The following is a 103,715-nucleotide window of genomic DNA, read 5'->3' as shown; positions in this document are numbered from 1 at the left end:
CTGGTGGTGATGATCCATCATTCATGGCAACAATGTATTATAAAACAAAACTTCCTGTAATCTTCAACGCCAGACAACAAACCAAAATGCTTATGCAAGCATGCTGATAAGCCCACAGTAGCCAGGTTTCCATCCAAATGTAGAAGACGTTGAACTGAGTGTGGGTGTGGGGTTGCACCAACTACCATTATGCAAATGTCAGGAGATGGTTTGTCAAGATAAACAGGAAAATTATCCAGTCGGCTGGCATTAAACTATTGCAGAAGAGGGCACAACAAGTAGAAAACATGATGGAAATATGGCATTTATGTTTGTTTTGTGTATTTATTTTTAAGGAAGATTATATTCTCTTTATCGCTCCACAGAGATCTAATGTTTTGTTTAAGTCTGTTTTTTTGCATTTCCACTGTTTTCTGTACAATGCACAAATTGAAAATGTAAATAAAGAGAGGTGGATGGAAACGCACCTAATGACAATGCTAACGTGCATATTTTTAGCAGATATATTTTTCACCATGTTCACTGCCTTTGTTTAGCTTGATAGCATGCTAACATTTGCTAATTAGCACTAAATGCCAAGTACAGCTGAGGGTAATGTCAATGTCACTTGTTTTGTAGGTATTTGGACAAAAAAAGGTTCTTTATTTTCCTGATTATTTCCCAGGAAGTTTCCTTGAAAGAACTGTATAATTAGTAGTTGGTGATTATTAAAGGTCTGATCCACATAACCCAAGCAAATGTTCATTCATTATTCTTTTTTTTTTTGGAAACTTTATTTTCTACCTTTGTTTAATTGTGTGCTTCTCTGTAGACAAATTTCTCTTTTTTGTATAATCAGTTTGGCTAGTGTGTAAAAATTGAACATGGCTTTTTGTTTGGTTTGTGCACCTGTGTTAACACAATCTGTTACCGTGGCAGCAGGTTTTCCCCCGGTATCCCTGATCTATGACCTATGCCTGCATCCCCCGCCAGAAATTTAAACAGGACTCTCTGTTTTGCCACCTCTACCAAACAAACCTAAAAGCCCATTTATGTTCTTTTATTTTCTTCCTTTTTTTGTCAAAAATGAAAGAAGAATTAATCATTTCCAGAAGGAAACACACAGCTGCCGTTATAGGTGCCAGACAACAGCAAAAGAGAGCGTGGGTGCCGTAGCAGAGAGGTCTTTTGTGTGACTTTAATATTGTGGCATTATCACTGTGGTCAAAAGAATGTGTGCAGAGGCAAACTAAAGGCAGCGTGGCGGCTTTTGATGTCAGGTTCTGTTGTGTGCAAGCCTCATGGCTTTTAATGAGGCAACCTGCCTCATTATCGGAGCTCTCCAAGGGCCTGACAGCCACATGGTGGGACTGCCTCTACTCACTGTTCTGAACCACAAATTACAGCAGCTTAGCCCCTCACTGGGACTAGAGGCCAACATGGTCGGCCTTTCTAATGGCACCCGAGGGACACAGAGTTGTACATACGTTCGGCCAAAACTAGCTTCATAGGCGATTCCTTTGTCAGTGCCATTAGAGTGAAAGCTTAAGATGTGAGGTGTAAAGTTGGGATGCTATCTCTATCGATTTAGTGGAGATTTTCAGTAAGTTGTAACACAAAAGGCAGCAGTCAACTCTACTTTCAGCACTGCCTCTGTTGTGACTTTTCTCTCATTTTGTTTGGCAGTAACTTGCGGGTTAGTCTGTGGCCGAACTTTAATTTCATCTGGGGACAGTTTAACAGCAGCACAGCCCAGCAGGGATGGAAATATCATCTGCAGAATCAAATGAATACACTTCACAGTCTGTTAAAGTCCTATTAACAGTAATCCATAACCTGTTCTGCAGCTCTCCGTCAGTTGCTTTAATCGACCATTTTAAATGTGGATATGTAAATATCAATTGGTTCTTTAAACCAGATCATTTCCCCCAAGCTCTTTACACTGACACCTTAATGAACCCCGCCATTATTGCTTTAATCAAGAATGAATTTAGTTGGAATTAATTTTATTTAGAAAAAGCTTGTTATGAAGTTTTCTTTTTCGAAATCCAGTGCGTCTCTCTCATTAATTTTCTCTCTCCCTATTTCTTATGAAGTCAGACCTTTACTATAATAGAATGTGAAAGATTAATTTAATGAGGCAAAAAACTGATGAAATTAATTGGTTGGGGACGTCAAGTCATGGAAAAGGTAGAGGATAATTGATAATACTAGAAACAGGGCTGTGCTGTTTGTGTTAGAGCATTATGGAGATGCTACTGATACCTATTCCTACTTTCTCCGGCCACACAGTAGCTTCCAGTAACCTTGGATTCTGTCCCTCAGGTTATACCAGTGGGCTTGGATGTTTTATCCATCTATCAACAAATTTCACATTGCTGAACAAATTAAGATTCGAAACATTCAGCAGTCAACTGCAGAGCAGCATAAGTTAAATGTAAGAAATCACCTTTTTTTTATTATTAAGTTAGTCTTTTGTCAGTGGGTTAATCAGAGCGGTTTTGTTAAAAAAACAATAATGAGAACAGGGACAGTGAACCAAAAAAGTATGCACAACAGGCAAAAACAAAAACAGCAGAAGCCATAATGATCCACGCCAGGCCAGAAAAAACAGCTAAATAAACCCATAATGATCTCTGTCTAAATGTCTTCTAACCATTTCACTTTGTGTGTGTGCATAGATATTACCAAAAAACAGCTTTAGTTTTGCATGGGCACCACCACAAGACATGTTTCGTGACTCAGACGCCTCAATGCAGGAGTTAATCCAGGCGACGTCCTGTGATTGGTAGAAGCTTTTCACAGCCTTCAGAAGATGGAAAGCTGCAAGGAGGTGGACTGATGCCGGGCACACCTGACAGGAAATGTCCTTCACACCGTGGCGTTAAGCCTCTTCAAAGCTTTTTGACCCTCAAGCTGACTCTGACACTTACTCTCCTGAATGTCTGATTTAATCCATCCTGAATCGTGTCATTGTTATTCTAATAAATTGCACCACAGAAAACATCTGCGTGTGGTCTTGTGCATATTCAAACTCCCACTGTTGATGAGGGTCAACCAAGGTATCTCCAAACTGAGTGTGTATTTGTGTGTGTGAGGCTGGACGAAATTTAGCACACACAATAGTCACCTTGTTTGTTCACATTTTAAATAGTCTGTTGCCCAAAGCTGGAGGCAAAGGTGCTGAATGCTAATTGGGCGAGATGTCTGTCAGGAGTCCTCAGCGGGCTGATGCCTGCCGGCCGTTTACCCGGCAACACCTCAACTCCAAGGTGTTTATTTTGGGCGTATAGCCAGTGCCCATCATGTGGTCCCTCATCCTACACACACATACAATTTAGCATCCAACCATCCACCTGCAAATTACTTGCTCTCAGTGTGCAACCTACTCCAGGAATTTGGCATTTACTCACACAAGCCCCGCTGAAGTCCCCATTTGGGTAAGCCATGCTGTGTTTTGCCTGAAGCCTCTTTCCATATAGTTTCCACGATATTAGTTTATGTAGATGTGTATTATAACAGATTGATACATTGTGTGTATGACATGCTAGCAAATATAAATCAGTAAGTACAGTATACGAGGCTCCTTGTTGTTCATCCATGAGATCAGCCCTTTTCAATATCCTTAAATAATTAATTCATACATATAACGTAAAGTGTATCCTTGATGAGGAGGGAGATGAGAGGGGGGAGATGAGAGAGACACTCTTAATGGAAAATAAACACAGATGGCCTCCCCTGACTGCTGAGAACTCCTGATGCCGAGGCCGTCAGAAGTGTGGCCTCATACAGCCGGGCCATCGAGTAAATATTAAAAGTGACATCTCTTCAAAAGTTTGAGGACGAACCCAGGCTAATTCATAAAGTGCTCTTTGATGGTTTGAAGGGCCATACTTGTCTTTTTTAAGGAGTCTCTCTCTCAAGCATGAATCTTTCATTTCCATCTTAAATAATGTGCCATGGTTTATTAATGAGATTCACTTTCCTGTGGTGGTGTGGTGCTAATTGGTCGAAGTTGAACTAAGCTCCCGGGTTTTAGCGATGATAGAATAAAGCTAAGGTAGCTACTTTGGATAACTTACGCTGGTCTTGCTTCTGAAGGTCTTGCATGGTGTAGAAAGCTTTGTCAGACCTCTTTAGAAGTAGTTCAAAGCAAACTGCCGCTAACACATTGTGCATAAATCAATGGCATTGGCACATGCCACATGTCAGTGACCTATAGTGTGGTGCAGCATACTTTAAATAATAAAGCTTGAGCTCTTATTTGGAAGGTGGGATCCTGGTAAAATCATACATACTGGGTAGAATGTGTTAAATAAAATGGTTTTCCAAATATGTTTGTTTAGCACCTGGCTTATAAAGGCACAATGATAATTTTTTTTAATAGATATATTTTCATAGTTTTGCCAAGTTGCCAGGTCATTTTGGCAACTGTAATTGTATCTTTATAGTGAGTGATTGCAGCTGTATTAGCACATGAACATGCTAATGTATAACCCCTCTATTTCAATCAGGCTCCCTCAAGTCTAGTAGTCATTTAATTTAGTTAAGTTATTGTTTCTATTCTCCTGTGGTTATTTTGTATTAAGTTCAATTGACTTGTAAAAGTAAAAAGTCTATGATTCCTCATTTTAAACATTTTTAACGGACTCTTGCTTCTTGCTCACATCCCTGTCTCTATTCCTGCCTGTGCTGATGGGAACCCTCGTGCTTTGAGGCCGAGAAATTGAGTCTGAACTCCGTGCACAGGATACTCCTTATCACAAGCTAACCATAGTTAGACTATATGAATCACACACACACCAGCGCTGATCTCAGTCGATGAAGTTTATATTTTACATATGGGACATGCAGCAGCTACAGCTGGGCTTGTAAGAAGAAAATGGATTACTTAGGTGAGTAATGAAGGCCAGGAGGGGCCTGCTGTTTGTTTTCAGCCATTGTTGATGGAAGGACACTCATGGCAGCCCTTGTCTTCCTGTTTGTACAGGTCGTGCAGGGGAGTGGTCACAATCAAAAGCAGCAGCAGCAGACCCAGAATAGCTGGTTATTACAAACTAAATAACAGCTGGTCATTTATCATCTGCAGAGATGTAGTGGTTGCCAATCACAAGTCCCATTTCTAACATGATTGCAGATTCATGGTTGCTGTTGTATTACAATTACAATGTTTTATCTGCAGTCAGAAACAACAGACTTAAAAGACATTGTGGATAATGCAGTTGTGGCTGAACCCTTTAATCAATAACTTATTGTTCCATTTATCTCGGCGCAAGATAACTGTGGCAACATAAAACCCATTTCAGATAACGACAAACTTTAATACTAGCTTTGGACTCTGGTGACAACTGCCGACTGTGTTTTTATGTGCACAATAACCTAAAGCTGTCTAAGCTAACAGCCAGGTCCTGGGGCACAAAATGTAATAAAGCTGGGTGAAAAACAACAGTAAATTGCCTTTTATAAGCTGGTGTCATGTGGAAATTACCCGTGGAACGCACTTGAGGCTTCCACACAGGATCAAATCACAATACTGTATCTGTTTTCCCTTTTCAGCGCTGTCTAGAGCAAAATTATATAATCGCACGCCACTTTATTAACCTCAGGGCAGCCGAGAGATATAGAGGTACAACAGCCCGTCTTCAGACATCACTCAACGGTTGGGCCTCGGGTGGTAAAGCGAACGCAAGTCCTTTCCAACAAAAAAAAAAAAGGTTAAAGAGTTGACACTAAAGGTGCTTCATCGGTATTTTGTGTTTTGAAACGTGGCAACAGGGCGCAATTCAGCGACCTCAGCTGAAGACGTTCATGGCACGCTGAAGATGAATTGGTGATCCACTGACTTTTCACCTAGCACCTTCACCAGATTAATTCATCAGTACTTTGGCTTTGACCTGCACGATTAAACTAATGACATTCCCATCATCCTCACATACTTGGCCTATGTAAACATGCTAACACGCTAAACTAAGAAGAACAAGGTAAACGTTATACCTGCTAAACATCAGCATGACAAGCATTGACGTTTGCATTTAGCTCAAGCAAAGCCTCACACAACCTCTAGCATGACTCTTTTTATTCTGTGTGTGGGTTACTCATATGCTTAGTCTGCAACTTCCAAACTTCTGCTCTCTCCATGACCCGCACCACCATTATAAGAACAAGCAGCCAAAGGGCAGATACTGTTTTTTTTCACTGCTGTGAACAGGCCTTACAGCTAATGACAGACGGTCCCCTAGGAATCCAGCTTCCCCAACTCAACACACCCAGCGCTCTGACGCTCCAAAAGACACGGGCTGACTCTGGCCGACATCCAAGGAAGAGTAAATGGACCATGAAGTGGAAATCCAAAGCTGCTCAGAAGAATGGAGCTTTTGAGAGACTTACCTCTGTGTCCTTCCTTGACTCGCATTAGTCAGCTTCAGTGTCAGCCCCATTCATGCTCTGCCTTGATAATAACATGTATTATTCATAGATAGGAGGAGCGAGTAAGATTAAATTATACAATCACTGTCTTCATTGTCATCACCAATCATCTGTTTCTGCTCACGCAAACGCTAAGGCAAATCATCTTCCAAGTTCTTTATTGCTAGACATTAAGTATGAATCACACAATGTGATTGAAGCCTAATTATCTTCATCTGTATGAAGAAGTTGCATCCTGCTTTAAAAACTTTATTCAGGAAGCTCGCGGCACTTTGAATGACAACCTGGTGATTGAAAGCAAAAGCATAATTACCGTACACGTTCATACTCATCGACTTTACAATCTCAAGCACGATTACCTTGATTAGAGTCACCTATTTGTCTCTCTACCAGGCGTTTCTTTCAGATTTGTGTACAATTTGGTTAAAAAACTTTTTGCATTGTTAATCAGAGAATGGTCTTTGCAGCATCAGATGGCATGAAGTGAGATTAAAGGTAAAATAGTGATATCCTTGACGTGTGGCGCTATCTCTTTCCTTGCCTCACACACTCGTTCTTTCTTTCTCATATTCTGTCTGATCCCCTCTGTGATGCTCTCATCCTCTCTGAGCTCGTCTGCAGGATTAAGCCCACGTATCTTTCGATCATATTGAAGTGTTTGTTGCCTGCAGAAAAGTTGAGCATGATAAGGATCAGGGACCTGGAGTCTATCTTTTTCATATAAGATATATAAAGAAATTTCTGGACATTTTGGGAAATATGCTCATTCAATTTTTGTTGAGAGAAATATTTGGCCCGCTTTGTGCAGTCTGTGTTTATTTGCCCCCTGTAGCTACTGATGTTAGCTGTAAAATAGCTAGCAACGGACGCATGGACCGGGTTCCGCTTGTCTCATACGTTTAGGTAGCAGTTGCATGAAGACCCGGGATATGCACAAATCTCCATGCTGGCCCACTGATTCACACTGCATACTGTCTAAGGCAGATTTTGCAGTAGCCGGCTGCTATCTATAATTTAATAATAAAAGTTAATTGACAGACATAAAATATGTTTTTTCTCATCTTACTTTCAACAGAAAGCATAGACAAATATTACCCCAAATTATGACATGTGCAATACAGATCTTCAAGTTTATGAACAAATTCTATGTCAAAAGTTTATCCCTAATCATAATATACAAGCTTGGAAATTTCCATTTGCACACTGCTCTTATTTTTCATTCGTCCTCTCCGGTTTGGACTCCCGGTGTCAGAGCTGGATCTGCACTTGACTTGTCCCTTGCCGTATCAGCGCAATAGAACACCCGGGGAGTACGAAGTCGCCTCTTCAGCTCACTTCAACCCCTCGCTCAGCACCGTTCACCTCACATCACCGTGCGTCTGCACTGCGGCCACTACAGCATTCAGTTACTCAGCAGCCACGGGCCAAAGTGCCTCCGTCTGACCTTGGACATGTAACGGATCCCCTGGACGAGAACCTTAGACCTGGTTCTCTGCTGGAATTCAAGGACAAGGCCATTAAACCAGAGATGATGCTCAGGTATTTGTTTGATGATGGAAAATATAAATGAGATGTTAAATCTATCAGGATTTCAGTAGAACAAGGTTTGTGGTTTCATTTTTCGTGTAGTTTGCTTTGTCAGTAGCCACCTTGAACGTGTATGTGCACTCGGATAATGTTAGATATTGTGTCATTCTGTCTGAGGAAGATGAAGTAAACAGGAGCTGAGAGATGAAGCACTTTTATCTCGGAGACAACAGCAAGTGAAGGGTTTCCCATTCATGCTTTCCAAACCAAAACACCCTGAAAATTGCCTCAGTGCAGCATGCATGTCCCAGAAAAACAACAGAAGAAGTAGTCAAGTTAAACAACCCAGATCTATCAATCCCAATCGCTCCACAGCTAGAGGAAAACCTCAGATGATGAAGATAGTGAACTTTGTGGTTGATGTGTCATTCAAACGGGCTATGAAGAAACTGTGGTCCTCGCATAACATAACCACATCAGCCCTGGCCTCAAGCCTCCCAATAAGGATCAGTGACACCAATAGATGTCACCTTTAAGCCACTGAGCCACAGCCAAACCAATTGAATCGAGATCAATTATGTGTTACAAGCTGTCACTGACAGATGTCAGGATTCACGTTTTAAGATAAAACAAGAGGTAATAAAATACAAACTTTTACATTTAGCCTCTCTTGCTTTAAATCTCTCTGTCTATCTCAAACACACACACACACACACACACACACACACACACACACACACACACACACACACACACACACTTAAAGTCTCACATAAACTCTACTGATGTAAAGGGTGCTTCAGGGAAGAACCCATCTGTGAAAGAGGTGGATGCCAGTACTGCAGTGTGTGAACTGAGGACAGAGATTTTTATGTTAGCATTGAAGGTGCTAACAGCATTTGCTCACACACACACACACACACACACACACACACACATATACCCACATTAGCCCCAGGTGTAGACTGTAGGTACACTCACTAAACACTAGTTCATTAGTGTTTGAAGGTAGTTGTACCTTCCAGATACAAGGATTCTTTAAAAGAAATGTCTTGAATTGGCAACATTTAGTGTTTAAACTGAGTAAAAAATAGGCCTTCAGAGTTGATTAAGCTTGTTTAATGAAGGAGAAGGAGAAATACCCAAATTGCCTCTCTTCCTCTTCATATTGGGTTTAGCTGTTAAGGTGTTGTTTGTTGTGTGATGTTGATTGAAAGGCTCAACAGTGACTGGATACATCAGCAGGATGATATGCAGTGACTTGACACCAGTTGGAAGTTTCTCTGCAGGTTGCCGGCGGAAGGTGACAGCGAGGATTGTGACTCAAGCTGCTCTCATTCTTTCTCCCGACCTGTCACTCCATCGCGCCGCACACAAGGAACTGACAGACCGGATACGGCTTTCAGGTGTTATATCTTACAGCAAGATTACACAAACAAATAGGAAATATTAGCCCCACAGATTAGGGGCTAATATTTCCTCATGGCACTTAAAGTTCAATGTCATTTTAAACCACTGATGTCAACCAAAACAAATATTTTATACAAGTTTTAGAGTCATCTAAATTACAGACAGCTGTCTCGACTTCTACCTGAAGAGGACAGTGTTGGAATGACGTTTAAACTGTCCCCTGGGTTGTGTCATTCTCTGGCCATGTGTCCTGTTTAATCACAGCTCTGTGTTGGAGGCCGAGCCCCTGGTGTATGTGTGTGAGGAGCTGTTGGCAACAAGCTGCTGTCTGAATGACCCTCTCTCCGAACCGTGTCCCAGGTAACATAATGGAGGAACTGTGTAAGGCACTTTGATGTGTCAGTTCTTCTCAGGGGAGTTTGACAGCGACACTGGTGTTGTTTTCACCTTGTGAGTGTGTGTGTGTGTCGTCATGGTTCCTGGTGGTCCTGTAGAAGGAACTACCAGAGAGACGGTTTCGAGTTCTATGCCAAGTTTTTATATTTCTGTGGACAGATTTTGTCATGGGTTGTGCAAGACGCAGTCACTAGACCTTAAAGGTTTGTAGTTGAGATTAAAATGAAGGCCAAGCTCGAAGATAGGTGTGGTCCGAGCAAGGGAGCTGGAAGTAGGGGTCAGGAAGCGGGGACTTCAGGACCCTGGCCCATTTTGGCATCGCACTTGGTGTGATCTCATTGCAAGATGGTCTCTAGGGTAAATTTTCTTGTATTTTGATAGAGCAGAATAAATGTATAGCTTGAGTTTGAATATAGCAATGAGTGAGCACTAGACAAAACATCCTCAGAATCGTCTCTCTATTGAGCCTGCACAGGGTATATTACACACAATCAGATTGTATGTTAGCTAATTGTATATTACATTAACATATTTCAGGCTTGTTTGGTTTGCTGGAAACCGAATTGGATGTTGACAATTCATGAAAAAGTCCAATATATCTAATATTTGTTGAAACATGACTAATGTGGAATAAATTCCCTCATCAAGCCATTTGAGCGCACAAATTACAGGCCTAACCTCATTTAGCTGCCACCAGAGATAACAAACTAGAATGTAATAGGCATTATATGTCTCCAGTTATTTGATGGCTTAATTGTTTAACCATTTCATGTTGAGAAAGAGTTCCCAAAGCTTTCATTATGTCAAATTATTAGGAATGATTACATCCTTGACTTCACACATTGTTGTTTTTCTCCCGTTCCCATATCGGACATATAATATGCAAAATAATGCAGCGGCTTGTTAGAGCATAGAATATAATAACTGAAACTTTGAATTGAGTTTCCTCTGATATCTATTTTTTTACACAGTGCACCTAAAACCACATTAACTAAATATTTACTATGACAGTTATAGCTTTTTTCTAAGAAATATCTATTAATGTGTCTTTTCAATCTTGCAGTAACTTAATTTTTTGAGGAATGATGCCAATAAATGACTTTTTTTAATCTTCTAAATACAATTTCCTCAGCAGTGTGCTGGAACCAGAAGAGCCAGTCAACATGCTGGAGCTGTTACAGGCGTAAGTAGAGGCAGAGCTGCTCTCAGCAGCAGGCTGCAGCCCTGTGTGGTGCCTGAGGTGTGGTGACATGATGCGGGCTGACAGGTGGCACCATGGGTAATAGGGCTAAAACTTCCATCATGCGGCCCACTGGGGCCTCGTCCTACCTCTCTGACCAAACCAGAAGAGCACATCTACTTACCACACTGTAATTAAAAGCTGCAGGATGGTCACGGCTATGATATAGCTTTGAGGGTTTGGGTTGATTCAAATTAACTAAGAACTGAAGCCAAGGGCTGTTTGCACACAGTAGGTATCTTATTTTGAAAAGATTTGGATTAGCCGCAGAGGCAGCTGTTGCATCTTGCTGATTTTTGAGGCCGATTTGACTCACTGTCTCAGAGCTTTAGGACTTGAAATAACTTGTCCTGTTATGATGCTCATGTGAACAGCTAGGTTAACAGTTCAAAAAGTTGAAATGTACTTTTTGTGGGTGTATTTAAAATACCAAATCCTAATGAATGGCACAAACACAAATACTTCTTGCATTGATTTCTTTATTTTTTTCCATCAAAAGAAATGCACAGATCCGCAAAGCTACTACATACAAATGGCCATACAATAGCAATTACATTTTTGTTCTGTTTGAAATCAGTAAATTCTGATGAGTCATTTTTACACTTTGTACCTTAAACATTTGCAGTTATGCTGCATTCAGCAAATAAAAATCTGTCAAATCAATCAAATGCTGTTGAAAAACGAGAAAGTTCAGCCACAAACTACGTATCTGGACAGCTACTTGTTGCTGCTCCAGGAGAATTACTGTACTTACATACAATAAAGAAGAAACAAGGGTTTTGCATAGCTTCATTGTAATGTAGATACAGTACTTTAAGGCACTTCATGAAAAAATTAGGCATTTTTTTATCCTACATAATAAACCTTTTTGCCACTTCATTCTAAAACTGTATCTCAATATGCAAGTTTACAACATCTGAAAAAGAACAACTTCTCACGTCACATTTTTTGCACACAATGTAAATCTACTGAACTCCTCCACTTTTCTTTTGGCATTAAGTCTCAAGTTCAACATTATGAAAATATTGAAGTTGGGTTCTTGTGCATAATATGACTGACACATTGTCCCGTAACCCCACACAACCCAGTGTTTCTCAAAAAGACCCAAAAAAATTTGTGCAATGACTTGGAGTTATGTGGAGTAAAAGGCAACACGCTGTCAAAGACGAGTCCCAAAACCTAAAAAAACGAAATGTCTGGGCAAGTTACGTATCGGATCCTCAAAGACTGGCACTGACACGGGGTTGGAGACGTTTCTCTTTTTTTAGATTAAAAAAGTAGTTTGGTCTCTCCTCCAGCCAGCCTGAAGCATTGGAGGGAAGACTGTGTGGTGTTGTAGTCCAGCAGCTGTATGTAGGACTACATGTTCCAGCAGCCCACTTGATAAGGATAGAGGTAAAGAGGATGCATCGGCTCTATCCAAGCTGGTCTTCGTACTGTTTGCGGAAACAATCTCCTGCTGGGAAGAAATCCCAGCAGCGCTCCTGGTACATCTTCCACACATATGACTCCTGGAGGCAGACACACACAAACATGGAAAGTAAAGAGATCCTCAAAATGACTACCTAAGTAATAAACCATTTGGACATAAACCAATACGCATGTGCATTCAAAATTATGCTGAGACAAAAAAAATAAATGGGGGTAAATGTTTAAGTTGCAACTGCAATTGTAGTTGTCATTATGGCATCAATAATGTCAGCAGTTGTTAGAGCCAAATTTATGTCACAAATGTACTCAACTGTAGTCAAATAAAGTTAATTGTGTGAGCTTATAGAACAACAGAAAACTAATGTGTCTGTTGTCTGGTTATTATGCTCACTCTTTCAATGCTTGTGTTTGTACATTTTGGTAAAATAAATGGTTTCTGTATCATTTAAATTTTTTCTATTGTTTATAAAATGTGTGTCTTGTTGAATATCAATTTCAGACAGGCAGCAAGCAGGTAGCTACGTAGTTGTTTAGTGTAAATGACAGAAGTGGTGAACACAATTATTCGAAATCTTACAGTTCAACTTTTAGGATTATCATGTTATTGTTTTACTTTCAGGATTCAGGGCTTTGAAACATTTAAACTAGACTTGTCATTTTTACCATAAAGGAAAATATGCAGTTGCAAATATGACAAAAACATGCAGTTGGCACTTTTGCATTTCATAAATGTATTTGAATATCATCGATATATGACACGTTTTAAAGCAAATGAAATATCCTAATAAAGGTGAGCTAAATTGGTCAATGATTCTATGGGACACTGGACAAACAATGAATTACTGCTTTATTTATCTGAATAATTGAACGTAAAAAGAGATATGTTTGTGATAATGCTTATATATCTTATTCAATACTGAGTAAACACAAAATAATGGCGTGCAGTTAATTAAAAGAAAATAAATCACAACTCAAATCAACAATATGAAATAGAAAAATTGCAATAAGGAATTTCCCTTAAATCACAGTAAACCACATTATCTCTGACAGCGACAGGATAATCATTTTTTATAATTCCATGATTTTCGGTTGTCTACAGACTGCTCAGAGAAAGGTCATTAGTGTAGAGTCATACTGTACCTGGCCCGTGTGCTCTGTCTCGTCCTTGTTGATAAGGTACATCAGGAAGAACCTTTAGAGAAAGCCAGGACAATGAGACAAAACACAAAATGTCACACCAAAAAATTTACGACAAGCTCTCACATTCTCCTACCTAAATAAATGAGAGTAGAAAGAAGCCTTTGCTGAGGCACATCTGATTTCCCCAACACCTCATTACAGGAAATGTCACATTCTGTGTTACTAGAGACGATTTGTGTGAAACAGAGAAACATCACAGAATCACCTGTTGTTTTACCAAATTGTAAAGTGTAAAGTGTAAATGGCACCTGGACCCTGTATCTCTGCTGGCATCGCAGACTGCCAAATCATGATGAATACTGTATGAGAGCACGCTATCACAAACCTATTTTCCAATAAAGGCATTAAATAGTAATGAAGCAACATAATGAGGTCGCTCTGATATCCTCCGGGCGGCTTGACAGTGAGAGCAAATGGACTGAGACTTTCTATTGTCACGGGCATTACACTGAAACACTGGATAAGCAGGGAGTGCGGGGGAAACACAGAGACAGATGGAACGAATACCTGAAGGGATCTAGTGTTCTGGATCACTGCGGCTATTAGGGACTTTGGCCCTGATGCTGTGGTTACGTGCTAAAGCCATCAATCCCGTGGTTAAATTACAGAAAAGACGCAACACATGTTGGTGGCAGACCACTATCATCATCACATTTGCATTAGAAAAGGTTTTACAAAACACTTGAAAGCGGAATACTTACAGGTAGTTTGCCAAGTTGTGCTCTTGTAAGGTGTGAGTCTCAAAGCCGTGAGGCGTTGTGTCAAAGTAGTCATTACCGATCCCACAGATGAAACATTTAGTCTGAGGACAGAAAATGAGAAAATAATAAGAGCACCTGCTCTCATTTTGCTGGATTGTTAAAGGGGTACTCCTCTGTTTTTACACAGGAAGGTTTACTTTTCAGTTTACTTGTATAACAGTGGTATAAGTCTTATATATAAATATGAGCCTTTCTCCTTTGTTAATATCAAATAGATTAAGTACTTAAATTACCAGCATGGTAAACAAACCGTAAGCAAATAAATGTAACAACTATCAGCATGTAAATAGGCTACTGCACAAGAGCGGCCAGTGTTTCAAGCATTTTTTGGGCTACTTTTAAAGTAGGCCTATGGCTTACAATTAATTACAACAGAGATGCTCATTAAAATAGCATTCATAATTACACCATGTCTGGATCCAGGCTCAATTATATTATACTCTCAATTTCACTGTCCATTCTATGATCATTATCACTAATATGATTAAGTATTAATATGTTTGCCTTTACAGTTAATGTTCCAAAAAATGTATTAATACAATATGTCAAACAATTATCAAATACATTTTTGTAAATTTCCCAATCACACAGTAAACACTGCCCCCCCCCCCCTCAGTACTTAGGTTGGCAAATACGGGTGAGAATCAGATCTACTCTCACCTCCATGTCCTCTTTGACTTGTTCCTGCTGGTCTCTCAGCTCTCCAAAGGCATCAATGATCAAACCTGCAACCACAAAGGATTTGCTGTGAGCACATCATCTATACTGTAACTGTGAAACCACAGCTTACACCCCCTCACTTCCTAACGAAACAGTACAGAGTGTCATGTGGATCTACTACTGTGATGAGGAGTATTGCAGTAAAGTCTGTGAGGAATACCAGTGTCTTTGCATTTCTGGCTACAAAAGGAGTTTACCCTGGATGATGGCCAGGAGGATGACGATGACAAAGAAGAAGAAGGTGATGTCAAATAGGATGCGGTAGAGCTCGTAGGGGTCTCCAGCTGGGTCCTCGATCTCGTCCCCGATGCCCCCTCCTGCTCTCACCCCAACGTACATGTGGAACAGGTAACACTGTGAAAACACAGAGGGAGGGTGAGTACGCACCTCTTAGAGTCAGAGTGTCGGTATCTCTGCGTGTCTTTTATTAAAATACATGTGATTGATACTCACAGTCATCATGTCGTCACACTTCATGTCTGGTTCGTCCTCATCCCCGCTCTTGTTGTAGAACTTCCTGAAGAAGTTGAAGGCCACCACAGTGTAGAGATAGACCACCACTGCCAGCAGGCCCACTGTCAACACCAGCTTTAGTGAAGACGGAGATGGCAGTCAGTGAAATGTCACTTCCAGCTTCCTGTCTAACTTTGGTGAAGAAACGCACTAAACAAAGCTGCCAGCTTTCTATGTGGAACGCAGTGGGATTGATGGCGGCGACCGAAGAGCAGGTGGTGAGATGGGAAGAGTTCTAATGAGTGGAAGGGATGAGAGAGTTTGGCGTAGTAACCAATCACACACGCATCGGTTTTATATTTATATAAATAAATGTTTATGTCCGACGTAGAACTACACACAGCTCACACACTGATGACAACAGTGAACTGCATTTGGATCGTTAGTGCGATTGATCTGCACACAGATTCCTCGCGGCCTCGTCATTTAGGAGCATTTCCACCCTTTGAGATTGAGGTGACATTAAATTTTGATTGGTGCCTCTGGGCAGTTGACATGAGAACCCCCCTGCAAAAACAGCATTGGGAGTGAGCCATTTGAACTCAAATGTCAAAGCATATTGGGAGAATCTAAATTCACATTTACAGTACCCATCCTCCCTTCCTCCACTTGTATCTCTCCCTTTTGCCTTATTTCTCTCAATTCTCTCATGAAGGAGAGATGCAATTATTGGATGTAAAGATACACAAATTCACACAATGAAATATTTACTAAATGAAACATTTTCTGCTCAAGCCAGCAGCATTTAAACATTGATAATCCATTACAAAATGTTAAACAGAAGGTGAAACAAGTATGACACCTGCCATTACCAACCATGTACAGAAAGTGCAGCGAAACATATAGGTATATCTCCCAGGAGTTGGTAGACCAAATCAGAGTTAAAAGGTGAGTTGGATTACTCAGGTGACGAGATACAAAATCAAATTGGACGGCCATGTTGTTAATATTTTAGAATATAAAAGGTCTAGTACTCTGGTGGTCAAAAAGCAAAGAAGCTTTAAGTTTGTGGAAAAAAATACACAAAAAAGTGAGACAGATATATGGGTCTACACTATTTGACAGAGCCAACGACAGGCTTGCCAATAATATTACTCAAAATGCCATCAGTGGGGCAGGAACATGGAAACTGTGATAAAAGTGGCTTGTGGTTGCACATCAGGGAATGAACAGGAGATGGTTACAACCCAACAGAAAAACTAACTCTGCAGTGACCCCTGCTGCTTTAAGGAAGACCTGCATCCTCCTCATCCTTACCTGTTTGCCGTTATGTGTGACGGAGGAGAGGATGGTGCGAAGGGTCTTGAACCCCATGGCGATGTCCAGCAGATGAGCAGCGAAGAAGAAGTTGTTGTAATGGCCGAGGATGGACATGGTGGTGTACCATACTAGATACAGGAATGACTGGCAGAGAAACAAAATGAGAGGATGATCAGAATTCATCTGTTTGTTCATTATATTAATCAACTTATTTGAGGCACCCATCCATCGAATAATTCACTCTGCCATCCATAAAACCTCAAAACAGAAAAATGACTCATGTATTCAAACTTACATTGTCTGTGAACACCACCCCCAATTTCCACACATGGTACTTTGTGTCGATTGAGCTCAACCTGGCCAAAAATAAAAACGTTGATATGAGGGGCTAACATTTTATATTTATAACATTTTACTCTTTTCAAGCATCTGTAAGAGCCTGACTGCTCTTTATCTGTCTCATCTCTCACCATGACACCAGTGAAGCTTCCTTGGCGACAGTTTCCTCTGTAGGGTTGAAATCCAGAGCACTCTTATCCATCCCCAGCAGCTCTGCTATCCTCTCAGCTCCATACAGGTCTCCATACTTTTTGATTACCTACAAAAAGCAGCAATAATTCACAATCAAGTCTCACCAAATGGGTTTGTTGTGTGTTGTTTTTGAAACAGATGACACAAAAGAAATAAGCTTACTTTGCGTTTGACAAATTTATCCCAGTAGTTGTTGGGGAAGGAACTGGTAAAAAGAGCAAAAAAACAAACAAATCAGCATTGATCCTTTGTTTATAAAGATAATGACTCCGTAGAATAGCTGTACTGCAGTTCACTCACGGAGTATTGATGACCAGTCTGTCCCACTGTCCTTTAATGTCATCATCTGATGGCTGCTCGGTGATGTAAAGGCCGGCAAACTCTAACTTCCTTGCTATCTCCTTCTCACGTTTGAACACTACCAGGGGCACCTTGGACACAAAAGGAATTTGGCTGCGTCATTAGTGCAATAAAGGAAATAATATACAGTTACATACATTGTAGTGTTTAATATCAACGTGCTGCATATACAGTCTGTCTAAAAGCAACAGAAATTACATGACTGTGCTCATACTCTAAGTTCTTATACTGAAAAATAAAACTGAAAAGAGCAATGTTGAGATATTTTACAAAAGTTGTTTAAAAATCTATTATTGTTTATTGTTCCTATTTTAACTCAAGTGCAGAAATGATGAATTAATATAGGAAAAATAATATAATTTCTGGCTATTGGTATTATACCTTCAATAAGAAACAAAAATACTAAATCTGTGGTGAAAACAAAACATAAGTGTATTTTTTTGTCAGCTGATGTTAATGTACCTTCAGGTAGTAGTATCCCACTACACACAGGAATGATATGATAGTGTGAAGTATAGCCAGACAGCGAAGCGTTGGTGCCATGTAACCTGTGCTCTCCTGCAGGACAAAATACTCTAGTGCACCCTCATCCTCCTCCTCCTCCCCAGCTCTGCCTCGACCATTCCAGGGGTCTTCATCTTCCGAGTAATCACCGGTCACCTGAAAGACAATGAAACTTTTAAAAGATGTTTACCAAAGCATATTCAACCCTGATGCTGGATACAATGCTGTAGACATAATAATGACTTCATTTGAAACTTACTTTGTAGAAGAGCAGAATGAAGTTGATAGCAAAGGCGACAAAAAGCGCCAAGAAGCGGAGGTTGTAGAAGTTTCTGGCCAGGTAATTCTGTGAAAACAATGATTTCTGAATAAATTCTATATATGCAACACGCTGTTTTGCATTCTCTTAACATACTTTAGCTCATAGTTATGGTCTTATTTTTTAAGACAGCTGTGAGGGAAATATCTGACCAGCATTTTGGTTTGGTAGATCTCCAAGCCAGCGAAGAAGCCGGCCATGAAGACCTCCGGCAGTTCTTTCTTCTGGCCGACCCTCTTCTTCGGGGCTTTTTTTCCCACCGGAGGCTCTGGAGGGGGTTCGTCTTTAGACTTGTCATGGTCCTTCTTCTCACCATCTTCTGAACTGCAACAGAGATTTTTCAATTAAAGGCAGCCACATACAACCCACATCAAATCCCATCAGGACTAAAATATCTGACATGTTTTTTTAGGGGAACTTTAAAATGTATAAGTGTAAAAAATAAACTGGCGAAACAGCAATACATTACTATCTAACGTCATTAGAAAATGTTTAAAGATCCTATAATCACACAAAAGATGTATCGTTGATCCACTCAGGAAGAACAATGAGCAAATTAAGAACACTCACTCTCCTTTCTCTGAATCCGATTTGTGGTCTCCATTTACATCCCTCTTCTTTGCAGCCAACTATAACAAATACATAGTTTTGAACATCAATAACTTAAACAATGTGTTCCAATATCAAAAAATTGTCTGTCAAGTAAAATGTCATTCATAATGTTGCAACGTCTCAAGTTTCTATCAGTTAGGCAATGATTAGGAATAGAAGTACCCTTATTCAACTTGGTTTAACATAAGTACTGACCTGCAACTTCTTCTGCTTGACAGCGCTAGCGATGGATGGAGCGTCCCCCACCACCACCTCAGACACGTCCCCCAAACCGGGCTCTGCCCCGTGCTTTCCCTCCTTCTTGGGCTGTATGTTCAGCAACTCGGCCATCAGGTCCGCCTCTCCCGCATCTCCCTGTGACATCTGACCCATCTCTGCCAACGCCGACGCTTCACTCGCCTCCATCTTTTCCATCTCCAACACGTCTCCGTGGATCCCAAACTGGGTGGGGTCTGGCATGTTTCCCAAAATGTCCGTGACCTTCATGTTCTTGGCCCCTTCCACCAGGCCACCCCCAAACATAGTGGTCCACAAGATGTGGAAGAAACCCCAAACCAGGCTGTAGACAAAGTGGAAGAGGCCTGTGATGATCATCCAGAAGAAAGAGAAGAAGCCTCGCACCATCTCCTTGATGCTCATCTTCCTGAATTTTCTGTACTGCCGCCTCATGCTCTTGAGAGTGAGCAGCTGGCGGAAGTGGCCGAGGCTTTTTTTCAGGGAGATGCAGGCAACTGTAAAAGCAGAAGAAGACTCAAACATCACCATCTCCTCCTCTTCCTCTTCCTGGTTTTCCACCACGCTCTGGTTGTCTTCCTCATCTTCCTCTGGGCGCTCCACCGGGTCGGGCTCTGAAATTTGAGAAGCCAACTGCATCTCAAAGATCGTGTCCTCGCAGAAGTTGACAAACAGTTCCATCTTCTCACTCTCACCACCTTCGTTGACGACATCGAAGATAAACTGCCGCTTTGACTCCTTCACCTGAGGCTTTTCCCACTGGGTGCGACTCGACTCACTGATCTCGAAGTAGACTCTCTCGATGCGCTTGGCTCCGCCCATGATCTCAATGCGACCCAAGTAAGGCTCGAAGTAGCTGAGGACGCTCTCAGCCAGGTCGAGGAACGTTGAGAGGCGAGCGTCATGAGGCATATGCTCAGAGAGATTAGTCAGCAGCACAGCTACATTAAAGCCAATGTCCTTGGCGGGCTCATGAAATCTCTCCACAAACTGCTCGTAGTTGAACATGTCGTTCTCATCAGCCTCAGCACAGGAGAGAAGAAACTCAATCTCAGACTGTGAATACTGTTTCTGGTTCTCCATGGACTTTTGGAAATCTTTCTTGGAGATGACCCCTTTGCTCTCGGGGTCGTACTCCTTGAAGCTGTCCGAGGTGGTCAAGTCCTTCAGCTTGAGGAACATGTCGAAAAACTTAAGGATCATCTCCACGTTGCTGGAAGATTCCACCAAGGTGTCCACCATTTGTTTGCCAATTGTACCATTGACAACATTACCTGTGAAGTAATGGAGAAAGAGACCAAAGCAAAATTGGTCAGAACACACAATAAAAGTAATAAGCCTTAACAATCAGTGCAGACTAAGCTAAGCTGCTTGGGTAAATATTTCATTACAGTCCACGCATACAAAGCTGTTTGATGAAAGTCATAAAAGAGAGTCATCAAAAGGTAAACCTTCGAGAAGGGAGAGCATCATGACGATCATGTCCTTCTGAAGGTCAAGCAGCTCCTTCAATAATTCAATCTGGCTGGAGTCCTGTGAGGAGAAGAAAAAAAAAAAGGAGACCTTGTTACACACTATAGTATATCACACAGGCTACTGATGGCCTCCCTGTAAGAGTACGGCCATCCTGTCTAATATCCCTGAGAGATCAAGGCTGCCTCAGATTGTGGGGACCCACAATGGCCCTCCCCAGAAGGGCCTTCTAGGCAACAACCATCCATCAGCCCCAGGGTTAATGTTATTTAACTGTCGAAGAGCAGATGGCTAGGTCGGTCTGACTCATTTAGGGTCTCAATGGAGTCTGTATTCAGCATGCCATAAATCTCAGACGTACTTTGATGCGCTAAATTCAAACTCCTCCACCTGGGCTCCCCCTCATACCGGCTACTACTGTCTTTTCTGATGACCATGAGATAGGCTTAGGGGACTGAATTTCATCCCCTTTCTGGCTTATTGGGCATAGAGGACATATAGATGATGGGAGTCATACATCATATAGCTGAGTGGAATGACATATGTAATTGTACTGCAGTAACCGGAGGTTATCCATGAGTCTGGAGAGACCTCTAGTGGCTGAAGATATTGTAACAAAGCCTCTGGCTGACAAAGACACACACCATTGGTGGATGAAATATTCAGATTTTAACTTTAGTAGAAATACTGCCATTCAATTTATTTTTTTAATTAAACTTTTTTCACATGTATTAAAATGGTAAACAATAATCATGCAGAGTGGCCTTTTTATTAATGGTTTTATTTTATTGGATTATGATCCCTTATGTATTAATGTATAAGCAGCAATTTAATCTTGGAAACATCTGGGAGCCAAATGATTAATACACACATCATACAGTTAGAGCTCTTGAATGGCATATGGCTTAAACACCAAAGGTTACATTTCTTCTCATACATTAATGCAAACCCTGATTCAATTCTAGCAGGATTCCTCCGTTGTATGTCACACCTCCCTCTCTCCCCCTGTAATTGTTCTCATATCTTTACAATAAAACTGTCCAATAAAGAGGTTTTTTTTTAATTTTTTCATAAATTCAATCTAGCAGTTGACGTAGTGGAGCTATTATCACCACTTTATAAACTCATGGGTACTTTCATCTATAAAACTGCATCATATGTTTTGTATGTAAAATCTTACTCTGCAGCTATACTAGTAGCGGACAAATACATGGAGGGGATAAAAAAAAATACTAAAGTAAAAATACTCTAAAACTGTACTTCAGTACAAAACATATCAGCATCAACACTTTATTGCAGATATTAAACACAAACCTGTGATAACTTCATCTGCATGTTGGCAAAAACATGCAAGAAGCCCACCACTGCATCCCACAGCCGGCTGTGAGCCAGACTCTGCTGGTTCCCAATACATGGACCCTGGAGCACACGGCATACAGCACAGTAGGTACAGAGAGAGGAGAGATTATCACAGAGCGTCAAAGTCAGACTTTTAAGCTCTAGGTTTCAATAAGTGCTTGTTTGTGGTGCAGTGTGTTGTGATATGGTACCTGTATATACTCAGTTAAAGAGTTGAAGACCTGCTTGGCCACTGCCAGTGCTTTGGAGAAGTTCCTCTGACCTGCCTCATCTATAATATCCTTACCAGAGTAGTACCAGTAGAAGTCACTGATGGATTCCTAAAAGAAGGAAGAATACAATGATTTAGGACATTAAAGAACATGAATTAATATATGATTTTTTTTTAATAGATCCGTAATAAAATACCTGGAGTCTAAGTAGGTAGTCTACAGTACTAATGATGATGTTAACTGTAGTTGTGTTTCCTGTCTGAGTCCTCAGGAAGTTCTGAAAATCTAAACAAAATTGAGAAAATAAGATGAAACAATTGTAGTCGAGTACATTCACACCACCCAGCTTCTAAAACTGTGTTGACATGCACCTCTTCTAAGTGTCGACCTACCATTGTTGTGGCCCTCACAGAGAAGTTGCAGAAACCTAAATAGGTCCTTTGTGAACTCGTCATTCTGCAGTACCTTGGAACCTGAGGACAGGAAACAAGATTAACTGCCTCTTTCAGAGATTACAAGGTCAGAGACCCATCATTTTAATGTCAGTACAGGCATAAGGGCTTGCATAGGTTTTATTTTCTTAGAAATCTAACAGCATCAAATTATGTGCACTATATTTGAGGTTCAGACGACGTATAGTGCATCATTTGACAAATAAAAACAAGGTTTATAATAGGAATAAAACTGGGCTTTGTTGTTAAACACCAGCAAAGTTTTGTTGTTTCTTACAAACAAAGCTTTGGGAGATTTATTTATTATTACACGCTGGTTAGTATCATTAAAATAAATGTAAAAAACGAAAAGGTCCCACACAGATGACAAGCACTGACTTCTTACAAAAGAAGAAGTGGAGAGATTTGAATCAGTTTTGGACGCCTGACCATTGACTGAACAATCTATCCCAATGTCATAGAAGCATGCATGCGTTCCTTCAGTCCAAGCTACTAAGAAAGTGGCTTTATTGCATTCAGGAGAAGGGAGAAGGAGGAATGGAGGAAGAGAAGTGTTGGAGGGGAATGAGGAAAGGGAGTTGAACGGAGAGCAATCAAGATGTCAGCATTGCATAGAATGAGTAGAATCTAAACCATGTATTTACCCCGCTCACTCACGTTGACTGCGACCGATGAGATTAAAAAATGATCAGAAGAAAACAAACAAACAAAACAAAAGCAGACATAAGCAAAGGAGAAGACATTGATATTCAATCAGAAGAAGTAGGAACAGGAGAGAGTGATAGCGCTATAGATATATCTTAACATACTCACATTGATTGGAGACATTGACATGCGGTTACAATTAAACAAAGTCTTAAAGTACAGGTTGCCGCTAGGCAGGAGTTTGGACTACAGGTTAGACAGACTTAACAGTTACCATCACTTATGCCTGAGCTCATGAGGTGATATGAGATGTAATATGCATGAGAAAAACATATTTTTATACTGTATGCAACCCATCAGATCAAATAGACCTCTGATTAAATGTGGATTTTTATGTGGATGTACTTTGTGACTGAGTGATTTTGAGGGCCCAGACAGGACTAAGACATACAGTAGCACAGGTTTACCTGCATGATGATGACATACAACATGACACACGAGTGACACACGTGACATGGAGATGGGCTCGCACCAAACGGCAAACTAAGGAGCAGCTGTTTCGCCAAGCTAACGCTCCGTCATTCGTCTTGCAGCTGATAACACGCCTGACTAAAAGGACATTAACGGCATGAGCCAGAATGAGACACATCATGCCACAATACGATTTCCACGTGTGTCCTCAGTGACATCTCTTTAGCCTGCGCTGTGGTCTCGGCCACCTCTGTTACAGCGAGTGGCAGTTTACAAAGATCTCGGTCTCAGAGATGTCTACCACGTTTAGCATCCTCACTTACTTGATCCTTCTTCAGTTACCATCCCCAGACCTTCAGCTTTATTTTGCCTTTCAAATGCATTTAAGTCCAGGACACTATAAGAGATGAAATACAAAACCTCACCTATGACACATTTTATTTCTAAATTATGTATTTCTGCAGTGTGCATTTTAAAGGAATACTCCACGAAGTTATTGAATTCATAATAGAAAGTTCAAAATACAATTGTTTAAAAAAATGGTTGATATTATCTTGACTTTTAATGCCTAATAAAGGTCGAAACACTGGATCCTACACTTCCCATGATTCAACCAATAGAATATTCTCATTAGAGCCTTCCTGATTGGTAAACACTTTATTTAACAGCCCCATTCTGTAATTGAGGCCTTCTGTTATACAATATTGGTATCCAAGCTCAAGCTCAGAAAGTAACCCCGATGACATCATCAGGGTTACTTTCTCAGACTTGACAAAGCTCCAACGGAGCCACAGAAGACATTACACAACTCTTTTCACGGGTAAACTGAGCCTTTGTGTATAATTGATGGAGTTTTCCTTTTAATTGCAGCTGAGAAACACAACAAAAAGTAAATCAGGTGTTTAGTGTGTGATAATTGGTCGTGGCTTTATTACCTGCAAGACATCATCAGTCCAGACAAACTTTTGAAAAAACCAACATCTCTTTTTTCCTTCAGGTAGTCCAGCATTTTCTGCATCAAAATAAAAGCACAATAAATAGTTGGCTGATGCTAAAGATGCTACTACCATTCTGTTGCTAAGGCAACATCTTTGGTCCAAGTTTACTTCCTGTCAGCTATAGCATTAACAAACATTACAAAAAGAAATACAAAAGGAATCATTTAGAATATTAATGTTGTGCATGCTGATAGGCGTGTACCTGCTGCACCAGTATGTTTCCACCATTGAGGACAGAGATGCCTAATTTGAGAGTGAAAGTCACCATAGCACCAAGTCGACCTGATGACCACAAATCATATATCATTCAGTGGAGATACAAAAGGTGGAAGTTATAAGAAGACAGACAGGTAAATGTGTCTCATCCCACCTTTGCTGGCACTGATCATCTGAAGCACCATCTCTGCAGCTCCTCGATCATGCAGTCTAGCTTGCTGGTACAGCATCTTCTGCTTCTCCATTTCCTTTTCCTGTAGGAAGTAATACAGTAAGCACCACTTCTGAATACGATTCAAAAACAAAATTAAATACAGAACAGTGTTCCTGAGAAATAAATAGCACCTCAAATGTTTTGTCTTTTTCTTCTTCTTCTTCTTCTTCACCTTCATCGCAACTCTGAAAGAGAAAGCAGAATGTCAAACCTGCGGAATTTTGCTGAACGGCATGCATTTCAGTAAAAGTAATTTAGAGAATGAAGTACCTTTGCCATCATATCTGCATATGCAATATACAAGGGATCCTCTTCCAAAGAACTATCAAAAAAAGGAAGACAAATATCTGGTGGTTAAAGCTTGTGTAGCACACAATCAAATCTTGTCTAACTATAAAGCAAGGAATCTCTTTGTGTTGATATGTTCTTCTGAAATCTTGAGAACTGCTCAATTGGACACAAGACACATTCAATATTAATAAACTATGGGACAAGCAAACAGCGCTCTGTGTAGTAGAGGGGCGGGGCCTCCAGGGCTCTGCAGGGCTCTGCAGACTGAGAATGTGGTCCGCAGTGGGCAGGCCGCGGCTTAATGACTACAGTTCTCTTTACCATCAAACTTTTCTTCTTTCCTTCACCAACACGAATTGATAGCCAACTGCAAGCAGAATCAAACCAGGTATTTTACCGGTGTGACTGTGAATAAGCTGTGACTTGGTTGTGTTTCTCCCTTGTGAGTAAAGCTACAGTTCATCAATGTATCACTTGATTCTCACTTAATATCGTTACCGCAGCAGAATGCTTCTGCTTATTAAGTCCATGCTCTAGTTTATGACTGTGGTGGTTTTGTTAAAACAAGTGACTAGTACACCTATTTGGAAATAACCTCAGTTAAATTTATTTTACCGATGTTTCTGATCGATGACCTGGTCATTTTTCAGGGACAGATTGATTGGATTGTGGGTGCCAGGCAAACACTAACTTGCTTTTCTACCTTACTATAAATTGGGAGATGGGATGGGCAGAGGTATGAGCAGTAAGACGTTTTCTGGAGTTAAACTATTAAGTATTAATAAGAAAACTATTCATACCGCACAGTTAAAGTCCTACATTCAAATGTTTGTTTCAAGTGAAGAATGAAAGAGGCATTATCAGCACAATGAACTTAAATTTACTTAACATCTGTTCAAGGTGGAACGGATGTTGGCTAGCTTAATGAATAAAAATGCATTATTATTTAATTGTTTTATCTTGTTAATCAAATCTCAATTTGCATCGTAACCAGTGACCAGGCGCCAACCTCCGGATTTGAAGAGGAAGGCCGATGCGTAGGTGCCTTAACCTTGCAATCTTTCAAATGACCAGCAGGAGGCGACTCCTCTTCCCACTTGATTTTTTTTACCTTTGTAGAGGTTGTAAACATGAGTCTGCCTTGTTGTGACCGACAGGTCCTTACCCTGGCGTTGTTCAATCAGGGAGTGTACATGTTTTTTCATCTTAGAACTTTAACCCTCACACAGTGTTTTGAGTTCATAGAAATTTGAGGCGTTATTCTTGGTTCTGCTGTACCAAGCTCACCCTTCTCGTGTAACTTGCAAAAAGCAAAGATGGTGATGCCCGAACTGTCGAACTCGAGGCTCCAAAAGGGCATTAACAGACTAATGGTTAACTGCAATGTATGTACAGTAAGCTGCAAGACAACAAAGAAATACTAAAAACTGCTTGTGTTTCTTCCCAGTAAAAAATAAACAGCGCTGATTATACTTGATGCAGCTCTTTATTAGCTAAGAGGCAGGCCAAAACTATTATGCAGCACAGATGGAGCAAAGCGTGTGGGTGCCAGGTGTGCAACAGTGAGTGTGTATTCACCTGCACTCAGTGAGAGCGTTGTGGCTGAAATGCAGAATGAGCTGGTGAAGAGGGTCTGGCTGCTTTCTGACCTCCTCCTCCTCCTCTTCCTCTACTTTGGGCTGCGTTTTCTGGAAAAACCCATGCAAGTTAATACTGGAGCACAGGCATATAGTCTCAATATCAACTGTGAGAGCTCTAAATGCTTTGTATGAACAGTAGTTACAGTAACATGTAACTGCTACTTAACCATACACCACTTACCTTTAGAGAATCAGGTGATAAAAACAATGATAGACTGATAGCATGCAGACAATAAACCACAAGCATGCACACGATGGCAGATGCACAAACACAGCGGATGATGTTCAGCAGTGTTAAAAGGAAAAATGGAGTTAAGCATGACTCTCCATGAGTCCAGTTTGCACTTTCAGCAACTTTTACCATTTTACATCAAAGCAGAGACTGATCATGATAGAAGACACATTGGAACTTTTTTCTAAAAATGTGTGTGCTTGGCTGGCTGGATCATAAAGCTTTCATCTGTCACACCCCTAACTTCTTATATCGTGCCCTATGGCTTTCATTTCAAATAATTTGAAAAAATATTGGGGTTTTTTCTTTTCAATAATGAAATGATGATTAAAATTTGAATTATGAGCAGATATCTAGACAGCCATAGGCACAGCAGGGTGTGACGAGTTCCAGCATGCCTACAACATTGATTTTTATTAATCTCTTTCATAAACCCTTTATGTGTTTTTTAATCAATCTCTGCATATCACACTATAGGTTATCATGGGCCAAAAAGTCTAGAAACATTTGAGGCACTTTTGTGACGTAAAGAAAGCAGCTACCTGCTGTTTTTCTTCTGCTTTCTCTACAAACTCAATGCATGACTGCAATGTTTTATGGCTGTTCAAATTTAAGAAAGAATCCACAACTTTCAGAAATTGAATTGGTAAGTCAAAGCATCTAGACAGGATGCCCTATTACAGATGTTGGGTGGGACAAGGTGGTCAGAAATACATCAGCTGGCTCTGACATCAGCAGTGATGTCATGCTTATTGATGACTGAGTGCAACACAGTGGTTTGTGGTGGATTTGGAGCACTTTTAATGATGTCACAAGTAAAGGAAAGCATAGAGTCAACGCTCAGCTTTCCAGCAGAACATGAGCACCAACAAGATGGCACTGGGGGATGATACAAGTACTTACAGCAAGATCCTGCACTAGCTTCTCCTCAAAAGAGTACTCCTCTGTTTCTATCCATATTCTCTGATAAGCCAGGAGGAAGAGGTTAATAGAGCGATGCCTGAGGAAGGGTGAGAGGAGATTAGCCTGAGTTATATAGGAGCAGAGCAGAGGAGAGGAGGAGAGGAGAGGAGAAGACCCTTCAGGAGACGTTAATACTGGTTAGTTCAGGGTACTGGCACATCCAACTGGTCACTTCGGAGGAAACGGTCATGTTGCTTAGAAATACAGAAATGTGACGTACATGCTCTCTTCCAGACTGTTGATCTAGTCCCAATGCTTTTCTTTTTTTTCATCAGCAGGCAGAAATGCAATTCTAGCCTAGATTAATTAATTGATATGAATTTTAATTATATTAAGCACCCATGTACCTGCACATCAGCAACAGATAGGAATATTTTGACATTTAAGGGTTGGCTCTAAGTTCATATTTAGCATACAGACATGGGAGTGGTATTAATCTTCTCCTCTTACTCAAAGCAATTAAAAAAAGCAATTACAAATATCTCCCAAAATGTCAAACTAGTCCTTGCACTGCTGTACAGATATTGACCAGTGGAAAAACCAGCAGGATAATTTAGAGGGAGTTACATTTGAAGCATAGACCGTGCCTGGAGAAAAGCGAGGGACAGTTAAAGGTATGCAGGGTCGTACAGTAGCAACATTGGAACAGTGCTATATTACCGTCAGCATGGAGAGAAGACTGTCATAGCCTGTGTTCTCATGCATTATCTCCAGCCAAATATGTCGGTAAGCTTTCAGGAAGTAATTATTATTTTTGTGCCTGAGGGGATGAGGTACAATAGAGTGTGACATTGAGGACAAAACAAAGGCTGAATAGAGAGACAAAAGAGAAAAGATGACATCTGAGTGCGTGAAACTCCGGCAGAGTAGACATTATCCAGAAGCTTCACATCCAGCCTTCAAACTCACAAGTCTATTACCCCAAACATAAACAGTCAATTGTGCTTGCATTGTAAATACTGTCTAATAATTATGAGCTATGCCGTGTCATATTTCACTGTCAACAACTCTGAATAAATGAGTCATGCTGTCAGGCAGGCGGGCGGCATCGTCTCAGCACATATTGAAGATGGCCACCCCCAGGTTGGGCCTCATAATTGTTTTCCTCCATACTGTAGCTCTCTGTCTGACTTCCTGTGATTGAGTTACAGAGCAGCAGGGCATGAAATTGCTAGTGTCCCTTTTTTTCTACTCCTTGATAACAGCTGCGGGCTAGACATTTGTCCTACAAACGGAGGGAGGGAGGTTGTGCATTAATGCAGGGTCAGAACCCAAGACTTGAAAAAAAATGAGAGACGTGAGTCAGACCAAATAAGAACAAAGTGTGGTGGTATTTGGCCAGAAAAGGTAGAGGTGATGTTACAACACTTGCTACAAAATTTCCAATCTAGTAGTATCAGAAGGAGCTCTCTCCAACTTTTTAATGTGGAGTGTGATGTTGGACTTTTTTAAGGCTGTATAATATCCAGTAAAGTTGTAGAGGCTGTAGGTGTGATGGATGCTGTCATACCTAGGCAGGTTATAAAGTGGAGCCATGCGGAAGCAGGCGACGACCGCTCTCTTCCTCTGCTTGGACAGCAACTTCTGCCATACACATTTCTTGGATCTCAATGGCTGCTCCACCTATGAGGAATAGAAGAAGTTAGTGTAAGGACTACATGATAAATAAAAACTGGAATGGCATTCTCTACCACAACTGGCATTTTCATCAGGTTTTCCTCAACGCCAGTTTTTCTTTGGTAATTCATTGTGAAGCTGACTGTGCCTGAGTGAAAGATTAAGTGCAGCAGAGTGGTAGTCAGAAGCGGTCAAGCGACCCAGAGTACTTTTCTTTGAAGTATTACTGTAATTTTGTGTTCTGTTGTCACCAAATCAAACCAAGTTTAAAAGCCCTGGGAGCAACACGGAGTCGATTCTGTTCTTTGTTGTTGTGATTTTACAATCTACTGTACACACAAGGCTGTAAATGAAGTGCCATAAGCTGTACGATTGTTGACCCTGCATCTTCACAATAGTTTAATGAAACAAGCATTTGCAGCTCATAATATATTTGTATATAATGCACAACTGTTTAAGCCCGACCTGCTCCAGGTTGAAGACAGCAGCAGAGATCCTCTGGATACGGTCCACCACCCTCTCGGGGTCTGGAGGCCCGTCGGTTATCATCGCTATGTCCTTGTACAGGTTCAGCTGCCACCTCACTGCAGGGTCCTCTGACTGAGAGCGCGATATGAAGAAAGATATGAAAAACAATATATACAGCCTTTGGAAGCTAATAACCACTTACAGTCTTGATATTGAGACTTCATGCTCACCTTTTCTCGAAGGTGCAGATTCTGGCGAATATGATCTTTGACCTCTTCGTCTGTGTCTCTCTATCAAACAATAGCAGGAACAGGAATATAAAGCTTGATTATTGTAAAATGTAGCAGTTTCAAAGAAGTGTTCTTGCTTGAATGAAGGATGGATCTTCACTTGAGGCTGTGATCTCATAAGACCCTTGTCAAATGCAGTCACATGAGAGTTGTCTCACCAGGAGGTAGCGAGTCTTGGCTAGAGAGATGAGCTCTTGGTCTCCTGGGGTACACATGTTGAGGCCGATCGGCAGCATCTTCTTCAGAGCGGCCACAATGAGCGATGTCTGGATAGAGTAGAACTCACCACGCCTTTTCTTGTGTTTCCTCTCCTGGTCTTGTCCCCCAGACTGAAAACAATCATATTAACCTTAGACAACACAAAGTGATGGAAGTTTTGCCGGCTTAATGAGCTGGTCTTTTTAGGTAATAAATACCATTGTCCCATTTTTGCTGGGTTGCACTGAAGCACTTTCTCTCAAAAATGTAACCGATAGATTTACACTATTATTGGAGCTTATTTCACAGCTTATTTGAGCAAAAGGCAATTGAGGCATTTCTTTTTCAGGCCTCGCAAAATCGGTGACCGGACTGAATCTGTTCCACTGAAGCATTAAGAAGTTTCACACCTCAGCTGAAAAGCAGAACTAGCAGACTGATGCTGTTGGGACAGCAAGATGTTACCAGTGAGGGAAAATTGCACATTTGAGCCAAATTGAAGCAGCTGGCTCTGTGAAAACACTCATTTCCATATTAATATATACATATACACACTGACATACACACACACAAAACCTGATCACACATCGACTACAACATCATATAAATAGCATGAGGTAACTATTGGCCAAACACACAAGAGTACCACAATCCATCAACTACAAACACACCGGTGGCATGTGATCACATGATTTGCTACAGAAGGGCTGGGCTTCATCACTCCTGATGAGATGTGTTCCGCCCATAAAGCAATGAGGAATGAGCAAAGTTACCATGTAACACATGGTGATGAATGGTGGTCACAAATAATCAGGTGACAGACTATGTAACTACTCTATAGACTATATAGCACAGCGGCACAAGCTATTGGCTTTTCTGCTTAGCGACGGGAGCAAATAAGCCAATGAGCTGGCGGGTAAACGGCACATGCACTGCATCACTCTACCTTCTCCTTAAAGGACTGTTTGAGATAGAGGGAGAGACAGAAAAAGAAAGGCAGATGAGAGGGCAATTAATGGAGGCACACAGTCCTCACATGGACGTGCACTGCAATGAGAACCATTTGTTTGCCTTTAGACAGCTAAACCAGGCAGACAAAAATGAAATGTTCCAACCTCTGTAACGCTGACAAGGGCTGAAAGCATGAATGTTAGTTTCTGTCATCTGCTTTAACAAGCATGCATGCAGAAGTTCATACACACACACACAGTTGTAAGTCAAGGTCCATTTCATTATTGTCATGTTATTAGCAAAAAGGTTATCTACTCCTCTCATTCACAAGTAGGACGCAGATAAGAGTCTTGATTGTAACATGTGTGTGTGTGTTCACTTTTAGTTCCTCAAAAATTGTTTGGGACTTTTACTAGTTAATGTCAACACAACAGTGGTAACGTTAACATGGCTGAGAAAATGTTAACATGCATCTTGCTCATTCTATTAACCCTGTTTTTTAAGCTTTCTCACACATCCTCAATGGGTCATAGTGCCATTACACACAACTAAAAGGGTTTAAATATGCTGCCATAAAGGGAAGTGTTGACAGTGTTTAGAGGCACATTAAACCTACCTTAGACATCTTGGTTTTATTGTCGCCGGTCAAAAAGGAAAGGTTGTTAATTTCGTTTTGGACCACAAAGTTCTGCTCTTCTCTTTTGAAATTCTGGGGAAAGACAAACATAAAAAAAGATCAGTCTTCCTACCCAAAAAGGATGCCTGTTGCAGTAAAACATATATAAAGATGAGAATCTTACATGTGACTTGCACCAGAGGATAAATATCTCAGCAACCATTCTGAAGAGCTCATTGGAGTCAGTGTCTGGTTCTTTTAGCCACCTTGACCTGCAGTAAATAGGCCGGATTAATACATTCTCTGTGTTTCTTCTGCAAACAATAACATCTTAAGCAACTCCATCTTTCACTGCTAAGAGAGCCAACCTGTTGTTGTCCACATAGCGGATAAGCATGGGGTAGAAGGCGTACAAGTCCCTGCAGAGTACGGCAAACTCGTCCAGGATGAGCAGTTCTGCCTCCTGGGTGTCTCCCTTACTGTCTGCCTTCAACAGCTCCTCCTCAGACACCACCTTCACTGTCTTCTTCTTCAGCTTCTCAAGTGTAGGAAGGAAGTGGCTCTTCAGCAGGTCTGCACGGGCCTTGCTGATGATGGGTTGCACATAAACTAAACAATGCAAGAGAGAGAAAGTTTGGTTTCATTTCCTGTTCTAAACTCAGTGTTGTAGTCATTTGCTGTTCTTTCTAAAATAAACTCTATTTTTTGTAATAAATAAAACAGGGTAGTTAGCATGAGCTAACTAAGAGATTGATGCAACTACAACACTGTTGTTTGAAAAAATGACAAGCAAACCATGCCCACCTGCAATCCTCTTCATCCAGGAGGCCTCATCGATGCCCAAGTTGTTGTTGAGGATCTTGAGAATGTTGCCAAGAATGAGGCTGAGGTTTTCTGAAGTGACGGTGGAGCAGCAGACACTGCCCCCGCTGACTGGCTGGTTTTCAGGCCCCCTCTCCCACCAGTAGGACAGATAGTTACACAGCATGGGCAGCACCACCTCGATAACGTGAGGCATCTCTGTGTAACGAGCTCCAGACTCGGCCATGTCATTGATGTCCTTCATCAGACCGTCCAGCCGCGGCATCCCAGGACACATCTCCTCTACTGAGTCTGGTATGCCTAGGACTAAAAACAATTACATCAATGTTTACATTCTATAGGTTAAGAAGGGAAGGGATACTTACAAATGGACTATTATTTAAGCACAGTAAGAGTGCCCGACACACAGCACAGACAAACACAAAATGTACAAAATGTACAAAATGTACGATGACATTTAGGACAAAATATACATAAAAAAACAGACAACATCTAAAAATGACGAGATGGTTGTAAGAGACAGACATGTTAATTATCCATAATAATAACGGTTTAATTGCCACCATGGTCCACCGCGAGTAAAAGCCTTTCATTTTAGAAATATTACATATGACTCACTGGCTCGTTCTCTGGTACTCTTGGTATTAAAGACGGAGCAGGGGTTGTAAGTGTTGAGCAGCGGCTCCAGGAAGGCCACCGGTATGGCTCCAGCCAGGGTGGCCAGACACTGACCGAGAGCTGGTAGCTGCCTGAGGGACACGGAGAGAATGAGGGTCGGTTGAAAGCTTTACTGAATATCAGTTTCCTCACTCAGGTTTCAATTATTTTACACAATGTTGAAGAGGAGATACCTTTCTACATAGATGTTTTTCCCAGTACCCAGTGCATAGAGACTGGTCAGGATTCGATAGCAAGACACTTGGACATCATCCACTGGAACAAAGCAAATTTAAAAGTCCCTTGTTATTATGATAATTAATATTTATATTGGTAACTTTACTGTACATTTGTGTGAGTAAGCGACAGATATGTTCCATGGTGTCAGAATGTAAGCAGCATGTAATCACTGTATAACATTAAACCTAACATTGACACTTGAATCAAATTCTTCAGCAGCATCTTGCAAAATGTGTTTGATCACGTCTCTGCTGTCGGGACTCACAGAGCAGGTCGACTCCAAAGTGGTGTTGAGTGATGTGTTCAAACAGAGCAGTTAAAATGGGGAGCAGAGCTACGGTGGTGTAGTTGATATTCTGCGACACTCCTTTCATCTGGGAGCGGGAGTGAGTGAACTTCCCCAACTTCAGGTTCTCGAACGTCTTCTCAAGGTCCTCTGCCGCGTTTTCAAAGAACGTCCTCAGCCCCACCCTCACCAGCTCTGAGCCCGACTTCATCACCGTCCTGATGGAGTGAAAGGGAGCGTGATAAACGACTGAGACCAAATTAGTAGATATGCAAGGGCAGGGCTATAATAAACCACTGGATACCCCTTAATATGCAAAGGACAACGCTGTTTACCCACTGTCGGACACGGCCACATATGCAATTTCTTCACTCTTGAATACTGTTAAGGTTTTAGTCGTGAAATATGAGACGTGAGTAACAACCTGACCGCCCTCACACTGAAACATCAATGATTTAATAAATTAGGTGAATATTTAAATCCAAGGTGAGTTTGCCAATCTTGTAGGCATACTGCATGACACTCTGAGAAAGCACAATGCATACATATGATTAGTCCGTTTTCAGCATTTCACAGTTCATAATATTGCCAAATGAATTACCCGTTGTTAAGCCTTCATGTGTCTCACTAGGAAGGGGAAATAAAAGACAGTCTGTGGGCATCAGCTGTAGCTCTTCAGCACAAACAAGACATAATACATTACCCATTTAGCCTTGTTATGTGTGAGCTGCATTAACAAACAGTACATTGTCTCTAAAGAACAGTATAAGCCTTGGGCAACATGTGCTGTATGAAATTTGTATTGCTTATTTAAATGCCAGCGAACGTTCTTTGTTAATGCCAGCGCCTCCCACAAGACACCACAGTAATAACTGTTATAGAAGAAAATGTTCTTTGTGTAATGCTCCTGACGGGGGTCCTACAGGGGTTAGAATATACGTCATTGCATTACATTGGAGAAATGTGATTTGTTTCTCAAACAAATATTGTCCTAACACAGCCACATTTGAGATTTGTAATAAAAAAAAAAATTAAGTTTTCATGTCAAGGAGAAAACTCAAATCTGCCAGGTTCCCTGTGAGTCTTGAGAGCTCACCTGGTGTCCAGGGTGTGTGCCAGAATATGCAGACAGCTGACGATGGTAGTGGAGTCGCTCCCTACAAGACAACGCAAAACATTTCAATATGATGTGAACACACACACATGCACACTGTCGTCCATGTTTAAGGGACTTTCTTGACCCGAGCCTTTCATTTCAGCAATGAGTTAATGTCTGTGTATGTAGCACACATCAACAACCTCCAATCATATGGTGGTATAGGGGTCAGTTAGATTATAGATGCAAGATTATTCGATCAATATCTATATCTATCAACACCTCTGGTTAAGGGCAAGATGGGTTAAAGTATTTAATTCAGTTTTTTGTCATTTTAGTTGCCGTTACTTAAAGGAATAGTTTAACATTTTTGAAAATATGGACATTTGCTTTTTTGTCAGGAGTTAGAGGAGAAGACTGATGCCACTCTTGTGTTTCTGTACGATAAACATGCAGCTACAGCCACCAGCCGGTTAGCTTAGCATTGCATAAAAACTGAATAACATGGGGCACCAGCTAGCCTGGCTCTGCCTAAAGGTAAGAAACTCAGCCTACCAGCACCTTCAAAGATCATTGAACATGCCTTGTTTGTTTACAATAGTTTATAAAAGGGCATTTTACAGATTAATGCTCCAGTATTTGGTAGCTTATATGTTGACCACAGTGCAGTAAAACCAACCAAAAACAAGTTTACCAAACCAACTTAAGACATGATAAAACATAATTATGCCCAACTTAAGAGTCAATAAAACGACAAGCACTCACTTTTTAAGAACACACACACACACACACACACACACACACACACACACACACACACACACACACACACACACACACACACACACACACACACACACACACACACACACACACACACAGACACACACACACACACACTGCTGTCAGTGGTGTATCAGCTTACCAAAGAGAGAAATCCTATGTCTGACAAGAGCTGCCAGTTTACAAAACAGGCTGGAGGTGTGATGGATAGAAAAGGAAGGAAATCAGAGAGTTACAATGAGTAGATTCTTAGAGAGAAGATAAGTAAATAAGATTTCAAGAGTTTAGAATTTTGAGTAAGGACAACGAGTTATTGTCATTCTATATTGCTGTAAGTGAATGAAAGTAGGCGTTTTAATTTTGTACCTGGTGACCATCTCCTTCTCCTTGTTGGAGGCGTAACCGCTGCTGCTCAGGTTCTTACTGGGGGAGGAGAGGAAGTATAGAGAGTGGTTCTTGAAGTACTGGTCGATGAGAGGAAGGAGAACCTGAAGGAGGACATCAATAATGACAAGATCAGGTTAATGAAAATATCATTTCAAAAAGGGTTATCTAAATATGTACAGCAGCTGTATTTATATCACATCCTTACTTTGGCAAAAAACTTGATTTCTTGTTCATGAGGGGACCTGTCTGTTTTGCCACTGGCAGCCATGGCCTCTGGATTGAGAGCATAAATACATATTTTAATAGTAAGTAACAAGACTACATTAAGTCTCTTGAAGTCAGGTGGTATGTAATATTACCATACTTACCCAAGTGAGCGATGAACTCTTGAGCCGAGTCGACATACTTGAGCAGCTTTTTGAGGAACTTGTAAGCGAACCTCTTCTCCATGGAAGAGGAATCCTGCTCCAAATCCTTCAAACCTCTGCAACACATATAGGATATTAGCTAGAAACCAACACTTATTATTAAGGTTATGAAGCAGTGTAACCCTACATCAACATGATAATATATGACCGACATCCTGAAATTGCTGACCTTGTGATGCTATAGCCATTGATCTGCAGAAAGCGGAAAAGGTCCTGAGCTTTCTCTCGGTCACGGGCCTTCTCTTTGGCTGTCAGCGTGTCAAAGGGCGCCAACAGAGGGTGTGTTCCCCCTCCTGAAACCACGGACAACTCAGTGTTATGTAAGACTTGATTAGCCACAGCTCTCCACTGTGCATTTGCGTGAAGGCAGATGATGTAGACAGATCACTTAGCTGAACCTATTTAGTCGAGACCGGCGAGGTATACATATGCCCACAGGCACATTTTAAAACAACAACAATAAGCGAGTGGCAGCTTACATCCACCCACACAGGCATATGGTCTCTTTCTAGCTGTTTTGCAGGCATCACTGTGTCTAGTCTATGATTGAATTCATAAGCAAAATCACCTCTGCTTCCAAGGTCACTCTTTTTCTTCTTGGCCCAGATGTTATGATAATTTTCAGCCACCACTTCCACCATCCCCTTGGACCAAAGACGAAAGATACAATCAGTAGATCTCACAGAGGAGCATGTCCCGCCCATGTAACACATTCACGTTCAAGAATTATTCATTTTCATCTCGTATTCAGACTGAGAGTTTGTTTGATGAAAAAAATAGGAAAAAAAGCATGACAAAACAAATGAGAGGTCACTCACCTGCAGTTCTCTGGATAGGACCACGTTGCTTGTGTCTATGGGGCTGGGATTGAAGCCATTTGCCTAGAAATGTTCAAAGATATTAAGATTTACAATGAGACACTGTGTTCTTTGTCATAAATCAACAAGTTGAAAACACAAGATTTTGCATTTGTGAAAAGGACTATTCTGCTTTCAGTCTATTATGCAAGGACAGTAGCAACAAAATCTGCTTTTTGCCTGCAGTAAATAATCTGATCTGAATTTTAATAATTGCGTACATGCTGACAAGTGGTACTGTTTTAAAAGTAAGAAAATATGTACTGAAAGCAGCTGTAAGGCTAGACCAGGGACCGGCAGCACATGTTACAATTGAGTGTGTGAAAACGTGTAAGCAAGCAGAGAAGTTGGAAAAGTTTGCTAAAAGAAGCAAAAAAGGGACAAAACTGTTGAAATAGGTAGCTAAAAGTATTCGATAAACAGTTGAAGAAAAGTAAGACAAAAGTAATGTTCAAAAAACTTGAAATACTAAGCTAAAGTAAAGCTTAAACAGTAGAAAGAATTAGCTAAAAGTAACAAATATACAGTTGAAATAGTTAGCTAAAAGTAAGGAACAAAACTGTTAAAATAGTAAGCTAAAATTAACAAATAAACAGTTGAAATATTTAGCTGAAAGTAACAAATAAACTGTTAAAACAGTTAAAGGAAACGAATACACAGCAATGGATTAATAGTTCATTAAGCTAAAAGTAATGGATAAATAATTGAACTAGTAAATGTTAGCTGAAAATACAAGATATAATCGATTATGAAGATAATCGTTGAAATAGTAGCAATGAGCAAGGGAAAACTGCTGGCTAGAAATAATGATTAAAAAAAAACCTCAAATCGTTACCGATTACGTTACTGTTGAAAGAGTTAGCCAATGGCTATGGATAAAAGTTTGAAAATAATAAAAGGTTTATTTTCAAACGTTTTTGGAGGACAAACACATTTGATGTTACCGTTTGTCTCATCATTCTTTGCACTGTACCTGTGAAACCTGAGAGATCTTTCGCATTTTCTCACTATCCCTCTGTAGAGACATGCTTTCTCCATCCTTGGTCCTGTCGATGCTCCAGCCCATTGCCAGCATGCTCTTCAGGGACTCTCTAATTGGCCATCTGTAAATCTCTTTCTCCTGAAGCACAAAGGTAGAAATGGGTAACAAGCACTATCCCCAGAAGCCTTTAAGTTCTCTCTTTAATGTTACTATTCTTCACAAGTCTCACATTCTTCATACCTTCTCTGTCAGGGCTTTGTAGATTCTGAGCTGAGGATGGATCTTGGCCTTCTCATCCACACAGTCTCCATATTTCCATCCCAGCAGGACCTGAGGCACAAGCACAGAGGGATGTATATTTGAGGGGGAGCAATCTTCAATGCCCTCACAGTCCTTTCAAGGACATGATTTATTATTTGAAAGACGGGGTAAGAGATTAAATATGCGCAACACATTAAGGAGTGATGGTACGTTCAGTCCTTGCTGTCCTCAGTTTCATTACCAAAGGAAACAATGTCGTATATTGGAAAAGAAAAAAACAATCAAGATATTGAGCTGAAGTATTTCACATGGATAAGGCTGCTTTTCTGCTGATTTTGCATGCAGTATTTCCTAAAGGAGAGACATTTTAAGTGCCAACTGCTTTTCTTAGAAACACTCAAGACTTGTTCCTAGTTGAAATACTGTGCAATTTAAAACCCATTTTCCCAGATGACAGTTCTTATCTTTGGCCTTACCTTCTCTGCAGACCATTTCTCATGGGAGTGCTCTCCATATTTGTTGGCAAAGTGCTCAAGCTTCTCTGGAAGAGCAATGCTGTGAAAAAAATGTTTGTGGCAATATGTCAGCTTGTGTATGCAAATGCATATACAGGTATCTACTGTGCATGTCATCACAGGTATGATATACTATATTTCTTATAGACATCTGGCTCCAACGCGACTTACTTAGCAGTACTGATGGGTTTGGGGTCAAAGTTGCCCTGAGCATCTACAGAAACAGGCTTCTCCACAGTGGTACTAATGGAGGCGTCCACGTAGTCCGGTGGCAAAGCTCCAGCTATGGCACTGAGGCAAGGCATGGCCATCTTGAAAAGCTCTGCATCATATTTCTACATGGTGAGAGAAAGAAAGCTTCAGAGTAAATGCAAAACATGACTCTTAAGATTTTAGTACAGTTATGAAAATTGTATTATTATTTCACAAATACAGGTAATGTGTTTAATTGTTCATTTAAGGTGGGACTTAAATAAAGCCTCTTCAGTGAAAGTGTTACAGTGCAGTGGGACCAGGAGAAGAGATGTTAATGAAGAATTATTTTAAAAGCTGAAGAACCAGCGTGCTAGAGGCTTTGGATCAATGATCACAGTCCAGATATTGATGTTTTCAGGCCGGCCCTTTGCACAGCCTCCTATCTTGAGTGGGCATTTAGAAGGAAGTGCTGAGCCCAGCCATCTGCATCGTGAACAGACCTCAAGATATTTGTGCCAATGAGTCCCTCGCATAGATGCATGTTTATTGAGACTGGGATGAATTAAGTGACTTTTATTTAACCGTTTATCACTTTTGTAGAGCTTTTTTTTTGGTATTACAATATCTTACAAAATGTTTAACAAGAAGTAGATGTAAGCCTTTTGCCAAACAGACGTTAATGTAGCATAATTAAGTCACAATGAAATTGCAAAGGACCCTGACACGAGAAAATAGTGACTTTAGTGACGTCTCACCCTCTGGGACAGAGAATCAAATACTCCCCAGAAGATTTTCTTGGTGAGCAGTAGTTCATCCTCAGATGCTGTGCCATAGCTGCCCCAGCCCGATGGGAGGCAGTAGAACTTCCAGTTCTGCTCATAGTGGTTGGTTAGCAGCTGGAGGACATACAGAGCACAGGGGTAAAACAGAGGCACTTAACTGTTTTATCAATGACATGAGACAAGTAAGCAGCCTGAACATAAGCTCACAACACACTGGCACTGGGTCATGCATGTATAACATGTAGCACCTCAAAGGAAATCAGTTCTCCCACAAATCAGCAGCAATGGAATCCAAATGTGTACATGAAGGTATAGAAAAACCCTTTCAGAGGCTAGTCACAACCTCAATCACATCTTCAGTATTTCTCTGGTGTGCTACAGACTGATGGAGTGGAGAAGTGGAGTCAACAAGCCTGTAATCACACAGTCCAATACTTCAGCCCCTTGTTTTCCCTCCTGCAGCCACCCACTTGTTCCAGAACAGATGATTAATACCGTGGGTGTGTTAGAAATGTTCACCTTTGAGTGTGCGTGTGTGTGTCTGAGAGACAGAGGTGTACACCAGTGATATTACATTAAAAGGTACACCTGCAATTGAGTTGGTGGAAATTGGCTGCTGGTACTTCACCACCCAAGCTGACAATCTAATAAACTGATGTAGTAGAGCACGACCAAGCAGCGACCGCAGACAGAACACAGGTTGGATTATAAAGAAAAGTAAAGAAAAGACAGAAAAAGGGATGATGAGGCAAACAGTAAACACTGCTAAAACTGAAGCATGCAAGCACACCAACAAGCAAAAAGAAATAGCGCAAAATAAAGGATGGCAAAGGGATTTAAAAGGGTGAAAAAGGTGAAGAAATCATTGCCCACTCTGAGAGGCATCTTGCAGTAATCGGTCAGCAAGGGCACATCAAAGACGAGGCGGCGGAGGAGCTGCTGCAACATGGAGGGACGAAGGTGCCTGCAGGAAAAGGTGAGAGATAAGAGCGTGCTGCCCTGGGCTGCCTTTAACCTGAGTCACATCTTCAGACTCGAACCACTTTTATCACACAGATTTAGAGGGATATTAGGGAAACAAGGCCCCTAGCTATAAAGGAGTTTAACTAGAAAGCAGTTTGCTGTTGATCTTTGATATTCTGGCCGGCTGAGTGTTTGGTGTATCACTAGTCCAAAAATAAAATGCTCATGGCTCCTTACTTGCAGACAGCCAGCAGGCACTCCTCTATGGCGTCTCTCTGGGCCTTGGTGAGTGAACGGCCCTTGGAAAGGCGGTAGATGGTGTGCAGAGTGGAGTCGACGAGGGTGGCGTAGTGCTCGGTGCCGGCGAAGAGAGGGGCGCAGCGGGTGAGGAGGGGGAGCATGGCTGAGCCGATGAAGCGGTTCATGGCCAGGGCCGTCTCCGTGGTACATAAACCCTCCTGTGGAAAGAACGGGTCACAGTTCATACAACAGTGAGCAGATTACATAATTACAGTAATAAATAACACATTCTCCCCCTGAGAAAAGAAAGGTTTTATGTTGCCAGAGGTTTCACTGCTGTAGCCTTGCTTGGTCTGGTATGACTGCTGGCTCATGTTAGCAAACTTTACATAGATATTGTTGTTTAACTGCCATTACAGAGTCAGGCACCTAACATAATAACTATTCTCTATTTAAACAATTTTTTTGCATCCTGTAATTGTTACTTTGGGCCACAGTGGCCACTGTTATGGAGAAGTAATAGAGTCTTGCTTAAAAATGAGAGTGTGTATTTGATGACCAAAGAGTACAATTTAAGTGAGCAATTAACTTTCAAAACATATTTGAAAGCATGCTGTGCTGAAAATAAATAATAATATTTATTTAAAATGTGACATCTAAAAGTCTGCACACTATGGATTTGAGAGTTTAGAGAAACACTCCATAAACTTATTCTTGATAAATAAGAGTAAAAAAAACAATTACATTAATCAACCAAAGAGAAACTTGAGCCAAGACTTAATGAGGAGCTCCTCATTAGTATGAAAGGTTGCCCAATATTGTTGATCTCAGCACTCCTTGATGAAGTTCATGTTACATTCATTACTTCTGTCCAGCGTGGTCGTCAGCTTTACCCACCGTGTCAAGAGAGGTAGCAGCCCTCAGGTCAGGAAGGAAGCCTACTTCGAGGAGGTGAAGAAGAAAGCTCTGGTCCTCGATACCATACACCCTGTCCAAAAACAGCACCATGGGGGCCTTGTGATCGGGACAGAAGCAGGCCGACATGTCCGGCTCCGTCACCGACCCATCTGAGAGAGATTGAGACGGGGAAAGGGAGGCACAACATATAGAGTAAACCACCCAGGTGTGAAGCAGTGAAATACTCAGGGAAAAGCCAACAGTGCATAATGGGAAGTCTTTTTTGATTAGGAAAGCCATGTGTATTCATTAGGGAGCATGTAGCGGCATGCCGATCAGAGTTTTCCGTAGCTGAGCAACTGCTCGCCGTCTTCACTCTTGGCCTGCTGACAGAGCTTATGTGGCTTCGCTCTGGGCAGCAACTTTAAGAGGCGAGTCCTGCCATGCTTATGCAGATCAATCAATAGAGCAAGACAGCTCGCTATAGAAATGATCAGGCTTACCCGGAGCTATGAGAGTGTGCAGTAAAGCGTTGTGCTGATTAAAATGGCATGAGCAGTGAAATGTAATCAATAACCTTCTGCCTTGCACTGAATGGGAAGACTTTCCTAAACCGTAGTACCTTCACATAGGCTAGACATAGTGTGTAATGAGCATGCAAATGAATAGGATGTGTCCTCCAATGGAAGATAAAATAAAGATGTGCAGTATGCTGCCCTGTGTTGTTAGAGAGAACATCCGGACCAGTACCTTTGTTGGTGATGGGCATTTTAAGGGGTATGCTGATAATTCCCACAAGGTCTTCAGTAGGCACCAGAGAGCGCAGGATGGCACGAATACGCAGAGCTTCACCTTTTCCCTTGTTGATGAGCTGAAGAATGGAAAATAATGTGAAAAAAGGGAGAATCTGTCCGAGGAAAACAACAAACATATTCACAATTTCTATCAACATACATGCATCTCTGGAGCGCAACGTCCCAACAGATCAATGAGTGCAGAGTAGAAGGACATTATGGCATTGCCCATGTGTACCACCTCATCCTCATCATCCCCCCCATCAGCAGACCTAACAGTGGAGAAAGTGAAAAGTTCAGGAAGAACAGACACAGAGGAAGAACCTTTCTTAGGAGCATCACAGCTAAAATGCTAGCAAAGGGAGATAAGCATGCTAATCCTAAGGAAGTATTTCTTACACGTCAGAGCTGAATCCATGCACAGAGCCCGGCAGGTCCAGGGCCGGCGTCTCAGAGATCTTGATGGCTTCCTTCATGGCAGCCAGCAGGCCGTTCCCTCCCTCCCCCCTCAGGGCAGGTCCAAAACACTCTGGACGACGGATGAGCAGCTTGACCACAACACTGGAGTTCTCTTCTACGCTCTCGCCTGGAACACAAACATAAATCATAGGAATACATACATAAAAAAAAAAAATCATACATTATTAATGTCAGCAAGAAAATACACCACAGTCACACACTGTAGCTTTAACATAAACACCCCTATCCTCGGAATGAAGGTCTTTCAAGCTTAGTTGGGCTTTTGCTAGCGTTTACCTCATGTCTATACAGAGGTTCAGTAACAGAAAGAGAGAGAGAGAGAGAGAAAGATAGAGAGCGGATGGTAGTTGTAGTCTCACCGTTGACAAAGACAGCAAACCGTAGAAAGGAAAGGTAACGCTCCCCCTCAATGGGGTTCCAGCCGATGTCTGGATAACCTTTAGCCAGGAGAATTGGACAACTCTGGAGACCACAGCCCGCTAAGTAGGTGACCACCTACGGGTAGAACCACATAACACCACATATAGATACAATTCTTATTGAGCTCTAATATATTCATCCTTGGTGATTTCAAATTGTGTCTCTCCTTTCACACACTACGGCGTCACAGAGGTTGAGTCTTACCTTGTCCAGATCAGGCTCCTCCAGTGCCAGAGCCAGGCCGTTGTTGTCCATCACCGAGGAGGCAGCCACATCTAGAGGAGTGGAGCCCCTCATCGCTGGTGAAGCTACAATATAAAGCACACTGGTAGAATCAACCATTTATTCTATTGTGTTTCATATAAGTCTGTGTTCTCATTTCAACAAACAGCAGGGGGTGGTGTTGCCACTCCTTCAAACAGCTGGTTAACATTAGTGTGAAAGGAAAGTTTCCTAACCAATTTGCTATGGACACATGTACTCATATTAGATTCCACAGGGTTTATGGGAACCAGTTTAAGTAGCACGGTGCATACAAACACAATAATATACTACTGATTGTAAGTCGCTTTGGATAAAAGCATCTGCTAAATGACTGTAATGTAATGTAATGTAATGTAATGCATAATGCTGTGGTTGCAGCTTCTATGTTCTAATTGTGAATTTTTATGTTTTTTTTCTTAGATTTCATTTTTCACATAACTTGTTGCAGCCTGTTAATTGAGCATGCCTGGCTGCATAGTGTGTGCATCCAGGGGAGACACTCTCTCGCCCCAGCGGGGAGCTCTCTGAGACTGTGGCACCGACATCTTCTAACAGAATGGGAGATGAGTCGCTCTCTTCACTGATAGATTCTCAGCGCTCAGATTCACAATTACACACACGTCTTCTAAGGCGCGAGGCTAATATATGTGAGCTCACAGGCGCGGAACAAGTCTTATAATGGCAAAAGGCTGACGACATTGCGTCAGCCATATTGATGAGAATTCTGGCATCTTTCATCCATCCTTGAGGTGGTTTTACAGATGTGTTTTTTGGCCTTTACCATCAATCTTCTTTAAGAATATCCTCTAGCATGTCCTACAGTCTGTGCATGTTGTGCACATTTACTGATCAAGTCATTTGGTCTTCATCCAGCAAAATAATGTTTCAGCTCAGCATCGTTTGGCTAATCCTTAAGTAGCATGATGATGGAAAAAGCAAGAGTGGCAGTTAAACAGAGACATGGAGATGTACCCACCAAGGCCCACACTGCTGTTCTCCAGCAGGTAGCTGAGGTGGTCAAACATGGCTTTCTGGTTCTGACGGCTGATACGGCAGAAGTAGCACAGGAAGCGACAACAGCTGGCAACCATCTTGGGGAAGGCAATTTCCTGCAGAATGGCACATACAGACTGAGTAAGTCAAAGATCTTCCCAGGTTGGATTTTACAACGACAACTGAAATTCCAAATTAAAAAGCACAAGTACACAACATTTCTCCAGCAAAGGTCTCATGTATTTACAGTCTGAACACAAATATAGAAACTATCTTCACTTATAGAATTTGCTAACAAATTTTCACTGTCATTTAAAAACAAGTGTTTTTGGAGAGGTTGTTGCTTTATTCTGGTGTGCGAAGTTTGTTATGACTTTTTTCTGGCTTGTTACTATAAAGTCTCCCGCATGGGTAGATTCCTAATTAACGTCAAAAAAAGCCTGACACCCTCACACTCTGCCAAAATCACTCTGCCCTTTCTGCCCTCCATCCCAGACTTTGATGGCGTCAGCCTGAGGAGATAGCCCACCCACTGGGACCTCGTCTTCATTAATACGCGCTTACAAATTACAACACACAAAACTGCACTTGGACACAAACTTTCTAAGTGAGCTACATCAATTTTTGGCAAGTTGAAGCAATGAACTCTGTGGGTGCCTCTTTAACGGCCTGTGGAAGCAGAGAGAAATATAGATATAGAAGATGTTTAACCTGGGACTTGTGTCCTCCGAGCACATTGACCATGACCTCCATAACAGTCTCATGCATGCCCAGTATTCTCATTAGGTTGGGGTGCTGGTAGAAGACTTTATTGTTCATGATGTCACTAGAGAGGAAAAAAAAGACATAATTAAAACGAAACATTCACTAAAAACAGATAACTCAAATATATTTTACATAAGTAGAGCTCCTCTGAGGCAACCACAACCTACCCAAGTCCATCAATCATGAGCTTCTCCTCCTCTTTCCCCATACGAACCGACAGCAAAGATCTGATCTGACCGAGGGCAGCCAGGAGGTTGATGGTGTCCTGGACCGAGGCAGCACTGATGGTGTAGGTCTTCCTCATGGCCCGGAGCAGCTCCCCAATGCTGTCATACTGCCTCCTCAGTAGGCTGAACATCTTGCGGACCAGCTCTGAGTCCAGGATGTGACACTCCTGGGCCCAGCTCACCATTGTCTGAGATATCAGCTCCTTCAGATTAGCTGAAAAGAAAGTTGGGTAAAGATGACCCTTTCCTTTTTTTAAAGGAACTTGTTAGTGTATTTGCTAAGAACAAACTACATATTTCGCTAAGTTGGTGGACTTCCAAGAGAAGCATTTAAAAGTAAAGCATTGTCAAAAACAATGAGATTGCCTTGTTATTGTACCAAACACACTGAATATTGCGCTTCAAATGCAACTAGTGACATGTAAAGACAGTGGAATGGCACTTTAAAATTAGATTATGTAACAAACTTTGACCCAAAGGTGAGATGACTCCTCAAGGGACCAGTCACTTCATATGTCATACTTCTCTCAGAGATTAAAATGCATCATTTAACACAGTTAAATAAGCAGCATTTGTCGTGGTGGCAGCGTAACTAGCTGTAAACACAGTGTTTGACATAATAAGTCCTTATAAAGTTGTTGTGGTGAATGTGTTAGCAAACAGTTCAAACATATTAAAACATTCAGCAGACACCGAGCAACACAAGTATTGATTCATTTCAGTCACGTTTCAGGTCACTAAGCAAAAGTCCAATACTCACGCTCCCTTTTTAGCTCAGTTTGGGTTATGAGAGTAGTGACAGTGAATAAAACCGGTAAAATGTGGGAAATACAACCCAAACAATGAACTGAAAGATGCTAAAATGCTCAGTAGAGCGAAGGGGAACTGAAGGTTTCTGAATGCAAATGGGCCCTTTGACATTACAGTGTAATTTCAATGAGATTAAAATATTGACTAGTACAGCTTTCATGTTGCATAGTTAATTAACATAACTATGTTTTTGAGAGTGAAGTGCCTCCAGCATTGTGTTCTAATACTCACTGTATATTATTGACCTGAAGAGGAAAATATACTATAACCTTCCTTCAATTAATTGATGTCAAACCAAGACACACACTCAACACAAAGCTTTATTAGAATGATGTTAAAAGGTCCTCCACTCGACTGGATGCTCCCTTTTGTATATAAGCCATGCTTGAGCAGTAGATTCAAAGGATGCCTCTCCAAACTGGCTCTGTGATGCATATACGACCTTGAGCACAGAATCGAAAAAGACAGGCAGCCCCTTCAAAGTCTTTTGTGTGGCTTGAGTCAAGCTAATAGAACTGAATGAATGTATCTGCCACCTCTACAAGCCCCAGCCTCTAAACGGAGAGGTAATCAGCTGTGTTTCAACAATGTCAGCCCGGAATTTTCTTCTGTTCTATCAGAAAGAAAACACTGGCAAGCTCATTCATGAAAAGGCACATTTTCAGTGGAGAGGAAGCTCTGTTATCTCACGAATAAGGGATGGGAAGCGGAAGCATTAGTAGTTCTGTACAGTATAGTTTTCTGCCTCTGTGGTTAGACTGAGACATTTGTTTGGACAGCTCGTATGTGGGTTACCCTTAAGGCTTCATTAAAACGGGATCAATAGTGGGTGAGGGTGTTTTCCGGGTATGAATACACAAACGACAGAAATACATCAATTAAACAACTCAGAACCATAAAAGATGGATCCATTTATACACATTGATTTTCTTAAAAGTATTGCAATTAGGTGATTGTGTTTTTAAGACCCTTGTGTCTGTTTGGATGATTGGATCGGTTGGTTTTCCAAAGACTATTTCACACACGGCTGTCAATCATTGCAAGTGTGTATGTGTGTTTTGTTTGATGGGTGGGGAGCCAGCAGAATGTCACAGTCAGCGGTAACCAATCCTGCCGCAGAGAGTTGCGTGGGTGTCAGAGAAAGGGCAGAAGCACCAGCTTGCTCCAAAATGAGAAGCGACATTTCTTCCTCTCAGTCAAGATGCTTCCCAACACCTGACGCTCATTCTCACACACTATCAAACACGCTCGCTGGTTCCGTCTCTGTCGGTTTTGCTCTTGACTACACCCCTCCAGTATTTTCCCTTCACTACACCCCCAACAATCAAATCGGACCGGTCTACTCTTACATTGATGGAATTGGAAGCCAGAGGTTTTTATGGTGTGAGAGATCAAACACAATCCTTTTGCTCCCACACGCATTTCTTCAAGGCAAATCATCATGTCTGAGCGTTCACTGTTTCTGGTGGATAAACCATTCATCAGAGGAGTAAAAAAGGACTTCTGCAGCGCTAATACTTCATTCCTATGAAATAATGGCAAAGATGACAGCGGCTTTTGTGTCTTCAGGCTCTCACTGAGCAAGGAGGACAAGTTATAGCTGGCGTAACAGTACAGAATGTATCATGTCATCTTAACTCTGGTCCATCCTCCTGCCTCCTGGCAAACCCTCTTCTTATATAATTAAAATATACCACCTATCCCATGCACTTCTCACATACTATTTTTTATAGGTAGGCTTTCAGCCTGGTAATGCAACCATCTGAGTAGTCCTCTCGAGGGAAGCTCTGCCCTTTGCCTCTCTCACTGTAAGGCAAACACCTGGAGACTAGTGTTGCCTCATTAAGAACTGATATATACAGGTAGCACTCCAAATATGTAGGAGCCAGGCATACAGGTGGCTAAACATAACGAAACCACACAAAAGCGACCAATATCAAAGTACACAAAGTTACCACATTGCACCACCACATGGGCTGAAGAGGAGAGGGAGGGGCACCACCAGTACACCTCCTATTTGTCTGGTTGGAACACTAGAGAAAAAAGGGTAAGAGGGCTGAGGTCAGTTCATGCAAAAATATTAGCAAACCCTTGCAGTTGGATCCAACATTTCTATAGGTCTTCCACCTATTATATCAGCTGGGTCTAGCATGAATCAATGTACAAAGTCAAGGCACAGATAGCAGCACAGTAACATAAAGGCAAAACAGCAATGGCTGAGACAACCCTTAAATGGCACAAATTAGAAAACCAGTTAGTGCATATAATGGCCTCTATAGCGTGATCATTATTTGCAATCATGATCTGGCTCCAGTCAATGCTACCTCAAACAACTGCAGTACAATGTGGGCCAATATCACACACACACACACACACCACGCACACACACACACACACACACACACACACACACACACACACACACACACACACACACACACACACACACACACACACGAGCTCTAGTACAGCTGATGAGTTGTTAAAAATCACCTAATGCCACGTATTATCTATATTAAGACAAGCTACTAGTCGGACCTTCTAACAGATTATCCAGCCCAGGACCTGGTTAGCATTGTCAATCTGAGCTTGTTAGCATTCCGACGTTAGCATTTAACTCTGAGTGCACCAGAAAGCAGTAGTTTGGCTGAAGACTCCTAGGCCTGTTGTAGAATGTAGTTACCCTGACCTCAATTGGAAACCTCATGAAGTCAAGAAAAGATGTGAAGGAAAATATATCAGGACTAAGGAAAAGACAACCGCAGTGCCAAGAAAATCACTTATACTAGGCCACGTAATACTGCAACAGTAGATGTTATTGACGTGGGTCGCACCAAAATATGGGATGGCATCATCTCCCTTCTTTAGGTAAAGGATGGACCAGTGTGCCTTATGTCAAAGGTGATGAGACAGGACACTTTGAAGTACCCTTTCTTAGCATTTAGAGCATTGAACAGCTCTTATCATGGCTGTTACCAACTACTTCCAGGTCACTCAGTTAGTAATCGACCTAAGCAAAGACTTTTAGCCTAAGTCTTGTTATAAATCTTGTTTTTGGAAAGCTCTCGTTGAATATGAATCAAGAAGTGAACCACTTCAAGCATTAAGACTTACTATCAACATGCAGTGTGTACACTATAATGATTCAAAGATTAAAACACTTTCAGCAGATAAGACTTTGCCTGCATAGATAGTAAATTATTCCCTTCCCTTCCCTTCCCTTGCTTTGATGCCTACAGCTGAACAGAAGTAAATGTGATGCTTCTGAACTTCAGCTGCCAAGACGAACCAGCCTTCCAATCAATCAGCCTGCACGCAACAGCCTGCAGGGACCCCCACCACCCAAAGCACTCTTTGAAGGTGAAATACACAATCTGTGTGGTGGTCTTATATACTCCACGTCAGGGTCACACCAAATCCCAATGGAGAGATATTGTCAAATATTTTATCTCAAATGTATCCATCTGCATTTTAGCCACTTCCTGTTACTGGCATCACTCTCATGAATAGACAGGGATGGTATGGTGATGGACAGATTATCTGGTTAATTGAGGTATATGCTAATAAATAAAACTCAAAAACGGTGATAACTAGTTTCAAATAAACTGCTGTCTATATTGAAGGCTGACAAAACAATTTTATTTTATTTTCTACCAGTTAAGTAATAATTTTGCAATCAGCTACATGATTGGTGGCCCCTTACGCAGAGTGGTACTTGAGATAGAAAATTAGATACAACTTGTTCTGCATTTATACTGCTGTGGCGCCCTGGCTACTGAGTGCTGTGATTTCAATCTTTTTTGTTCCTGTGTGTGTGCTCACGATTGTGTATTTGTTATCATGTGTCTATGTGTTTAATCAGGTAAAGGATTTGGATTTATCGCCAACGTTTTTTCCTCTCATTGCTGCTCTCTCATCTTCCGGAGCGGCAGACAGAAGAAGCTCTTCACTCTGGAGCCTCTCCTCCACCATGCATCCTCCATATTACCATAATGAAATCCAAAAGAAATTGAAATGAAAATGACTGCCACCCGGTGACTCAGTCCACATGACACCGGCAGACAAATAGAGGCAAAACTGAGAGTGCTAGAGCTGCAACACAGGGGCTCCTGCTTTTAATTCTCACCACTCTCCAAGCTGGAACACAGACAGAGAGCTTGTACGAAAATGATTGAAAGAGAACATAAACAAGCAGAATGTAGTGGAGAGTAGAGGGATGACTAGTGTGAGAGCTTGTGCTTTTATGGGAAAGTAACAAACGTTGCAAAAGTAGTATAGAAGCAAAGCAAATATTTTACATTTGTAAAGTCGCCCCAAGCTTTGACTGCTTACTGATCTTGGCACTGTTTCAGTATGTTGCTAAGGTTACAAGGCTATTATTGGATCAAGGATTTCTCGAATATGTATTAAGATCAGAGATGAAATGTGAGCCAATTTGTTCATGAAAAAGCTTTGGTCCACATCCTCCAACCAATCATGTGTTTATAACCCAGAGCTACAGGTACAGCAGGTACTCTTCAGCATCGCTAATCTTACGAAGTTATAAAAACCATCGATTTCCTCACATGGTGCGGCTTGCTCCTTCTCTGTGGGCTCCTCGGCTTTGTGAGACTGGCCTTTGATCTTGTTCACCAGCATCAGCAGGCGACCTTTGATAGACGTATCCTGCTCGTATTCGTCTTCCTCCATAGGGATCCCTGCACAACACAAACAGACATGCTATATACAGTACAAGGATAGCAAAGCCTATTACAGCGATATCTCTGGTCTTCCTGTGGGGTTAGCAGACATGTCATGTGTCATGATGCGTAGTATTGGGTGCACAGTATCTACTATGTCTTGGCAATTTCAACTTGGTTGTTATTGTTTCTACGTAAAGGGTATCGTGGCAGGTCGGTGCTATGTGGCGTGGCTGAAGCTGCCATTAGACGGTTGTACCACAGAGGGTTGGGCTTTTCAATTATTTATCACAACATCAAGATGTCTGTTCAATGTAAAAGGCACTGGACTATAACTTCTCTGCCAGGAGACAGAGAGAGATGCAGAGTGGGACAAATTCAGCTGATGTTTTTACACAATAGAAGCTACAGAAATGGAAGGAAAAGGCACAACTCCATGTGTTTCCTCTATTTTCAATGTGATTTATTTTTTCCTATCTCTAAATTTTCCATCCACGCTGCCAGTTCATGCTGCCTTTGTAAAATATCTGTATTAAATAATACAATCAATATAAGACAATTGTATCAAATAAATACAATAATACATATTTTATGATAAAGACAACCTATAAAGCAGCAAAAGTGTTTGCAAGATCTGTATCTCACCACAGTGGAGCTGCAGCTGGTTGTGAAAATCATACAGTTCCTCCTGGATGTCTGTTGGACACGGACAGTCCTCGCCCATACTGAAAGTCAGCAGCATGTTGATCTGAAGTGTGGAAACATAACAGCAGGTACTTACTACGTCTGGTACTTTAGTTTCAATAGTAATCTGAACATGATGTGATCTCATTGTAGGATTCACAGAAGAAGAAAAAAAACGCTTAAGTGGCTTATTCTCCCTCGGCACTCAAAGAGCAAAGGACACAATGACAAGTCATTAAAGTGGCTGTGAAGGGATGAACTCCGTGGAGTGAGGATGATTTTAGTAGTTGATCATGGCACACAAAGAGAGTGCTTGCAACACATGGAGCGAGGATGAGCTCCCATTCACTCTGGAACCTAAATAAGGGATTTTTGCCAAAAAAACGGAATCTGAGGCTGAGAAGAGAAATTAGCCATGCAGTGGAAAATGACAGAAGTTATGTAACAGCTCCCTCTGAATTATCCAGTTTCATGTATCATTTGAAGCACTGAGCCTGTAGGCTTCCTTAGTGGTCAGTTATTACAGATTCATGTGTGCTTAACTGTAAGATTCATCAGTTCTAACTGATGCACAGTTTCTTGCATTTGCCCTCTGGGGGCACCTTTAAAACTTTAAAATGTAAATTTTCCCTAGTCTTTGATGTGGTGCATGTACAGTGAACATTTTAAAATCACTGCCTCCTTGGCATATATATTAGGCAACCACTGGTTTAGATACCAGTAACTGATGAACACATTTTGGTAGAAAACCTACAACTGCTTCCCAAGCTAGTTTGAACATTAGTTAGTTTACAGATGTATATAATATGCAGCGACTATGGCCTCATCTCACCTGTTCTTGAGGGGGCGATCTAAACTCTTTGGTCTTCTTTGCGGTGACAGCAGCAGACATATTGAGGGCCAGCATCAGCTCGTTGTAGCGGAACTTCTGGTTGTACTGCAGCTTGGAGACGAAGCTGTCGGAGAAAGACACGATGGCCTCGATGCGGTGCTTCAGCTCGCAGTCGCAGAAATAGTGAAGCAGCTCACACATCTGGGGAACAGACAAGGGGAGGAGACAGACAACAAACACCGTCGCATCACTGTTTCACACCTCGATGCAGCCGTTACCAGCAAGTCTGTCAGGGAATACATACAAGCAGCCTTATGGCTTCACATCATCCCACTTATTAAAGAGACATTTAAGAGATCATTTGTTCAATATGAGTAATTTCATATTTGACTGACTTCTGAATGGGTCTATTACAATGGCGCATTTATGGAGCATGTGATTGAGAGCACAGCTGTAGATGAAGGGACTTGTAGATGAAGATGTTCATTGATTTTACATCTTTTGGTGATTTACCTTCAGTGGTTTATCTTAAGGTTTAACACATATATGATGATGCCAGATCTGTTAATATGTGTTTATTATCACCTGGCGTTTGACAGGCTCAGGCAGCCTCTTCTCCAGCAGGCCTTTCATCGGCTGTTTAGCCTCTTTGGCGGCCTCCTCTTCTCCAGCTTCCACTGCCTTCTCCTCCGTCCCTGTAAGTCCCTCTTTGTCCGTGGCCCCTGTGGCCCCCTCCTCATGTGTCTCTCTGAAAACATTTGGGTCAATGAGCAGTAAGATCTTATTAACGTCCTCACTACCTAGTACTCCCATAGTCAACAAGGTGCTGATGAGTTTCAGGATTGGCACAAACTGGTACTCCACCCCTCCTCCGACGGGATCTCTGATGTGGTGGCCGCCACCCTGAACCGCCTCCGTCAACATTGAAATCGATTTCTCCTTCAATGCGTCCAGTGGGATTTGGGGACTATAGAGATGATCCCGTTTGGTGCTGATGAAACAGGGCGGGGCAAAATTGAGGCGGGGTTTGAGCGAGGTACTAAGCCCCACCCCTGGCGGGAGGTGCTTTTTGGAAGCATCGGAGAAGAGGCGAATGGAGCGCGTCTCGGCCGTGACGGGGATGATGAACTCGTCCTTCATCGTGAGTCGAGCCTCTTTAGCCGTCTCCAGGTGGGTGCTGATCAAGACATTGTAGAAGCCCTCACGTAACATGCCCGACAGGTACTGATTATCGATGGTGTATAAGAGCTGTGATTGGTCCAGGTGGCTGCAGAGGGCGTGGGCCACGCGGGTGTTGCCCAGAGCGCAGAGGGCACAGTAGAGCTTCAGGGTGTGGTAGTGGAACTTCCTCATGTCCTCCTGCTCAGACAGCTCCATGATGTCGACACACCTTTGAAAAGAAGTGAGAGAGGATTATCAAAATACATGCTGATGATCTGATTAGTCTATTTAGAGGACAGACAGGTGTTATTTACCTCACAGGATAATAAAATAAGGATCGTTAAAGGCTCCCTGTGGAGTTTTTGACCTCTAGCAGAACTCCTACTTTTTTTCATAATACTTGAGAAATTCCGCATTTGCAAAGGTTTTATGAGGGGCAAAAAATAAATGATGTACAATTATAAGATATTCCTTTGAGATCAACTGAAACGCACTAAATAGATTAATCACTTAAGCTCACTAAGCCATGCACTGCACCTGTTTTCCTCAGGTATATGAACGGCCAACATCTGCAGGGGCTCCACACACTGGACCACCCAGCCGTGTCTCTCATTGACCCTGGCTGTTTCCACCTTGAGGAAGGTGTTGGGCATGCGGCTCCACAGCACGGCGTTGATGGTCTGGACATCTAGACGGGGTGGACACTGGGGCACCGGGTTCTTGTGTTCACTCTTAAAGATGGCCGATGACAGAGGCATGGAATTCTGGAGAGGGCAAACAAACATCGAGGGGTGTTTAAAATAGTATTCCTATTTTTCAATGCCAAACAAGCAGTTAAATACAATCTCCTTTTATTTCTCATATGAACAATTAACATAAGCTCCCATGGTGTTGGTGAAGCTCTTAGTATCTTGTGTGTAGATATAAGAATGCTAAAACATTAAAACATTAGCCCAGTGGACCTAGCTGGAGGGTCTGAAGCTGCATGAACACAGTGTCAGGTAGAATAAGGTCCTGTGGGAAAGGTCAAAATGAAAAGAAGCATACTGTGAGCTGTATATGCATTTCCTCGACCAATACTGTGTGTTTGCAGGATTTTGTCCTCTTTCTCTTCTTTGTACAATGTTACGTTATGATATTGTGGACATCATACATGCAACAAAGTTGTAATTGAACATTTAAAGGACTCTACCTTTATTTTAGCCAACTCAAACTGGAAGAGGTTAGGGCTGGTGGGTCGCACAAACACAGCAGGGAAAAGCTTGGTGTTGGGTTCCACCTGGAGCCAAACAAAGAGCAGCAAGTTTATAATGATAAATCCAAACAGGAAGTTCACATCAAAAGCTTGAGAAGCAGTAAGAGAGCATGACTTGCGGAAAGCAGCTTAATGACGCATCATGAAACTCCTCACTACTTAGTATGTGTATGCACGATCATTTAAAACGTCGGCTGGCAGGATGACTCAGAGATGGGTGAAGTCTCATAGATTTTCCGTGAGGGAGAACATAAGAAGATTATACCCTTCTCTAAGATTTAGTTCTCGGAGTGCGTCTGAATGGGCAAATTCTGAGTCTGAAATTGAACAATACAGACGTCAAAAAAGGAAAATATGCAAATACAGAAGATGAGTTAATCTCAAAGTCAACAGGATAAACTGCAAACTGACAGAAAGAAGAGTGGAAGGACAGTTGGCCAAGTAGCGATTTTGATTTACAGGTGGAAACAACAGGAAACATTAATTAATACATGGCAGAAGGTACAAATGAATGAGTGAACAAGCAAAAATCAAAAGGAAGCTTAAAAGTAACCTTATAAGATCTGAAAAAGATCAACATTCAGATTATTCCATCATTATAGACTGTATCTACTTTATACAACACAATATAAAACACAACTTTTGAACACCATATGTTTTCAGTACCTGGTAGGATGTGGCTATCTCCTTGCCATTGACAGTGAACGTCACCAGGCCGGTTGCCAGGTCAATGAGACAGCCAATCTCCAGGTCCACGTTGCTGCGACTGGATGTGTGAGTCGCGTTGGTCACATCACCACCCCACACAATGTAGCAGTTACTCCTCCTCACACTATTAGAGTGCAGATATGAGGACATACAGTACATTTTGATTGAAAAATGTGAGCACTTTAAACTGCTTCCCTAAAAAAAACATTCTCACCTCTCATGGACTCGTCCTCGCTCGTCTCCCAGGGTCACAGTGACCGATCGGTTTTTACTGAGGTTGAAATTGTTGCTATAGTAATGGTAGTCGGGGGTAACCCATCCAACCCACACACCGGCAGGGTCCTGACCAGCGAAGACCCTTACCGAGTGGTAGTACTGTAATGACACATAAAAGAGTTAGCCAACGATGGAGGTTTTGCAACCAAAATGTACTTAAAAAAAAGAAAAAGGTTATTCAATACCATGGTGATGCTGCCGTAGTCCACTCTTCTGCTTTCATCACTGTGCCTCACAGATCTCAATGGATATCTATTGGAAACCGCATTCAACAGGTGATCATCAAGTACAAACCAGTTGAGGGATATTTTAGTCTTCAGCTCTGATGGCCGAGTAATGTTCAAAAACATTTTAAGATATCTGATGAATCCAAAACATCTCTAACTGCACAATTGCTTTAAATCTTACTAACACTGAATTGGCCGAGTGATGTCATGATTGTCAACAATCTAGTGGAAGTGGATCAGCAAACAAATATGATAGCTACGTACTTTGGAAGGAGCTGCATGCAGTCCGGAGTAAATTCAGGACTTTTCTTTTTGAGTACCTGTGTTTGACTTTAAGGGTGTCATCCTCGTGGACTCCGTTCATGTCTACAACAGGACTGGATTTGAAGATGGAGTGGAACTCTACGGGCATGCTGAGACGACAGAACACCATATCAGCGTTGCTGTTCTGGGTGCCGAACGTCTTGTGGGTGACTTTAAGACACGGGGGGCTGTCAACGGTGCCGTCGATCCTGGTCACCTGCAAACAGGAAGAAAGTCTTTGAATTGATCCAATGACCAATTTTGTGATTTTTACCACAACACATCACACTGCTTTTGTTCTTACTGCGATGTGGTTATGGTCCTTTGGCACATTCACAAAAGTAGGCAGACGCTTGCTGAACCACATGGTGACCTCTCGGTTCATGTTGACAGCGAACGGTTCGAATCCCTCCTGAAGGCCGCACATGGTGTAGTACTTGAAGGTGCTGGCGTTTTTCCCCAGATTCATACGGCCCACCTGAGCCAGACCGAGGCTACACACTGGAATAAACCCTGAAGGATGTAAGGAAATAAAGGAGGGAGAGGGAAGAGGAGAAATTAAATAACCTCTAAGAAGACACAGAAGGAGGGGAGGGAAAATCAATTCAGCTTTTGCAAAAAGGCAATTTAAAAGTGTCACATTAAATAAGGGTGATTTCTTTACAGGGAGCCACTTATTTTTCACTTATATCCCCAGCATGGTCATTCTAGTTTACTGCTCCTTGCTCTGCATGTGAAGGCTTTATTAAAAGATGAGTGACCAGCGGATCTTTCTGCGATCCCCTCATCAGCCTGACCTTTACCATCTATAACTGGCTCTGTTAAGCACACATCCTATCCACATGTAAACGTTCTCACCGTCCTCAGTTTCAAAGTCTGTGAAGCAGAGTTCCGAGCCCTTGGTGGTGATGAGGATCTCTCCGTTAAGGGTGAAGATCATGGACTTGTCCTCCATGTTGATCATACAGCCCACCACGTCCCCAGCATGCCAGCACCGCCCGAACAAACGGCTGCCCATGTTCAGACAGTGACCCTATATACAGTACATGTACAGGCGTAAAATAAAACACAGAGGAGCAAGTTATGGCACATATATAGTCCATCTCAAGTGCTTCCTTTTCAACAAATACTTAAATACAAGAAAAGGACAAGTCGGAACAATACTATAAAGAAAAATACACTTGATTAAACAATATTACAACCCCATAGAGTTAGAAAAAATTTGACTTTAAGTTTGATCCTTCTGACTTGTTAAAATCTTTTTCTGTGGAGTAATTAACATGAATTCCACCACATATTTGCAAATGATTATTAAGTGGCTGATTTAGGTGTGTTTGACAGCTTACCCTGTATCCATCAAAGACGAAAGCGAGCTCATCCGTGCCAAGCTCCACATCTGGCTTACACCCCGGTCTCGCCCAGCCCACCCTCATGTCTCCTCCTGTCACAGCCTCAAATTCAAAGTACCACTTCCCCGTCTTCACTGCATACGTCCTCTCCACTCTGAAGAAGCGGATCTTGTCGATGCTGAGCCGCTCAACCACTTGTCCTACAGGGGGGGGAGGGGACAGTCACGGTGTCATATCGTGGATTGCTGCTTCAAAACCAGCTGAATCCCTCAGCCAAATATGGAAATTAGTAAAGGAACTTTGTAACAGTCTAACATTGGGTGAAGTTAAAGGCAATCATTTCACACCCCTATTCAACTGAAAGGGAGTGGGCGGCACAATCATTTATATGGGCTGGAAAATGAAGTCACACACAATTTTTCTCATTTCTTTGTAACAAGCATTTTATCATGTACTATTTAATTTGACTGCTGTGCATATAGATTGGCATACATCCATGAATCAGACTCACCGCCTTCCTGGTCCGAGGGCTCGATGTTGTATCCATAGCCAATCAGAGTGCGGATGGCTTCCCGCAGGCTGTCCCTGTTTGACTTCTTGGTGCGCTCATCCAGCAGAACATACGGAACCAGGCGAGGGTTACGCTTACTCTTCAGATCCTGCAGAGAGGGGAAGGCAAGTCAGAGAAGATTTCATGCACCCATTTGCAGGAAGAACATTTCCAACCATCCCTGGTTATCTCATTAAAAGTACTGTAGGCCAGCTCAAACACACAGCTGTTATGTTTGCTACAAATTCGCTGTCAATCCCTATAATTGAGTAGTTAATTGTCCATTTATTGCCACTGTGCTACTGCTGCACATCACTTCCTTTATCTTTCCTGTGTCACTCATTTCCCATAGCCGTTCTCCCTCTTGGCCTCGAGGCGCAACAAGGGAAGCATCATATTAATACTTCTTAAGTAGATTTGTGGAGCTTAATTGGAAATCTTGTGCTGGTTATACAGATCACACACACAGTTTGTTTGGTCTGGCATAGCAGCTTTCACAGATGTCACTAAAAGGCTTAATTGAAAATTTGCTTTTTTTTTTTAAAGCGCTGGTCAGTTACCCGGTCTCATGTTATCAACTACAACCACTGTTCTACAAACTGTACAGAAAATATTACCAAACATCTGCTTTTAAGACAGAAGTGTGACACAGAGGTGTAACCCCATCTTCTCCAAATGGCAGAGAAGGGACAAATAGAAAAATGGCCAGTCACACCAAGTGTTTTCTAAGTTGCACATCTGCTGCTTACTTTGAATCAGAAAGTGATTTCTGAACTGTTCACTCTATCCAGACTCTTACTTGCGTTTAGGGACCAGCGTTATTACAGAAAGCCTCTTTTTCCACACTATTAGCAAAATAGGGCAAAATGAATGAGCCTTCATGCACTTAATGTGAGAAGAATGGTTACACTTGGTAATAGTCTGAAAGATGCATCAAATTATTTTTCAATAGATGTTTAAAATTAAGTTAAAAGCAAACCGACTACAGTTTTTCTTCAATCCAACAGTATGACCTCAAAAAGAATTAATTTCATATTGCTTAAACATATATATATAGTTTCCAACATAATAAAACATTCTGCATCACATCGTGGGAGAAAATAGCTGTGGAAAAAGAATGATTTCAGAGGATTATGTTATATCCAATTTCATGGCAACGATGCCAAAATACACAAAATCCTGATAAACAAAAGCTAGCAGTCGTGTAAAAACATTCAGTTTTATCACACTCAACAGATGAGAAGAGATCGAGTGTATTCTGTAAAATGTGTTCTGTGTTTTGTTGCCCTTTACTGCAGAACATCTTGCTGTGCATTGAATAATGACATATAGCTAAGAAATGTCAAACTAAACAAACCGTCTGACATGTGCACCAGTAAGGTAGGGACTGTATGGGAGGGGAATTAATGAACCATGAAAGAGAAGCTCAGCACATAAAAAAAAATTGCAGTAACAAAGCTGGACACAGAAGGAGGAAAACACAGCTGCCTGTTTTCTTTACAAAATAAGAAAATAGAGGTATGAATTTAATTGAATCTAAAAGTAAAGTTTAAACCTCAATAGTTTTGTTGGTCCCAGCATATTGTACATGAATAAATCCAACGTACAGTACCTGCTGGATGCCATAGGTCCATCCCTGTTTGATGCGGTCCTTGGCCCACACATTATGTGCATTCTCTGCCAGTTTGTCCACCAGCAGCTCCTGACCTGGAGTCAGTTTTATGTCAGACAGATCCAGAGGAGACGGCTTATAACCATTGGACATCATGTAGCTAAAGGAAAAAAAGATAATGAAAAAAGTTATGGAAGTAATAAAAGATAAATCCACCAGTAGTTAGTTAACATGTATATATCATTTCTGGTATTGCTGGACATAAGGCCTCAGGTGTCACTAATGGTTAAAATATAAATCAGCTTTCTCAAATAAAGTCTCCATACAACTATTGGTGCTTTCTACAAAAAGTTTGGTCTGAGCTACATTAAAATAAGAAATATGTGTTTTAATGGACTTTATACATTAAATATAAGCATGCAAACTTACTTCTTAGGGAGTTTTATCTTTTTGAGGGAGCTTTCAGCATTTGGATTGACCTGAACCACACGACAGCCCAATGCCAGCAGGGTCCTGAGGGGAAAATACAGCAGCAAGTGAGTGAGCGAATGCAGCTGCAGATTACGTGTAATCAACACCTTGACATTACTTGTCACAGTTCTTCCTCAATACTGACAGTTTGTCTTCCATACTCCCTGTCACTCTGTCTCACTCACCTAATTGGCTCACTCTGTTCACCTGCCTGTCACTCTCTCTCAGTTCCACTTCCACTTCCAGTTCCACTTCCACTTCCACTTCCACTTCTAGTTCCACTTCCAGCTCACAGCCCAGCCCCCTCTCTCTCTCACCACACTCTCCCTCTCTCACCTAATCAGCTTCATGCAGTGCACCTGTCTGCCACACCCACCTCATCAGCACAATCCCTCTCACCTGCTCACTCTGCTGCACCTACACCCTGCAGTATAAATGCCCCACTCATTCACACACTCGCTGCCAGATCGTTCGTTGTATTCATGCTACACTTTCCAGCAATTTCCCGTGGACTGATTTCCCGTTGCCGACCCTGCCTGTCTGGACTTCCCTGCCTTGCCTCAGCCTTCTGTCCCCGACCACGAGATTAGCCTCTGCTTCCTCTGGTTTCCGTCTGCCTGATCCCTTGCCTGTTTCCCACTGTGAGTCATATCCTGCCTGTCTGTCTGCTGTGTTCTCAGCTTCAAATAAAGCTCCAGAACTTTATCTGTCTCCTCGTCGTACTGCTCTTGGGTCCACACACCAACCGTGACATTACTTCTGATTTGACAGTGCATGTAGATCAAACAGCAGCGTTTGAGGTACTGGGAGTGTTCAAATTGAGCAGTAGAGGGTTAAAGTGTGTGTGTGTGTCCTAATCTGTCACGAGAAAAAAGGCCAAAGAATACCCAGAGGAATGCAGCGAGTGTGAAGTGCTTTTGACAAAGTTTCTTCACACTGTGTGAGAGGACAAAGTGACAGTAAAAATGAGTTTGATGTCCCTCAGAAACCCATCAGTGTCACCCAGATGTGCCCGCCTCAGCAGATTAATCACAGCAAATCTCCACGTTCTCCTGTATCAGTTAAGGAGTATTTATGTAAAGCACTTGCAATAAGTCTCACTGGGACATTTTCTGAGCAGAACCAAGCGTTCTGCAGAGCACTGACGAATGGAAAAGACTTGTTTGGTTAAGCGACACTGGAAACGCTAAGTGAGGATCATATCACTTAGCATAGTGCATTTAGTATTGTTTTATAGGTACTTTATGTTTCTAATTTGAACTCCTTAATTTAAACTGCAGGTGATATTGTGTATGTCAGTATCTCTTAATGTTCATAAACTGTTTAAAACAATATTGTCTTGTCATGTATCTGTCTGTTTTTCTCTTTGACTCAGTCTCACACTCTTTTTCTCATTTCTTTGTAACAAGCATTTTATCATGTACTATTTAATTTGACTGCTGTGCATATAGATTGGCATCCTTCATATCTTCAAAAACAAAAGAAGCGTGGATAAAAAAATCAATCCATAATGCTCAACATACTTCAGAGTTTCTGTTGACATCTGCAGATTGTAGTTCTTTTCGGTTTCTGGCAGCTTGGAGAAATCCACCAGGCATGGATGCTGCCGCTTATTATCATCCCGTATCTATGAGAAAAGAACAGTCACAAATCATATTTCAACTCCCCCTTGTTGTCTGCAACTTTGGCAAACACTCCCTCTATTTGTATGTGAATAATGTGGGAAAGTTTACTTGATATATGCATATGAAAGGCACAGCCTTGTAAGTCAGTCGGTGGTTGCAGTGATAAGTCTACTCTAGTGAACATGTTATGAAAGAGGAACAAGGGAGCATGTTTTCTTGGGGGAGAAAGAAAGGTGTAAGACCAGAATACCAAGTGAGAGGTGTAATGCCTCTCTCGAGGCTGCATCATACGCCAAATAATCCTTTTGGCAATGCTGCACAGAGGAGGCGGCATGGCAATGGCGGATGTTTACCAAGAAAACATGCATGGCTGCGTACAGATATGCAGCTGTGAGTGTGGGCCCATGAACACCAGCCAGCTCTTTTGTGAATAGTACAAGAACTGTGTGGGAAATCACTTCTCTGGCAGTTCTTTCTTTTACAGAATAACATTTGTAAACTTTGCTCAGTCGCTCTGTAGGACATCTACTGTAAATGCAGCTGTAATGAATCACAATGAGCTGCAGTGTAACCACAACCAAAAATGACTGTACATTTACTGTAATACTATGTGCACCATAACTACATCTCACTAGTTGTCACATTTGTGCTTCAAACGCCTAAAGCAAAGCTTCTTCACGCTTAACTAAAGATTCTGATGAGGTGCTTCACAGGATGAAGATCCGTCTAAAAGCTGGCGGTTTTAATAATGTAGGGAGGATTCCTGATATACGTTTGTATTATAGACATAAGAGCTGTGTTCCACACTGTTGTTTGTGTTGTCATCTGTTCCTTTAAGGGCAAAACAGGTCACTTTGGCGTTATCCTTTAGCCCATATACAATAAACCAAGAGAGTCATCAATCGAAACAAAAAGGACAAACTATTAATTTTTTTGTTTGTATAGACTGCAGGTATGATAACTTAAATAATTATATAATTCGGTGTAATAATGCAAAATAACCATTTTTCAATTGCATTAAAAATATACAGGCAATCTACTTTTCTGTGTACTAATACTTAGGATATAATCAAACTTTAAAAGGAAATATTTAGATATTTTGGGAAATACACTTATTCACTTTTTAGTCAAGAGAACCAGGAGAGGGTGAACTTACCAAAAAAACTATAAGCAGGGGAAAACAGCTGGACTGACTCAATAAAAAAGAGAGCTCCACTCCGAAAAAAGGTCTCTAAAGATCACATTAAAGTTGTATTGTATCTCTTTTGTTTAATCCATACTCAAATTCTGGAGTCTGGTGTTATTGAACAGAGCTAGCTGCTTTCCGTTGCTTCAAGTCTTTATTGTAAGCTAACAGAATGGTATTGATCCGCTCATATAACTCAGCAAGAAAACAGATAAGACTTTTTCCCAAAATGTCAAAGTATGTTGCATCATAAAACCCCTGGGTTTACATTAGGAGGAATCAATTGAACTTATTTAAAAAAAGGACAAACTAAATGTAGTCAATTGAAATACAGGCTTTCCTCTTGTCTTATTGCTGCACAGAAATTGCCAAAACACCCTGTTCTGCCTTTTGGTGAAACAACAACTTTATTATACATGACTTCTACTAAAACACAGACACAATAACTGTGCTACCTACAAACAAACTGGAATGAAGCATCTAAATGAATGGTATGAAAGGCATCGAACATGGAACATGAGAGTTTTCTTTCCACTTACCCTCTTTTTGGAGTGAACAGCAAATTATAAGAGAGAAAGCAAGATGACGTACAGGCTTTTGATGATTCAAGTCTAATACTACCGACATCTGTTGCATTTCAAGCAGCTCATTATCTCAAATGTGTATATAACGTGCAATTGTGCTGTTTATTTCTCTCCAAACATGGCAAAATGTAAGGTTTATGCTTTTTATCTTTTGATCTAGAGGGATGACTTTGTTTTAAGAGTATTATTTGAGTAAAGGAATCTGCATATTCCTCACCTTGCCATACGTCCAGCCCAGCTCGATTTTATTCATCCCCCACAGTTCATGGATGTTCTCTGCTAGCTTGTCTCGAACCTTTTCCAAATGAGGCAGCATCACAATCTGAGGAAACAGGCAAAATACTAATCTAAATGAAAAAGTTAAACAGAGAGAAGGTTATTAACATATTTGTCTGGCTGTCTCCTGTTGGTTTACCTGGCTAGTTTCAACAGGTGTGGGGATGAAGGAGGCCTGCGACATGAACTGCGTAGTGCCCAGCAGATCTCGGACTCCATCCACATCTCTCTTGTACTCTTTCACCGGCTCCACCTTCATCTTCTCTTTTGGTAGCAGAGCTTCGCAACACGGAGCGTAACTTGACGGAGGCAGGAACTTAAAGTCGCCATGTCGGCCACCCAACAGGAAACGCACCCTAACGTGATAAAATGTTATTAAATCTATTATTCTGCACACTGCACGTAAACTGATTAACAGAGGAACAAGTGTGTGTAAATATAAATTATATATCTAATCAAAAGTGATAATTAGACAGCGTATAATGAAGGAAGCAGTCAGGGAATAGAAAACCTTCCATGCAGCTAAATGTAACAGTTTTTCACCACTAAATCCGCTTCAATCAGTTCCAGCCTCTGCTCTAACAGAGACAAGTTTAGCTCTGAGACGCAGGCCGTCAGTGTGAAGAGGCTCTCCTGAGGACGCCCAAAATAGCTACTGAAGTAGTAGTGGTGACGCAACCAAGCCCATTCTGACTGCAACCCTCAATTATTGTGGAGGAAGGATGTGCAGCCGTCATATGCTGGCACGTTTAAATCCGTGGAGATGTTCAACCCCGTTCAGTGGGTCAGTCAAAAGGTGGTAATACGGTGATACTTTTCTTATGAAATGCTGAAAATCAACTGTAATTGAAAAGGTTTTTCCTCTAGAACCATCATCAAGTCAAAACTTTAACTTCTCCAACCGTTTGGTTTATAACCAAATACCTGCATAACGATGTAATGACATCAATAATGACATTCCCATCAGCCTCTACTGTGCAATTGTATATGCTTATTTGCAAATGTTAGCATTCTAACATGCTAAACTAGGATGGTAAACATGACACATTATATCTGCTAAACATCAGCATGTTAGCATTGTCATTGTAATCCTGTTAGCATGCTGACCTTCGCATTAAGCTCAAGGCACCACTGTGCCTAAATACAGCTACACAGAGCTGCTAGAACAAACTCTCCTGAATCAATTTGCTGTTTTCCACTGCTCACAAGCCGTCAGGTTGGGAATCACTTTTTGAGAATTAATTTTCATCAAACAATAACGATTTAAAATAGCTTAAATGACCAAATCAAATCAGACCAGTCTCTTGGTGTCTCTGGGCTTCAAAGACTGAAAACTGCAAAATGTCACTTTGCTCTACAAGGTCAAGAGTCAGTCATGGAATCATGAGAAAACTGCTGGAGCTTGAAATTCAATTTTATAGTTCTGTCAATCACACTTGGTCGCCATGGCAACAGAGCAGAATATGAAGTCAGCCAGCCTGTCCAATCTCTAGGCCTTGAGGGATAATGAGTTTGTTCCACAATGTGTGGGATGGATTCCATGTAGGGTAGAGTGTAGGTGTGCAGCATATATATATATATAATATATATCATTTTTTTATTTTATTTTGGCTTGCGTCTCATCTGCCTGTGTTTCTGTGTGTAGCCCATTCATCATCGAGGAACTTCAGGGAGGCTGCTTATAGCAGACAAGACACAGGAGAAACAAATAAACACTCACTTGACCCCTGCAGAGAAGCTGACGACAGGGAAGAAGAGCCCGTCTGTGTTGAAGTTTTCGAACATGCCCTGAACGGGCTGTCCATTGATCCTGAAGGAGATGCTAGGAGCTCCCAGGTCCAGACAACAGCTCACCACATCCTCAGAGGTCAATACGTGCTGGTTAATGGACGCGACCGCCCGCGGGATACGACCTATTACACACACACACAGTCATGTGAAATACGACCCAGTGAGTGATGCTGGCACAGATCACGTCTCCCTCACACAAACATACATGATTGAACACGCAAACTTGTACACAAAGTAACACACACTCTGGGCAAGGAGATCATCCCTGCAGGGAACTGATCCTGTCTGGACACAACCTGGCTGTAGCCCAGGGTTACCACTAATCTTTAATAGAATAGCTTATGATGATATGAGCTGAGCTACACACAAACACAGAATCTTCTTCCTCCCACTGACCTGACCAGAGGTGGAGTCCATCAAAACCATACGAGTAGAGGTCATCTCCGACTCCATTGCCTCCCCATCCCTCTCCTCCTCCAGGGTACGGAGCGTAGCCTTTAGCGTTGGCCCAGCCCACCCTCAGGTGGGAGGGCTCGCTGGTCACAAAGTGGTCCACCTGGTCAATCATCAACTCATAATACCACTTCTTATACTGAGCCGAGCCCTCGCTCACCCCCAGGAAGATGTTCGGTCTCATGCTGGCAATGAAGTGAAATATCAAATCATTAGTTATCCCTCAGGGGCAGTGACATATTCTCAGATATGCTCATATTCATTTGCAGTATCTGGTTCTTTAAAAGTGTTGATATCTTGAAGAAAGGTAGCCCAAAGCAGATCACTGTGTCAAGAAAATGATCCAAAGAGATTTGTAAATTAAATCTCAGTTCAAATTATCTCACCCTTTCCAAAAAAAAATATTTCATTACTCAAAGACAAAATGTCAAAAGAGATCATAGGAGATTTAAAGGCCAATCTTTGGGCACCTCGCTGCCCAAACTATCACGTCATGGTTGAGCATATATGGTCGACAGTCTAATTTAAAGATCATGTTGTTAAGTCTACATGTTTTATGCTAAACATGTTTTAGATGTGTAACCTGTACACTTAATTACACGGTCCATAGACCAGAAGGCTGAATGTGTCGAGATATAACATGGTCGAGGCTCTGGAGCTGGGTACACCAGCTGTGTGTAAGTAGAGATTTTCAAGTGTGTAAGTAGAGATTTTCACAAAACTAAATCAAATCAAGTTGCACCAAAAAAGTAAGTTTTTAAATAAAAATGTTGTACAGCAAACTGAACCAACTGACAAAGCTAACGTTGGCTTGCTATTAAATGAACAGTTTACACTGAAGAGTAAAACAAATAATATGACACGTCTGACCTGACACTTTATCAAAACGTTGTTAATAATGATTTAAACTGTGAAAATTTCATAAAAATAACAAATTTTGCTCCAAAATACAAACCATTATGCCAACAAATGACAAAATAAATTTAGTTAGTTTAGCATAATTAGATATATTCCACTTAATCTAAGCTTCATGAAAAATGCTAACTTTTTCCATCCATGCATATACAAATAAAGTCATTTAGCACTAGTGCCCACATTTTTGAAATATATATTAGGAATAGGAATATATTAAGGACAATATACCTAAAACGATAACATTTTGAAGTTACGCATAGCTTGTGATGCTACAGTGCCTTCCTGTTTGTATAGCTATATAAACAGGACGATGTTCTTTAGGTTTTAATGTATAATAATTTAGTATATCATTTAAAAGCACACCAATGACAGACTCTGACCTCAATCACACAGTAAAAAATGAGACTTCAGTACCTAACCATTGCATTTCCAAATGCAATTTTGAAATGTAGATCAAAAACATGATGTTGAAAGGAGACATGACTTCACTAACCTCTGGACATCATTGACCAGCTGGGTTTGCAGCAGCAGATCTCTCTTGGGCAGCAAGTGATCACAGATTAGGTTCTGATTGGTCCGCACAGCTACGCCGTTACACACACACAGCGAGCAGAGCACATCCAGAATCTAAAAAAGAAAGTGAAGGCAGAAGGAAGAAAAACAAGTTCTTATATCGAGAGGAACAGTTCCCCAATAACTGTCCCTGTTAAACGCTGGATATGAATCTATACCCTTCTAGAAATGACTTAATTATTTTTGTCACTTATCACTGTCCAGGTTGCTGCTCTAGGGACAGACTCTTTCCATGCAACCACTGCATAATTACTCAGAGATGCTTATTCCGGGCAAAAACATGTCCAATGATATCCCTTTGATGTTAGCTTAACAAAGCTGTAGACTTAAATGGGCCGTGAAGTTCGGCCAAGAGCGACAGGCCAGAGTGCCTACGCTTCATCATTGGCCCTTCTCTCCTGCTTCTAGAGCTAAATTATACACTCTGGCTGATTTATGACCCAGGCCAGCTGACTGCCTGCTCCTGATCTCATTTCACTGTTAAACTGATTGAATCATGATGGGGACACGGTACAACCAAACCTCCTGGAGACTTCTGTCAATGACGCAAGCTTGAATGCTGGTATAAGGAAAGCAAAATGAATTAATAGCTAAAGACAAGATGAGGTGACAAAAAGGCCCAAAGGGAACTGTTATGGAAATGATTGTGCATCTAGTGAAGCATTTTGGTGTGCCTAATGAGGAGAAATCTGGAGATAGGCTGGATGCACGACAAATAGGCACTTAAGTTTGTTGTTGTGTGCTTTCTTGCTTGACTAAGGGTTTCTGACAACATCCGAGTTACTGAAGATATTTCAGTACATCTTACAGAAGAAAGTTAGGAAAATGCACATTGTTGCTTTCTTGCCGAGAGTTAGATGAGATATCAATGAAACTCTCACGCCTCTAGCTTAAAATTAGCATCTAGTTAATTTTAAGATAAATGAGACGGAAATGGATGGATGGATGGATAGCTTAGCTTCTTAGCCTTAAGCCGCAAGCTTGACTCTCTCCAAATTAGGCAAAAAAAGAATCCCCCAGCAGCACCTCTTTAACTCACTAATTAACACATTATATATCATTTGTTTAGTCTGTATAAAAAACAATGTGTTTTAACAACAATTTTCTATTTAATGAGGGGGTATAGGTTGGACTATTTCTTAGAAATAGCAGTTGCCAAGCAACCAGCGGAGACTCCAGGAAGCTACTCTTCTGGTCAAGATGTAAGTGCCAGTAGACAGATTTTGTAACCCTTGGACAGAGCTAAAATAGCTGTTTCCCCATCTTTACAGTCGTTATGCTTAGCTAATTGTATTTACCTTATTCAAATGATATCTTTAAGTATATATTTCATTGTGTAATTACCTTATTCCAATTTGCATTTGTAGTTTCTTTTTGGCTACTTTCCTTTTTTCCCACTTGAGTTCATTCAACATTCTTATTGTAATTCAAACTATATTATACACTAAAGTGGAGCCCAGATGTGTCATTGTCTTATATCACAGCAGAGATAGTACCTCATTAACACTTGACTGAAGATGCTCTACTAGCTGCTCACCTTGTGGTTGCGTCCGTGCTTGTAAAGTAATGATATGATGGACTTGATGTGTCCTCGCTGGATGATGTTGAGGGCCTCGGGGCTCTCAATTAGAATGCAGTGCAGAACTTCCAGAATACCTGCACAGCCACAAATTCATCAATTAGTTAACAACTGCAGAAGAGAGGGACACCCCAGAGGACACTCATCAGAGAGATATCCAGTCTGCAAACGATTGACAGGAAACACTGTTCACAATGTGCTGCTTGAACCTGTATGGTTTCTAAGCAAGCAGTGTGATCTTTTAGCATTCTTAAAGACTGATGTCCTCGTAAAAGAGTGCTGCATTGCCATTAAAGGTACTGGAAAGCTTTGTGATGTCTTTCTGACAGAGAAAATGCAAGTTATTGCCCAATGTGGGTGAGAAAGACAATGGGCATACCTGAAGAAGACTCCAATCGCTCCAGCTTGCTAACCAGCCAGTCCAAGTTGTTGGAGAACTGGGTGCAGTTGTTTCTGTTCCCTCTAATTAACGCAGCTGTAGGGTACAAGGAAAGTGTGTGCATGAGTCAAATATTATAGGAAAGAAAACGGTGTTTTTGTTCAAAGTGATTTGATGGATCTCCTTCAGTGCAACAGCAAAAACAATGTCACCCGAAGGTGGACACCTTAAATGCACGTGGAAAGCCAAGGAAGGTTCTACTTTGACACCTTTAAATATATTAGTCTGGAAGATGTCTAAAAAAGAGGGAGGGGATGACACAAGGAGAGAACAGACATACACACAAGCTGCCAAGCACACCCACATTATGTCCTAGCAACAAAAAAGACAGGGTCACCTGACGCAGACAGACAGAGAAGAAAGGAGGGAGGCATCGCAAATCCACTTAGCGCTGCGCCTGAGCAGGTGTGTGAAGGAGGCAACGGGAGAGAGAGAGAGAGGGAGAGAGGGAGAGAGACGTGGCTGGAACACTAATATAAGCCAGGAGGTGAAATCAGTGTTAACGAGAGTGTGAAGGACACACTTAGAGGGCAGAGGAGCTTCAGTGTGGCAGCATAAACAATCTCTTCATAGGAATGAGACCATATCCAAACCGTGACAGGAAGGGAAACATGCCTGCTCGCAAATGCATCCTTCATGTCACAATTGGTGAAGGAAATGTTGCAACCAAACATTGTACTCATCAGATACAGCAGGATTTTCAGACAGAGAGGGAGAGCTAAAAATATATATATATTTTCCCTGCCAGATCCCCTTAGTGAGATATGCCTCTATCTGACAGAGCATATGCTAACAGTGCAAGAGGTTAAAGATATTTTTCAAAGGCAAGGCTGACGACATTGTTATATAGGAACACAAACAGCCAAACCTAGTCAACAAAACAGAAAGCAGCATAGTGATGAGAATTGACATTCAATGGCTAAAAAACATCTGGCCAATAGCGCTGTGCATGTGTGTGTGTGTGTGTGTAATTGTTCTGTGTGTGTGCTATAATGACTGATATTGTTGTGCTGATGCTCTGGAAGCACATCACATAAACTGGAATTCTCTAAGTCTTTCCCCCCCCAAAATCTAAGTATATGTGTTAGTGTTGGAGATGGATGTAAGTTCATGTGTGTCGCATGTCTGTGTGTAAATATTCAGCTGAATTCTAGCAACCTCAGAATTCGATCTTCCACTGTGATTTGTCTGTAAATGGCTGGTTAAATGCCAGGTCAGCACGCTTCTTCATCACCACTGCAGCTACTTTATCATCAAACGACGACTCTCGCCTCTGTGATTGATTACAGAAGGGGATTGGTTTAAGTGTGTGCGTTTGTACGTGTGTGTGTGTGTGTGTGTGTGTGTGTGTGTGTGTGTGTGTGTGTGTGTGTGTGTGTGTGTGTGTGTGTGTGTGTGTGTGTGTGTGTGTGTGTGTGTGTGTGTACGTGTGTGTGTGTGTGTGTGTGTGTGTGTGTGTTGTGTTTGTGTGTGTGTGTGTGTGTGTGTGTGTGTGTGGCTTCTTACCCAGCAGCTCATACAGCAGGTTGAGAATGTCTTTCCAGGCTGCTCCGGCCTCTGAACCCGCACACTCCCCGAAGTGGGCGGCACTGTTGTATACGTTGAGGCGATCGATGCAGTTGGACACCAGAATCAGCATGCCCTAAGAAATGCACAGTGATCCAACATATTAATATCACATAACCACCTAAAACAACATTTTACAAACTGACATTCCCACTAACATAGTTAAGTTAATTTGGTGAAGTCTTTTTCTGCAGCATTCAATTAGTCGACCATCCTGAATGCAGCTCTATGGCTCCCTCCTGTCCCATTTGGTGACTGTGTTAGGGTGATTTATCCCACAGAGAAATATCTATAGTGATCAGATATGCTAAATGGGGGCCGTAAAAAGACAAAATGGCACTTGCAGATGATTTATAATGCTAGGAGAAATCATGAGTCAGCTGTCTGCAGTGACAAATTGACCTTCTTAATGTAATTTGTTAGGGAAGAGACAGAGATGTGCCTTTTGGTTTATAATCATACAAAGACAAGTAAATAAGATGAAAGAGGAATTGCTAAAATGTGCAATATTGCCAATATTGAAACCACCAGAAATGCACATACATTTCTGTTAACTTATGTATTTTGACTTGAGGATATGGTGACACACTGTTGTAGCCTGCAAAGGTTACGGGGAGTTTGGTTAGTTGACATCATAGGCACCCTCAGTAAGGCGGCTGACATTTCGTAATTGATTAAAGCAATTTAGATCCTAGAGGCTTAGAGGAAAGCTTCAGTGCGCTGGTGCCAAAAAACTTATAACACCAAAACTGCTGACACCTTCAAATGCAATGCCTCCAAAAACAAGATGGCATTGAAACACACCACAAAGAATCAATTGCTTTAGCCTTTCACATACTTTGTCTTTTGATAATTTGTTGCTGATCCCTGCTCACTCATGTGCAGTCACTTACTTAAAATTGCATCAATCACAAGTCAAACTCTTTGCTCCAGGGGGCTTTTAATATTTTGCTGCACTGCGGAACAGCCCACTGTGTTATTAATGGATATTTCAGGGACCGTTGGTTTGCTGCGCCTTCCTTCATGGCGATACTCACTTCCTGTTTGAATAGGTTCTGCCGGTTCTTGAGCGAGCGCAGCTTGATCTGCCTCTCTTCATGCTCCAGCTCAACGTCAGGGAGCTGGAAATAGGTGATGAGGTCATTGAGGGTTTGGAGCACCTCCTCAACAGGCAGCGCGACCAGTACCCTATTCTTAACACCCAGACAATCGAGGTCCCTGGGAGGGGAGAGAGAGAGAGAGAGAGGGGGGGCACAGAAACGTCACCATATCACAAATAACCCTTCATTCAGACAATACAGCGGTTTGTGATCATGCATAGTTTTCAACACTCTCTCATTCCTCACAAAAGCAATAACTTGCTAGTAATGACACTCTCATTGGGAAGGCTGAGCAGACTTGCGGAGAGGCTGATGACTAACGAAATGTTTAGCCCACAGGTTCATCCATGCTGAAATGCTGATATCCGCTGGCCTGCTAAAAATAGCTCCTGTCGTTTGCGTGGGAGGGGTGTGCGGAGATGTATGTGTCACAGCCGCGGGGGGAGGCTGACAGACTCTCACATGTTCCCGCCATGAGTGCCCCATGAGCCCGACCCAGGGGACAGCGGGGCCGTTTGATAACAAATAAGGGCAGTGGAAGCATCCACTTACGTGCTCCACGGCTCCCTTTTTTCATAGCTGGCAGTGCATAGCCGTGTCGCCGCTGCAATGTTTGCCATTTGGAAACGCATGGCTGCACCACTGAGTGAGCTGTCTGGGGCTTCAGCACCCCACTCAGTCAAAACTCACAGGCCCAGAGCTTCACTCTCCGATGGAATGCGTTTACAATCTGGAGGGACCTTTTGTGTTGACTGTGGGGGCGTTTGTTGGGCTTTGGTATGTCTGGTCTTTAGATTTCATCTGTACTTTGGTGATGTAATGCAGTCTGGGGACTCTTTGTTTTATCATCTCATCTTAATCATGCTCCGCTATCTACAGTGTGGTGCTTACGCAACTTGTACCAATATCAGGACATTTTGCAGATTACTATAACAGTGGCTCAAGACAAATGTGGACTGTTACTCGGTTTAATTGGGCAATTTGTGTGATCATGTCACTGTTTGCATTTGTGAGGAACAGCAGTGTTAAAGCAGCGTTTAGCACACCTGATGAATCGGTTGAAGAGTAATGTGGTGTTGCGGATGATTCGTGCGGCGCGGGACTCCTCGTGTTGACAGCGCTGCAGGGTCAAACCGTCATCCATGTGACCTTCAGAATGTAGGCACGCCTTGAAAGGGCATGACAGGAAGAGAAAGAGTGTGAGACATTGTCATGAGACGATATAGGGGAAGAGGGGAAAAGGAGGATTTAATAAAGAGAAAACATCCGGCATCGTCAGCCAGCAATGAGCCACTATGTCTGGAACACAGGTGCTGACACTACAGGCTATCTGGCTGTGTTTACATGGAGGACACATTGTCAAGCACACCTCTATCACTTCTACAGCAATAGCCAAGGGACAAGGTTTAAATTTAGTCGAGGCAAGGGTACTAACTGATAGACAATAATCATAACTCAATCAACTCATTACCCTCAAAATAATTATCCGCTCCAAGGAATCTCAATTATTCATTAATTCGCTTTGTTTTTGTATGTGCTTTGCATCTGATGACAGAACGGTGTGTGTTCGTGTGTGTTTGTGTTTGACGCCGCTCACTCGTCTCTTGAGGGGACCGAGGCGGGCAGATTTGACATCAGGTGCCTGGTAAGAGAGCCAGAGTCCCGTTGCCACGTGCATGATGAAGCAGAGCGAGTCCCCGTATTTAATCTCGGCCACCCCCATGCCCTCGATGTCCCGCTTGGGGCTCTGCTCCAGCTTCTCCTGTACAGGGGAGGAGAGAATGAACACGTCAAAATAATCAGTGATCAACTCATGAGTCCGTTGGGACATCGCAAAACATGTGCACATTCAGACACACTGCATGCAGATCTGTTCTTAATCAATCATGGCTTGACACTGTGATGGCTCAATCCATCACAGTGGGATGATTATAACTGTTTTGCTGGGATCAGATATAACTGCAACCCATAATCGACATGAAGCGTCAGTGATAAATGACTTCACTTCTATTCAAATTGGAATGGTCACTAATTGGCTCCCAATCACTGGCCATATCTAGAAACTCCATTACACAGAGTAAAGCTAAATGGATGTTTAAGTCAGAATCGGCAAGTTCAGCTAAATTAACCTCTACTGTGTAGATGCCACTGGTCCAGTAATTTTCATTGTCCTTGGAAAAACTGGTGATTTTCCAGTCCAAGGGGAAAGGGCGGTTCATTTGCAAAGGTTTAGAGGTGATCCTGTGTAACTCCTTTCCAGTGATGTTTAATGAGGACGTGTGTGGTTGATCCCATGTGACACAAGTCACCTTGAGAAACAGCGGGGTGTCAAGGGAATACATGTTGTGCCCTTGTATCTGTGTGCGTACGTGTGTCCTAACCTTAGAAGCTCTGAAGCAGAAGGCGGTAGCGATGGTGTCGGACCTCTCCCGATCCTGCAGCACCAGCCCCCTATCATCGGTCAGGGCCAAGTAGTGACCGGTGGTCAGGTGCCGCAGTCTGAAGGGTTGGCCCCAGCGGATGTGGCTCCCACTCCAGCTGTCATTGTCACACCCACACATTAAAATGTAGCACACATGCAAAGATACAAGGGGGAAAAAAGGTGCATTTCATAAGCCCTGGAAGCCTAATATCAGCTAATTAGTTGATCTAAACATTGCCGCCAGCTGTTAATTATCTAGCTTGCCATGCGGCAAAATAATTAGTAAACAGCTAAAAACATTTTTCTAATAGTTCACTTTGTTTCTGTTCAGGGAATTTAAATCAAACCAGGGTCATTTGATGTAACAAATATCATATTTGACAGAGGATTAGAAATGGAAAAAGGAAAGGCTGCATCCCTGTGAGGCTGTAAAGTAGCCAGGATCAAAGAGATGACAGAGAAAGAGGGACCAGGAGAAGGAAAGAAAAATGAGGGAGGGAGATAAAGGAATAAAGAGACAGTGAGGCCAAGGTGCAACAGTAAATCACAGGTAGGGAAAGGAAGGAAATGGATGTAGAGAGAAAAAAATTGAAAGAGGAAACAGAAGATACAAAGAAACGGGTGGGACGGAGAAATAGGAGAATGGTGGAAAATAAAAGAAGAATATAATAGGAAGTGAGAAAGAAACACAACCCACCTGATCCGGAGCGGCTCCAGCCTCCACAAGGACCTGGCCTTGGCACCGGCTTTACCCGTCTCATAGTTGACTATCCTGGGGATGCCAGAGAAGCATGAGTGGGCTGTCTGTCTGTCTGTCTTGACACTTTAAATGTCTAGCCACCACTGATACTGTCAAGGTAATTCATCCTGGCTTAGAAGAACACCACCTCTTTACTATCATTTGTCACGCTGATATTCAGCAGGAAGATGTGTTTATGTGTACACATACACACTGGCTGTATTTACTCTGCCGACTACAGTCTCACATCCTTCAAACGGAGACATGTGCGCCCTGATAACCCACAGCTACACTGCCTATCAGTGATATAGGTGACTGGGTCCGAAGATAAAATGAATCGCTCATCACCCCCGCTGACAGCTTGGAGTGTTTTTGATCTGCCCCAGAAAAATGTAAGACCTCTAAACAGCGTGCTCCGTCTGTTGAATTTCAAGGACATCAGTAGGGGAAAAGCCAAAGCGGGAAAAATCACATCTAATCCTGCCTCAGTATTCACCATGCTCTGTTCTAAAAATAGACAGCATGTGTGTATGCGCGTTTGTGGAACACACATCTCCTGGAACCTGGCTGAGTGTGAATGGGCCTTGCCTGCTGTTTTGACCCACTTTGAGCCCAGTGTGCCATTTTTTTTCTGCGGCCAACCTTATCTGTGTTGGCACCAAGCAGCGATACCGTAGATAAAAATAGCACAGCAGCCATTTGGGCTCCCCGGAGAGCCTTGTGAAACGTTGGTCAAAAGCATTTTTATGAAGCGAGCTGGCAGCTGAGGAACTATGGGTAACTCGCAGGTCAGTTAGCTTCTCGTGTGCTACATAAGTGCTTTGCCATCACTAAAGGGTGACTCCTAATGCTCCAGTGTGATCTAGTTCAACGTTAGCAGTGTTTCGCACCTCTGCTGCTCTTCACTCTGGTCTGATCCTGGAATGGCCACTACCTCGTCATGTCCATGGAACAGCCGCATCACATGACCACCCAACAGGTAGCCTATTGGAGGAGGAAGGACAAAAGAGAGAGATTTAGATTCGAATATGGAGACTCTGTTTCGTTTCCTGTTTTGTTGCTGTCTTTGCCACCTCTATGAATGATAGTCATCTAATAGATGTAATCTGGAAAGAAGAACTATCTAAATCATAATAATGTTTTATAAGTTTAAGGGGCACTTTTGAATTTAGGTAGTTTATTTAGGTTCTCATTAAAGATCCGATCCGTTCATAGCAAACATTGGCTGTTCTGACATGACAAGGAGTTTTTCACTAATGCTGGGTGGGAGCAGTCACAGACGAAAAAAACCCCAAAAAAACCTTAGAGTGGAAACACCACAAAAACAGTTTGACAAGATGCTTTTTAAACATTCATTAAATTCTGAAACACAGAAAAGTATTTAGAATGTTTGGGGATCCATCCTTGACCAATTAGTGCAAACCTGCACTATCCCATCTTGAGATGTATTTGTTAATTGACATTAATCTGACGGCCTACATCTACTGCTTTTAATGTATGCATCTTTTCTCTCCTTCTTTCTTATGTATGTGTGCTATGTATATATTTATTTATTTATTCTCTTCTTATTCTCTAAGATGAAATCATAGAGGCTGGGGTTTTGGGTGTAGTTTCTACCTTCTTCTATGTTGCTACCGGAGCAGATGGGATGGACGTTCCACAGGGTTTGCATGAAGGACGCATCCACCTGGATGTTGCCACTGGAGATGGATAAGTGCTGCAGTAAAGAGAAATAAAGATGTCTTGCATCAACACCAGTGACAGGACATGGGCTGAACTGTCAAAGACTCTCCTGGGCAAAGATGGAAACATTTTTATTATTTAACCTCCATGGTGCTTCTTATCTGGTCCACGGAAGAACATTATTTAATACATTGAAAACTGTCAGAATAAGATTCTAATAAAAAATTGAGAATGAAAATAAAGCTCTAGAGGATAACCCAATAACAAACAAATGTAGGTTCTATGGGAAGATCAACACTTGATTTCTGATATATAAAAGATCAATTGTGATGTTGACTATTCAGGCAGAGTTTGACTCACTTTATCATCCACAAGAAAAGTCCTGTTTATCATTGAGTGATGAGGGAACCATGAACATGACAGACAGATGCCTTGAATGTTTGGGGATTCATACCATCTGGGGGGCTGTCATGCTGTCTGTGTGTGTGTGTGTGTGTGTGTGTGTGTGTGTGTGTGTGTGTGTGTGTGTGTGTGTGTGTGTGTGTGTGTGTGTGTGTGTGTGTGTGTGTGTGTGTGTGTGTGTGTGTGTGTGTGTGTGTGTGTGTGTGTCCAAACAGCAACTTTAGTAGCAGCTGTGTCCCGATCATCCTCCCTCTCCAAAGTCCCTCTGCAGCCTTTAGGTGCTGTCCCCACATATACCACCATGTGGGTGACAGCAGGGACTGACCACCAGATTGACATGATGACTGTAAGGCAATAGTGGTCATCTGGCTGTGGCCCTGCCGCCATGCATGATGGGGTAAACACAGTCTGGCTGCTGTAACCAACTTGGTGGATCACAGAGAACATAGTTTGCACAGTGCTATGATGCTAAGCATAGATGGCAGGAACACATAATGGTAAAAGAAGAAGCCAATTGCTGAAAAGGTCAGTTCTGTAGTGCAATAGGATCATAATCATTATTGATGGCGGTGGCATGTGAATATGTGACGAGAATGAAAACAAGCGAGGCTCGTTTGAAATGGCAATGGCAGCAGAACTCATTATCCGCCAAACCAGACATTTCCAGTTCAGATCAAATCATGCTAAATATTATTATAAGCAGCCTTGCAGTCATTCAGAAGGAGAAAGTTGTTGCTTTTAATGTTAAATCCTCCTGCAGGAGAGAGGTCATGAGGAGAGTGTGGTATGGGGTAACAGGATTGGGATAATCTGAAATTTTGTCACATCAGGGGAAGAAGAGTGAAAGCTAAGACCTCTACATTAGGCACACACACACACAGACACACACACAAACACAGTAGCTACAGTTTCAAGGATCAAACAGCAAACTTACAAGGTATCGCTCTGAGGACACGCTGACGAGGATGAGGTCATCTCCAATCCGCACTTTCTCTCCTTCAGATCGCTGTTTGGAGGCAGGGTGGATTGTCCACCAACAAGCCTCACCTACAATGACACACACACACACACACACACACACACACACACACACACACACACACACACACACACACACACACACACACACACACACACACACACACACACACACACACACACACACACACACACACACACACACACACACACACACACACACACACACATATAAGTTGTCTCCACTCTCTAATTTAAACAACCCTATAAAGAATGTCATGTGTAATTACTAATAATGAAATGAGGTGAGAGCAGACAGAAATGAGAACTTGGGACGCTGCATGGCAACACTCATATTGAGGTGACTGCTCATCTGCTGCATGGTGTGAAATGAACAAAAATGCAAGTGTGCAACAAAACGTAATGAGCACTGACTAAACAACCACGCTGTATGTGTGTACAGTGCTCCACAGGGAATATTAACAGAGAAAACACAAGCTCATGAACAAATAAGGTACATAGAGAGGGAGATAAAGAGAGGAGGGATTGCAGACAGCGGACAGAGAGAGATAGACAGAGTGAGAGATTCAAAGAGAGGGACACAGGGACAGAGACAGGGACGGACAAAGGGGAGAATGAAGGAGGGAAAAGAGGTGGATGAAAGCAAAAAACGTACAGAGCTTTTCTTTTTACCTGTTGAATCCTCCTGCAGACCGACATCAAAGGACAGCTTATCTGTCTGTGACCTTGATGTCTTCAAACAGGCCAGGTACTGTGGTACACATCAAACCCCACAGGACACAGCTGTCACACACACAAACCCTCTGCAGACCACCTTGCTCACATGCTGCTGTTCATGTGATATACTTAAATGCTAATGGTGTTTAAATCGTGTTATTGTGATATTCTGGTTTGAATATATAGTTTTTTCCATGCTGGTGACATTGGTTGTGTGCGATCTCTTACCATAGAGCTGAAGGAATGCCGAAGCAGGATGGCGTGTCCATACAGAAGAGTCTTGTGTCCGCCACTCTGCGCTGCCTGAAGAGATCATTCACACACACACACACGCACAAAAAAAAGCACACATACACACAAATACATAGTTACAGGTCAGCTCAACGTCCTGACAGAAGAGCCCCAGTGGTCTCCGTCCAACTGTTTCAATCAACACCCGACCTCAGGCACTGAATGTTGACCTCAGCGAGGACCTTCTCGCCAGCGATGATGACGTCAAAGCTGGGGGGGGGCACATTTCTCCTGGGGAGGGTTTTGCCACCCCATCTCGACAATGAAGACATGCAATCTGACTTGCCACAGGAGATGGTGTTTTTCTTGCTCCTGTATCCATGAGCGAAACAGGATACGGGGGTCATCTTTCCAGCACTCCGACTACGGGAATGTGGGAAGGATGCACAACTACTGTGAGTCTCCGATGCAAAGTCAACATTAGTAGGGAATGACTCCGCCGCTAATGGGATTGTGTTAAGATGCAGGAGGGGAACTAATGGTATCTCTACTGCTAGAGATGCAAAAGGGGAAAAAAAAGGGTTTTTGTTGTTTTTCCTCTGCAAGCATCTCCCATGTTACTCACCTTCCTTATGAGCCTCTAGGAAGCATTAAGGTAAGAAAGAGTGTCATTATTCAGAAAGAACTATTGCTGTTCTGAACCTGTCTGCCTGCCTCTGCCTTATGTTTAGTCTTTGGTACAAATCATTTAAGTCCAGAGGGCACACATGATCGTAAATAAGAAGATTTTTAGAGAGGGATTAAGTAAAACAAGTTGGCTTTCATTCTTTGGCATTTATAAAGTAATGCCATTGGTACAGGATCCAGAATTCATTTCTATAACAATGCCAAACAGCAAAGTTCATCTCACATTAATCTGAAACTACAACCACTGAAGAAAACTAATGATTTCTAGTCAAAACTTAAAATCTACCAAAGCTAAGTAGATTTTTTTCAAAACTAGAGACTTCTAACTATCTGAGAGATACATTTATCATGGCAGCGTTTTGTGAAAACAACATACCATTCCCAGCCTCTCTCTCCTTCTGTTTCAATTTCTCTCTTTTTTTCCTCCCTATATCCCCCTCGATGGGCTACTGTGGACAAAAGCCGGCCTGTGATTTGATGCAGTTGTGTCGCGCAGACTGCAGCACTGGCTTCTTCTGTGCTTCTGGCTACTGCTATATGCTGGCTGAGGTACTGAGCTTAATGCGGCGAGGCACATCCAGCTGCAATCACCACAACCAATAAACCCAAGCCTTCCACTCACTTCCTTATCCTGCAGCTGGGGGCTGCAATATACAGAAAAAAAAAAAAAGAAAAAAAAAAAGAGTACAGGAGAGCTGAGGTAAATCGTGGCTCATACTAGTAGGATGTGGAAACACAATGCAGCAAAATATTCAATACACCTCGAGACACTGAAAAGAGTAAAACTGTATTATCCTCAGCTGATTGAGCCACTATTCAATCAAAGAGATATAAAAGAAGCAATAAGTACTGTTTCTCCTGTCCAGCTGTTGACCACAAGTGACCCCAATATCAATTTAAAGACTTGACATTTAGCAGGATGCAGCCTCCTGGTGGGAGCCCTGCAGAACATTACAAGTGTTGTGGTTTCTCTCATTAAAAGAAGGGGTGGGTACAGCCACAAGCTAAGACCAAGCTATAGGACAAAGAGGAAGCAGAGAAGATGAAATATTAGCACGCTAGATGTCGACTGAGCAGCTCTGTCTCCTCGACTGACTGATCTCAGTATTTGCCCTTCGACCAGCGTTCCCCTCAAATCAATCAGTTCAGCGCTTTTTAAACGAGCGAAGACAAATTCACACAGTTTTGTCGCTGGTGGATACTGAGCTAGAGGGGGGTTGGCATTTGCACCAGTAATAAGTGTGTTGTCCTCTCCGGTCCGAGTCTCAGCAGCTTCCGGCTAAAAACACCCTGAACTACCGATTTGCTCCAGCCACTGTCTATTGATAAGCCCATCTGTTCAAAGGCGTATTGATTTCAGAGCCTCAGCCGAGACATATTCAACCTCCATTTCCCCTTTAATGGTCCTTCCTCTGGTGACATTTCAGCAGGCGACGAATGATGAATAGGAAGACAATATCGAAAACAGATAAATGTGAATAGAGAGAAAACAGTGAAGTAACACAATAAAAATGGTAAATCCAAGTTAAACTTAGTCTCTGGGGTCTTTGCTACCAAGGCGGAAAAGGAGTGAAAAGTTAAGGAAGTAATTTTGGTGATGAGTAAATCTTCCAAGTAGTCTAAAAAGAAAGTATAAAAAAGCAACATTACAGTCCAACTGAAATCATATTTAGTCGTCTCTTTTTTACAATCAACAGTTGTGAATATTTTGTTTAATTTATCGTTAATAGTTCTTCGTTATCAAAAGGAAGAAAAAAGATATTTGGGGATCAGATATGCTCGTTTTCCTCTCAGCTGCTATAGGAGCGTGTCTGTGTTTGATTGACAGCAGCTGGCAGGCTGAGCTCCAGCAGGGAACAAGATAACAAAGTAAAAAAACGTGCGCTGTAACTAACACGTTAAGTGCAGACACTGTGTGGTTAGCAGTGGTCCTGACGAGCATGGACCACACCAGCATCTAAACGGATCAAAGTGACATTTGAAGGTAAGTTTACACAGCGTTTAATGTGCTATCAGGCCTTCATACGGACATTAGAAGTGCATTCTTCCACTGTAAATCATTTTGTTTGGTGGCCTTGTTCAACAAGCTAAGGTGAACAAGACGTGTGTACATTTCTGTAAGTTAGATAAGAAGGAGACTTTAACATGAAAGCTAATGTTGCTGTTTGTCAAACAGTGTCTATGATTTTATGTAAATATGGTTCAAAATAAAGTGATTTAATTGCCTCTTTGGTGGTCTCGCCTAGCCAGACCTTTCTCTACCGTGCTGTGTCATTGCTAAGGGAAAGGTCTGATTGCACCCATTATCATTCTGGTAAAGGGGAAGAAAACGCTCCGGCTTGTATGTATTTCCTTAAATAAATGTTTTTTGGGTGGCTTTAAGTACAAGATACAGCAACAGAGATAGATAGAGCAGATTTCATAAGGTGAGGAGAATGCCACGTAAAATACACTGGCAGTCTATATCCTGTGAGTAAGACTGGCTCTATGGACACTAGTTCTCCATCTACGAAGACGGAGGACTAACGGAAAACAGTTACTGCAAAGATAGTGGGCAAATCATGATACCAAAAAGATATAAGATCAATTTCTCCCTTTTGATTTCAGATTTTTTTCTCAAATGAGAACACAGGACATGTGATTTACAGAGCAGATATGAATACTGTAGCAGACAAGAAATTCAGTTTAATTTCAGTTGGACTCTAACTGTTAAACATGTACTGATGCATGAGGGATGAGGCTGGACTCGCAGTTAAATATGTCTACAAGAGCTGAAAGGTAGTGTTTAATATTTTGAGCACCCTTTTTCTCTGCTGCGACTCATAATTCCCTACCAGCTAGCTCTTAAACTCCCAGCAGCGGCAGTGGAACCAATGGAACCAATCTGTCATTCTGCTGCACAGACAGTCTACTGTGGCCACAAAGCCCAAGCCCGGAAAAATCCATTTATCTCAGATGTTGAGTCAATGATTATGAGCCTCAACAACTGAAGATTTAAGGACATTCTTACCATCATTAGCCATGTGGCATTAAAGGGTGAAGTGGCTAACGCTGACTCAAAGTCAGCAGGGAGTTTTCTTTTACAAAATCAATCATAATCCTTTTCTGTCTTGTTGCAGAAATCTTTGTCTCAGCTGTTTGCATTCTCTCATAGCATCTCGTAGCATACATCCAAAAGTGAGTGATTAAAATAAGAAACTGTGACAAATGTTTAACATGTCCTACATGGTGGAGTTTGCATAAAACAAATGACACTGCAATGAACATCCATCTGAATGCCCCTGAGGGCATGACTAATGTTAATCTGACGCTAATTCAGCATCCGTGAAGCTCTAGTTCTCCAGCAGTTGAAAGTGAGTTGTTTGAGAGCGGATGTTTGCGGGGAACCTTATTGGAAGTCTATACAAACCTCTATTTGTCTCTGTCAGCCGGGCAGGAGCTCAGACACAATCTTCTCGCCCAGTGTACACAAAAAAAATCCATACGATCATCAGTTATTTCAAAGCATGGGCTCTGGTGTTTGCAAACCTCACAATTTCTACTGATTTCTGATTTAAAGACAAATGTTCAGTGGTGACGTGTCCTAGCAGACGGTTGTGTAATGTGGCAAATCTACTGTGCCATGCATTGGGGATGAAAGGGGGAATGGTATGAGCGGTGGACATACCCATCGGTCCGGGCCTCGCGTCTATCATGCAGAAGATGGAGATTACACACAGAAAAATAGAAGATAAAGACGGGAGAGTTACACATCTGTCACAGCAATGAGAAAGAGAAGCAAACACACTTGCAAGAAGACGAATTAAACAACATCAGGTATAGAGATTACAGTGATGAATGAGTGTGGTTTGCAAATTCAAATAGTATTAATTGAAAAAAATGTTTCTTTTATCAAGGATATATATATATATATATATATATATATATATATATATATATATATATATATATATATGCTAAATTATGCTGTTTCCCTTCAAGCCTTGGTGTTAATCAAAATGGGCTAAAAGGGCACACAACACTTGCTGAAAAGCTGCAGTAATGCCAGGGCATCTCCTTCCTCCTCATTAATATTCATAGGGGCCCAGACCTCTATGCAGTAGGGGTCCCAAGGCCACTGTAATGGGCCTATTTTGCCCATTAATCTCTCTTTTAGTGACTAAACAAGTTAAGAGTATTCAACTTAGCTTAGCTTCTGCATTCATTACAATAAGCTGTTTTACAACCTCCTCTTTTGAACGTCCTAACAGGGTGGGACATACAGTACACGACTCAGAGATGGAAGTATGGATTATCAGAGTGTTACCTATCCGTGTACGTGTGTGAGCATGTGTGTGTGTGTGTTCACCATCACTCACCCCTTCACTGTTCTGTCCGCTCTTAGCCAGCATCTCCTGGAGGGCCCGTACTGACAGGGAATGTTCCAGCACAAAGGTACAGATGCACAGGTCTGGAGGAACATACTGCAACAACAGGTGGGTGGGTCTCAGGTTAAAAATTGAACACCATTTTGAAGGCCAATTTCATTTTACTTTACGGCACTCAGTCCCCCCAAAAAACGACTCACGAAGGACTTTTGTAACTATCTTTCTTACGTCACTCTTGATTGACATGTGACACAATTCTGCATTGGTGGGATTCTTCTGCAGAAGCGCTGACAGATGTAGTTAAAATAGCCCCTGACATCCTGACATTTTTAATGAAATGGTTTTCAGCGAAAACAATTCCACTCACGAGCTCACCATTCCTAGCTCCAAATAAGCATCCACACAAACTTCCACAAAGACTTAACAGCCATAACAGCTGCATAAAAGGCCATAATTAAAAACGTGTCTCTCTTCCTCCTCCCTCCTCACCCTTGAAATGAAACCGTAAATGCTGAGATCAGTGGCCTCCATGTTTACTTCCAAACCATTTGTTCATTAACACATGAGGGTCAGTTCAGGACTGTGACCAGTTCACACCAAAATCTAATATTGGCCATATTTTCAACATTATGTGAACAGCCAAACCAAAAATGTGATCTGAGTAATGAATCAGAATTGAGCACTTAGGCTTGCATGTTTTAATGTAGATAATGAGGCCACCAAAATGCCAAACTGTTAACTGCAGTTTTAAACCTGCATTACAGCGTTTTGGCTTTTGGGAGGCAGTGAAAACATGCTGCAAAAAACAACACTGACATTTTATCACATTTTAAGTTGATGTGCCAAAAGTATTAAGTAACAGTTGCTTATTTACAGATCAAGAAGATACAGAACATCATTTGCAAGTATTCAAAGTCATGTTTGTGACAACATGGCGAATGGAAGTTAGACCTGGACTCTACAGTAGGCTACAGTATGTACTGTACAGCATGTCCTCAACTAAAGCGTGAGCCCAAAAAGTTAACAATATAATTAAGACAGCAGTTGCCTCAGAAAACATCCACTTATATTGTCCCAACATGCTCCCTCAATAACCAAAGCAGCATTAATAAAATGATAAAAAAGAGCCACCTGTCTTGCCTCTCATCAATACCGATTTAATGATTTGGATTTAGTATCTTAAGAACTTGCTGCATAAGCAAAACATCCACATACAGCCAGAAAAATGAAGAGTGCATCCTGAATCCACAGGGATATTCTGATTAGATGCCCACTCATAAAACCTGTGCTGACTGCTGCCTTTTTACCGCACTTGAACCAACTTTGTCTTAATCAAGTGGGTGATATTCATTAAAAGGCACTTTAAAAAAAGATTAAGTGTTCTCAGGTCAGTCTGCGCTCAGATAAGCCCAGTATAAGACAAAGGGAGAAGATGCCAAACTGGGACAGGAGATATAGGGGCGATTCACAGACAGAATGAGGGAAGCAGGGATGAAGATATTTTGGGGGGTGGCTAGAAGATAAATTATATCAACCTAAACACCCGCACTGGCCTCCTTATGGAGTATCTCAACTCCTCCCAAACTGGTTCAGGTAAATCTAACCTCATTTGCAAACTTCACACAACCCAGTTTCAGGGGGAAGTAACAGTAAATTTAAAATGACCACTACTGTGCACAGCACTAGCAATCTGATCATTAAAATCTAAGTCAAGTTGAGGTATAGATGCTCCAGGCGGGACTCTAAAAATGACTTTGGGAGACTTTATTTATGGCGACACATGCCAGTGTGTTAGAGTCCAACAACAGAGCTTCCAGATTGTCTCATTGGCCGACCACAGACTACTCATTCCCTCTCCACAATCAGCTAATTTATACATCAACTTGAGTGATTTGGGTTATTCTAAGAAATGGAATATATTTATTTTGCATCCAGTCTCACTCATGCTGTCGTCGTTTAAAGCACTTAAAAGAATAGATCTATTTTCTATACATCTATTTTCTTTCTTGCCGATAGAAGATAGTCGATACCACTCTCATATGTTAGTTAAAGCTGCTATTAACAATATTTCCTTATTGACAATGGATCACATGACTACCTTAATGTGAAATGTATCACCCGCAGTGATGAACCCACAGAGAATTATCACCTGACTGTAGTTTCCCTCAGCTCTACTGCCTGACAGCAAGCCTCAGCCCGTTGACAGGCTCTACAAACAGACTGTACGGTAGCTGCACGGCACCAAACTGCAGACAGACACAGTTGGCGAGGAAAATTTAGTGTCTGAAATGCCAGATATTTTCCTCATTAGTTAGTGTAGACCAAAACAGAGCTGAAAACAGTGAATAATGGAGCTGAATTTGTAATGTGGCCAGAAGCATGACTCCAAAGAGAGGTAATGTGTCTCTGTGTCTGCTAGGTGTGTACATTTCTAGCAACTGATATGACTGTGTATTTTCTACGGCTTGTTTTCTGCTCACTGTCACTAAATGAAAAAAAAAAGTTTTGCAGCTTTAAATATAAAGCTACAGCTAGGAGTCGGTTAGCTTAGCTTAGCATAAAGACTGAAAGCAGGGGAAACTGCTAGCCTACTCACAAAAAATGCCTTCTAGCGTCTCTAAAGCTCCCTAATACATCAGTATTGGGGTTAGGGTTAACTTATAGCTCTTTAGTTAAGTCACGGCTGTTTGTGTGGCCACCTCACTGTGACGAAAAGACTGCGCCAGGCCCAAAAAAATAGTCCACAAACTACAGCCTATACCTATAGTATATTATAATACTTACCTATATTTCCCTTTATGTAAGGATGACAAAAACAAGATATAACTTGTTCATTTGTGAGCTTAAGAGGCACTTCTAGGCAGATATTGTTTTGCTTTGGACAGAGCCAGACTAGCTGTTTCTCTGTTTCTATTCTTTATGCTAAGCTTACTAGCCCCTTCATATTTATATATACTTAAAGAGTTAAGTGGTAGTAAACTTTCAACAGGAAACCAAATAAGTGTATTTCCTAAATTTGTCCTAACTATTCACACCTAAATGTACAACAGCTGCACATCCTCCCCCTACAATCTGTATTCCACACATGTTCAGCGTGCTCTTTGGGCTGGGTATGCCTGTACACTAAATAGCCTTCCCTTTAGCAGTGTCACTGTAGAGAAATCATAATAAAGGGTCTGGGTGAGAAACATTCTGACCCCGGCCATCATCTCTCTGGATGACTAACAGCTGACCTTTGCTCTCCCCAGGCGCAGGACTGTAACAGTTGGTAGGGAGGGGACTGCCTGGAGAGAGCAAGGCAGTTAAACGAAGGTCTAGAAGAGCTGGTAGGAATGCTGACCTGTCAGGATGTCCTTTTACAAGGCAGAGCAGGAAGACAGCTTTACAGCAGCTTAGCCATGCCCTGGCGTTTGGTTTATGACCAAAAATAGCATAGCTAAATGCTGGGCAGTGATAGATGGACGTCTTTATTTGTCACAGAAAGGGTCACAAAGGGTTGAAGCTGATTGCCCTGAGGAGCTGACTTCGTTTTCTGCCATTCCTTTTCAGCTTAACTGGAGGGAGCTGCTAAAAATGTTACCTGAATTAGCAAAGACAGGAGACAAAACGGATGACTTGATAATAACTGATCAGTTAGCGTATTTTAGAAACTCTGTCTTGATTCACATACTGTACACACAACAAAGTCACAGCATCACTGCCATTATGGTATGTGGGCATCTACCCTCCAGTGGTCATAATATTGAGTCGCTGACAGGCGAGAGCTGCCGGTCGTATATTACAATCAACCAGCTTCTCACAGGCTGATTGATGTTGCCATTTAAACTGTGCAAACTCTAAATCAACCTCGTTCGGAGGTCCTGGTTCTGCGCCCCATTACTGGACTAGTTTACCGAGGAAAGAGGCTTCCCATTCCGTCGTCGAGGTCTGCTTCTAAATCGCCATCTTGGGTTTTTACACCTCTCCCTTTTTGATCCCAAAGGTGGGTGATGGCTTTTCAGAAAAAAAAAAGGAAAAAAATGCTGGCAATGAAGACAAAGTGCCAGATAGGGAGAACATCCATCACACCTGTCAGGTGTAATTACCATCCAATATGGGGTGAAAGCATCACGTCCCTCAACGAACAAACCCCCCTCCCACCCATCAGCATACACACACCCATCACACACACACACACACACACACACACACACACACACACACACACACACACACACACACACACACACACACACACACACACACACACACACACACACACACACACACACACACACACACACACACACACACACACACACACACACACACACACACTCTTTGTGAGAGCTGTTTGAGGGCAGGAGGGGGTTGTTGAAAGAAAACAAGATACTAAATTCCAGGACTACATGGATCTTTCATTTCTTCCTCCTTCAGTCTCCTCTCCCTGAAAAGCATCCGTGTATCTCTCACACGTTTACACTTATGTTCACGCCTGTTGTCATTGCTTGAGCAAAATGAATCCAGGACAATATAATTGGATTATAATTAAAAGACAATCAATGTGGAAAAAGCCCATTAGGCCTGCTATGGGAAAACATTAATGCCAGATAAGGTGCAGAGCAACAAGGGCCGACCAAAGGTGAGAGCAAAAATTGCAATAAGGTGGCAACTTGCTGATTACAAAAGCAAAGAAATTAAATTAAAATCGTCGTAGTACTTTGCACTTGTGCGTCAGCAAATGCTTAAGTAGCTACAGCTCCTGTTTAGCTGCAATAAAGCTGTAGGCAATCAGAGACAACAAAAGCAATGTTCATGAAATACCCCATCAAACACATCCGTGTAATTGCGTAATTTCTGGGAATTATCATCTGACGCGGGCCCACGGAGATGCCACATCGTCCCTGAACCCTTGGAAGAAAATAATCATCAAAAAAACTGCAGTGTGTGAGCTTTGATGGCGTGCTGAGCTGCCTTTTTCTGCGCGTCTCTGCTCGGCTTCACTGAATCTTTGCTGGACCTTGACAAGGATGAACTAAATGGATGATTGGTTTCCATGGAGCTCTCACCCTGGGTGAACGCATCCTTTCATGCGGTTCACTTTCCTGCAAACTGCTTCATGTGACATTTGTATATTCTGTATGTTTGTAGGGGGGAAAAAATGTTAATTATATAACTGCAGAGAAAACAACTCCAACATGAAGTAGAGGATTTTTTTAAATCAATGTTCCTCGGATCAGAGAGAATCAAACGGTGCAACAGTGGAGTCTCTTTTCCTACCTTCGCCTCAGATGTGGGCTCCAGGTAACACAGCCGATTGCCCAGCCCCTCGGCAGCCAGGCAGAACTTGCGATTCTCCTTCTGGATGCAGGCCACGCACTGGAGCACCACTTCATCATCCTGTCGAGACAAAAAACGGGCTTCAGTCTGAGGGTCTGTGCATGTAGACAGTGTGAGTGTGTGCGTCATGTCCCGAGAGAACCACACTTCACCCACGCACATGGCCGACCTAGTTCATTGATCGGGGGAGACTTTTGTGCCTTAAAAGTGTTTCATCTCTGGACATCCCCCACCAGTACAGTGACAGAGGAATAACAGGAGACTGTCAGACGCAATAACACGACCATCAAAATATAACCATAAAACTAGAACCACTGTCTGTGTCTTAGGGTGTTGTCATTGTTACTTTTTGTGTTTCTTTGATGAGGGACTTTCAGATAAGGCATCATTTGCTAGATGATTTTCACAGGTTTTTTTTTTATTGAGAAATCATGGCAATTTTGACATAGCTACAATAATGATCAGCTACAAACAAATGAGGACAATTGAGTATTTTCTGAATGTTTATATGAGTATCAATAAACCCTCACATGTTATAGTCAAGAAGCATTCCAAAAAAAAACTAAACAGACTTCACCACAAAGAGTAAATTCTAAAATCTAATGTACATATATTTACCCTCCTCCTTCTCACAAGTTATCCTTTTTTCTCAGCCTCTGCCCAGCTAATTGGATGAATTTCTTGTTTAAATGTGATGATCAAACAGAGACCAAACATGGTTGATCCCTTTTAGTCGACAACATCTCCTTTAGGCTGTTTACTCTGTTTATATGGTACAAAGGAGGCAATTGATTGGAGCTTTTACGAGTTAGAAAATAAAATAATGGTCTGAGTGAATGAATTCATTTATTTGTATAAAATAACAAAAGACATTGTGTGGCTTTGATGTTGCATTATAATTATGCGTGAAATGTCTTGTGCATATATTTGAGCCCGTCATGGACGTGAATATTTACGCAAAGGCGGCATTCATCCTGTTTAAGAGGAAGCTCAAATAAGAATATGAAAATGCTCTTGCATGAGATCCAGTATTAGCATCATCACAGCCATTGTCAGAAGGATAATGAAGAAAAATAAATAAATAAATAATCAATTTAACTCTTCAATGCAGATGAGCCATGTGGGTATTAAGCCAGGTATTTCCTGTCTTCGTAAAGGTACAGCAAATGTAGCAATAATAAACGTCAGCATAGGAAGGTCTAGAGAAATTCCCCCGATATGCATTCTTCTGGGAGAAAAACAGCGCAAAACAAACGTCTGAAACTGCTGTTGTGTAAATGGCTTGATTATGTTTATAGTGTTGGCCGTGTAAACGCTGAATTGGACATAGTTACTCTTCACGATAGCAGAGCAAGCGGAAATCTGCTGATACGGGCTGCTAGGGGATGGGGAGTGTGTGTGTGTGTGGGGGGGGGTCTGCACAATGGCAAGCTGCATTATTTAATGTAAGGGGTATTGTGCTGAGAGCAGAGTGCAGCAGTAGTAGTAGTAACAGCAAAGCACTCCATTATGGTGCTGCATGATGCACGAGAGAGAAATAAGGATGACTAGCATCTCTGCGTCTATAGCTCTGTTTTGATCATTTTTGTGTTTAGAGGGTTACGGCGCGTCCACGTCATATCTGAGTTATCGTGATAATGAGTTTCCAACATGTAAATAGGGTTTGCGCTATTTCACGCAACCTCCAAGTTGGATTTATTACTCTGAAATTTGAATATGGAGTTGTATTGCCAATGCACATCATATTATATAAATAGTAAAAATAAAAAATAATAATAAAGTATTATCAGTTTTAATTACATCTTCATGAATATCATTATCAAAAAAAATGTGGTATACATGTGTACTAATATGAACAGTAGGAATCTGACATAACTAAGATAACACTGACTGCTGGAATTGATTGTGCCATTCATGGGTCTGTTATGTGAATGACTCTGGATAATGCTACCAGTCTTGGATCAATATGAAAATGTTATTCAACACAGATTCAGACTGAAATGAAAAGCCCTCCGTGGTAAATCAACACTTGGCTGGACTGGAACATGCAATCAGACTCCCTGTTGAGGGAGCGAGCATAGGGGTGATTTGGCCGATATAAGAACAGTATCGATTCCTGCATCGCAATCCTGCCTGTCTGAGTGCCAAGACGCACACGCACACACGCACACACACACACACACACACACACACACACACACACACTCACAAGAATCTCTTTAATCAGAGGCTACCACTTGTGTCTCTGTCTGCCGACGACTAGCCCTTTTCCACCGCCTCACCCCCGCACTGAAGAACAATCACCTATCTGACATTGTCTCTCTCCGTCTCTTCCTCCCTCCGTCACCGACCCTTCTTACTCACTCATCCCATGTTGCACCTGGCTGCTACAGAGGAGGCGGGGGCACTCGCTGCAATCAATCATTCATAAAGTGAGGCACTAAGTGATGTCAGTCGGACTGCAAGGAAAGAAGATGCTCTGCTCAATTTGGAGATGGGTCACTTTAGGAAATCTGAAGAAAGGCATCAGACTTTGGGGGATTCTGCTACGTTTGGCTGACTAAAGGCTTAGATGTCTAAAGCAACAATAAGAAAGGTCAGGCAGAATCAGAGGGCTTTGAGCTAACGCTACAATGCTAACATGTATTATGCTGATGTTTAGCATGTATAACATTTACCGTGTTCACCATCTTAGTAGAGTATATATTTATCTATGGAGCTAGCCTGGCTAAAAGAGCTCTCAGTGAGGTTGCATTGAAGTGCAGAAGCTGATGGAACAGCGGGTAAGCCCAGATGTGACCTCAGGGCTTTGGTCTCTATAGATTAAAGAAAACAATAAGTCTTCATGCTGTCTTTATGCTGTCCTTAAACAATGTGACAAGTGAGCAGAGTCTCCAAGGGCACCTTGAGATCGCATTTCACTCACACAATTTCATCATAATACTCCCCCATTTCTCACAGTGCTCTCTCACTATTATGCGATTGTTCTGTGTATCCATGCATTTGTCATTTCCACTGTGTATCAGAGAGTGTGTGTGTGTGTGTGTATGTGTGTGTGTGTTAGTGTCTGCACAGCAACGATAGCGTAGATCTCCTATGAGACTTGTGTGAGTAATGCTGGAGCATATCAATGAACTCATGTTATTCTCTTGGTTTCAACCGTTCACGCTCTCCTGGTGGGGAATAATGACATTGGTGCAGATTTCTGCATAGTGACAGGTCGGCACACCAAAGGTCTCCTCAACAAGACTGCAGTAAGCCAATCAACCAATGAATTCATGCGGAGATATAAAGACACTTTCTCCTGTAAACCATCAAAAGTCCTGCTAGTGCTGCCCAAACAGGCCTGACCTTGGAGTGCTGCTGGTATGGACTTATAAACTGACTGCTTCTTAAATAAATGATCATCATTGACGATAGTGAGGAGTGATTACAGAGTTTAGAGGCATGTAATGGGTTGTTATGGCTCGTGAAAAAACTAAAACTGGCATTAGGCCTTCTTTAAGTGTGCGGTTATTTAAAGAGCAACCCCTTTTCTCTCCGGATCAGTTTTTTTATGTAGGTATTCATACATAGTTTTTGATTCTAGCCGTTCCAGACAACAAAGATGAAAAGTCCAAGGTTTGTGGAGTGTAACTTATCCTGGTGAAGGCTTTTGTCTTAAGTACTGGAGGTAGTAGAAGCGCTCTCAGGAGGAGTCTAGGGTTTCTTAGCCTTTGGTTTGAAGATATCTCTACAGCCTTTTAGTAGGTGCAGTGCATGCCATCAGCTCGTCGAGAGAGACTCTTAAACAACTCATCGTGCACTGCGCAGGACTGCATTGCTTAGTCAAAGTACATCATGGAGGCGCTACAAAAACTACTGTAAAGCTGGAGGCACAAAATATCTGACAGACACCAAAAAGCTGGAACGCAAGAGAGGAAAACAGGAACCTGTTTTTGAGAACTATGAGTCTGGGTGTGATGGCAACTGAATTGCTCCGGTATTTCATGTGTCGCGCCAATGCCTCCCATAAGACTTGTATCACAACTGCTTGCACTGTGTCACACCCAGCACTCATGACATTACCATTGCTCCTTTTCCTTTCATGTGAGAGATTCTACCTCAAGTTTCAAGCATCCAGGCTGCAGAGAAAACAAACACTGCATACTAAGGACTTTGGGAGTTAATTATTGCAACTCGCACAGGAGCGACATGACAAGTAGTGTCTTCATGAATGTGTCTCACGTTTAAATCCCTGAAACACATTTCGGATTCTGAAATGACACCCGTCAGAGTCATGCGTCAACGCCAACAACGTGTCTCTTAAATTGTGGTAAATAATGCTTGCACATAAAGTTAATTTCGTAAAAATTGCATTAACCAAAACTACCAATTTTTTTGTGTGCATACCGAAGCCTTGCATCAATGCCTTGGTGCAAATGGGTTTGTCAATTTAAAGAAGTTTATAAAGAAAATGCAATTAAACCTCCTGTTCAGAAGAAATTGACATTGCTTAGTTGGTCCCATCAAAGTTAAGACTTCCCTTCCTGCAGCTGCAGCAGCTCTCTGCTCCCTGCCTCACTCTTTGAGGTCACATTTGTTTTGTCTTCTTCAGCTTGATCCTGCGCCAAAGACTCAACAGCAAACTGATCCAAGTGTGGCACAGGATGGCCCTCTGGGAGGAGGTTGAAGGGTATGGCAGCACAGGAGAGAGGAGAAGGAGGGAAAAGAAGGAAAGGAAAGAAGCAGGTAGAGCGATGGAAAAGATCCCGATGCAGGGCACACAAAGCGGTCCACAGCACTTGCCTCCACTTGCCTTTGTCCCTGTGTGACACCGTTCTACAGTGTGCTGCTCCACTAATGAGTCTCCATCATCACCAGGGGCGCGCTGCCAGTCAACACTGTACAGAGGCTGGCTCACGCACCGAGACTTTGTTCTGGACAGATTGATACAGCTGGTCGCGCACTGCAGAACAAAATACAGCTGGGCAGTTGTTTCACCTCCTACATGCTTTCACTCCCGACTTGTCTCTCTCCTCTCACACCCAACTCATACAGAGTTGGTAAAGAAAAGACCAGGTGCTTTCCAGGCCTATTGGAAGGCTATTCACAGCAGTAACAGGGGAGGAGAGGAGAGGACTGCAGTCCTGATCAAACTGTATTTGTCACTTAGGATCAATGTAGGTGGCCTCTTTGTTGTTATCAGCTCTAGTAACCGCATAAACCTATTTGTACAAGTCGATATTCCTTTCTTGACTATATTTTTCTACAGTTTGTAAGACTGTACTCCTAGGTGGTATGAATTATCAGAATTCAAAAGGATGTAGTCTCTGGAACCGGTTGCTCCAGCATCAGTTCCCTAGCCCCATTACAATGTAAGTGTTTACTAAGTGGACATTCACGCATCACATTGTTGCTAACTGAACCGACTGCCAGAACTAACATTAGTTTGCTAATATATGACCTGTTGAGAGTTAAGGGAAATATGAAATATAATCCTCACATTTGACCTGATATTGGAAAAATGTTGATTTCAATTTACATTTCATAAACCCTAACACAAGATACCGGAAATTAAAATCTGTTGCCAATAACGTTTCGCTAAATTACCAAATAACGTTGTAATTTAGATTGACTCTTACTATACGGCATGGACGCTGTTAACTCTAAACATATTTCCTCATTCATGCATATATAAATAGAACACAGTAATAAACTATATAAATAATATAAATAAAACAAGGACACTTAACCCTTTAAATGTATTTTTGGCAGTTATGCTACAAATTGTGACGCTACAGTGACTTCCTGTTTACAAAGTTGATAGTTTTCGATTGGACGGTGACACAGATGTTTCCTAGAAAATAATAAGTAATAAACTTACTTTTGTCTTCATTCGCTAAGACATAACTTCAATTTTATTGGTACAACCCAATTTCAGAAAACCCCTGTAAAGTAAATAAGAACGTTGCACATAATTTGCTGATGGATTTATGAAAAGCTATTTGCTGCTGAGGATAGAATAGCAGCAACACTTGGACTTAAACTATCTGCATGACATAAATTGGAGGATGTGTATTTCCTTCTTTCCATCTTATTCTAAAATGGTCCTCCAGTTTTTAGAGGACGCACTGTAAGAAAAGACACGTTTGTTCCAGAACAATCAAGTGGCGGTTAAACATGCTTTCTGCTGGCTCCCTGTTTAAAGGGATTCATAGACTTATATCTTAATGCTCTCTTATGCTGCGGTTTGACACCAGCAGAAATGGAAAGAGCTAGAGAGAAAAAGTTGGACTAAAGAGAAGCTTTGTTCTCATGACTCAATGTTGCTGTCTAAATGGCAAAGCTAATGCTCGTCTTGAGGCACACTACAGAGCACGCCTCCCCCAGAGCAATAGAGAGAAAGAAAGACAAACAGAGCTATGGAGAGCACAATGAACTCCCTCACACACACACACACACACACACACACACACACACACACACACACACACACACACACACACACACACACACACACACACACACACACACACACACACACACACACACACACACACACACACACACACACACACACACACACACACACACACACACACACACACACACACACCATTAAAATCCACAGACCAGAGTGACACTATAAATTAATCTCGACATCCTCTAAAATTCCAGCCTCCTTTAAAAGGCTTTGGTAAGGGTACTGAGGATGACAGCTTTACAGCTTGTTATTGATCAGTGTCTGTGGCGGGGCCCTGGCACAAAACGCATGCAGCTGCATTGTACACCGCTCTGGCACAGATGCAGAAGGTAGGCTAGTTTGTAGAATCATTAAAAACATTTGCCCTTTTGTATTCAGTGTGGTCTACCTGTAGATCTAAACTTAAATTCTGCAAATATCGGGTCAAGTAAGTCAACTTTTTTTATTTGCAATGTCTCAATGGAGCTTAACGTCAGCAACAGTACTGGTACTCGACCAATCTCTCTACACCAATATCTACAGCAACTCTTAGTATTCACTGCACACTGGAAAATAGCTTGACTACTATTTTATGTCTCTGTTGCAGCTTGTTTTGAGTTAGGTCATTTGCTGCAAAGTCCCCTTGATGCACAGTTGAATTTCTAGGAATAAATTAGCAAGAAAACACAACCAAGGCACTGCAAACTAATCTAATCTGTGATGGTTCAATAGTCCTATCCGTATTTGATCCTTTTAGGTTGTGTGTGTGTGTGTGTGTGTGTGTGTGTGTGTGTGTGTGTGTGTGTGTGTGTGTGTGTGTGTGTGTGTGTGTGTGTGTGTGTGTGTGTAACAGTCAGCTGGTGCATATTGCCTAATCACTGTAGGCAATCTAATTACACAATCACCATACACTCTCACGATACAGCTGTGAACAGCAGCAACCATATGGACAGAGGCAATCCATCGCGAGATTGGACGGGTATGGCGATCACTGTGAGCCAAATGGCTCCCGATGAAAAATGTCTACAACCTTAAACGGCACAGAATGTTTGCGGCTGCTTTAAAATGTGGGTGTATAGTAAAGCATAGACATAAAAAAGAAAAGTTACAGTATTAGTCCATTAAAAATGAGGCCTGCTACAGTTCATGAGAGGGGAAAGTGTTACTAAGTGAAGCGCGGGCGGATCAAACTCCCCCCCCCAGGTCTAGAGGTATTCAGCCTGTCTGCATGCTTCAGTAGCAAAGGAGCAGAGGAGGGAAGCTGTAAAGTGTTTCATTGCACCTTGCAGCATTGCTTCACCTCCCCGGTGGTGCCTTTAATGTGAAAGGCTAAGTAAGCGTTTTCATCACTACCTTGCTTTAGGCTTCCTCTGTCCATCCATACTATTGAATAAAGAAGGTAAAAACATGACAATAGAGCATCTCTGTAATGTTTTAAAGGGCTCTGCCATGAGGCAATGAAGATTTGGATGGTATTGCATATTTCTCCCCTGACTACATGATGTGGATGCTCAGGGGCAACATGTGACAGTGTGCTATAGCAGAGGCTCGCACCAGGGGGGGAACAAATTGAAAGAACTACTTCTCACTTCTTCTGTTTCCTCTCCTCAAAGTAGCCTCAGTTATCCAGGGAATTGAGACTTTCTGTGGCAAAGCACAGAGAAGGCAAAACAGTTTCTTCTTTTTTAGAGGAAGAGCTTTCTGGGAGGTCCAAAGGGAGAGCAGCACTAACAGGTGCATTTGTAACCATCCTGCGTCCGGAAAAGCAAAGCCTGACTGACAATTTCAACTGTGTGACCCCAGAGAGAGGGCGAAGTGGTGTGGAGATGGAAAGGACACCTTGCATTCAGGTCAAGAACTAGCCTACTGTATATGTGACCTAGAATAATAAAGGGAGCTGAGATTGCAGGTGTTTCAGCAACGCCACAACCTGAGCTCAATGCACAAGAAAAGGAAGTCATGGCATTTACATCAAACAACCAAAGTTCAATGTCTACAATGTCTGGTTGGCAATGTTTTTTTGGCAAATTTATTTTGGCAAATTTATTATGCTTTTAACTAGACCCCCAAACCACTTTTTCTAGCTGAAAACCAAAGTATATTGTGCTTAACACTTGGCTCTTGCCAAGAATCACACGGTTGTATATTCTAACTAGATTCAATTTACAAACTGAAGAAATAAATGTTAGAGCTGGTGTTCAACCCTGTTCTACTGAGACCGGGACAGTGTAACAGTATTGCACTTATTCCCTTTATGTGCAATAACAGTGATCGCAGTGTCAGCTTCTGTGGGATAAAAATACTCACTGTCCTTTAAGGCCTGACCTGACTAAAAGTCTTCAGAGCACTCATCCACATGCTTGCACAGAGGAGAGCTGGGATTGAACTACAGCTGAGACACCGCTGCGTCAAACTCTATTTGTTCAGGGACTGGTGATGATGCCCAGGTGAAGAGTTCTGGTGTCAGAGCTAAAGCACAGCTGAGACTCAGAGAAAAGGGTCACACAAGGGAAGGAGGATAGAAAGAGGAAGCGCTGAAATAGTTTAAACTTGATGACTTTTGCCAAATTTAGGGACATATCACCCTGAGCGGCGCGTCAGGAAAAAGCATGTGGAAAAAATACTTTTTCATTTTTTATTTCATCAAATATCAACCATCAGCACTCTGATTTGTCATATATTTCAGGAAGAGGCCATTAGGAGCTTGGTTAGGTGGTTTTGAAGTGTCAGCACCTCAGTTATATGGCCACAGAAACACTTCTGTAGGTTGGGAGGGATCGCTACTGGGGGCAGAGAAAAAATTGAGCAATGCTGCAGAGATACTCAGCTGAGTGGGGGAATTAAAAAGAAAAATGCTCGACTATCTCTATGCGTTCCTTCGACCGCAGGGCTAGACAAAGACCGTAGCTTCAAAAACAGCTACAGTGCAATGACATGTCGGGCACTGGTGAAAATATCATGGGTTGAATATGTGTCGGCATGAATGTGTGCTCATGCTACCACCATGAATCTTCAACTGTGCTTGCTTTTAAGGCAGCATAGAGCATTTCTTTATGACCCACATTGTTGACTCTGCAGCAAAAAGACCCAATACATATAATAATAAAGAAGAGAGTGATATCGTCTTGTCTGAGTTAGCGTGGTGCAACACAGAGGCTGTTAAAGACGTATGAATCTTTTATGAGGTGGGAAACGCCACTATTGTAAATATCAGATGAAAAGGCTGAGACTTTGTCGCCTGTCTAGGGGGAGAACTTCACTGGATTTTTTCTCAACACAGCCATTTGTGTAGTGTTGGATGCACCGCATAGCTTGTCCATCTCAAGAGCTGGGCTTTTTGGCTAGCTAGTTGCCGGAGCTCCTGCCTGCTCTCGGCCTGGCGAAGTAGTCTGCTCGTGGTGAGGGGTGAGGAGCGTTACACCCACGGCAGCCGCTGGCCACCAGCCCGCTGTTGGGCTTGTTTTCTGTAACCAATGTAATGTCAGAATGAAAGCATGGTGGAATTAGCAAGGTACTTATCCATCTAGCCAGCCGCTAAATATGTACAATTTTAACTTCTTAATCTTTCACCCAGATAAGTGACAACTCTGTATCGTTTTCTGTAACCAGTGTTGCGTTAAAGTATGGCGGAATTAGCAAGCTAGCTAAATTGCCGGCCGTCCGTTGATAGCTTGCTATTCCCAGCATGCTTCGATGCTACACTGGGTATAGAAAGTAAGCCCAACAGCAGGCCAATTTTCCATCTCTCTAATACTTTAGCCTGCTAATGTGCAGCAGTCGTGACGGCTGAAGGAGTTAACAAAAGGCTAAGCTAAATTATTGGGAAAATGTTCTCTCCATCTCTGAAATACCAATATTCTTGCTCTCTGGAGCCCAGAATCAGTTTGGCATCTTTGGCAATCTATTCTATAGCAACTCTGGCACCCAACAACACAGCAAGATGACATTTCCATGTGTAACTTAAGACCACTTAGCCTCCAGCTAACACCATGATGTAATCCTGACGTCGGCTGTGAAAGGGTCTATCAAACAGAGTCAGTAAGACGCTTCACTAAGATGCACTGGTGGCACTGGAATTACCTTTCCCACAGCATAACAATATGGGAGTACATTTTAAGAAGACTGTCAAGGTTTGCTTCAAAACTCAGCAAACTGAACTCAACAGTTAACTTCACCTCCAAAGTGGGCCTCAGCAGCAGCAGCAGCTTGCAGCGGTAAACACTCCTCTAAATGGTCTGTTAGAGACACGGTGGGGACACAGAACATTGGGCATAATTACGGCAGATAACCAAAGTTGCTTTATGTGGGAGGAGAATGATTCACAAGCACGGCCAAAAGTAGTGAGCGATTTAATGATTTTTATCCATGGCAAAATGTTTGAAACGCTGACACTGTTTCCGTGGTAACAGGGCCGTCGGTTGCACACGTGGGGAAATCTTGAAGTGTTTCACTTGCACGGCATTCACTGTCACTTCAACGCATTCAACGTCAAAGTAGGTTCTCGGGAAATGAACTAATATATATACGATATTTTATTACTCATAATTATTACATGTACATAATCATGTGATTATGCTCATCTGAGTTCAATCTCCAGATGTCTGTCCCATTTGAGTCCTCCAAATTAAGTAACCAAAATACATCTTCACAGAAAGCTGTCGATTTTTTTAATCTGGCAGAATCTGGCAGAAATTTGACATGTGCCAAACTTTTCTTGCCATCGCTACAGCTGATTGGAATGGAGGAGGTGATTCTTTGAATTGTTTTGGGTAAAATGGCAGCAAACAGTGACAACTTGGAGAAGGACATATTTAATGTGGTGCAGCATATCCTACTCATCATTTAATGATTAAAGAAATATACATATAAATATATATAAACTGGGAAAGCCTGACAACTCACAGATGCAAACCTGCTGTATTTCTTCTTCTCTTGATTAGGCAGAACCACTAGAAGTAAAGCCTTCCTATGTGTAGCATCTGTGTTTTCTTCTTATGCAGCCTACATCTGCCATGCAACATTCATAACTCAAAATAAACTTGACATTTTGGGGGAAATAGGCTTATTTGCATTCCTGCTGAGAGTTGGATGTGAAGAGGGGAAGGTGAGAAAGAAACACACCAGTAAAATCTGGTGAAGGACACATATGTTCTATTACCAGTGACTAATGGATATCCACAACCTTTTGGAGTACAACATATTCAGAAATGCAGCCTTGTATGTGTGAGCCAACATGCACTGCCAAGAAGCAATGGGCAAAGTGAAGCAGAGATGCAGCGATGGCCCTGCTAGCTAAGGAGGAGGCGACAGCTAACAACAGACTAACAGTGGCCGTGGTGGAGGAGGCTATGTGGAAAGTGCACAAATGGTATTTTTGGGGTTAAATTTAAAGTAGATGGCAAGAGGTGAAAGGAAATGGAGAACAGCCCCAAAGCTTTGAACTACACAGCGGTAGTGCTAATGTACTGCCGTACATATATACATAGAGCTCAACATGTGTTTCAAACATTAATTAGGGTAATATGACCTTACACAGCCCAAAACAACTTGCTAGTGTATCCTTTATTTGCAACAATATGAGCAGCCCCCTTTAAAAGTAAAAGGAGTGATGTGAAACAATGTTATGTTTGTATGTTT

The 103,715-nt window shown here is 41.9% G+C and overlaps 1 protein-coding gene across 1 annotated transcript; it reads right to left on the bottom strand.

Annotated features, from left to right (window-relative positions):
* Window positions 1-12,275: 12,275 nt before the first annotated feature.
* LOC129103019 (ryanodine receptor 3-like) lies at window positions 12,276-91,762 on the bottom strand. The gene is given in 106 exon segments (XM_054613264.1): window positions 12,276-12,489; window positions 13,550-13,601; window positions 14,311-14,411; window positions 15,031-15,095; window positions 15,288-15,444; window positions 15,544-15,678; window positions 16,861-17,007; window positions 17,159-17,219; window positions 17,334-17,461; window positions 17,557-17,599; window positions 17,695-17,825; window positions 18,217-18,414; window positions 18,491-18,604; window positions 18,730-18,901; window positions 19,148-19,206; window positions 19,385-20,697; window positions 20,875-20,956; window positions 22,211-22,315; window positions 22,447-22,575; window positions 22,664-22,752; window positions 22,860-22,940; window positions 23,564-23,581; window positions 24,359-24,432; window positions 24,971-25,047; window positions 25,236-25,315; window positions 25,404-25,503; window positions 25,595-25,648; window positions 25,734-25,785; window positions 27,333-27,442; window positions 29,250-29,349; window positions 30,100-30,212; window positions 30,672-30,806; window positions 30,905-30,964; window positions 31,123-31,293; window positions 32,109-32,123; window positions 32,730-32,822; window positions 32,914-33,001; window positions 33,098-33,338; window positions 33,534-33,857; window positions 34,170-34,300; window positions 34,403-34,484; window positions 34,714-34,952; window positions 35,831-35,891; window positions 36,756-36,805; window positions 36,980-37,101; window positions 37,206-37,273; window positions 37,369-37,484; window positions 37,598-37,721; window positions 37,997-38,072; window positions 38,247-38,309; window positions 39,259-39,405; window positions 39,508-39,597; window positions 40,005-40,083; window positions 40,215-40,378; window positions 40,994-41,134; window positions 41,894-41,984; window positions 42,221-42,441; window positions 43,121-43,290; window positions 43,871-43,991; window positions 44,075-44,186; window positions 44,314-44,500; window positions 44,754-44,889; window positions 45,019-45,122; window positions 46,055-46,187; window positions 46,783-46,897; window positions 47,004-47,277; window positions 52,439-52,570; window positions 53,198-53,300; window positions 54,069-54,269; window positions 54,654-55,458; window positions 55,767-55,993; window positions 56,422-56,508; window positions 57,151-57,316; window positions 57,407-57,567; window positions 57,654-57,720; window positions 58,016-58,215; window positions 58,303-58,511; window positions 58,857-59,031; window positions 59,345-59,547; window positions 59,859-60,006; window positions 61,510-61,669; window positions 61,939-62,022; window positions 63,504-63,607; window positions 65,331-65,333; window positions 65,593-65,697; window positions 65,791-66,007; window positions 67,372-67,564; window positions 67,839-68,080; window positions 69,304-69,437; window positions 70,921-71,039; window positions 71,342-71,437; window positions 72,908-73,043; window positions 74,005-74,185; window positions 75,114-75,235; window positions 75,665-75,829; window positions 76,449-76,605; window positions 77,187-77,261; window positions 78,119-78,212; window positions 78,846-78,945; window positions 80,248-80,360; window positions 80,985-81,063; window positions 81,258-81,332; window positions 81,886-81,900; window positions 85,615-85,635; window positions 86,306-86,410; window positions 91,574-91,762. Coding segments are annotated over 106 exon segments (14,748 nt in total). The 3' UTR covers window positions 12,276-12,393.
* Between the last annotated feature and the right edge of the window lie 11,953 nt (window positions 91,763-103,715).

This window comes from Anoplopoma fimbria, chromosome 15 (assembly GCF_027596085.1).
Source record: "Anoplopoma fimbria isolate UVic2021 breed Golden Eagle Sablefish chromosome 15, Afim_UVic_2022, whole genome shotgun sequence".
In the NCBI taxonomy this organism is placed as follows: Eukaryota; Metazoa; Chordata; class Actinopteri; order Perciformes; family Anoplopomatidae; genus Anoplopoma; species Anoplopoma fimbria.
This window is presented reverse-complemented; position numbering and strand designations above follow the sequence as displayed.